The following is a 144,179-nucleotide window of genomic DNA, read 5'->3' as shown; positions in this document are numbered from 1 at the left end:
TCTGTCTTGGTCTGTTTCAGCTGCTATGACAAAAGTACCATAGACTGGGTGGCTTATAAACAACAGAAGTTTATTTCTCACAGTTCTAGAGGCTGGAAAATCTAAGATTAAGGTGGAGGTATGCTGAGGGCCAACTTCCTGGTTCACAGATGACCATCTTTCTCACTATGTCCTCACATGGCTAAAGGGGTGAGAGAGCTCTCTGGAGTCTGTTTCATAAGGGCATTAATCTCACTCAAGAGGGCTCCATTCTCATGACCTCATCATCTCCCAAAGGCCACACCTAATAATACCATCACATTGGGGATTAGGTTTCAACATGAATTTTTGGAGACACTAACATTCAATTTATGGCAGCTACTGAAAGATATCCACTTAGGGATTTCTATACATTTGCCTATATAATGCTAAGAGAGAGTTCTAGGCCAGAAACACAGATTTGCAAATTATCAAACTGTAAGTTGTTAAACCTTGTTAGTAGTTGAGATTGTCCAAAGAGTAAATATTTATAAGAGTAGAGACCTTAGGCTAGAGCTCCCTGGAATATCAATATTTAGGATGTAGGATTAGATCGAACTATGATAAAAGCAAAGGAGTGGGTTCTGGAAGCTAAAAGTATTTCACACACAAAAAAGGAGTTGCTCTAGTGCCAAATGCTATAAAGAAATCAAATAAAAAAGAATTGAATTTAGCAACTAGGAATTGGTGACTTTGGCAAAAGCAATTTCATTCAGTTTTGACAATATCATGATGTTAAAAGCTCTGATGTTCTGGCAAATATTTAACCAATTCTCCCAAAAAAAGTATGTGCTATACTTACATACATATATTTTTAGTAAATTTTAATGATTGTGCAGCATGAAATTTATAAATGCTAATAAAATACACTATTTTTATTATACTTCATTTTCAACTCTATATGGTCAGGTTATTATCACAGAATGCTTTTGTTCACTTTTGCCAAACTCCTATATTCTGGTCACAATTGATGAATTAATATAGTTCTGACATAAATGTTGGTTGATATTTTCATTTATGTTAAGAAGTAAAATGAAAGTGAAACATCAAAGGTGAATGAAGAAACTTCACTCATTCTGTCAAAGACATGAGTGAATTTTTGTTAAATTGGATGATAGTTTTTAAATACTAGAAGAATACATATTCCCTCATTTCTGCTATTCACAATATAACGGCTACAGGCATGGAACACTTTTAAGTTTAATCTGCATTATTAACACTTTTTCTATCACTTTATTAAATCTAGAAAAGCATTAGAACAATAATCCAAACTATGGTTTGTAGGATTTGCCAATTTCCATGGTGTAAATACTCCCACCCTGACTGATTTCAAGCTACCAACATGATGTCACTGAAGGGGGAGCTAGAAAGAGAGACACATTAGTGCAACATTGTATATTATTTCTCCCATACATAGAGAATAAAGGAATAACCTCAATAACCAGATAATAGTAAAATGTAGTAAAAATAACTAGCAAGTGAGTTTTGAGCATTGTCTTTTAAAAAAGATAATTTATTTGATTGTATGTTTATATAATTTTTTAATAATGGCTTGAAACATCCCTGAAAATTTAATAATTGTCCTTCCATCCCAGTTCAGGTTAGCTCCAGCAACCCACTGGTTGAAAGAAAAGGCAAATAGTCATAGGCATGAATCTGGTGTCTGTGGTCTACCACTGGATCCAGTAAGTACAGTTTTAATCAAGTGATTTTACTATTTGGAGGCTCCATTTCCTCATCTTAAAATTAAGGATCCTATCATTTATTTTGCACATTATTAAGATCATTAGAGATAGTGAATATAACTCACACATGTTAGACTCTCAGTATATAGCACTCACCATTATTTTCATCATTGATCTTGGTCATCAGAGTCCCATGGGAATTTTGTTATCATTGTTAAATTATTTTTAACTTTTCTATATAATCTCTCTTGGCCTAGAAGAGCCTAGTTGATTTTGAGGCTATCTTCTTTTTTTATAACTGAACTTCCCCCATCAGAATTTCTAATACTGTAAGAATCTTTTCAAAATTAACTATAAATTCCCATGCTGCCTGATTAGTTAGGCATTTCCTTCTTTGAATTCCTAGCAGAGGAGTAGATGGGGAAGTGTGATGCAATTTCAGAAGGATCCTAGAAGTGCCATCTTATTAGGTGATGATTGATGTGAAGTAAAATACCCACCAATTATTCACATAGGCCTGGGGCATGGGGAAAGGGAGGAGATTCAACTGTTCTAAGTCTCTAAACAAAAGCAAGTCTGTTCTCTAAAATAATCATCTTTCCCTTTCTCATTTCTTTACATTCTTTCCCATAGAGGCGATATCTTTGACATCATCCAGAAATGGTTATATACACTGAGCATTTGAATGTCAGATGAGTGGTCTTGAATACTGCTTTTGAGTTTCCTTCTTCACTTCATCTATTTATAGGTTCTGTTTTGCAATGGAAAAAATCTATTACCTTCTGAAGTCATATTAATAACTAGTTATCTGTGTGTTTGCATGACATTATGACTAATAGTTTAAGATTGCTTCATTTCCATTACTTTTTTTTTCTTTTTTTCTTTTTTTTTTTGCCTTTTTTTATGGCTACACCCGTGGCATGTGGAAGTTTCCAGGCTAGGGGTCAAATTGGAGCTACAGCTGCCAGACTACGCCACAGCCACAGCCACGCGGGATCTGAGCCACGTCTGCCACCTACAACACAGCTTGTGGCAATGCTGGATCATTAACCCACTGAGCAAGGCCAGGGACTGAACCCACATCCTCAAGGATACTAGTTGGGTTCATTACCACTGAGCCACAATAGGAACTCCTTAGTATTTGTAATATCAAAATAAAACTAGGAGTTCCCATCGTGGTACAACAGAAACAAATCCAACCAGGAACCACAAGGTTGTGGGTTTGATCCCTGGCCTCGCTCAGTGGGTTAAGGATCCGGCATTGCCCTAAGCTGTGGTGTAGCTCGCAGACGCAGCTCAGATCTGATGTTGCTGTGGCTGTGGTGTAGGCCGCCAGTTGTAGCTCTGATTCGACCCCTAGCCTGGGAACTTCCATATGCTGTGGCTGCGGCCCTAAAGAGACAATAAATAAATAAATAAATAAATAAATACTAGATAGCTAATGATAGAAAATAAAAGAAATATTTCTCAAACCCAAGTTTTTAATTTAACATAATGAAAAGGTTATATTTACCCTTTAAAATTATTTTTGTTGAAATAACTTAAGAAACAAAAAATATTTAAAGCATTCAGTTCTCTGCTACATATCATTTCTATTTTCAACATACACTTTAATGTGGTTAATGGAAATAGAAAATGAAAACAGATTCTTTGTATAGAAGTCATTTTATATGGTTAAAAAAACACACTTACAGCTATAGAAATGATCATGAATTTCCAAATATGATCATTCATTATAATGACATCTTAGCTATGTTTAAAGTTCTCATTGATGTAAGAAAATTAACATGTGAATGAAAATACTAGTGAAATGTGACTATGTTAAGAAAACTATTGCACAATTGAAGAACATACACAGTAAATTTTTAAGGCTATTATTCACATTTTGGTTTTTTTAATTTTCTCCTTCCAGTCCCATGGTAGGATTGTACTTCCTGGCCCCCTTATTGGGTGAAGTCATGTAGCTAGTTGTGAACACAAGCAACAGATCACCTCTGGACCAGGCCAGAGTGAGACCTCCAGATATCTCTCCCCTCTGTCTCCCTTCTCCCTATCCTCTCTCTGTCCCAGAGCACCCAGAAAAGTTCAAGGTGGTAGCTACTTCATCATCCTGGGTTCTGCTGAGTGATGAGTGTTGTATTATAAAGGATCTGGCTGGCCTTTATTCCTTGTTCCTGGGAGGTAGCCTCTAAAGCCTTAGGGTTTTTTTAGTGCTAAGAGTGGCTTTGTTATTCATGATAGGCCCCACATACCACACTTGATAGCTTATGCTAATGAGGTGACTCATGTTGAACCCCTAGATAGTTTTAACTAAGGAAATAACTCATGATTGGGGCTGGCCATGCTGGAAAGACCAACCATGTGATTGAAGACTTGATATCAGTCCAACCTCTAGGGAGGGGAGGTGGCATTCAATTTTATGGTCAAATGATTCAGTCAATCATACCCATAGTTAAATCCCAATGAAAAGCCCTGTGTCTTGACACCAAAGCTTGGGTAAGCTCCCCTGCCTAACAATACTCTGTGATGGGAGGGTGATCAGTCCTAACTTGACAAGGAGAAGGCTGTAGAAGCTCCACATTTGGGACACTCTCAAGACACACTCTCTTGAGTGTGTCTCTTCTTTTGGTTGGTTCTGATTTGGATCCATTTTGCTATAATAAATCTGTAATATTAAGTGTAGCACTTTCCTGAATTCTGCAAATTGTTCTAATGAATTATTGAACCTGAGGGGGTGCCTTCAGGAGCCCCTCAAATTTTAGCTAATCGCTCAGAAGTGCAGGTGGCCCTGAAACCCCCAAGCTTGTGGCTGGTTTATCTGAAGTGAGGTTAGTCTTGTGGAGGACTGTACCCTTAACTTGTGAAGTCTGGCCCAACTCTGGGTAGTCAGCATCAGAAGTCATTGTACTGAGTGACCAGGTAGAGCAGAGCTTTCCTGCTGATGCACAAGACAGCTCTAGTATAGGGAAGAAATAAAGCTTCGTTGCTTTACACAAGTGTCTTTGGAAGTTCCCTTACCACCTACCCTGACCTTTAGTTTTCTTATGTGCTAAATAGGATTAATAATTTTTACCTTACCAAGGTGTTTTGAGGATGCATGTAGAGTAACTAATACTGTGCCAGAAAGAAAACTGGTACATAATAAATGATCATGAAAAGCAGTAATATCAATCTAAAAATACAAAATCAGAAGCATGGAATGAAGCAGCAGCAGCAAATATGAAAACTGTAAGGGTTCACTTATTTGTTGGGTCTGAGTTTCAAAATTAGTCCCAATATTTTGGAAAACCAAATGAAAGGGAGACAAACCTCTGAACAACAACAACAAAAACTTGCATAGCCCTCATTATCTCAAAGCAGAAATTGCATCAATTTCTAAGGAAAGCCAGCATTGTTTTTTCATGAAATCATATTCTGAGATAATCTTGCATTTGAGGTTTTATTCAGAGGCTATCAAGAGACAGAGGGGCCATTCCCTTTATACCAAATGTCATAATAAGCAACACAAAGTAAGTACTTAGTAAATATTATTATGTGCTAGGCACTACCTTAAATCCTTCCTATAGGCATGACCACATGTGCGTTCACAGAAACCCCATAAGGAGGTACCATTAGTATCTGTATTTTGCTGAAGAGGAAGGTGATGTTTGGAGAGGAATGTAGTGGGTAAGTTTCAGAGAGCAGAGCAAGGTTCCACCCTTAGTCCATCTCATTCGGCTCCCCATCTGTTCACGTCTTTGCTCTACTGCCCATACCATGGTTATTAAATCTGGTTAGCTAAGCTTTCTATATATCTCTCAAAGCTATGGGAGCGAAGCCTCCTTTTCATTGACTTTTATTCTTTATTGCCAATTTCTAATTCTTACAGTGTATACAAAACTTGTTTTTGCCAGTCTTGTTCCAATATTGACTGTTTTCAACAGAATTAGAACCACTTTGGCCACTTTTTCTCTGCCTCCTTCTTTATTGCTTCATCCACATCCTACACCTCAAAGCTGTCCATTTTCCAAATGCCCATTCTAGGTTCTCTCTGTGTCTGTCTTTATGCCCTGTCCTGGGGCTTTAACCATTGCTTCTAAGCTTGACTGGGGCGGGGGTGGGGGGGGAGTAGCACTCATTTTCTATCAGTCTCCAGTTCTTCATTTTCAACTGCTTATTCTATGTTCCCTGTGGATGACTCCCAGGTCCAATAAACCAGTGTGTCCAGAGCAGCATGTACACACTTTAATTCAGCTTTCTCTCATTTCTGCACTCTCTGTTGCAGTGATTGGCTATTACTAACAATCTTTCATTATGTCTCACTGAGCTATTTTAAAAGCTTCTTAAACCATGCTAATTCTGTTCCTATTTCCTTCTTTAAAATCTTCAAAGGCTCCCAATTGCTACTATGATAAAATTAAAATTCCTTAGCCTGGTACTTAAGACTCTCAAAAATTTCATCCCAAATCACCCTTCCAATCCTATGTTCTACTTGCATCCTTCACACAGCCAATGTTTCAGCCCAAATGGTTTAGTTGTTATTTTTCATTAACCTCTCTACTTTTGCTAATATTGGGACAAATAACTGATGTTCATCTCACGTCCAACTCTCTATATCCAAAATTTTAACCACTCTTCCAAGGCCAACTCAGATCCTAAACACTATTCTGTATTCATGCTGACTAAATCCACAGATGTAGGTTAAGAGGTGTTCTTGCTGCTGCCCTGGCCCAAGGCGACCCCTAGTGGTTAGACCTGCCCAGATCACTCTGGTGATGAAACTTGAACTGAAACCTGAAGATAGTTTTCCCATTTGTGTAGTAAGAAAGAAATCATATAATGAAAATATAAAGTCAATTAATACAACATATGGAGACCAACATACTGATAAGCACTCCCTTTTATATTCTTTCTTAGCCCTGTGTATCTCTTGCACTAGAGTTACAGAAATATAATTAAATCAAATAAATTACTTACACATTTTTTTTCTAACTCCTCTAATCTATAAACTCCATGAGGGCGGGGGTTTATTTGACCTGTTCACTTAGTACAGTGCCTAGTACACAGTAAGTGGCTCACATATTTATTGAATGAATGATCCCCCCCCCCAAACAAGTAGGAACTCAAATGTTTCTGAATGAACAAACTTCCCTCACAAAGTTTCACTCAAATTTCTCAGAGTTAGAAAGAAAATTTCTGGGAATCTGGGGTGAAGAGATGCAAACTATTGCCTTTGGAATGGATAAGCAATGAGATCCTGCTGTATATAGCACAGGGAACGATATCTAATCACTTGCGATGGAGCCTGATGGAAGATAATGTGAGAAAAAGAATGTATGTATGTATATGTGACTGGGTCTCTTTGCTGTACTGTAGAAAATTGACAGGACACTGTAAACCAACTACAGTGGAAAATATAAGAATCATTTAAAAAATAAATAAAAATAAACAGAAAGCCGGAAAAAAGAAAGAAAAAGAAAATTTCTGTATTCTAATTTGGCACTATCTTGTATGCATGCAATTCTCCTCCTTTACCTGGGCCTCAGTTTCCTGAAGTAGGACATCTAAGAAGGCTTCCAGCAATTAAAACCCCTATTGTAGCAGTAAATATGTTTTACTTAAAATCTCACATCTTTTGGGTCCTCGCTTTTCTTCAAACAGTGCAGCTCAGATTTTCATGAGTGATATTGGCCATTTCTAAACAAATGCCATTACTTTGGTGTAAACTAACCATCCACAACATGCCTTTCTAATAACAAAAATGCTAACTATGATAGAGCGCAATGTTATTGAAATGCTAAATCATTCATTTGAAAGATGACTTTGTTTTGAGCCTGCAGAATTTAATTAAATCACTATCTAAATTTTCAGTGATGAAGAAGTAATTTCTCATGATTTTCCATTAGCTTGTTTTGTTTGGTTTTTGTACAGATAAAAAATCAGAAGAAAGATTTTCCCTGTTCCCACTGTGGCACACTGGGTTAATAATCCGACTGCAGCAGCTCAGGTTGCTGTGGAGGTGCAGGTTTGATCCCCAGCCCAATGCAGTGGGTTAAAGGATCCAGTGTTGCTGCAGCTGTGGCGTAGGTCACAGCTACAGCTCAGTTTCAGTCCATTCCATGTGCTGCAGGTGTGGCCATTTAAAAATTGGAGAAAGAAATCTTCAATGACTATCCATTATCTATAGAACAAAGTGTGGGCTTCTTATCCTGACGGGCAGGCTGATGGTCAAACAACTAGATGGCTATCAGTCTGGGTGGAGGGGGTGGTGGGTAAAAGTGGAGTCTTAGCAGGAAATGTGCAACTCAGAACAGGTAAAAAAATATGAATAGTTGAGAAAGCACATAGAAATGTGTAAAGAAGTCCTAGCAAATAATAAAGTGTCGGGGTATACAGCCAGGGCACCTAGTAAGTTCTGTAGAGTACCAGATAAGGAATTAAGAAATCTTGCTCTTGGTAGGATACTCTCAAAAATAATAGTTGACTGTTATTAGGGAAAGAAATATCTCCAATATCTCCAAGAGGACTAACCCCTTTTTGAAGACTTAACTCTCTTCCCTGAAGCATTGTAATCTCATCCAAACATTTGAAGATCCCTCTTTTTATAGTGTGCTGAAAATTCTTCTAAACATAGCGAAATAGACTTCAGTATTTGCAGAACATTATATAGTAAAGAGAAGAGAAAAACACAGACCTTTTCATCCTGTAGTTTTCTTTTGTCTTGGAAGTAATATAATAAAAGCATATTCATGGGCTAAATGGGATGCAGTGGATGAGGATATTTGATTCCCTGTGATTGTCTGAGTGCACCAGGAGAATACAGTTAACCTCAGTCTACTCCTTAATAATACCGTGTGTGCTTAAACTCCTATCACAAAGCTCTTAGCACTCTTATGTCTTATTGTGCTATTACTAGTTTCCACTCCATACCATAGTATGTTTCATTCAAATCCTAGTCTGTCAAATTCATCTTCACATTTATAATGCCACTTACTGTCTCATCTCTCCAGCTCAGAAGTTGCTTTTGTGTAGCATAATGTAGTGTGTATTCTCATAGGTGACACTGAGAATGTGGAATGCTCAATTAAAATTCATTAGCTCACTTTTATGCACACACATATACACATACACAATTCTATAAAAAAGAGCAGGCTTAATAACATTCATGGTAAATTCAATCATGACTCTTTTGTTGACCTCCCTGTCATCATAAGACAATGAGATTCCACTAAAGAGTTCTTCCTGTATTTTGGACCACACCACGAGGTTAAAGCAAAGAAACAAATGGATAAAGGTCATGGAGTATTTATTAATAATTTATATTTCTGATTGTAAAGGACATCCAAGCTCACTGTAGATAACCTGGAAAATATACATAGATATTTATATACACTAAATACACCCCCCCACATGCATGTATCTATATGAAGAAAAGAAAATAACCCATATAAGTATAATGATCTTTTAATATTTGGGGGCATTTCATTTCAGTTGCCTTTCCTACATAGTACATGCACACACATGCGTGTGGCACACCCACATGTGTATTCGTGAGTGATGGCCCCACTATTATTGGCTGTCTGATACCAATCAAATCATGTATCTTCAATGAGCCTCAGATTGCTCATTTTTTTAATTGGGGGAAAATAACTTTCTCTACCTCAAAGGGTAGTTGTGAGATTTAAATAAATAAATATAAAGCAGTCAGCACAGTCCCTGGCACATAGTAAGTGCTCAGTAAATGTCAGTTGTGGTTGCCATTGTTGTTACTACTGTAATTGCCCTTTATAAACAATATTATAATAGGCTTTCATAGTGTAAATATCTTTTTTTTAGAATGTGAAAACGCTCTATTCACTGATGCATCATGATTTGTTTTACCTATCCACTCTTTTGAGTCATTTAGATGGTTTCTAATTTTTTATACCTAATACGTGTGATGAATATCTTTTTACAAACATATTTTTGCTACAACTCTGTTTATTTAGAATAGGTGTCTGGAGGTAGAATTCTTGTGTCTTAGATGGTTAAAAATCTTGGCTACTGTATTGGGTCTACTTTATTTTCCTCTCATCTGACTTGTTGCTATCATTCTGGAAAGCTTTCTTTTATGAAGAAACCCTTCTTGGAAGTGATCAACTTGTTCTCTTAGGATGCATTTAATATACAGTGTGAAAAATCACAGCAGGATGGCAAGTAACTACCTCCCCCTCATATTACTCTCCATGGCATCCTATTAATTATTACTGAATATCTTCCCTACTCCTTTCTTAAGTACATGGTTTTCCCTCTGTATGTACCAAAGGCATTAATAACCTATTAAATGCATTTATGCCCATGGTTTAGTCTAAAGGTGCCTACTCCTGGGATAAATTAATTAGTATTTTAAGAGAAGGGAGTTCTAATAATTGGCTGTGATCTCTAACCAATATTACAGAAGGATGGTACTTTTTGAAAAGAAAAGGGATATATAACCAAACTTTTGGTCTAGATGACTCAGTGAGTTTATGCATTCACACATATATTCCAATCATATAGCAGTGACAGATTAAAACAAAACAAAATAGACATGTCTAGTCTTAAAAATATGATACATATTATGGAGGATCAGAAACAATAGAATCACAAAGCACTGAATAGGCTGGAGCCATAAGCTTCTGGTGCTCTAAGTCCAAAAGCAGGCACTGAGGCTTGATGGAAGTTTGGAAGGATAAGGATAAGTGAAAATGTTCCATTTCATAGAAAGTAATACCTATGAACAAAACATAAATCGAAACAAGTAAAACCCAAACATGCCTAGACAGTTTTAGTAATGACATCTACTTGAATAGGCAAAGAAGAAAGTCCAAATTTATATGATCTTTTTCAGAGAACAGAAAAGGAGAGGAGGAGAATGGAAGTGGGGATGGAAGCTGTATCAATGATGGCAATGAAGACAAGAGAGCAATGAAGTGAGGAGATACATCCTAAAAGATATCAGGACATATTATTAACTCCCAGGAAAAAAAGGCATATAAATATATGAAGATTAAATATAAAAGAGAGGTTATAGCAAGTCAGTGGAGGAAAGATAGACTACTCAATACATGGTGCCAAGCAATTGGTTATCCAGCTAAAAAATAAAATTTGATTTTGTCACCTATTACAAAATTAGCTATAAATGGATTAGAGATTTAAATAATAAAAAACATGTTTTTGAAAATTTTAAACAACATCATACAAGAGTATTAAATGACTTTGAGGTAGGGATTGATTTCTTAAGATACAAAGAAACGCATGACTAGGTAATAAGAATGCTAGATTCACCTACATGAAAGAAACATTTTTATATGCAAAAAGCATCATAAAAATAGAGGCAAGGAGTGATGGCGGCATCATAGTGGAATAAAACATTCCTAGTTCTTGTCCTTCCCAACAACAAAAATAATTTGATACCCATACACAGGCAAAGTGCCTTTGTGGGAACTATGGGATCCAGCAATATAAACCAAGGGACCCTGGAGGAGTCTCACCCACCTGTGCATGAAGTAATAGGCATAAAGACCTTGATCTTGGCTGTGGACATGGCTGTGTCCTGTGAACCAGCTCCAGTCCCTCTCAGCTAGAGTCCAAAAGCCCCTGGGAAAATACTGTCCTAGACAATCACCCACAAATGGGAGAACCTTTGTTGAAGCCCAGGTTTACAGAGGAAAAGTTCCAGCACCACTGGAGGGGATAGATAGATAGATAGATAGATAGATAGATAGATAGATAGAGATATACCGGAGTTTGGACACATTGGAGACAGTAAAAGGAACAGTTTGACTTAATCTGCATCACCCCTTCCGCAAAGCACCACAGCTTAGGGCTAAGAGATGCATTCTTGGCCTGTGATTTCACTCAAAGGGGAAAGTAAGAGCATGTGAGTGAGCACCAGACTTCTCCAGCTGTGCAGGAAGCTGACAAAGAGGCTGATTACTCTCTTACTGCAACCAGAGTACCAAATCATGAGATGCATGACTGGGGAGCAGGAATAGGCTGGGAGGGTGGAAGACAGGACTCTTGGAGGGCATTAAAGGATGCTGATCCTACTAACTACATCATGGACTCCACCAACAAGCCTACCCATAACTGGGAACACCTCACCCATAGATCTCCCAGTGAGCCCAGTGCTCAGAGAATCTGACCCACAAACAGCCCCACGCTATGGCGAGCTGCCTGTGTACATTCCCAATTAAGGCAGTGAGAAACGGCTTTGGCAGATGGCTAATGAACATGCACCAAAATCTGACTCATATCTATAAACCAAGAAGAGACGGCAAACTTCTGCCTTAGTGCCACCTTTGGGAAAACAAAAAGGAGGCTGTCAGCATCCAGGCTCATGCCCCGCAGGATTGAGAGAAGGCATAAGGCTTAAGAATTCTGCCACTAGAGGGAGCAAGAAGCAGGGAAGAGATCTGAGAAGGAGGTCTGAGAAAGCCTCAGAATCCCTAAATATGGCTGGCAGAATGTGTTTCTCTCCTGAAGGCAGTTAGTAAAAACTAGAGGAGATGACCGCTACTCCAGATGCTAAGATAGCAACACAAAACTTCAAGTAATTAAACAAGCAAAGAAATATTACACCAGCAAAAGGATCACAATAATCTCCTAATAACCAACCCCAAAGACAGAGGTCTAGGATTTACCTGATAAAAGATTCAAAATAACTGTTTTAAGGAAACTCAGTGAGCTACAAGAAAACTTAGAAAGACTGAAGAAATAAGGAAAACAATTCATGAACAAAATGAGAAATTTAACAAAGGAATAGAAATCATAAAAGAGACCAAAACACAAATTCTAGTGCTGAAGGACACAATGAATGAAGCGAAAAATGCAAGAGAGGGCAACAGCAGCAGAATGGCTCTAACAAGAGGACAGAATCTGTGATACAGAAGTGAGGAACTTTGAAATTAGCCAACAGAGGAAAACAACAAAAAGAATGGGACAGAGAGAAGAAAGCTTACTTGATCCATGGGATACCATCAAAATAACCAATTTGTGAATTATTGGAATTCCAGAAGGAGAAAAGGAGAAGGGGTCAAAAGGCTTTTTAAAAGAAATAATGTCTGAGAACTTCCCAAATCTGGGGATAAATTTGGATAGTCAAGTTCACAAATCTAATAGGTCACCAAACTAACTCAACATAAAGATATCCTTTCTGGGAACACACTTAAGCACTCCCAGTTTGGCAGTGCCTACCAAATCAACTTTTGTTCAAGTAAACTCTTTTTTTAAAAAAAATTTTATGGCTACACCCACAGCATATGGGTGTTCCCAGGCCAGAGATTGAATCGGAGCTGCAGCTGCTGACCTACACCACAGCTGTAGCAACACTGGATCCTTTTAACCCACTGTGCTGGGCTGGGGTCTGAAAACACAATATACCAAAACCTATGGGATGGAGCAAGACCAGTGAAAGACTCAATAAAGGAAACCAAGAAAGAACATCCAGTTATGTAAGAGAAAAATGAAGTGTGTGGCATCCTAGAACTCAAGTGGAGACAGTATATCAAAAAAGGAGGGAGTGATGAACTAAGTCAAACGATACTAAAGGGCCAAGTAAGGTGAAGACAGAGAAATGATTGGTTATTTTAGAAATGTTAAGGTCATTAGCATTGTTGATAAGAGCCATTTTGGTGAAGTGGTTCTAAGAGAGAATGGGGAAGGGCTAATGGAAACAATGAATATAGGCTTTGGTTAGATATGAAGCCATTGGAGGATTTTGACCATATAAATGACATAATCTGGCTCATATTTTATTTATATTACTGGGGTTTCTGTGTAAATAGACTAAACAGAGGCAATGTTGGAAGCAGGAGATCTAGTTAAGAGGCTTATTAAAATAATCCAAGTGAGAGAAGATGGTGGTTCCAACCGGGATTTAGCAGTGAGGATATGAGGAGTGGCTGGATTCTGGATGTATTTTGAAAGTAGAACCCCAAGAATTTGCTAACGGGTTGGATGAAGAATATGAGAGAAATAGAGGAGTAAAACTGGAATGGTGAAGTTACCATTAACAGAGATGGAGAAGATTTAGACAGAAGGTTGCAGGGAAGGGTCAATACAAGTGTATACATAATGAGCAGAGGTATGAATGTAAGAAAAGACTGTAGAGGGAGTTATAAGTACTAGTCGTAGCATAGGGTAATAACAAATAATGGCCTTCAGAGTGATGAGACAAAGCTGGATTCAAATCCAGCTTGGTTCTGCTTAATTATTTCACGTATGTTCCAGACAAAAGGAGCAAATACTTATGATGTTATGCAGAAGTGGGCCTATTATTGTGCCATAAGGTGCCTGGTGTCTTAGCAGAAAAGCTGAGAAGCCTGTGTTGCTGGAGCAAAGTGATTAAGAGGGAGATGAGTAGGGGATGCAGTCAAAAAGGAAATAAGAGGCCCTTCTAAGAAAACACAAGTTCCAAGTTGGCTAGTACAGCTGCAGTATAAGAAAGGTATAGGCAAGAGTATGGTGAGTTCAGAAGTGTATATATAATTAATAGCTATCAGAAATTTTCTTCAGAGGAACCACAAAATCAAGTTTTCTATTTTAGGATGATCAATTGGCATTGTTGGAAAGGATAAGATAGGGATAAGAATAAATTCCTAGGGTCTACATTTAGATTCAACAAAAATTTAGCATATGTGGCAATACTTTCCTGTGCTCGTGTAATCTTCACAATATGTCCTCAACCTATTACTCTCTTTCCCTTCCCGGTACTAGATGGTAAGACTATATTTTGGTAAAATCACTTATGCCCCATTTTGTCATTCAAGGTCTTTCTCACTTGCTTCTCAACCAAATTCATCAGTTGTTCCTTACCCTACCTGCCACAAATCCACATTCCAGCCATCCAATGAACATACTCTGCAATGCCATGCCTCTTTGTTTTTGCTTCTGCTATTGCTATTTTTCAATAGACCTGGAATTTGTTTTAATCAAGGATAGTAAGATACAGACATGGGAATGATTGTCATGAAAGAATAAGGTTTTATTTACAGTTCTCTAGAAATAAGAGGCCTGGTACACCATCTAGGGCCATATGGAGAAACATCAGGGCCAAGCAGGAAGCAGAGGGAGTGGTGAAAGCATGGGCAAGAATGTTTACTGTGGCTTCAGTTAGAAAGGCAAGATAAGGCAGGGTATGGAGGTTTAGGATTGGCTAGTTTGGGACTTTTTCTAGTTGTATGGTACCTGGCTCTGGAGTGATTAAGACAGATGGATAGTGACCCAGAATATAAGAATTAGATAAAAGAGGTAGCTTTGGGATTGGTTGGTTTGCATACGAAAGGCATGCTTGTGGGTGAGCTGTGTGTGAGCTGCAGGAATTAGCTAACCCTAGGAGGGATAGTCCGTCTCCAGTGGTCAGCAAGTCCCCAGATATCAGAGCATCAGAATAGAGAAAATAAAGAAATATAGCTAATACAAGTTCCTTGGTTACTTTTTTTTTTTTTTTTTACTATGAATAAATCAACTCCCAATTCAAGGTTCAATTCAAATGTATCTACTTTTTGTTAAGTCCTTCCCAATGCCTCCAGTCAAAATTAATCATGCTCCCCTCCTCACTGCCAAAGTCTTCTATTTAAAGGTCTCTTTAAGTAAATAGAACAGTTCTGATCTAATAATCAAGGTCAGTATCGGTTACTATCTCCCATATTTTTGAAAAAATAGGAAAAATATCTTTAGTAAACATTTCTAGTAAGAAATAATGTGACATTATCAAGTCCATGAAAAGTATTTTTAAGGTAAACTCAGAATGAGGAAGAATCACTGGCAGTTTCTTATCAACAAAATAGGATATTGATTTTATAGAGAAAGAATCCAAGTTTCTTTATAAGTGTGAACGGAAAAATCTAAGCAAATGATGATATAGTCAATGAAATGCTTAATTGAAAATACAATGCCTACTTAGAAGTAAAAAATTAAATAAGTTTTTTCAGCAACTATGATATCCAACTACTGACCTGACTATTCTGTTTGCTTGTTAATTACTGAGTGATTTGGGGTTTATACAGACACAACCTTACCTGTTGACCACACTATACTCGAGATGTGATTAACACTTAGAGGAATGAATTTGATTTAAAGAACCCTTATAGTATTTACTAACTGTGACTCTAGTTGGGGATTACAGTTATTTGTATACTATTGAATAAAGAATATTCCTTCATGATATGCAAAAGCTGTCCTCTTTGATAACATGGCTTTGGAAGGTATGCACATAGAACAGCGCTCACCAGTGTGACACATGTGGAAGACATCTATCTTCCCATAATTTGACCAGTGCTTTCTAATGAACCAGAATATGGCACTAAAACAATAATAGCAATAAGTCCCATATACATCAATCTGATTATTTGTAAGAATAGAAACTTTCTACAAATACTGAAGACTTACCGGATATGACGTCAAACCCTATGACTTGCACGGGTTTGTAAGACATTTGATCTGCAGGTGAATATTAGTAGTGTACACTTATAATGAGGTTTTTAACCTCTACAATCATTTTCACCACCTATTATTTTCCTTTTCAGTTGGCTACACATAACAGATTAGAATTTATGCCAATTAGCCATGGTCCATATGGATGGCTTGATGTGCCATGTTTGTGAGCATGTAGGGATCATGAATGATATGCCTCCTGTGTCACTCACTGCAAGATATTTAATGCTAAATATCATTTGCCTTTATGGTTTGTTCTTGGTTAGGAGATAGCTGATTTATGTATGCTTTCCTAATTCAATGTAGCAGAGAGGAGGCTATTGCCAAGAGACAGACTTAGCATGAAAACATGTGTAGAGGAAGCAAAGATCTATATGATTTGAGCTTTTTTCCCATTAGGATTGACAGCACAAGTGATTCTTGGCCTGAAGGTGAGTCACAGATGGACAGGGCTCAGATGGCACATGAAGACACTGAAGTGAGTAAGATTCCCTGGTGAGAATTGACAGTGCATTTTGGCAAGAGATGAATTTGTCCCCTATATAGTGGGGTCATTACACACAACCTTCGCCCATTCCTCCATCTGGTTTTTATGTCAAATAACATTAATTCAGTTTTTAGTGGTCTGATTCTCAACCAGTTCAAATACAACAAGTATCCCAGACATATACTGAAGTGTGCATGTATACGGTTCCATTTGTTTATAATTGTTTGAGAATGGGTAAGGGGTAATGCTCACATCTATGAAAAGAATGAACAGGTCATAGAAAAAGTCAAATTACTATAGTGACAGTTTTCCAAGTGTAAAAAATAAACTTCATTTTTTAGAAGCCCTTTCCAATATCCTTGTTATTATATCTTCAACATTGAGCTCTTGTCATTGAAAGAACTACCAGCTTCAGTGAAAAATGCCTAGATAAGAAGGGGAAATTAAGAAGTGATTCAATGTTTACAAAAATACTGACTGATGAATCACTGTTTAAAAGAAGAATAATTCACTTTCCTCAAAGAGAAAAAGCACCCAGAACTTAATGGTGACCATATTTTATGTTCTCTAGATTGTTTGACAGTTGATGTATAGCCATTCTAACCACGTAATAATATAAAGGTCATGTTACCATTATTACATCTAGATCATTAAAAATGGAAGGTGATTAACTCAAAGTAAGTTTTCAGTCTCTGCTTAACTTTGTGCTTCATTGTTGGATCAGTCGAAAATGAGGCACAAATCGACTGAGAGAATCTTTGGACATAGGTTTCTTCCAAAGAAATAAGCAGCTACTTTAAAGTTAGTTTTATATGCTGATCCACCTGAAGGTGAAAATCAGCCCAACAAATTTTGTATATTTTACTAATCATTTTGAAACTTCGGAGAGACTAATAATTGTAAACTATTATTAAGATTTCAGTTAATTGACTATAGAAAGTTGTCCTTTGATAGTACCTCAGCGACCCCCAAAAAACTGCAGCAGTTGCACTCAGAGACTGAGCGTATACTGGGAAAAATGGCTGATAGAAGGTATATTCATAATATACTGTGAACATACATGGGCTGTATGACAGGCAGCAGCATTTGTTGTGTTCTTACTGTATGTAAAGCCTTATGCTAGTTAGTGTGCGGAGATACATGACATAGAAAATGTACTTGCTCTTCTTGACACTTTGAGTCCCATTAAGTTTCATAAGAATATATGTGCATGGGAAAAGGAGACTTTGGAATTAGTATCAAGCAAAATACTAATATTGTAATAGAAATGGTCTAAAGTAAGAAGGAAAAAAGGAGAGATGTAAGGAATGATCAGGAGTGACTCAGCTTTTACTGAAAATCTTTGGTAACTGTATAGGAACTAAACCCTACATGGAATATAGTGCAGGCCCATTGATACTTTTGAGCTAATGGGAAGGAACAGCAGAAAGCTATGCTGGCAGTGCTTCAAATGAAAATGTGCTCACTGATGACATGGTCCACCTCATACCTAATGTGAACAGATTGCAGAAGGTCAGAGGAAAAATAAAAGAATGATGGCAAATAACAGAGGTAGAACTAGCTAGAGACCTTAATTAAAACAACTTGGCTTTCTATTTTTTAAAAAAAGTAAGAAGCTGCCTAAAAGAAAGGAAAAAAAAATGTTTCTCTAATGAAGGTTTCTTTAAAAATAACAACTTTACCAAGAATGTAATCTAACATTAGCCTAATAGCATAGAATTTTGTCATACAACAGTATATCCTTAACAGCAGTTTTATTGAGAAACATGCTGATTTTGTGCTAACCAAATACAAATAATCACAAGCATAATGTTCTTCTAGAGTTGGTACTGTGTTAAATAAATGCACTTGGTCAGTCATTTTTCCTTGAGAGCATCATGCTCCTGAATGTAGACAATTGAGAATGGATGTAATTACAAACTATTCAAATAGACTAACTCTCCAGAACTATTTTTAAGCATTCATATTTTAATCAATAGTGCAGAAGGGAACTATGATAGAAATATTTTGTATTCTGACTATTTGCATATTTGTGTCAGTTGCTTGATTCAAACCAATTAGACTACAGTTATCTATGAAAACCATATGGTGCACAAATAATGCATACGAGACCAGTTAAACATCAAAAGTGTATCATTTGCATAGTTAGAAAGGAACACTGACAGGGAATGTATTTATTATTCAAGAAGTATACTACCTAAATAGAAGGTACTATCTTTATGTTTTAAATCTATATGTACTGAAGCAACTGATCACTCTTCAAATATTTATCAATGCTGTATTTAACTTGGGGCAAGAGCATAGAAAATGGGTAATATGAGGAGCAGAATTTAGACAATTGTTCAAATAAGCTTGTGAAAACCATGCTTTTTGTAGGTAAATCAATGACAGGATGACCTTCTAACATTCTGTTGGAATTCCTAATTTAAATTTTCCTAGTAGGACTATTCTTATCAACACTTACGGACATAATAATTACTAATTTATTTATTTATGTTCATGACCTTTTAAAAAAGTTTGACCTAGCTAGGAGTTCTCATTGTGGCTCAGGGGGTTATGAATCCAACTAGGATCTACAAGGATGTGGGTTCGATCCCTGGCCTCACTCAGTAGGTTAAAGGATCCACTGTTGCTACGAGCTGTGGTGTAGGTCACAGACATGGCTCAGATCTGGCATTGCTGTGGCTGTGGTGCAGGCCGGCCCCTGCAGCTCTGATGCGACCCCTAGCCCAGTAACTTCTATATGCCATGGGTAAGGTCCTAAAAAAAAAAAAAAAAGGAAAAAAAAGTTTGACCTAGGAGTTCCTGTCATGGCACAGCGGAAACGAATCCGACTAGGAACCATGAGGTTGGGGGTTCGATCCCTGGCCTTGCTCAGTGGGTTAAGGGTCCGGCATTGCCATGAGCTGTGGTATAGATTACAGACGCGGCTGGGATCCTGCGTTGCTGTGGCTGTGGTGTAGGCTGGCGGCTACAGCTCTGATTAGACCCCTAGCCTGGGAAACTCCATATGCCTCAGGTGCGGCCCTAAAAAGGACAAAAAGACAAAAAAAAAAAAAGTTTGACCTAAAATAAACATATAAATATCTTAATACTTTCTTTACTTTGGAGGATTTAAACACACACACACACACACACACACACACACACACACACACTACATTTAGGTCATCTGGACCATACATGCCCGTTCAGGCAGATGGAGACTGTGGTAGATAGAATAATGGCCCCAAAAGATGTCTATGTCCTAATCCTCAAAACTTGTGAATATGTTAATTTAATGGTAAAAAGAACTTTACAGACATGATTAAGGTTAAGGATTTTGAGATGGAGAGAGTAGCCTGGATTATCCAGGTGGGCCAACATAACACAAGGATCCCTTTAAGAGGGAGAATGGAGGCGGCTCAGAATCCAGAGCAGGAGATGGGATGATGGAAGCAGAGGGGTGTGTGTGTATAAGAAGAGGAGAGGAGAAGGAGGGAGAAAATGGCAGGGAGAAGAGGAAAGTGAGAAAGAGAGAGATTAGAAGACGCCATGCAGGGGGCTTTGAATATAGAGGAAGAGGCCATGAGTCAAGGAATGTGGGCAGCCTCTGACAGCTGGAAAAGGCAAGGAAACTGATTCTCCCTTAGAACCTCCAGAAAACACAGCCCTTTTGGCCTATTTTAAATTTCTGACCTCCTTAACTGTAACATAATAAATTTGTGTTATTTTAAGCCCATAAATTTGCATCAGTATGAACTAATTGAGTCCCTACTCATGAAAGTTCTAAGCTACCACTTATAACTTTTCTTGCCTCTTTCAGTTGTGCCCTTTTAATAGACATATAATCAGAGTGACTTGGTCACTTAAAACTTTTACCTTGGAGTATCTAATACATTATATATCTTCTGGTCCTACTGGCATAGTCACTCAGATTTTTCAAATAATTCTTCATTTGAAATGTGTACAAAAATATACTAGACACGGAGTTCCCGTCGTGGCACAGTGGTTAACGAATCCAACTAGGAACCATAAGGTTGCGGGTTCGGTCCCTGCCCTTGCTCAGTGGGTTAACGATCCGGCGTTGCCGTGAGCTGTGGTGTAGGTTGCAGGCGCGGCTCGGATCCCGCGTTGCTGTGGCTCTGGCGTAGGCCGGTGGCTACAGCTCCGATTGGACCCCTAGCCTGGGAACCTCCATATGCGGCGGGAGCGGCCCAAGAAATAGCAACAACAACAACAACAAAGCAAAAAAAAAATATATACTAGACACAAAAATACCACACAAGTCAGCATCTTTTCCAAATATTTCAGAATTTTGTTTTGTTTATGCCATATTATATGACAAGTCATTTTACATGTACCTGATTCAAATTATCTTTTTTAAAATATGTATATAATCAGATTTGTAAATTTGAACATTATCTAGCTGCGAGCGGAATTATATTTGGAGTTAGATTAATTCTTTAAAATACGGTTCCTCAATAACCAATGATAAATGTTTGCCAGTATTCTCCATCTCCCACAGGCTGGAGTACACAACAGAACTCAATAAATATTATAAATAATCAATGAAGTGACCTTCAAAACACAGATTGAAGAATTTTAAAAAGCAAGGCATAACTTCTTCAGAATTGTCTGGTAATCAAAATGTCTAAAACGTAAATAAAACTTTAAAAGCCCAACATTATTTTATCTTTAATTATGACAGCATATTCATTTATACAAATGTCTTCCATTGTTCCAAAATTGATATAAACTTTAATCTTTCAATGTACTATTTGTATAAATGAAGCTCACTAATGTTCTTGCTGGATTTAAGGCTTGGGGATTGAGTTCTTTCTTTGTTGGATTGATTAGAGCATACATTATTATAATGTTATTAAGGGATGTCTGGTACCTCACAAAGAATTAAGTCAGTGAGCTCCCTTATCACTGAAAGGAGTGAAGCAAAGGCTGGATACCAATGTGCCAACCATTTTGAAAAAGGGACTTCTGATTAGAAAGGAGATTGAATTGGAAATGGCCTCTAAGGTCCTTTCTACCTTCCTGAGTCTATGATTCTACTATATAACTTAAGGACGGCCATCCACATGAATCATAGCACAGTCAGCTTAGATGGTTCAGCTCTTTTCACTAGTCACCATGGCTGAGCTATTTCTGTACCATCTTATCATCATATTCCTATATACCCAGCCTTGCAGGAGAAATATTCTTATTAATATATTCAGCTCAGAAAGGATTCCCTTCAATTTGCTCTTTAACTTTTGGAAGACAGTTTCAGAATTATGAAATTACCTCCAGTGCCAGCAATAGCACACATTTTCCTGGGAAGGATGAGGAAAAAGTGAGATCATTGTCTTACAGTGGGAACTCAATTTCAGTATCACAAAACACTACAGAGTATGTAAATTGGGCTGTCATTCCCCTCTGGCCTCTATCCTTGCCCACAAGAACATTCCTCAGAGAGCATCTCATTTCATAGGAAAGACATTGTTCTATAATCACTGAATCAGAGAAGACTAATGGGCATTATCTTGGGTCAAAACAATACAGAATTTCTCTCCTTCTCTTTTGCTATGGAAGTTCTCAGTATAAAAATTATTCACAAAAGGAATAGTTGAGATTGCACAAAGTAGCCTCATTTGTACCCAAGTCTAGAGGGCGGTTTAGGAATAAGCTATGACCAAAGGTCAGCCAGAATCTGAACCCAAAACAATTTCCATTTGTCTTGAAATTTTACAATCTTTTTTTTTTTTTTTGGTCTTTTTGCCTTTTCTAGGGCCGCTTCTACGGCATATGGAGGTTCCCAGGCTAGGGGTCGAATCGACGCTGCAGCTGCTGGCCTACGCCAGAGCCACAGCAACACGGGATCCAAGCCGCGTCTGCGACCTACCCCACAGCTCACAGCAACGCCAGATCCTTAACCCACTGAGCGAGGCCAGGGATTGAACCCACAACCTCTTGGTTCCTAGTCGGATTCATTAACCACTGAGCTATAATGGGAACTCCAAAATTTTACAATCTTTATATAATTTTTTTTCTTCAGTACAGAACTGTCAAAAATAGTTGAATAAATCAATGTACCAAAACCCTAAGTATTTCTCAGTTAATTACACTGATATAGCAAAAACCTGGCTGTTAAAACCCTGTAATTTTCTCCCAAAGTTTTCCAGGCTTCTGCCTCATGAAAGGTTAGACTTCTCACTGGAAAGTGAATAAAATAAACCTGAAAAAAATAAACATACATAAAACCTCTTTAGGATTATCTGAGCACTGAGAATAGAGTAACTAAAAACTCCAACCACCTGTTTGTGTGGGGAAGCTACCATTTATTTATTTTTGTCTTTTTGTCCTTTTAGGGCCATACCCATGGCATATGGAGGTTCCCAGGCTAGGGGTTGAATCGGATCTAGAGCCACTGGCCTACGCCAGAGCCACAGCAACTTGGGATCTGAGCCGCGTCTGCGACCTACACCACAGCTCACAGCAACACTGGATCCTTAACCCACGGAGCAAGACCAGAGATCGAACCCACAACCTCATAGTTCCTAGTCAGATTCGTTTCCGCTGTGCCACGACGGGAACTCTGGAAGCTACCATTTAAATGTTTGGTTTGTTCTAATAGATTATTTTTATTATACATTATATTATTATCATAATTATCATGTTGCCCCAGAGCCCTGTTGTTTTATATTTTTAGTGCAGCTTTATGTTGCCTTTCATTACTGACACAAACTTAAATATGTAAGCCACGTATTAATATTACATTTACTTAGTTTTGTAATGTGGACTTTTTCTTTGCAAATTTAACCTTAAAAAGTTGTTCCGAGATAAAAAGCAGACATGAATATATTGAGTTTTTTACATATTAGCCATATCTGTAATGGGCTGAGGTCCCATATTCTTCCTGTCAGTACTGTATACTTGGCAAAGATAGAAGTTAGTAGGCTTGGCCAGGTCTGATTGGAAAAGTCATAGTTAAGGAAAAACCTAGTGACTTCACAATCTTCTGTAAGTACTAATGGAGGCGCTACTAACAACTATTATTTATTGACAGCTCGATCTCTCTCTATAGATATGGATATATAATTGAGAATAGATATTTTGAATTTACTTCCATTCAATAATTTATTTTATACATATATATAGTCTTATCAGATACAGAAAAGATCATAAAATGGGTGAGGAGAAGAACTAGTATTTGAAACTAAGCCTTCCTAATTCAAAAACTCATGTTCTATTCTAAACAGCACACTGCCTCGGGCCAGTTCGAGTTTTGGGTAATTTCTTTTCTAATTTACATATGGTAAAATTTACTCTTCTTTTTGGTATGTAAGGGTTTTGTTTTTTTGTTTTTTGGTTTTTTTTTTTTAGGGCTACACTCACAACATATGGAAATTCCCAGGCTAGGGGTGGAATTGCAGGTACAGCTGCCAGCCACAGCCATAGCCACAGCAACGCCAGATCCAAGCCACGTCTGTGACCTACGCCACAACTCACGGCAACACCAGATCCTTAACCCACTGAGCGAGGCCAGAGACTGAACCCACATCCTCATGGATACTAGTCAGATTTGTTTCCGCTGTGCCACAACAGGAACTCCTGGTGTGTGAGTTTTGACAAATGCATAGAGCAATGTAACCACCACCACAAACAACAGAGGAAAAGTTCCGTTGCTCCCCTCCAATCCCTCATTGTGCCCTTTAGAGAGAAACCTTTCTCCCATCCTAATCATGGCAAAAAGAGAAATAAAGAAAAAAGGAAAAGGAGTTAGCTGGTGGCTCAGCTGGTTAATGATCCAGCATTGTCACTGCAGTGGCTCAGGTTGTTGACGTGACACAGGTTTGACCCCTGGCCTGGGAACTTATACATGCTGCAGATGAGGCCAAAAAAAAAAAAAGAAAGGAAGAAAGAGAGAGAGAAGGAGAAAGAGAAAGAAAGAGAAAGAGGAAGGCAGGGAGGAAGGAAAGAAGGCAGGGAGGGAGGGAGGAAAAGGAGTGAGGGTTCTACCTCACTCCCCAGTTCTCAAGTGAACCTTTTTCTTGGTCCTCTGGTCATAAAGATCTCTAGGAATTTTCTCTCTGTGTATTTCAAGTGACTTGAGTCAAAGCCTGGAAATAGAGGAGGAAAGCAGCAAACCAAAAACAAAACAAAACAAAAAACAGGAAACACACCATGGTGCTTTGCTTTCAAATTTTTACTCCCTCTCCACCAGCATGTTATTCCTACTTTTCAAGGTCTTCAGTTGCTTTCATTGCTTTTTATAGTCAGTCCTTATTTTTTTTTATTTTTATTTTTTTAGTAGTAGTAGTAATAGTAATCCTTGAGAGAGAGAGAGGGAGAGAGGCTGTGATGGCTTTACTTCAAGTTAACCAGGATGAGAAATTCAGTTTGAATTTAAGAAGGAGACGTGGATTCTTTGGTGGAATAGTTCAACTCCAAAGGGCAAAATAGGTTCTACTGTGCCCTGTGAGTGATACTTAAGATAACATTGGATATAAGCCTCGCAATTTAACCTTTATTCTGCAGCTGAATTTTGACAAAGATTGTAAAGTTATGATTAGTTTTGAGATCTCTGGCCAGTTATGAGTGAAAGATATCTTGGATTTATCGCTAGTTCTGAGGTAGAAATTTCAGTAAGTAAAAGACCAGATTTCTAGCATGTATATGAGAGGTAGGATATCCTCGGAGTGCCTAAGACCCTTGGCCTATAATGAACTCAAAAGTATGGGCATACTCAATTATTCCCACAGATTTATTTGATATCTGTATATCCATACTTAAAAAAAAAAATTACAAAAATATAGTAAAAAGAAAACTGTACTTCGGCGGATATGACTGCCCTCTAGTGGGGGCCACCCAAACTGCAGACCACAATTGCCAAAGTTTCCAGGAGGTCCTGAGGAAGAACCTGGCAAAATCAACTATATACTGTTAATATCAAGGACTCTCTTCGTGTTTATTCTAAGGACACTGAGTTTTGCTGGATGTTTGATTTTCTAAGGTCAATTATTTATGCTATAAATATACTAGTGATGTTCTTCTTAGTAACAAATTCTAAATAGCAAGCACAGGTATATTTGTGATAAGGTAATAAGGGTCTAAAGATTTGAGAAAGTGTTCTGAAAAGCTTCCCCAAATTTGGATCTCTGACCAGTGTCTTTACTTCAAGAAAACATCAAGGTATTTTACTTTACTTTGCATTTATGTTGAACTTAACATATTGTATTTTTATCTAAATTGATTCAACAAATATTTATTGAGAACCTATAATATTCCATAAAGATAAAAAGAATACTTCATCAGGAAAAAGTAACAATTTAAATGTGAATTTGCCTAATAACAGAGCTTGGAAATACATGGAGGAACAAAAAACAAAATTAAAAACAGAAATAGGCAAACTCACAAAGATAGGTGGAGAGTTTAAGATTCTGAACAATTAGAAAAAGAGCTAAGGACATTAACCAAAGCACCTGTTCACAGGCAATATTCTTTGAAGATGGGAAGCCATCCTTTAGGTAAACTATATGCGTTGAATCAGAAACCTATATCCCTGTGGTAGGCTTAATAATACCTCTCACAACATGCTAATGTCCTAATCTCCAGAGCCTGTAAATGTTACGTTATAGGGCAAAAGGAGCATTGCAGACATGGTTAAGGATCTTGAAATGGGGACATTAATCCACCTGGATTACCAGGTGAGCCTTAAATGTAAATATAAGTGTCTTTCTGAGAGGGAGGCCAAGGGATATTTGACTACAAAAGAGGAGAAGCTGATATAATGACAAAAGCAGAAATTGGAGTGATATAATTTGACAATGGAGGAAGAGGCAACAAGCCAGTGAACATGGGAGGTCACCAGAAGCCTAAAAAGGCAAGGAAAAGGAGACTCCACAAAGAACCAGCCTTGTTACCCTCTTGATTTTAGCCCAGTAACTCAATTTCAGACTTAGGACTCCCAGTACTATTTAAGAGAATATATTTGTTTTGTTTTAAGCTACTGAGTTTGTGGCAATTTGTTTCAGCAGCAATACGGCACTAATACAATCTACATGGGTTTGGAAAATTAGGGGTGGAATCAGTAGTAACTATAATGACCATGACTTCTAATAATTAACTAAAGGAGATTAAAGAGACATGTCAACTTAGTACAATACCTGATTCTTTCTTTAAAAATCATTATTTTATTTTATTTTTTTCCAGTTCCACTGAAATATAATTAACATATAAATTGTATAAGTTTAATATATATAATGTAATGATGTGATATATTTATATATTGCAAAATGATTACCACTGTAGGGGCAACACCTCTATAATCTCATATAATTACCATTTCTTTTGTTGGGAGTGACATTTAAGATCTACTTTCCTAGCAATTTTCAAGTATATAGTACAGTATTGTTAACTATAGTTATCATGCTATATATTACATCCCCAGAACTTACTCATCATGTAACTGGAAGTTTGTACCCTTTGACCAACATCTTCCCATTTCTCCCACCTCCATTCCCTGCAACTACCATTCTACTCTGTTCCTATAGGTTAGACATTTTTAAATTCTACGTATATGTGACATCATGCAGTAAGTGCCTTTTTCTGCATGACTTATTTCACTTAGCATAATGCCCTCAAGGTCCACCCATGTTGTTGCAAAAGCTAGAAATTCCTTCTTTCCTATGGCAGAATAATAATATCTTGTGTGTGTGTGTGTGTGTATCAGATCTTCTTTATCTATTCATCTGTACATGGACATTTAGGTTGTTTCCCTATCTTGGATGTTGTGAATAATGTTGCAGTGAACATGACAGTACAGCTATCTCTCTGATACCCCAATTTCATTTCCTTTGAATATATACCCAGATGTTGGCTGGATATGGTAGTTCTATTTTTAATTTTTTGAGGAACCTCCACACAGTTTCCCACAGTGGCTGTAAATTTACATTCCCACCAGCAGTGCACAAGTGTTCCCTTTTCTCCACATTCTCAAGCCCTTGTTATCCCTTGTCATTTTGACAATAGCCATCTTAACAGTTTTGAGGTTGTAACTCTTTGTGTTTTAATTGCATTTCCCTGATGACAAATGAAGTTGAGCATCTTTTCATGTGTCTGTTGACAATTTGTGTGTCTTCTTTGGAAAAGTGTCTATTCAGTTCCTTTGCCCATTTTTTAATCAGATTTTTTTTTTTGCTGTTGAGTTTCTTATATGCTTTGAATGTTAACCTCTTATCAGCTATGTGATGTGCACATATTTTCTATCATTCAGTAAGATGCCTTTTAATTTTTATAGCTGTTTCCTTTGATGTACAAAAATTTTTTGATGTAGGCATAGCTATTTATTTTTGCTTTTGTTGCTTGTGCTTTTTGTTGTCATGTCCAAAAAAATCATTGCTAAGAACAAAGTCAATCAGCTTTACACCATGCTTCTTTTTTTTCTGTAAGATTTATGGTTACAAGTCTTATGTTTAAATATCTATCCAGAATAAGTTAAATGTGAGTGGTGTACAAGAGGGGACCAAAATTTCATTTTTATGCAAATATCCAGAATTCCTAACATTTATTGAGGAGATTATCCTTTTCCTATTGAGTATTCTTGGCTCCCTTGTCAAATATTAGTTAACCATATATGTGTGGTTTTATTTCTGGGTTCTTAATTCTGTTCAATTGGTCTATATATCTATATTTAATCCAGTGCCACACTGTTTTAATTACTATATCTGTGTAATATAGTTCAATATCAGAAAGTATGATGCCTCTAGCTTTGTTGTTCTTTGTCAGGAATGCTTGGTCTATTTCGGGTTTTTTTATGGTTGCATATGAATTTTATGATTTTTTTCTATTTCTGTGAAAAATGCCACTGGAATTTTGATGGGGTTTGCAATGAATCTATAGATAACTTTGGGTTGTATAGACAGTTTTACAATATTAATTTTTTGATCCTTGACCATGGGAAATCTTTCCATTTATTTGTGTTTTCTTCAACCTCTTTAATCAAAGTCTTGTAGTTTTCAAAATATAGATCATTCACCTCCTTGGTTAAATTTATTCCTAAGTATTTTATCATTTTTCATGCTACTGTAAATGTGATTGCTTCATTTCTTTTCAGATATTTCATTGTTAGTGCAGAGAAGTACAACAGATTTCTGCAGATTTAAAATCCTATAACTACTAATTTGTTGATTAATACTAAGTTTTTTAAAATTTAATCTTCAGGATTTTCTATATGTAAGACATATCATCTGCAAAAGAGATAGTTTTACTTCTTTCTTTCCAGTTTAGACACCCTTTCTTTCTTTTTCTTGCCTGATTGCTCTGACTAGAACTTCCAGTCCTAAATTGAACAGGAGTAGTGACAGCTGGCACCTCTGTCTTGTTTCTAATCTTAAAACATTTTCAATCTTTCACCATTGAGTATGTTAGCTATTGTTTTCTCATATATGGCTTTTATTGTGTTGAGGTCCATTCCTTCTATACCCAATTTGATGAAGTTTTAATCATGAAAGGAGGTTATATTTTGTGAAACACTTTTTGTGCTTCTATTAAGAGGAACATATGATTTTTATCTTTCATTCTATTAATGTGGCTTTTCACATTTATTGATTTGCATATGTTGAAAAAATCCTTGCTTGCCAGGAATAAATCTCATATAATCCTGGTATATGATCCTTTTAATGTGCTGCTGAATTTTGTTTGCTAGTATTTTGTTGAAAATTGTTGCACTTATATTCATCAGTGATATTAACCTATAGTTTTCTTTTTTGTAGTATCCTTAGGTGGTTTCAGTATCAGGGTAGTTCTGACCTTGTAAATTGAGTTTGGAAGTGTTCTCTTTCATTTTTTGGAAGAGTTTGAGAAGGATTGTTGTTAACTCTCATTAAATGTTTGATAGACGAAACCTATTTCTCCTTGATTCATTTTGTCAAGTGATATGTTCCTAGGAATTTATCTATTTCTTCTAGGTTATCCAATTTATTTGTGTGTAATTTTTCATAGTAGTCTCATGATCCTTTGTATTTCTGTGGTATCAACTGTAATGCCTCCTCTTTTGTTTCTTATTTATTTGAGTCTTTTCTCTTTTTTCCTTCACTAATCTAGCTAAAGGTTTGCACATTTTGTTTTTATTTTCAAAAAAACCTGCTCTTGGCTCTGTTTATCTTTTCTATTGATTTTTTAGTCTCTATTTCATTCGTCTTGGCTTATTTCTCCCTTCAGGTCTGTTTGTATTTGCTTAATATATTTAGGTGTTCTGATTTTGGGTGCATATGTATTTACAATTGTTATAGCCTCTTGATGAATTAATCCCTTTATCATTATACAATGATCTTTGTCTCCTGTTAGAGCTTTTGCCTTAAAATCTAGTTGTCTGATATAGCTACTCCTGCTCTTTTCTGGTTTCCAGTTGCATGAGATATATTTTTCTATTCCTTTACTTTGAGTTATGTATTTCCTTAAAGCTGAAGTAATTCTCTTCAGAATACAGTTTGGTCTTATTTTTTAATCCATCCAGCCACTCTATCCCTTTTGATTGGAGAGTTTAATCCCTTTACATTTAGAGCAGTTATTGGTGGGTATAGACTTACTAATGCCATCTTATTGTTTCCTGGCTGATTCTTAGTTCCCTTATTCCTGTCTTCCTCTTTTGATGCCTTCCTTTGTGCATTGATAATTTTTCATAGTGATTATGTTTTGATTCCCTTCTCTTTATCTTTTCTGTCCCTTCTGCTTATCTTTTTTATCTTTTTTCATAGTGATATGTTTTGATTCCCTCTTTATCTTTTCTGTCCCTTCTGCTTATCTTTTTTATCTACTACAGCTTTTTGTTTTGCTGTTCCCATGAAACTTGCATGAAACATAGCTATAACAGTCTATTTATCAGTCTATTTTAAGCTGATAACTTAACTTTGATCTCATATAAAATTTTTACTATTTTACTCCTCCCTACTTTTGTGTTTTTGGTGTCATAATTTATATATTTTATGTTGTGTACTTACTAACAAATTGTAGCTATAGTTATTTTTAATACTTTTGTTCTTTAACTTTTATACTAGAATTAAGTGATAAATACATCACCATATTACAGTATTAGAGTATCTGGAATTTGACTATATACTTTATCAGTGTGTTTTATATTCTCATATATTTACATGTTACTAATTAGCACCCTTTAATTTCAAGCTTGAGGCCTTTTCAGCATTTCTTGTAAGGCAAGTGTAGTGCTGATGAAATCCCTCAGCTTTTTGTTTGGGAAATCTCTATCTCTCCTTCATTTTTGAAGGACAACATTGTCAGGTAGAGTATGCTTGGGTGGAAGGTTTTTTTTACATCATGTTGTATCTATCACCCCTTCCTCCAAGACTGTACAATTTCTGCTGAGTAATCTGCTGTTAGCTTTGTTGGTGTTCCCTTTTAAGTTACAAGATTCTCTTCTTTTGCAACTTTTTAGATTCTTCCTTTGTCTTTGATATTTGAGTTTACTTATAATGTATCTTAAGAGAAAGCACTTTTATTTGAGCTTGGTGACCTATGATATTCATGAACTTGGGTATCCAAATCTTTTCCCAGATGGAATGGTCTCGGGCATTATTTCTTTAAAGAGACTTTCTACCCCCTTCTTCCTCATTTCTGTGACTTCAATAATTTGCACATTGCACCTTCTGATGGTATCCCATTGATCACACAGGCTTTCTTCACTCTTTTTCATTATTTCTTCTTATCCTCTGTTGGATAATCTCAAAGGTCCTATCTTCTTATTTACATGTTCTTTTTTCTGCTGATTTATTATGATGTTGAGGCTATCACATTTTTCCATTTAATTCATTGAATTTTTCAGCTATTTGGGTCTTTCTCAATGATTCCTATCTCTGTTATTTCTCTTTCTTTCCATTTTGTCTTATATTATTTTCCTTATTTCATTGAGTTACATGTATTTTCTTTTAGTTCACTGATCTTCCTTAAAATAGGTATTTTTTGTTTTTGTTTTTGTCTTTTTGTCTTTTGTTGTTGTAGTTGTTGTTGTTGCTGTTGCTATTTCTTGGGCCGCTCCCACGGCATATGGAGGTTCCCAGGCTAGGGGTCGAATCGGAGCTGGAGCCGCCGGCCTACGCCAGAGCCACAGCAACGCGGGATCCGAGCCGCGTCTGCAACCTACACCCCAGCTCACGGCAACGCCGGATCGTTAACCCACTGAGCAAGGGCAGGGACCGAACCCGCAACCTCATGGTTCCTAGTCGGATTCGTTAACCACTGCGCCACGACGGGAACTCCAAAATAGGTATTTTGAATTGTTTTTCAGATAAATCATAGCTCTCCAGGCCTTTGGAGTTAGTCACTAGAAGATATTTTGATCCTTTGGTGATGTCTTGTTTCCTTGATCTTTCATATTCTTTGAAATCTTTCAGATTTGAGGTAACAGCCCCCTTCTCTAGTCTTTACTAACTGCTTTCAGGAGAGAAATACCTTCTGTCAGCCCTGTTAGTGATTCTGAGGCTTTCTTAGACCTCCTAGGTATATGTTTGATACACACTTTTTACCCCTTCTTGTGGCAGAATTCTTAAGCTTGTATGCCTTCTTTTGACACTGCATTGTGCTAGGACAAATGCTGACAGTCTCCCTTTGCATTTTCAAGGACGGAACTAGGCTCAGGTTTGCAGTCTCTCCTTGGCATGTATATTTGGTCCAGCTTTCTGTGTATACTCACTGGCCATCTGCCAAAGTTCACTTTTGCCTTTATTGGGAGAATGCACAAGGAGCCAACCATAGGGTGTGTGTGAGGGGGATGCATGTATGAGGCATGCCAAACACTGGGTATGACCATGGGCCAATTAGTGGGTTATGCAGGTGAGGTGTCTCCAGTAGCTTGCAGGTAGGCTTCTTGATGGAGTTCATGATGCAGTTAGTAGGATCCTCATCTCTTTAATGCCTTCCAAGAGTCCTATCTTCCATTCACACAGTTTCTTCTCACTCCGCAGTTGTACAGCTCAGCACAGCTCTCTAATGAATCCCAACTTAGTTTCACCCCCTCTCTAATGATGTGCTGGAACTCCTCTGCTGAAAACCTAGACTTCAACAGACTCTCTTGTTTGTGGGTTATTGTCTAAGATAGTGTTTTCCAGGGCCTTCAAGACTGCAGCCAAGAGGGGCTGGAGTTGGTTCACAAGCCACTGCAGGTCCATAGCTGGGACTGAGGTCTATACACCTATTACCCAATGAACAAGCAGGTGAGACTCCTACAGCATCCCTTGGCATATGTTCCTGGATCCCACAGTTCCCATGATGGCACTTTCATATACGGATTGATGCCAAATTGTTGTTGTTGGGAAAGGAAAGAATAAGAGACATCTTTTTTTTTTTTTTTGTCTTTTTACCATTTCTTGGGCCGCTCCCGCGGCATATGGAGGTTCCCAGGCTAGGGGTCGAATCGGAGCCATAGCCATTGGCCTACACCACAGCCACAGCAATGCAGGATCCGAGCTGCATCTGCAACCTACACCACAGCTCACGGCAACGACAGATCCTTAACCCACTGAGCAAGGCCAGGGATCGAACTCGCAAGCTCAGGGTTCCTAGTCGGATTCGTTAACCACTGCGCCACAATGGGAACTCCAAGGGACATCTCATTTAGCCATGTACAATGCCTGCCTGACTCTTGGCTGTCTCATACACCAGGAGATTAAAAGCTATAAATGACATTATTGAGGCATTTGACAACATTTGAATTTTTATTTGAATTAGATAATATTGTATACATGTTAAATTTCTTATTTTGATAATTTACTGTGGTTATGTAAGAGATATCTTAAAGAAAAAACCTAAATACTTAGACGTAAGTGAGCATGTGTGCAACTTATTCTCACATGATAGGAAGGAGGAAGGAAGAGTGAGAAAGACAGATTGAGAATAAATGGTGGAATAAATAGTCGACAATTAGAGAATCTGGGTAAAGTATATTCAGGATTTCTTGTACTTTTCTTGTAACTTTTCTGCAAACTTAAAATTATATAATAATAGGATGGGCAGTATGCCTGGCCATCTGTCTCTTGCTTCAATATTGTTTGGACAGAACAGACATGGGGACTCCCCTTCATCTAGTTTCCAACCACTCTCCAACCTCAGGGACCATCCTATGGCCTGTTCTGTGCTTCTGGGACTAGCCAACAGTGGTTTTTTTGGTTGTTGTTATTGTTGTCTGTGGTTAGCTCCTTATTATCAACCATAAGCTCCCAGATTCATCGGAATTTTTCCACCAAGGTGGAGGCAGCCATCAACTGCCTGGTCAGCCTGCATCTGCAGGTCTCCAATGTCTACCACTCCCTGGGGTTCTTTTAGAAGGCAACCACATGGCTATGGAGAACACAGCTACTTCTTCTGTGAGAAGGCCCAGGAGAAGTGCAAGGGCACTGAGCGTCTCTTAAAGATACAAACTAGCATGGCAGCCAGGATGAGCAGGTGTATTTCTCATCCATCACCATCCATACTATTCATGTATATTCTTTTTTTATTTTTTATTTTGGCCATGCCCATGCCACACAGAAGTTCCTGAGCCAGTGATCAAACCCACATCACAGCAGTGACCCAAGCCACAGCAGTGACAACCCTGGATCCTTGGTCTGCTGTGGTACCAGGGAACTCCTATTCATGTATATTCTTAACTGTAAACAACATGAGTAGAGAAATCACAAGTGTATGAATAAAAGACTAGAATAGACTTGTTTTGAAATACTTAAAATAATTTAAAATATATTTATCTTGTCCACCTCTGCATAATTTGTTCAGAAGCATGGAATAGTTTCAGTTCTCAAAGCTGAAACACACTTGTTTTGTCAACACTTTAATCTATACAGTAATTTCTTTGTGTTAAAAAAGAAAATTCAAGGTCATAAATTTGTAAAATATTTACTATTTTTAATTTTTATCCATAATTGTTGTTACAAACACTAATTGCTAAGTTTTATAAAAACACAGATTTGTCAAATAGACTTTGCCCAAATCTGCATGACTGTGTATCTGTGCATATGAGCATGCAAATACAGTTTTATATCCTTCAACACAGAACGGAGGAGCTTCAGTAACTAGTCAAATGACATCCAGACCAAAGAGTCTGTTGATATTTAAGGAATGTATTCAGAAGCCCCAACATCTCTACATTTAAGGAGAACACTATTATAACACTGTAGTACATAGCTTTCCTCAAAAATTCCTAGTAAAAAATAATAATTACAGCTACCATGTATTGAATCATAGCCAGGTGCTTTACACGACGTGAGGTACTTTATGGAGCTTTACTCTCACAAGCAGCCTTTTTGGTAGCGATTATGATCACCACAAAATTTTAAAAAAGAAACTTTCCATTGTCAGTAAAGGACAAAATTAGGTCTTGAATCCAAGTATCTAGTAATAAAACTTAACCAGTATATTATTAATATCATCTGCTATGGACTGAATTGTGTCCCCTCAAAAATGTGCGTGTTGAAGCTCGACCCACCAATGTGGTGGTATTCAGCCATCAGGCCTTTGGGAGATAATTAGGGTGAGATGAGGTCATAAGGACTGGTGGCCTTGTAGCAAGAGGAAAAGCTGTTTCCCTTTCTCCCTCTCTCCCTACCCCACACGCTCGCACTGAGGATGGGCCCTATGAGCACACTACAGGGAGGCAGCCGTCTGCAAGCTGGAAGAGAGGTCTCACCACAACCCAGCACGCTGGCACCATGATCTAGGATGCCAGCCTCTGGAGGTGTGCAAAAATAAATTTCCATCACTTAAGCCGCTCAGTCTATAGTGTCTGGTTATGGCAGCCCAAGCTGACTAAGACACCATCAAAAAGCAAAGATTGGGTTACAGCCGTGCTGTCACGGAGCCTCATTCCACCTTCTCTCCCCACATCCGCTTGCTCCAGCTCTAGGCAGCCCTCTGGCTTGGAAAGTAGACAGTTATTTAAAGATTGCATTACAGGGCAAGTGACATCAGTGTCACAGCAGCATAAAAATATCTCTCCTTTTGGTCTCCCCTTCTAACAGCTAAATTCAGCATCTATCCACAAACAGAAGTACCTCTGTGGGGGTTGTGGGATCCTGGATCCAGAGATCCAGGCCAAGGGACCCGGGATGACTGTCACCCAGTCACCCACCTCAGCATCAGGTATTAGGCAGACAGATGACAGTATGAACTGAGGCACCAGCAGGAGCTGAAGAACCACCCAGAGCGCCTCTCTGCGTCACAGTCAGAGGAAAACCAAGAGATTGCTGACCTGGGCAGACATCCATGGATGACAGGCCCTTTGTACAAGTCCAGCCTTCTCAAGGAGCGATTCCAGCATCCTGTAGGAGAAAGAGATGCAAGTTTGGAAGCAGGGGAGAGGGTAAGAGGAACTTGGCCAGCACCACCCCTTCCCCTAGGAAGCCCAGTGCTGGGCTGAACCAGATGGCGGTGACCTCTCCCGCAGGGGACAAGGCGAGTGAGTGCTCGGCTACCCCAGCTGTGTGGGGTGCAGCTGGAGACCGACAACACCCACCGGAGTACTAAGGCAGCACCTTCATGCCTGGGGAACGGGAGGAGGTCAGGAAAGCGGCAGAAGACATCACAGGGTATTAGAGGACTGCAGTTCCTGCTGACTGCTTCCAGGGCTCCAGCAGGAAGCCAGCCCATTAGCCACTGGGAGAACCTCATCTGAGGTCCCCCAGGCCCACGGACAACCCCAATGCCCTGAATTCTACATCCACACCTCCCTGAACCCCATGCTTGGCTCCCAGTGTGTACTCTCAAGGCAACTGAGCGTGAGCTCTGGTAAACAAGGGCCCCTGGAGATCAGGCCAGGGCCTGTGGGCATGGGAGAAACCACTGCTTGAGTTGCAGTGCCACCTTGGGAAAAACTAGAGCAGTTTCCAGCAGCCAGTCTGGTGAGCTGTAAGAACCAGAGACCTACAAGCTTAAGAATTCTGCCACAAGAGGGAGCAAGAAGTGCGCAGCGCGTGTCTCCTACAAGGCTGGAGAAAGCCCCGGATACAAGCCAACCAACGACAGACATCTCCCACCTGAAGACAAGAAGAAAAGATTTAAGGAGTATCGGATACAGCAAAGCTCCAACAAACAGATCCTTCAGCCATGAAGGCAAAATAAAGACTTTCCCAGATAAAGAAAAGCCAAAGGAGTTCATCACCACCATGCAGAGAGGAGTGCTTCAAACTGAGGTGAAAAGAGACTAGTTAGTAACATGAAAACAGGGAGAAATACACAATACTCTGGCAAAGGCCCGTATAGAGTCAAATTTAGAAAACTACTTCTGTAATCTAAGGCCATATTAACCATTTACCTGTAGCATAAAGGTTAAAGGAAATAATATTAAAAAATAAAGCTACTGTAATTTGTTAAAGAATACACAATGTACAGAGGTCACTGTGTTATCAAAAACATAAAAGGGGAAGTGAAAGTGTAGAGCTTTGTATGTGATTAAAGTTAAGTTGCTATCAGCTTAAAATGGACTGTTTTATCTATGAGATGTTTTATGTAAGCCTCATGGTTACCTCAAAGGAAATACCTATAGTACCTTTTACAGAACATAAAAGAGAGTGGAATCACGGCACGCCACCATGGAAAAGGACTGATCCATAAAGACAGGCAGAAAGAGAAGAAAAAGCAACACATTATGCCTACAGTGTGGAGAATGGAAGGTCAGGGGCAGGAAGAGCAGCTACGAGGCTGTAGTAACCTAAGTGAGAGACGAGAACCTGAACTAAAACACTTGAGGGTAGGACTAGAGAAAGGGACAGATTAAAAATATATTCAGGGGAGTTGCCTGGTAGCCTAGCTGCTTAAGGACCTGGCATTGTCACTGCTCTGGTGTGGGTTTGCTCCCTGGCCTGGGAACTTCCTCATGCCGCAGGCATGGCCAAAATAATAATAATATTCAGGAGGAAAATGGTGACTGATAGAAGACATGAAGTAAAGTAACTTTCATGTTGCTAATCCTTCAGGGAATTACCTTTACACTGTCTCACTTTCTGCCCATTTCTACTGCACATCAAACACCCACCAGTATGGTCCCACCCTGCCTATCATACTTACAAATCTTTTTTTTTTTTTTTAGGGCCACACCCATGGCATGTGAAAGTTCCCAGGCTAGGGGTTGAATTGGAGCTGCAGCCTACACCACAGCCACAGCCATGCCAGATCTGAGCCACATCTGCGATCTACACCACAGCTCACAGCAACGCCAGATCTTTAACCCACTGAACGAGGCCAGGGATTGAACCTGCATCTTCAAGGATACTAGAGAGATTTGCTTCTGCTGAGTCATGATGGGAACTCCCTACAAATCATGTTTCTTCTTTTTTTTTTAATTATTTTTCATTTTCTTCAATATAGTTGGTTTACAGTATTCTGTCAACTTTCTATTGTACAGCAGAGTGACCCAGTCGCACATATATATATATATGTATATACATTTCTTTTTTTCACATTATCCTCCATCATGCTCCATCACAAGTGACTAGATAACATTTTTCTGATTTATACATAATCAGCTCAATACCTCCCTTTCCAAATACCATCTCACTTCTCCTCAATATGACCATAGCAGTCAAATCTGCTATTTAAATCACCCTCCCAAGAGGAATTTAACATATAGTAGGCAATGTGGAGGGTAAAGGATGTATTAGGTGTCATCTCTCAGCTCCTACAGGCTACCAGTTGGGGCACTGATCACGTCACACCACAGACTTGTCTCAGGCCATCATTTTCCTCTGACCTTGGCGAATTCTCCCCATACCTTGATTTGCTATTTCCCTAATCTTCCCACGAAGAAACTATGCGAATATCATATTCTTTTCCTGCTGTTGCACCAATGAGATACCCTCTACTGAGCATTCATGTTGTGCCTGGCATAAGTGTTTCATATATGTTATCTTCTTGTACTGAAGTATAGTTGATTTATAATGTGTTAATTTCTGCTGTATAGCAAAGTGATTCAGTTATACATATATATTTTTTAATATTATTTCTCATTATGGTTTATCTCAGGATATCGAACACAGTTCCCTGTGCTACACAGTAAGATTATATATGTTATCTTAATGAATGGTTTAAAATCCTACAAGATGGATATTATTTTCTACATTTAAATAATGAGTTACCCAGAGCACAGAGAGTTACCCAGTGTCATATAACTAGTAAGGACTCTTTTTGTGGTTCTGAACCCAAATGTTAATTATTCCCGTCTACTTATGCCAAGTGGTTAAATGATCCTTTTATTTATGGTTTAGGGAGTGACTAAAGAGAAGGGGGCAGATTTGAGGAAGAGAATTGCAGTATTAAATGTGATCATTCCCCAGTCTATGCTGCACTGCTTTAGACTACCAAGTAATTAGAATATATAGTTCTAATAAATATTTTCTTAATTATGTTTCTTGGAAATAGTTTTATAATTTTTACACCAAAATAAATGCACTTTATTTTACTTTTCTGTTTTTTCCTTTAGTTATGGGACATTCTGTTTTTTCAAGGAGACCTAAATATTTACAAGTTTCCAATTGTTCTAATTCTTTACCAGTTTTTTTGTAAAAAATGAGTATGTCTATTCTCCCAAATTTTATGCTGATTTGCATTATAAAAACACAAGCTCTATTTTACCATAATTGCTAAAATATCTGACCAGTGTAGGTAGTTTATGAACCTAGTTTCAGAGTTGGCATTTTTTTATTGATTATTGTTATTATCTTTAATAACAGGCTAATTGTTTTGGGGGCACATATGATATTTTGATATATGCACATTTCACAGTATTACATCTCAGAGAAAGTTTGAAGAAATCTTACAGGTCAACTAACCAAACTTAAAATTTAAATTACTAAAATAATCCCTATTCAAAACATATAGGGCCCAGACCACCACCAGCAAAACATAAAGTGAAAGACATTCAAATAGTAGCCATGGGAGGAAAAATTACCCTTTTTTTTTAAGTTTAGCTGAAAACAAACCAACTGCTTCAATGATGCTTAGGAACAGGAGCGCTCACTATATGCCAAGAATCGTTCTAAGTGCTTACATGTGTGAATTCATGTCATTCAGGATGAAGATATTATTATTATTTCAATTTTGTAGGTGATAAAACTCAAGTGTGGGGACGTGAAATAAATCTGCTCAAGATCACACAGCTAGTTAATGACAGAGCTAGGTTTCAGATTCAGGTAGTCTGACTCTAGAGCCTGTGAATTTAAGGGCTACACCATCCTTTCTTCTTTAATCTGTTAAGAAATCATCAGAAAATTTCTTCAGTGATGGAGTTTGGCCTTTTTACTTTGATTTTCATCTAGTTTTGAAGGACTTTTTAGATTGCAGTACAAAGTCTACAGGGCTTTGTAGCCAGGTTATTCTAATTGACAACAGCAACAAATATAGGATGCCTGCCATTTACTCACAGAATAGTTGTGTTCTGCACTCTGTTGGAACTTTTGTTTTTTGAAGAATGTATTTATTCTTACCATTGGAAATATACAGGTTCAGCTGCAAGTGAATCAACCTCAGTCATTCTGCTACACTCAGTGTTTGAAAGGAATATGTATCATTTCTTTAGTCAGCTGGATTTCTTTCCATAATGATATGCTGCATTGATCAGCTCTGAGAATATTTATAACCCTCCTCATTTTAATAGGACTATTAATACTCCTGATGTTTCAACAAACAGCATTAATCGTTTTAGTGCTGACATATTGACAAATGATTTGATATGTGGTAAAGAAAAATATAATCAAAGACAACCAAATTACATCTTTCAGGGGCTCACGGGAGAAAATAATGTTAACATAATTTAAAGTTTCAGAGGATTAACAACTATGCTGGTAAGAATGTTCCCAACAAAAACAATCTAGTCATAAGTTAGAAGTAGATACTGGCAATAAAACAAGACACTCTGGTTAAGAATATTATACCATCCCACAAGGAAGCATCAATCCTAAATTTGTGGAATTAAAGGCATAATTCTGAAGCTTTACTTATCACATTAGTTTGCCTTGTCAAGGTCATAGTTTAGTTTGACAGGGAGACCCTTTGCAAGGATTTTACAGGCTGGAGTCTTCAGCGAAAGATTTCACTGTGTACTACAACTGTGATAAAAAAATCTCCAGAATGTGGTTTACATGGATACCATGAATAGAACAGACGACAGACATTGGTTTAACTTTATGAAACAAGAGCACATGCTAGAATATAATCATGAAATATAAAATAACTTAACCTTTATAATGTATACATGTAAGAATTTACACAGGCTTTACAAATTAAAGACACTAATTTTAATATATAGTAAAGGCTTATACATCCCATGAAGGTGTTGCTTCAAAATAACACTTAATTGCTAGTATTGAGAACAGGTTTGAAGTGCATCATTTGAAAGCCACTTGAGAAACTTATCTAAATATTTTAGACCAAAACATTTGTCAATTTCACATTATTATTTTCACATTAATTTTTAATTTTTAGTTTTTAAAAAATCTTATCCAGATGCAAATGATGAGAGTAATACAAAAAGGGTGACGGATGCATGGAAGATGCTAAATTACTGTTTCATGAGCAAATGAATAAGTGAGACATGGGCTCTGATATCTCTACACGAATGAAGCTTCATGAGTTATCTGAGCAGTAGCTTCATCACTGAAATAAGGTTATGTCCTCCCATGTGGACTCCTTAGAAGAGGATGACACTTATTTGGATGGATGAGTCAAATCTTCACATTATAAAATCAATCACCTCCACTTGGTATATCCAGAGGTTAACTTCTATTCCAAGATTTTTCAGAATTTGAATTTATTCAAATGTATATTTTGTAAGGCAAATCAGAATTTATCCACTGCTCTATAAATAATGCATAGGGAATAGGAATAAATGTAATAAAATGAAGTTGGTCTATTATGTGTGAAGAAATATTTAACACTAGTTCTGTTCCAATACAATTGAAGCACATGAGAAATCCTTTACATTCTTTGCCCTCTTTGTGATAGTTACCCCATTAGCAGGCTACCATTGTAGCAATGCTACTATGAGGTCCCTTGGGAGATCTTTCTATGCAGATAATCAATGGAAAATTAGCAAAACCCACTAACTAATGGATTGACTTCAGTAAAACAGCCAGGAATTTTTGGAGGTCTATCTAATGTTAGATAACAACTTTGAATTTTTCCAATTTTCAACCAATTATTTGGATGCAGTATACATTCAGTCAGGGCAAAACAAAACAGAGCAAATAGAACAGACTCCTGGAATTCTGCCAATCCCAGGAGCATAGTATAATGAAAAGATGACTATTCTAGGAGTTTCAACTACTAGGACATCCTGAGGCTTAAACTTTATGTATTTCAAGTCAGTTATTGTTGCCATGGTTCCATCTCCGAGGTACTCAGGAGTCCCATGGGGTGGGAATGTGAAGTAAACGGAGTCATTCCTTCTCTTGCTGCCAATTCAGGGATTATAGAATAAGCAACTTCTGCTTTGTGTTTACAGTGAAAGCTTACCTTTGCCATCAAAGCTACAGAATAGAAAGGGCACTTTTCCCTCACAGAATCCATGGGATCTGTTGTCCTACGGGTATTTTTGAAAATGGATATTAACCAGCTAATGAAACTCTTTATTTTTTTTTGGGGGGGGGGGATCTTCTTGCCATTTCTAGGGCCGCTCCCGCGGCATATGGAGGTTCCCAGGCTAGGGGTTGAATCGGAGCTGCAGCCGCCGACCTACACCACAGCCACAGCAACTCGGGATCTGAGCCGTGTCTGTGACCTACACCACAGCTCACAGCAATGCCGGATCCTTAACCCACTGAGCAAGGCCAGGGACCAAACCCGCAACCTCATGGTTCCTAGTCGGATTCGTTAACCACTGAGCCACCAGCTAATGAAACTCTTGATAGCATAGTAAGTTGCTTGTTATTTCTCTTGATCTGATTATCCTTTAATATTTAGATTTGCACTTGCAATCTAAAAAATGCATTTCTTTTTACTAAGGTCATATAGAAATCATGATTTCTGCTGACATGACTACCATAAAATAGTCACTCTTTATGTAGTAGCTTTACTCCAAGGAGTTTGCTAATGTGGCTGTGAATTATTTGTGTTTTATCCTGCGAAGGAAACAGCCATAGAATTTCCTACAATTTCGTTAAGTATATCATGCCACTCCCTTCTGGCCTTCAGAGTTTCTGTTGAAAAATCAGAATTTCCTACAGTTTCGGAATTCCCATTGTGGAGCAGCGGAAATAAATCCAACTAGGAACCATGAGGTTGTGGGTTCAATCCCTGGCCTCGCTCAGTGGCTCAGTGGGTTAAGGATCCGGCGTTGCCGTGAGCTGTGGTGTAGGCCAGCAGCTATAGCTCTGGTTAGACCACCTAGCCTGGGAACCTCCACATGCCGCAGGTGAAGCCCTAAAAAGACAAAAAGACCAAAAAAAAAAAAAAAAAAAGAATTTCCTACAATTTCGAATGAAGACATAGAGAAACATGAGAAAGTGATTTGTCCAAATTTCACTAACAAACACATGGAATTGAAACTAGAATGTATTTTGTCCTAACAGAGAATTTCTCTGAAGACTGAGAAGCGCTGAATTAAAAATCAAAGGACTTGGGAACCTTTATGCTGTGTTTTTTTTTTTTTTTTTTTGCTATTTCTTGGGCCGCTCCCACGGCATATGGAGGTTCCCAGGCTAGGGGTCGAATCGGAGCTGGAGCCACCGGCCTACGCCAGAGCCACAGCAACGCAGGATCCGAGCCGCGTCTGCAACCTACACCACAGCTCACAGCAACGCCAGATCGTTAACCCACTGAGCAAGGCCAGGGATCGAACCCGCAACCTCATGGTTCCTAGTCGGATTCGTTAACCACTGCACCACGACGGGAACTCCTATGCTGTGTTTTGTTTGATAAGGTGGAAGCATATTGCAGAGGACAGAGGTAAAATTCTCAAAGATGATACATTGTCAAAGATCTCATAAAATATTACCTAAACTATTGCCTTGAATTGGATAGAAGATTTTTTTTTATTTTTTATTTTCCCACTGTACAGCAAGGGGATCAAGTTATCCTTACATGTATACATTACAATTACATTTTTTTCCCCACCCTTTGTTCTGTTGCAACATGAGTATCTGTTAAGAAGGCCCGTTTACTCATTCTCTTAAGTTCATTGTTATATTCTATACTCACTGTCATCAGATTCACCTAAGCTTTCATCGTCCTTATTTGGGCATTTGAGGATTAAGCGAATTAACAGCTGTACAGTTCTTAGAACAGTAGGCATTATAGGAAACAAAGAGATAAATTAAAAAATGGTTTAAGCCCTTTAAGTAGCCAGAATCTAGTGGGCAAGAAACATAAGTGCCTGCATTGTATGGCAGACTACAGCCAGGGTTATCTTACTCAAATAAGAATGAGAGGGGTAGGAAAAGTTATCTTTATTATTACACACACATTCATTCGTATAAATTCACCACACTTCTCTCACAACCTTTTAAGGTAAGCTGGATGGATGTTCCAGAGTCTCATGTATTGTAATCCACACAATAGCTTTCTAATGGAGACAGCAGTATTGCTTTTATTGTACAGAAAGGAAACTGAGGTTCAGAAAGAATATTTTATACAGCTCGTCCAATGTCAGAAGTGTTGTGATGGCAAAGCTAAGATGAGGAAACTGAGCTCCAGGGACATAGAGCCGGGCCCAAGGTCACACAGCCAGTTAATAGGAGAAGATCAATTTGAGATTATATTTTGTAAAGGCATATTGTGGATGATAAGTTCATAGCTCAGCTGGGATGGGATGATCAGTGTATCTATTTCTCCCATCCTCTGGTCCCTGGGATGTATGTGAATATCCATTTAAGAAACTTTTCACATAGGACTGTTTTTTTGGCCACACCATCATATGGAAGTTCCTGGGCCAGGGTTTGAACTCTCACCATAGCAGTGACAAGGCCAGATCCCTAACCCGCCATGCCACAGGACTTTTTAAAAGATGCACTAGCATTCGCCTTGAAGTGCTTTCAGTGCCTGTCTTCATAGCATATGGGTGTTGTTTGGCATCTAATATAGCCTTTACAAATAAGAAAAATTATGACAGCAATTGACATTTTTAAAAGTGTTTTCAAGGGAGGATTGGTGAATAAATCACTAATTTCATTCCAGAGGGTTACCCTTCCTTTTGCAGTATTTATAGGAAGAGGGCATTTTTTCCCGCAGTGCTTTGTTTCACATTAAACATTCAGGGAATATTTCAAATTAGTCTCTTATGTGGACTCATTATTAGAATGCCAGAAATATATTCAAGTATGGCATTGTTAATCAGAATAAATTTCGGTGCCACTTGTCTTGCTCTAAGTCCTATAATACATGGGTGGGCTGATGGAATAATTAGGTATATTAGTGATTTTTTTTTTCTAAATAGTCAAAGGAATTACAATGGAAGGACAAGAATGCAGGAAGAAGTTAGGTATTAACTTGAACTAGTCTCCCATTTAGGATATTTCAAATTTCATTTCAGTCTTGGGGATTCCCATTGCGGCTCAGTGGTAAAGAACCTGACTAGTGTCCATGAGGATGTGGGTTTGATCCCTGGCCTCGCTCAGTGAGCTAAGGATCCAGTTGTTGTCGTGAGCTGTGGTCACAGACGCGGCTCTCCTGCATTGCTGTGGCTGTGGTGTAGGCTGGCAGCTGCAGCCCAATTCAACCCCCAGCCTGGGAACTTCCATATGCCACAAGAGAGGCCCTAAAAAGCAAAAAAAAAAGTTCTTTTAAATCAGGTTTGTAAGTTAAACTTGGAAGGAAAAAATATTACTGCCAAAATTATAGAACCAGATCTCTAAACCTGATTTGAATATATAATATTTAGAAAAGACAGTTGGTAATATATGAGTATTTTGGTTAGAGATTATAGATCCCTTTGTAGAGCGGTTATATATTTACAAATGAAAAGTCAAAACGGTTATAGCACTGGTCATGTCTAATTGTCCATCAAAATTCGGGCCAAATATGCATATGAAAGCTATGTATAGTATGAAAGCTATACACAAACATTTAAAAAATGATTATAAGAGTGGTATAATAGACACTCTTTGTTCAAAATTATTCCCTTCATGCCCTTGTCATGCCTTCCCTGCAGAATACATTCTTCTGTCCCATTGATTTGGGGCTTGACCATGAGCCTTGTAAACTATGGAATAAGAGTACTAGTTACATAATAGTTCCAAGTGGAGGCTTTAAGAGTCAGTATTTGTTTTTGATCACCCTCTTGTGCTCATTTTCAAAATACTCTCATTTTTAAAAGAATGTGGCTCAGAGTGGTGAGAGCCTTGTTTGTAATCACATAGCATGAGTCTTCAAATCCATAAAAGTTGGAAGTAGCATTCTTCTCTTATATAACTTTAATGACTTCTATTCATTTTAGTTATTATTTTCTTTTTTTTACCCAAGTCATAATGAGTGTTTTTCTGCAATAATGTGTTCCTCATGAAGAGAATCAACAAGACTAAAGAGAATCTTCTGACGATAAATTGGTAAGTCATAATATGTGATCTTTTTATGTATATTTGTACATAAACAATACCATTGGACTTAAAGTATCATCTAAGAAAACTACAAGATAAATAATATTAGAAACTGGGCTTAACTTTGGCCCCTCAACACCATAGTGTATTATATTCCTTAACATCTGCTAAGGACAAACCCCTACTCTGTACCAATATCTTGATTTATTATTCCCTGCTCTGTTGTGATTCTAGGATCCTTACCCACAGCTTTTGACATATGGCTCCTGGCTTCTTCTTTTTTTTTTTTTTTCAGACTAACCTGAAAATGAGTGAAATCTACCCCAGAAGATCCAGTGTCAGACACACATCATAAATTGCATAAATTTCCTGTAGGCTGAAAATGGGAGAAGTCAATTTGATAGTTTCCGTGTATAAAACCAACCAGTCTTCATATATAGGCTTTTCCTCATGCTGACCTACATCTTTGCAATTACCTAAATTTCATTTGCAGGGAATTACCATTTTTCAGCTGTTTCTCCAGGTAGTCTTCATTACAGAGAATGTAGATAAGGTTTTTGCTTGAAACCCCTGCAGGTGGAAACAACATCAGCACTACAATTCAAATTATTACGAGCTCTCTATAGCACTGGGCTAAAGCAGGTGCATAGAAACTATTTCATAAACCATTTTGTCTTCACAAGTGTGACAAGAATTAGATATGATTTCATCATTTCAGTACAATCTCTTCCTTATGCAAATAAGAAATGGTCACGGGAGTTCCCGTCGTGGCGCAGTGGTTAACGAATCCAACTAGGAACCATGAGGTTGCGGGTTCGATCCCTGCCCTTGCTCATTGGGTTAACGATCCGGCGTTGCCGTGAGCTGTGGTGTAGGTCGCAGACACGGCTTGGATCCCGTGTTGCTGTGGCTCTGGCGTAGGCCAGTGGCTACAGCTCCGATTGGACCCCTAGCCTGGGAACCTCCATATGCCGCGAGAGCGGCCCAAAGAAATGGCAAAAAGACAAAAAAAGAAAGAAAGAAATGGTCACGGTGATCAAGTGACAAGGAACAGTGAAGGGGCTTCCCAACTTTGCACTCGAGAACTCTAGTAAATCCAGGCGGAGGTCACATGGGCTGCTGAGGGCAGCAATCAAGTATAAGTTTGATACTTTGCTTCAACAGAGAAGTTCTAATTTTGTCTTTATAAACTGTGCTTGGATAATACTTTGTTTTAAAAAGGGTCCATGGGGAAAAGAAATATTTTTTTAAACCCCTGGATAGTACAATGAGCACAGGTTTTGAAATCAGTCAGATCGGGTTTCAATCCTGGCTACAACTGTGACCTTAAGAGGTAACTTAACTCTCTAAGCCTCAGCTTCCTTTTCTGTGAAATATGGAAAATACTTAACTCACAGACATCTCTTGAGACTGAAGTCATAAATCCATGTACATAGAATATGGCAAGTACTTAATAAAGGGCATTATTTTTATTATTATTCCGTAGAATAATATGATATATAATAAATAACCTTCATCTTCAAAATTTATCAAGTGATCATTATGTGAAAAGTATGAGACTTGATCATTGCCCTTGAAAACTTTACAGCCTAATTGGCAAGATGCTACATAGTATTAAAAAAAAAATCAACAACCAAACAGGGTATTGTAGGCCAAACATAAAATGACTTGGATTCCCTGGCTAAGGACGGAAGAGGTTTGAACAAAAAATGAATATGTTCAAACACATGACCTCACTCTCTTGGCATGAGTCTGTATGTGACCACATTATGAAGACTGTCCCCAAAATGAGAGATTGAAACAATTGCTAATTTACTTACTGCACCGCAGCATCTCCCCGTACCAGGGAAAATGAGTGCCAAAGGCAAACAGCCATAAATGGTGTTGCCTCAAGGACAAATAGTAAGATATGCCCTCACCATAGATTCTCTGTGTCTCCACTTTCATACCATTTTTCAACATGCTCAGACAAAATCAAAACGTCTCTTTCAATTAATTGAATTATACTACTGGGTAGGCAGTATGGAATGGCGTGGGATGTGTTAACAGACGCTGTCCATGATGTGTTTGTTTTTTGGACAGGCCCCAGAAATGTCACCAACTTGCTTTCCATTTCCTGACTTTCCAGATAAGGTGAAAATGGTAAAATGGCTACAAAGCAGAGAGAATGCAGGGAAGAATCACAGTCAGGATATTATAAAGATAAATCAGTCCATAAATCATGATGAGACGACTGATGAACAAAGCCCAGAGCGCCATTTTGCAGTGTCACCCACGGATGATGCTGTATCTCTCTCCTCATATCACTAATTCATGCAACAGGAAAGTATTAGTGCTGTTCTCGGGGCAGTGCGGTGAATAGTACCAAGTTGCTGTTGTTCATTAAGTTACAGTTTAGCCAAGGATACAATCAAGCAAGTAACTGGAGGTGGTACAACACATACTTCAGTAGAAGCAGTTGGAGGCTGCTATTGAAGCCTGTATAATGGGACAATTCTGGGAGTCAGGGTCAGCCTGAAGAGGACATAATATCAAAGGAGAGATGCAAACGAGGAAGAAAAATTAACCAGGTGACAGAGTGGGGAGAGAAAGGAACAGTGTTCCAAGGACAAAGATGATGAGTACCTGCAAAGATCCAAATGCAGGAGGGGCAATACTGTCCTGAATGTGACTACAAAAGAAAACCTAAAGGTGAAAGGAGTGGGACCGGAGAAGTGAGTAGGGGCTAGATTATGAAGGGCCTTGAAAACCATGCAGACCACAATGGGGGAACTATTGAATGATTTTAAGGAGGTGCGTAGCATGATCGGGTTTGCTTTTGAACAGTGGACCACAGACCTAGACACCACTTAAGAGATGGCTGCAGCAGTTGTGATGAAGTTTTCCCAAAGATAGCGTCAGTGGTGATTAAGATAAAGGAAAGATACAAAAAGCATTTCAGAAATAAATCAATAAGACTTGGTGATTTATTAGAGGTAGAAGATGAAAAGGAGACCTCTCAGTTTTTGGAACAGTCACAGGAGAGAATCGGAGGATGCATGGCTCAAGGTAAGTGTGAAGCAAATCAGGAGACTACAGTATCATAGAACCCAAAGGAAAAGGGTGTTTCAAGGTATATGATAGTGTTATCAAGTGCTATAAAGCAAAACTAAGAAGGGATTTAAAAGTTGTTAGTGGATTCAACATCAGGTAAACCACTGGTGACCTGGCCATACTATTAGAACAGTTTTAGTGGACACCTAGAAGTAGGAAAAGCAGGCAAGCTGAAAAACCACCATTCATACAGAAATGCAGTGCCAGAGAAAACATCCTCCAAATACACAGCTGAGACCTCAAGGCATTACACACAGGTGAAATAAGAGTTGTAAATACAGTACAGAATGTTTTCATATGCCCTTCATCCAGCAACCCCTAATGTTAACTTTTCACATTAACTATAATACAATTATGAAAACTAAGAGATCAAAATTTGTACAATATTAAACCAGAGACTTTATTCAGAGTCTACCAGTTTTTCCACCAAAGTCCTTTTTCTGTTCCAGGATGCAGTCCATGAGAACACACTGCACTGAGTTGTCACCTCTCCTTAGTTTCCTCCAATCCATGACACTTCCTCAGTTTTTCCTTATCTCTCAGGACATGGAGAGTTTTGAAGAGTACTAATCAGATATGTTATAGAATGTCCCTCAATTTATTGAAGTCAGGCCTTTTTTGCAAAAACTACTCTGGTTTGGTATTGATTATGTTATATCCTTCTCTGTGCATCACAGGCAGGCAGAATCCTTAGATCTCAGGGGTCCCGCCTTCTCAGTCTTCCTATTCTTCCTCCAGTTATAGTTCTGGCTCCAGCACTCATTCCCGTCTTTCCCCTAGAATAGATCTTTTAAAAATCTCTTCCTTTTCCCCAACTGCCCTGGGTTTTCACCAGTGCCCTAAGTGCAAGTGTGTTTTTTTTTCTCTCCCCTCTACCCCTCAGTGAATGATAAGGGATAATAAGTGAGAAGTTCCAGAATATGCCGAATAGTACATATTTGTCCTAAGCAGTGCCTTAAGTGCTTATGTAAATGCAAAATATGTGTTTTTGGAATTTACATATACACAGTTTTCTGATACTATTAATATAGCAATCGAAGTACATTGTGGCAGAGACAAAAGTTAAATGATTGCTTCTAGATTTGACTTTATTCCTCAATGTTTAGATTGTTCTGTTTAATAAAGATAGACTTTTAAAAGCATATTATCCAGTTTTCAGCTCTCTTTAAAAGTTAATACCCAGAGTGCCCACTGTGGCGCAGTGGAAACAAAGCCGGCTTGTATCCATGAGGATGAGGGTTTGATCCCTGGCCTCCTTCAGTGGGTCAGGGATCCGGCATTGCCATGAGCTGTGGTTAGGTCACAGATGTGGCTCAGATCCCACGTTGCTGTGGCTGTGGCATAAGCTGGCAGCTACAGCTGCAATTCATCCCCTAGCCTGGGAACTTCCATATGCTGCGGGTGCAGCCGTAAAAACCAAAATAAATTTGGAAAGTTAATACCCAACACTGCTAGCTTACATCTTTTCAAGTATTCCTATATGCAGACTGCAGTCTATTAATATGCGATAGATAACTGTACTGAGTATTAATTATAGCTACTGTTTATTCCTAGAATAACTATTGTACTATTTCTTAAAGGTATCTAATACAATTACTTGGTCACCAAATTTATAATTATTTCTGAAACAGCTTGTATCCCTAATTCCCTTTTATTGATTTTACACACACACACACAGTCTTCTTATCTAACTCTAGTTCCTAATCTCCAAAATATACAAACATCACATGGACCTTTATAATAAAAAAAAATCAAAAAATGGGCAGAAGAGCTAGATAGACATTTCTCCAAAGAAGACAGACAGATGGCAAAAAAACACATGATCACTAATTATTAGAGAAATGCAAGTCAAAACTACAATGAGGTATCACTTCACACTGCTGAGGATGGCCATCATCAAAAAGAACACAAATAACAAATGCTGGAGAGAGTGTGAGGAAAAGGGAACCCTCTTACACTGTTGGTGGGAATGTAAGCTGGTGCAATCACTATGGAAAACAGTGTGGAGGTTCCTCATAAAACTAAAAATAGAGCTATGTATTATCCAGCTATCCACTTCTGGGCATCTATCCGGAGAAAAACCATAATTCAAAAAGATACACACGCCCCATTGTTCATAGCAGCATTCTTTACAATAGCCAAGACAAGGAAGCAACCTAAACGTCCATCAGTGGAGAAGTGGATAAAGAAATGGTGCATGTGTACATAGTATATTACTCAGCCATTAAAAAAAGAATGAAATAATGCCATGTACAGTAACATGGATGGACCTAGGAACTATCATACTGAAGTTGGACAGTGAAAGACAAACATCATCTGATATCACTTACATATGGAATCTAATAAAAAAGGAACATAAATGAACTTATTTGCAAGAATATAAATGAACTTACTTGCAGAAGAGAAACAGACTCACAGACTTTGAAAAACTAATGATTACCAAAAGGTGGTAGGGGACAGATGGACTAGGGTTTGGGATTGGCATATTCACACTGGGGTATATGGAATGACTGGCCAAAAGGGACATGCTATATATCACAGAGAACTCTACCCAATTTTCTATGATAATCTATGTGTAGATTTTTCTTTTCAGAAAAGAATCTGAAAGAGAATGGATGTGTATATATGTATAACTGAATCACTTTGTTGTACAGCAGAAATTATCACAACCTTGAAAATCAGATATACTTCAATAAAACTTTAAAAGATGAAAAGGAAAGAAAAAAACTTAGAAAAGACCTCTTAAGAGAAGCAAAATAAAAACTACTGTCTCTTTCATGCTAAATATTATCTGAAAAACAAAGATTAACAAATCGGACATGGGTTCCTAACTCAATAAAATTGATGCTTTCAATTGTGAATATCTTTTATCACACAGCTTACCATTTTCATGGGTCTTCATTAAATTAAGTGTCTGAGACTTAAGAGGATTAAGTAGTTTTTATAACTTTCTAGTTGTTCAAGGGCAGAATCAGACGATTCAGTTCTGGTACCCTAGTAGGACACAGATCATTTCATAAAAGCTTTTATAGAGCCACTAAGGCATAATGAGTGATAATATTTATTGGTCAATGACATTGAGTATAAAGAATTAGCAAAACATTTATGCATTGAAAAATTAATTCTAGATGCAACTAATATTGTATCTTTTTCCTGTATTGTAAGATGCTTACAAAATGTACTTTAATCCTCTCCATTCATTGTGCTATTATTTTCATATCTTTTACTAAACTATTTATGTATAAAAAACCTTTAAAACATTATTATTAATTTTTGTTTTAAGAAGTTAATTTTATTTTGAATTTTTTCTGATATAATTTATATAGACTAAAAATCACGCTTATTAGAATATAATGCTGTGGGCTTTAACTAATGCATATAATTATGTAAATACTACCACAGTCAAGATAAAGAACAGCTCTATTACTTGCCAACTTTCCCTTGTCCCTTTGTGGTTGGCTGCAACCAACCAGTCTGTTTTCTGTCCCTATAATTTTGCCTTTTCTAGAATGTCATATAAATGGACTCATAATGTAAGTAGCCTTTCTAATTTGTTTTTTTTACTTAATTCAAAAAACATCCATGTTGTTGTATTTATAAATAATCTGTTCCTTTTTACTGCTGAGTAGTACTCCATTGTATGAATGTACCATTTGTATATTGGTTTACCATTTGAATGATATTCGTGTTGTTTACAGTTTGAGGCTATTATTAATAGAGCCATTATAAACACTGGCATGTATGGTTTGTATGAACAGAAATTTACATTTTATTTGGGAATTATTTAGGGATGGGATTACAGAGTTTTATAGTATGTGTATATTTATGAGTAATGAAAAAAAATTCATGAAGTGACTTCACCTTTTTGCATTCTCATGAGCAGTTTATGAGCGTTCAAGTTTCTTTTCTCGACAGTTGTTGTCAGTTATTTTGTTTCTTTTAGCCATTCTAAAAAATGTGAAGATACAATTGTGTACTTAATCTGCATATCCCTAGTAACTAATGACTTTAATCCATTTTTATGTGTTTATTAGTCATCTATATATCTTATGTCAATTAATTTCTACTCAAATACTTGGCCATATTTTTATTGGTTAGTTTTCTTATTAATGACTCTTGAGAGTTCTTAATATATAGTTTGGATATAATATTTTATCATATGTATGACATATAATGCAAATATGTGCATAACCACCACCACATCAAGATATAGAACTATTCTGTAACCATGAAAGAACTCCCTGGGTGTTCCCGTTGTGGCTCAGTGGTTAACGAATCTGACTAGGAACCATGAGGTTGCAGGTTCGATTCCCTGGCCTTGCTCAGTGGGTTGAGGATCTGGCGTTGCCCTGAGCTGTGGTGTAGGTTGCAGATGCGGCTCAGATCCTGCATTGCTGTGGCTCTGGTGTAGGCCAGCGGCTACAGCTCCAATTCAACCCCTAGCCTGGGAACCTCCATATGCCGCGGGAGCGGCCCAAGAAATGGCAGAAAGACAAAAAAAAAAACAAAAACAAAAACAAACAAACAAAAACTCCCAAACACCACAACCTTGTAATTGCATTCCTTTCCCTGAATCCCTTGCAACTGCTGATTTGTTTTCCATGTCTATAATTTTGTTATTTTGAGAATGATATATACATGGAATCATAAAATATGTATACTTTTGAGATTGGCCTTTTTCCTTTACTTTGGCATGCATTTGAGATTCATCCAGGCTGTTAGGTGTATTAATATTTCCTTCCATTTTATTGATGAGTAGTGTTACTGGTATGGATATACCACAATTTAACCATTCACACATTAAAGGACATCTAGCTTGTTTACATTTTTGGTTATGACAAATTTTCAGTGAAATTTCATGTAAAAGTTTTTACATGAACATAAATTTTAATTCTCTAGAAGAAATGCCCAGGAGTACAACTTCTAGGTCAAATGGTAGTTGCATATTTTATAAGAAAGTGCCAAACTGTTTTCCAGGATAGCTGTACCATTTTATAGCCTCACCAGCAATGTAAGAATGATACAGTTTCGCCGCATCCTTGCCAGCTTATTCTGTTGTCACTTTTTTAAAAATTTTAGCCATTCCAATAGATGGGGAGAGATAGACCTCCTTATGGTTTTACTTTACATTTCCCTGATGGCTAATGATGCCAAACATCTTTTCATGGGCTTATTTGCCATTCCTGTAACTTCTTTGGCCAAGTTTTTGTTCAAGTCTTTCAATGCTCTTGACCAGTTTATACCTGAAGTATCTGTTTCTACTTGCTGATTTTATAAAGTTCTTCACAAGTGTTTATCCTTCCCCCTTAGTTTCCATATAATTATATTTATATGGGTTATGTACATGTAAAATTATTTTGTGTTTAGGCATTCGGATAAGATGAACTTAGTCTAAATCTGAAAAATACTAGTTTTGTTATGGCTCTGTTCTAGAAATATGTGATATTTTTACATTTTTCCCTTTATGTTTGGTTTTCCACAAATATGCTAATATGTAAATTTATAAGTACTTCTCTTGTGTATAAGTCATAATACTAGATGTACCCATGGAAAATCTTCTATTTGTTTTGCTCTTTCAGAAGGACCCTATCTCAGAAAAAAAAATTAACAAAGGAAATGCAGGAGAGTCAACTATTAACTTATAGAATAGAGAGGGTTTCTTGGTAAGACAACCAACCAAAAAACTGTCAAGTATTGGTACTATTATGCAGCTGAATCTATGCATTTTATATACCAAAGGCTAAATTTTCATTAATGTTTAATTATGGAGCATCTATAAGTAGGAAAGATTATTATTATGTATTAAATTACTACATTTAAAGCTTTGGGAAAAGGGTCAATCAGAAAATCATCAAATGTACTGATGTTATTGCTGTAATTGCAGGTTGGAGCAGACATTCATCAATACTATATGGAACTGCTGTGTTCAAAAGTTTGGGGATGAGATTATGGAAAGAATCAATATCATTCTTGGTATTGATCTACATAGAAAAATAAATTATGCATCTTTAGGTGTATTGGTATAATTTAAAATAGACCCAAGTCTGCAGGAAAAAAATTATTGATGTCTACATTATTTATCACAAACTGGAAATCTATCTTCCATTTTAGTCATGCTAGGTCTTCAGAACTGAATAGCCTTTCAATGACAAATGGAATTGGGGACTGGTAAGAAGGAAAAATATTTCATCAATTTCACTTGCTCCATCTTGACTGACTGAGGACAAATCCTGAAAGTTCTATACAATAGTGCAAGGAATATGAATTTAAAATTCATATATCTCTGGATTAAGACTGAAATCCTGGCCTCAGGTTATAACTCCAAACAATTTAAAGTTTTTAAATTTTAGTTTTCACATCTGTACACTGGGTAACATTTCTAAGAATATTGCAAGGGTTACATAATATAATGTTTGTAAATACTTCTATCCATGTTGTTGCAATATAGCTCTTGTTAGTTCATTTAAACCGTTGTATAGTATTCTGCGTTTTGAATAAATTCAATGCCTTTCTCTATTCTTGTACTCTCTTGTGTCTAGCTTCATTTGCTCTATATTACACCTTTTTTGCTATTCATGTTGTTGCATGTAGCAGTTCTTTTCTCTTAGTTATGTACCACTATATGACTATCTCACAATCTGTGTATTCGTTCTACTATTGTTGCATATATATGAGTTGTTTCCAGTTTTTGACTATTATAAATAACTCTTATACATTCTTGAAAATGTCTTTCAGTGCATATGTACACATTACTTTAGGATATATACATAAGATTGAAATTGCTGAGGCATAAGGAATGCATATGTTCAGTATTATTAGATATTTCAAAGTAATTTTACATATTTATTGTAATGATACATGGTCGTATAACTCATGAAATGTCTTGTTGCTGTATATCTTCATCAACATTCAATACTGTTATTTTGTTTAACCTATCTGGTATCTCTATCGTGGTACTATATCAAGGGCTTAATTTGCATTTCTTTTGTGATAAATGTGGTTGAGCACTTTTTCATATATTCATTGTCCATTTGTATATTCTTTTGACTCAAGTGCCTGCTCAAGTTTTTTATTCATGGTGTTGTATCTGTCTTAATGCTGTGTACAAACGTTTTACATATTCTGGATATATAATCAAGTGTATGTATTGCAGACATCATCTCTCACTCTGTCACTTGCATCTTGTTCTTGATGTCTTTTGATAAACAATTCATAATTTTACCACAGTTCAATTTAACTTTTATTGCATAGTTAATTCTTTTTGTGACTCTTTAAAAATAGTTGCCTACTCAAAGGTCAAAAGTATGCTTTCCTGGAGTTCTCATGTGGCACAGAGGTTAAGGATCTGGCATTGTCAGTGCAGTGGCTCACGTTGCTGCCATGGTGCAGGTTCAGATCCCTGTCCAGGGAACTTCCACATGCTGTGGGTGTGGCCAAAAAAAGTATACTTTCCTATATTTTCCTTAAAGAAGGATTATTGTTTTGCCTTTTACATTTAGGCTTATGAATCACATAGATTTGATTTTGTGCATGCTATGAGGTAGGGCTCAAGATTTTTCATAAGTATGTTCAGTTGATCTGGTACCACTTACTGAAAAGGTCATCTATTCTTCACTGTATTGTAATGGCACCTTTGTCATTAATCAAGTGATTGTTGTATATGGATCTCTTTTTTGGTATGTCTATTATGTTCCATTTGTCTGTGAGTCTATCTTTACACCAAAATCAAAATTTTTTTACTTCAGTTGTAAAAGTCTTCTTTTTTTGGCCACATCCATGGCATTTAGACGTTCCTGGGCCAGGGACTGAACCCTCACCACAGCAGTGAAAAAGCCAGATCCTTAACCACAAGGGGATTCCTGTCTTGATATCTGATAGTAGAAGTTCTCTAACTTTGACCTTCATGATTGATTGTCTTACCTATTCTTGGCCTTTATATTGTCATATGTGTTTTGGAATTATTTTGTCAATATGCACAAAAAAACGTGTAGACCTTAAATGGTCTCACCACAAAAAAGAAAGAGTCATTATGTTTGTGACATGTTGGCAGTATTAGCTATAATGCTATTGTAGTCATACTGTAATTTACAAGTGTATCAAATCAACACGTTGTATACCTTAAGCTTTGTCAACATTATATGTCAAGTATATCTCAGTAAAACTGGGAAAAGAGACGTTTGTAAAAAAAAAAAATTATCATTTCCATCTTGAGCATTCACACTCTTCCTCTCTCTTAGATCCCTCATTTCGAAGGAATCTAACCTCCCCATCATGAGGCAGCCCTGTGAAGAGCTTCCTGTAGAAAGAAACTGAGGCCTCCGAACAATCCTATAAAATACCTTTGGGAACAGATACTTCCTGTCCCCATAAAAAATGAAAAAAGAAGTCTCATGAGAGACCTCAAGCCACGTGCACTCAAGTAAGCTTTGCCCAGATTCCTGACCCACAGAATACAGAGGTTAATGTTTGTTGCTTTAATTTGCTATAATTTGTGGTGATTTGTTACACAAGCAATAGACAAATAATACAGGCACACAAGAAGTCAAAGTTGGGAGCTTTTCTGTTCCTAACCCTAATTCAAAAAGGAGGAAAAGGTGGTGTGAGTGGAGTCTAGTGAGAGCTAGAGCCAGGGAACGTGGATGCTGGCTTGAGCTAGAGGTTTAGAGAGAGCCAGTCATTGCCAGAACCTCAGCATGGAGGCAGGGAGGAAGTGGCCTTTATTTCCTCCAGCCAGAGGGGCTAGACAATTGAAATGTCTGGCAAATACAGATCTGAGGAACAGAGCAGGGAAAAGAAAGGCAGAGGATGGATGTGGCTGTAGAAGAGCCAGCCCCTAGCATCATATTCACAATACACTGAAACCTAGCTGTTTGTTCAAATTGAGGAAATAGAGCTATCTCACTGTAGAAGAACATGATATAACAGAAAGAAATAGCAAAACCTCTTATTAAAACCTTTTTCCTCATACTTTATGCCTGTCACTACTTAATTGGTTTTGTTATTAAAAAATAATTAGAAAAGCCAAGAAAGAATAGACTTTCCTTGAATAAGCTCTATCTCTAAACCTATATTACATGATAGAAAATGTTCGGAAATTAAAATCTGTTCTGAAAAAAAAAAATGAAGAGACTTTTTAAAGAAGAGTATTCTCCAGCATGACAAGTGGGAAAGTCTTGAATTGCCTCTGTGAAAAAGTTTCCTTTGAATTTCAGAGACTTGTAGCATTTCTCATTTAGCAACAGGAAGCATGTGATTTTTGCCAAAATTTCAAAAAAGTCATGGCTGCCTTTGCAAACAACTTGTCTTACTAACCTGAAATGATGTGAGTACTCAAAAATTGTTTTGCAAACAATGCTTTGTATTCTTTGCAGCTTTACTTATAATAGGAGAAAATGGAAAGAAACTTAACAATCAAACAATAGTAGTATTTAAATGTAAAATTTGCCTAAAGAGAGCCTATTACAATCAGGAGTGTATAACCTAACACAGGGTAAATTCAGTCAAATGGTGTGGGCCTAGGCCTGAATGCAGTGGGCTGTAAAGGAAATGGGGATTCAAGAAGGGTATCTAAGAAATGAAGGTGGCTCCCCCCCCTTTTTTTGGCTATACCCGCAGCATTATAGAAGTTCCCAGGTGAGGGATCGAACAGGTACCACAGCAGCAACCCAGGCCACAGCACTGACAATGCCAGATCTTTAACTGCTAAGCCATCAGGAACTCCTGAAGGTGGCTCTTACATACCTGGCTTTTGCACAGGAAGAAGGATCATGCAGGACTTAAATAGGAAAGTAAGTGTCTTTAATATAATATTAAAGAGATAGTAAGAGAGAAAGAAGGGGAAACTGAGTTGGCAAGAGTCCCACATGGATATGAAAGGACAGGGATAAGTGAGAAAAAACAGATGATGGCTGGGAAAGGAGGAAAGGAGACAGAAGCGCACTTCGGCCACTGTGGATTTCTTTTTTGTAGCAGTTCTGGATGAGCCACTTTGGCCTAAGAGCAGAGAAGGAAAGCATGTGGATAGATTAAAAGAAAATATTTTGCTGAGTCCACGAAACAGAAGGAAAAAGGGCAAAATAATAAGACAGTTGTGAAATGATGGAGTGTATATATGTAAATAAGTATAAAGAACTGGAAGGTTAAGCAGTTATGATATATGATGTAATAAAGAGGAATTTTAGATCTTGGAGGATAATCTGTACCAAGAGATTATAAGGACTGGATATATATATGTATGTATGTGTGTGTGTGTATATATATATGTGTGTGTGTGTATATATATATATGTATGTGTGTATATATATATATTTTTTTTTTGTCTTTTTGCCTTTTCTAGGGCCGCTCCCGTGGCATATGGAGAGTCCCAGGCTAGGGGTCTAATCGGAGCTGTAGCCACCAGCCTACGCCAGAGCCACAGCAATGCGGGATCCGAGCCGCGTCTGCAAACTACACCACAGCTCATGGCAACGACAGATCCTTAACCCACTAAGCAAGGCCAGGGATCGAACCCGCAACCTCATGGTTCCTAGTCGGATTCGTTAACCACTGCACCACGACGGGAACTCCAATAACCAGGCTATATTTTAGGAAGAGCTTAACATTGCCCAAATATAGAAGCAAAATGATTTGAAGGCAGCAGTGTAAAATGCCAGCCTCATCTCCCACTTACACACAGGCCATCAGATAAAGAAAAAGAACAGAACAAGAAGGAAGAAACTACATTTTTCTAAAGGAAAACCAGGAATTGTTCTGTGGACAGATAGGTTAAGGAGGTGAAAGGTTCAACAGGGGTTCCAGAGGATGCAAGGAAGTAACATCAGAAAGCTGTGAGAATAAAATAACATGATATATGTGTGTCAACTACCTTTAGTCACAATAATGTTGCATAACAAACAATCATAAAACCCTATGGCATATGATGACACTGAACTCATTATTTTGCAGGGTTCCGCTGAACTAGGCTGGGCTTAGCTGATTTTGGCTCACTCGCGAATGGGGTCAGATGGCTGTGGTTGGGCTAGAATTTTTTTCAGGGGAAATGGCTGGGATGACACAACCATTTTCTAGGTAGCAGCCTGGTCATGTTCTCATGGCAGAAAATCCAGAGCAAGCAAACCCAATAGCACTTTTCAAACCTCTGCTTGTGTCATATTTGCAAACATCAAATTGGCCCAATCAAGTCACAGGTCTAGTCCAGAGTCAAAATGGGAGGACAGGGAGTTCCCTGGTGGCCTTCCAGATAAGGATCTGATGTTGTCACTGCTGCAGCTCGGGTTTGATCCCTGGCTCAGAAACTTCTGCATACCTCGAGTGTGACTCCCTGAAAAAAAAAAAAAAAAAAGAATGTGGAAGGGCAGTAAAAGAAATAGCTTATCAGTTGTCTTCCTTGATTAAAGACTGCTAGACTGCTGGTAATGAAATTCACTGGGCATTTAAGAAAGCTTGACTCTCATCTGCCATGGATTCATAGTATGACCTTGGAAAATGGCTTTCATGTTTTGCACCTCATTTCACTCCAGAAATAAAGTTATACATACATGTATATTATAGAGAAAAAAGTTTTCTATGTGTGTAGGTAATATGGCTATAATTTTATGAACTCAGAAAAGGAGAATGAACATAAAGATTGTTTATGCAAGGAATATATTATGCTAAGAAATCAACTGAGGGATCTGCTCCTTTAACTGATCAGCAATTGGTGACCAAAGGAACATCCTTAGTATTTTTGGACTAGAACTACTGCAGTTTGTGTCACTTAGAAGTAAAAGTCAATTGAGTAAATAGGAAGACAAGGCAGGTTCCACTTCTGGTATGAAGGACTGATCTTCTAACAAACAGATCCTCCCATAAACAACATATATAAACCCTGGATAAATTGTTTTTTAAAAAAATAAGTACAGACTGCTTTGGAGATTGAACAGGCACATGCAGATTTTGGAGGGGAGTCAAAACCTGGAGCAAGCAATGGGCGTGGAATAAATTCCCCAGTGTGTGTGCGTGTGTGTAGGTGGGGGTAGTGACGAAAGTCCAAAATAAAATTTTCTGTCTGGAAGAAGCAGGGGAAGGAGCCTAAGATGACCAGATTGCTGGATACCTGAGAGCAGAACTCTAGGAAGTGTGCACTATGGAGGGTGAGACTCTATGCTTTTTTGCTTTTTTTTTTTAATTTAATTTTATTGGAGTATAGTTGACTTACAGTATTGTATTAGTTTCACTTAGAAGGTGTACAGCTAAGTGAATCAGTCATGTATATAAAATATATCCATTCTTTTCTCCCATATAGGTTATTATAAATTATTGAGGAGATTTCCCTGTGCTATACAGTAGATTCTCATTAATCATCTATTTTATACAGTAGTGTGTATGTGTTATGCCCACCCTCCCAATTCTTCCCTCCCCGCCCTTAACTATGTTTTTAAACTCAAGTCTCTGGATGAATCCTGAATCACATGTACATCATATAAACCAAAAGCAATGTGCAGTTATGGTTTAAAGAACTAAACTGAGATCTGAGTTCACTAAAAGCATGACAGTCTGCAGTGCAGTCCAACCAATTAAAATGGCTGAAATTAAAGTTTTATTAATTTTATATTTAAAAAAAACAAAGAAATGGCAAGAATGCAGAATAACTGGATCTCTCAAATACTGCTGTAGAAAGTGACAAATGGTATGGCTACTTTGGAAAATATTTTTTTCAGTTTTTAAAACCTCAATCATATATATCTGTGTGTGTATGTGTATATAGCCATATCCACAGCATGTGGAAGTTCCTGGGGCAGGGATCAAACCCACACCACAGCAGTGACCCGAGCCATAGTCGTGACAATGCCAGATCCTTAAGCTGCTGAGCCACCACGGAACTCCAAACATATGTATATTGAAACATGACCCAGCCATTTTACTCCTAGAATGGAAAATTTACATATATACAAAGACCAGTATGTGGCTGTTGAAAGCAGCTTTATTAGGCATTCCCATTGTGGCTCAGCGGGTTATGAACCCGACTAGTATCAATGAGGATGTGGGTTCAATCCCTGGCCTTGCTCAGTGGGTTAAGGCTATGGTGTTGCCACAAGCTGTGGTGTAGGTCACCGACACAGCTCTGACCCCACATTGCTGTGGCTGTGGTGTAGGCCAGCAGCTGCAGCTCCGATTCGACCCCTAGCCTGGGAACTTCCACATGTGGCAGGAGTGGCAAAAGAGAGAGAGAGAGAGAGAGAGAGAGAGAAAAGGCCGTTTTATTATAATAGCCAAAAAGTCAAAGCAACACAAATGTCCATCAATCGATAAATGGATAAATAAAATGCAATATATCCCTACAATGGTCTTCTGATACAATGATACAGAGGTTGCTCCCTTGAACAAGCAACACAGCCCCTAACCCGCTTCCCTCATGCACAGGCACTACCTGAGAGCACTCCATCAGTAAATCATTTGCCCAAGAATAGCCTTCTCATGCTCTCTTAAGAAACACATGCCAAGACAATTGGTATCACAGATGCTCCTAGGAAGCAGATTCTAAGAATTGGGGTATAGAGTTTGGCCACTCACAACTGGCTGGCAAATCACTCGTGGAAGGTTGCTTATTAATTAATATTCCCTAGGATGTGGTGGTAGTACAGGTAAGCTATGTCCCTGTGGTGAACTGAGATGAGGTACAGGTGAAAGGGAATGTATTGACTTCCATAAGAAAAAAAGGGAGACATCGTAACAATAATTGTGAAATTGGGTAGCCATTGCTAAGTGCCAGGGATACTTGGAAAAGAAAAAATAACAGGCTCAGTTTGATCAATCACCAATTCAAAGCGAGTTAGATGGCTCCTTAGTCGTGTTTAAAGAGATTCATGTCCTGCCGCCACAGGTTTGCCTGAGCTAAAGACCAGATCTAGGACTTAATTGTTAGAGTAGCATAATTCCAGAAAAATGTGGAATGGATTCTTATGCTTGGCAGGTGTCCTGTGCCAAGGTCAGGGCCCTAAAAGGGAAGGAGTTGGAAGCTGTGAAACGGAATAAAGATACTTGCATAAATGAATTTGAAAACCTTCAACCCCCAGATTTTCTTAAATCTTCAGCCTATGGAAATGGTTCATGGCTGCACTTCACTTGCCTTTTCACTGTGCAGGGGACCCTTGTAGTATGCAGAGGACTATAGCATTTTCTAGCATTAAACTTCCTCACATTCATAGGATAAACTCAACTCAGTCAGTAGCAGTTAAATATGTTTTTAATGTCTGTCATAATTAATAATAAAAAACTAAAAACAAATACCCCTGGACCACAAAACATCCTTCAAATATTCTTTTGTACCCTTTAAAGCCTACTCAAAAACAAGTTTTCACATACTTTAGTGTGTGTGTGTATGCACACACACGCACACGTATAAATTCCAATAGCGTATGTAATAGAGTAGTATACTCAACTTGTAAAATATTCAAGCAGTGCACATGAAGCTATATAATACTATCTGTATGACACAGCTCAAGTGATACTCAGTGAGACATGTATAGCTTTAAATAGACGTATTAGAAAATAAGAAATATTTAGAACAGCCAAGTACTTCAAGAAGGTACAGAGTGAATTGCATATGTGACCTAAAGAAGCAGAAGCCAGGAAATAATGAAGATAAATGCAGAAATAATGAAATAGAAATGGCAGAGCCAATTAACACAAGATATTCCTCTAGAAATCCTAATATGATGATCATATTTGTAAATATAATTACTAAAGAAAAATCAGAAACAAACAAGTTAAACTTGTAGAGAACTTAGATTTAGAGATTTTAACATAAGGGAACACAAGTTCCCTCATGATAACCAAACCACCCACAGGGAAATGTTTCCACATATAGCGGTATTTCAGCTAATAAGAAGGAATAAGAGAAAGAAGATTCTGTAGCCCCTGTGGATTGATAAAGGTGATGATCATGGGCTGCTAACCTCAACACAAAGAAACAGCCAGGCATTGTATTCCTCCTAACGGAAGTACCACATCACCTATGGAGTGGTCTTCCAGAAGGGAGAAAACAAACACTTTGCTAAGGCATACCCCAAAAAAGGGAGAGGGGCAATTGTGCAACCCTTTTTCCCTGGCCAGCTCTCCTTGATCCAAAAACCAAATGAGGACATCACCCCCACTCCCATGAAAAGAACACCTGAGCCAAGCTTATTCACATAGTGGTAAGTGTATTAAAATAGCATAGTCAACAGAGCAGTGAATTAAATGAGCAAATGGACTGTGCCCAAGAAACGGAAATATGATTTAACATTAGAAAATACTTTCAACTGTAATTCCCTACATTAGCAAATTAGAAGAGGAAAAAAAAAAAAAGCATTTGATTGTGCCAACAAGTATAGAGAAAGCCCTTGAAAGAAATTCAACATGAGTTTAAGATACAAACTTCCAGCAAACTAAGAATAGAAGGGAACTTGCGGAGTTCCCGTCGTGGCGCAGTGGTTAACGAATCCGACTAGGAACCATGAGGTTGCGGGTTCGGTCCCTGCCCTTGCTCAGTGGATTAAGGATCCGGTGTTGCCGTGAGCTGTGGTGTAGGGTGCAGACGCGGCTCGGATCCCGCGTTGCTGTGGCTCTGGTGTAGGCCGGTGGCTACAGCTCCGATTCGACCCCTAGCCTGGGAACCTCCATATGCCGCAAAAAGCAGCCCAAGAAATGGCAAAAAGACCAAAAAAACAAAAAAAAAAAGGAACTTGCTTTTCCTAAACTCTACAGCAAATATAGATGTGAAATGTTAGAAGCATTCTTGCTCAAGTCAGGAACAAGACAGATACTCTCACCTCTACTGTTCAAAACTTCACCAGAACACAAAGCCAGGGATGTGGATGTAAAAATAAATAAGATACACGAATATTGAAAAGATACTATTTGGTAACAATATCATCATCTGCCTAGAAAATGACAAGGGATAAGTGTGTGGAGTATTCAAATAAACACAGGACTCCAGAAGGATAGTGTATGGGACGTCAAAATCAAGAGCCTTGCCCCACAAAAGCAGTGATTAATTAGAACATGTAGAGCATTCACGACAACAACAAACCCCAAGTCACCCAAGATCACAAATCACAAAAATGCATGATATCTTTATGGAGGCAAACATAAAAGTTTACTCATGGATTCAGATTTTTTTTAAGTCCCAAATAAACAGGAGTATACCATGTTCACTAATGTGAAACAAAACACTGGAAAGATGTCAGTTGTCCTTGAGTTATTTTACAGATTTAGTGCCTTACCTGTAATTGCCAAAAGGATGATCAAGTTTAGGCTGCTGTCTCCCAGTCCCCAAATCAAACCTGGAAAACTGCAGAAGGGAGAAAGCAAGCAAATAAACAATGATGTATTAGTTTCCTAGGGCTGCTGTGTTGACTACTGTAACCGGGTGACTTCATCAACAGAAATTTATTCTCTTAACAGTTCTGGAAGCCAGATGCCCCAGATCAGTTTCCCTTGAAATCAAAGGCTGCACTCAGTCTGGAGACTCTAGGGAAAAGGCCACTCCTTACCTCTTCCAGCTTCCGGTAACTGCAGGCATCCCTCGCCTTGCAGGGAGGGACATGGCCGCAGTCTCCAAGGTCAACATCTACAAATGTCTCTCTGTTCCACCTTCAGACTGCTTTCTCAGTTTGTTCATTCTTCTGCCTCCCTCTTGTAAAGATACACATGATTGCATTTAGGGACCTGGATAATCCAGGCTAACCGCCCCCCCTCCATCAAAATAGTCTTAATCACATCTGCGAAGACCCTTTTCCCAAAGAAGGCAGCATTCTACAGGTTCTGGGGATTAAGATATGATATTTTTGGAAGGGCCATTTTTCAGCCTAGCAAAAGTATCAACAACAAAACCTAAACAACAAAACATGAGAAACCCCTGGGGGAGAATGAAGAACTGCTACTTGGGGAGAGTGGGAGGCAGCAGACAAGTGTGGGAGGGTCCATAGCCTGAAAGAGATGGCAGGAAGGTGTGGGTGGAAGGAACCTTATGAAGCAATCAAGCCCTGCTTCCCTGAAGAAATCTGAGGCGTCGCCTCAGACCACAGATGCCAGTCGGCCCACCTCAGTATCAGATCTCAGCAAAGATTAGGTTGCTTGATGGGAGTATGACTCCAGAGCCTGTGGTAATCACCACCAGGAACCACTTAGTGAGTGCCTCCTGGCCTTAATATATACATAGAATAAAAAGAATGTACTAAAATGAAATATCAAGTATAAGGGTGAACCACACATACACACAGGCTTGGTAGAGACATAAAAGGTATCTCTTAACAGCATCGAGGATTAAGAAAAAAATGGAAATTCCTGGGCAGTGCAATGCTAAAGAAACTCAAAAGAGCAGGAACTCCTCAGGTCACGCTGCTCAGCCACCTCAGTGTAGAAAATAAACCTTAGAACAAAACATTGCCAAAGGATATGTCTGGCGTGTGAAGAGACCCATAGGAAGGTGAGCTGCTTTTCTGAATCTCTGCCCCCTGCCACGGGGGCCGCAGCTCTTCCATCTAGCATGTAGCCTGGGAACCAAAACCTTTCTTGGAAAGATTTGCCGCTGGGCAGATGCTCACAGCTGGCAGAAAAGAAGGCATCTCCCAGAGAGCTTGTAGTCCAGAAGGCAGCAGCCAAGAAGAGAACACTTATAAGAGTGACCACGAAGGGGTCCACACACCCCAGAACCCTGTGGACAGGACAGAATGCCACTCCACCCTGGATATCAGCCCTGGGAGACTCCTGGCAGGTCTTGTCGGGATAAGTCCCGCCCCCGTTCTTTCCAACTCTGGGAACTGGGAGGTGCCGGCCTTGACTGAGGGAGGAAGCTCTCAGAAGAAAGCTCTGGCCATTCTGGGAGTCAAAGTGCTGATAGCGTGGGACTTCGGAACGGACCTTCCATACAGAGCAGAATGCTCTCAGCCCTGGGAGGCCCTACGTAGGGTCCGTGGACGGAGTGTTTCCTCACTTCAACCACTGGAATCTGAAGATGAGACTTCAACTGAAATAACTGGACTCAGGTCAGCAAAGGGAGGAGTCAGGGTGAGCATCCTGAAGAAATCTCCCACTGCAAACAGAGGGTGTTGCACCTGCCTTATGAGGCCCCAGGTACGGCTGATGCACAACCCCCTCCCCCCCCACACACAACTGTCGGGGCCTCCAGGAGGTGGTGCCCTTGACCTGTAGGATGCATCCTCAGGCCAGCGGACTGCAGTGGCCCCGGCCCTGTCAGGAGTAAATACCTCGAGGAGGACTGAGATGCCCCCTGCCTTAGAACCAACAAGTCCACACAGAAACTCACCCTGACCCATGCTGTCAGCTCCGGAACCCAAGGAGGTGCTAGAAGGAGGCGAGAAGCTTGGTGTGAAGGGGCTGGCGTAGGGCCTGCAGGCAGAGAAGCCCCAGCAGCGGCCAGGCATGAAAGCCAGGCCTCTAGGAAAGGGCTTGAAGGAAGCTCCCACCACAGATAGGTAGGCCCCGCCCTGCCGCCCTGCCGCCCTAGCCGTCAGCCCTGGGAAGCCCCATGAAGGGTTCCCGGATGTGAGGTTTCCTACTTCCGCTTCAGGAATCTGAAGGTGAGGCTTCCTCGCAGGGGTGAGGCCTGGGGTCAGCAGAGGGAGGCTAGGTACTGTCAGGCCTGAGAGGGGGGACTCTCAGGGACGACTCAGGAAAGCAGGGAGGGCCCCAGCGAAATCCTGGCTCCAGTGGTCAGCCCTGGGCAAGGCTGTCAGGCAGAGGCACCTCCCAACCCTTCACACTTGGGTGTACTGCTTGGACGGTGGTTTCAGGAATGGCGGGGCCGTGGCCTAGGCCCTGTCAGGAGTCGTTGTGACTGCCGTGAGGAGGAGGACAAAGGGTACCTCTCCCCAGACAGGGTGTCCTGCTCCTGCTCCCAGCCCTGGGCGTGGCGTCCTTTCACTTCCTTCTCAGGAAGTCTGTGGAGACGTCAGGTGAGGGCGGGGGGGGGGGGAAGGGTGGGGCTGAGACCTGAATTCCCGGAAGGAGATCTGAGAGTACACCCCCCTCAACGGATGGGCCCAGTCCCGCTGTGGTACCTGAGAGGCACTAAGCAGGGGCGGCCACCTGTGGTGGGCTAGTTCGCCCACAGATGTGGGAGAGAGGTTCCTCTCGGAGAGGCAAGGCGTCAATCTAAGGATGCAAAGTCTGGTCAGCTGAGGGGGCGAGGTGGGTGTGGAGCAGGCCCTGTCAGGAGTAAAGATTAAGCCCATGATGGGCCCTCCTCCCCTAGATAAAGGAGCCCCCCCCCCTCCCCCCGCGCCCAAGCCGCACAGCCCCTGCCTGTAGCCCCGGGAGGCCCTGGGCAAGTGTGATCAGATGCGGTGCCCCCTCCCTTCCTCAGGGGACGTCAGCAGAGTGATGGGGCGCAGACCCTGGCAGGGCAAAGATCAGGACGCCGAATGAGCACTGAGGGAACCATCCAGCCCCAAACCGTGGGGACATCACAGAGTCTGGCCCCACCCGCCCTGTCAACACTAGGGGGCCCAGGACTATGCCTGTAGTCTGTCTCCTGAGGAGCCCTCTTGACGCAGAGGTGAGGGCCATGGGCTGAGGCATGTGTCCTCAGGTCAGTGACTGAGAGAAGGCCCCCGCAGAACCAGAAGTCAAAGTGAGGTGCACAGCCTGTCGTCTACCAAGGGCCCCACCTACCCCAGAACAGAGAGAAGCCACAGTGCCTGACCCAACCTGGCTGCTCTCAGCCCTGGAATGCTTAGGTGGGCTGCACCCTGAGAAACTCTCCCACTTCCTCTTTCAGTTCTTAGGTCAACCAAGCGAACGGGAGCCCTGTGATGCCTGGGGGCACCCCTAGAGAGGACACCTGTAAGTCACCTTTGTCAGAGCCATCCTGGGGGCGTTTTTCAAATGTGGCCACTGACACTCTCCCTGTCTCCTCTAGGTTTCTGCCCTCCTGCTGGCCACCGCCAACACAAGTCATCATGTCTCTGGGTCACATGAGTGAGCACTGCAAGCCTGAGGAAGACCCCCACGCCCCCAAAGAGGCACAGGGGCTGGAAGGTGTGCAGGATCCCATGGTGGAGAAGGGAGAGGCCACAGCCACCACTACCACCTCCCTGACCTCCCCATCTTCCCCCTCCCCCTCCCCCATCACCCCTTTGATCCTTGGCACCCCAGAGGACGTGCCTGCCACTGGGGCACTGGGTCCACTCCCGAGTTCCAAGATAGTCTGCTTCTCACCCACTGCTGCCCCAGCTATGCCACGGAGTCGATCTGCTGAGAATTCCAGACGGGAAGAAGAGGAGGGGGCCTGTATCTCCCAGGATCCAGCCGATCCTGAGTCCTTGCTCCGTGAGGAGCTAAACAAGAAGATGGCCGAATTGGTGCAGTTCCTGACTGTCAAATACATAACAAAGGAGCCCATCACAAAGGCAGAAATGCTGACGAATGTCATCAAGGAGCACAAGGATCACTTCCCTCTGATCTTCAGCAAAGTCTCCGAGTGCATGGAGATTGTCTTTGGCATTGAGGTGAAGGAAGTGGACCCCAGCAGCCACTCCTACGTGCTTGTCAGAACACTAGATCTCACCTACGACGGGATGCTGCGTGATGATGGCCAGAGCATGCCCAAGACCGGCCTCCTGATCTTTATCCTGGGTGTCATCTTCATGGAGGGCAACCGTGCCTCTGAGGAGAAAATCTGGGAAGTGCTGAATATGATGGGGGTCTATGCCGGCCGGGAGGATTTCATCTACGGGGAGCCCAGGAAGCTCATCACCGAAGATTTGGTGAAGGAGCAATATCTCGTGTACCAGCAGGTGCCCGATAGTGATCCTCCACGCTACGAATTCCTGTGGGGTCCCAGGGCCCACGCTGAAACCAGCAAGATGAAAGTCCTGAAGTTTTTTGCCAAGATCAGTGGGACTGACCCCACTTCCTTACCATTCTGGTATGAGGAAGCTTTGCAAGAGGAGAAAGAGAGAGGCCAGGCCAGAGCTGCGGCAGGAGATAATGCTACTTCCATGGCCAGTGGAAGTTCCAGCGTCACGTCCGCAGCCTCCCTTGCCCTGAGTGAAGCCTGAAGCAGATTTTTCAGGCTGCATTTGAAGACAACAGCCAGTGTTCTAGGGAGGGCCAGGGTGGATCCAGGAGGAACAGTGTATAGCAAGCATCTCTGTTGTACAAGGGTGATTTCGAGATTTATCTCTTCTTTTTTTCTTTTTGCTTCCCCCCCCTCAAATATCGTTTAATAAACTTTAATTAGCTGCAGAATTTAAGTGTATGAATGGCAATGGTCACACATTTATAGCTGTTTAATCACATTTAAGAATAAGAGTTTCACAATTTTGCAAAACACGTTAAGAACCTCCCCTCATCTTTTTTCTTGTGATCTGGAACAAGATAACACGGCATTAGAATTAGGAATTTTCCAGGAGTTCCCATCATGGCTCAGTGGGTTACAAACCTGACTAGTACCCATGAGGTTGTGGGTTCGATTCCTGGCCTCGCTCAGCGGGTTAAGGATCTGGTGTTGCCGTGAGCTATGATGTAGGTCGCAGACACAGCTTGGATCTGGTGTTGCTATGGCTGTGGCATAGGCTGGCAGCTGCAGCTCCAGCCCCAATTTGATCCCTAGCCTGGGAACTTTCATATGCCACAGGTTCGGCCCTAAAAAACAAACAAAAAAAGATCCCCGGTAGAGTTTCCTTGGATATGTGAAAGAGCCCAGCAGAATTGAGGGGAATTCTAGGGATAGATGAAAAAATGTAGAGGGTGGCTAATTCTTGGATTCACTTATCCTTTTAGTCTATTGTTATGTGAATTAAATGATACGCACCTGGATATGTTAGCTTATTCAAGAATGTGAGAGAAATTAAATCTTAAATCTTTCTCCCTGGCTCCTATCCTCATCAAGAGTGAATTAATGTAGAAGGCCAGAGCCTTCTACATTAAAATGACATTATAATTACGTTATCTTGAGTGCACTTTGGCCAAATCTAAACAAGGACTGTGTGTTTGTTTGGTTTTTTTTTTTCTGTCTTTTTAAAACTGCACCTGTGGCATATGGAGGTTCCCAGGCTAGGGGTCTAATCGGAGCTACAGCTGTCAGCCTATGCCACAGCCACACCAGATCTGAGCTGCGTCTGTGACCTACACCACAGCTCATGGCAACACTGGATCCTTAACCCACTGAGCTAGGCCAGGGATTGAACCCTCAACCTCATGGTTCCTGGTCGGGTTTGTTTCTGCTGCGCCATGACGGGAACTCGTTTTTGTTTTTTTTTTTTTAATGTTTATTTTTTATTTACTTATTTTTTTGGAGGGGGTTAATCTTTGACTCAAATTCTAGGAGCTTTGAGTTGCATTCATCTGGGGACCACTAACCCACAGCTAAATTAAATAACATTTTCTCTAAGGGAAATTTTACAGACTTTTATTTATGAAGCAGCACATTTGACTGATCTGATGTCCAGTGTCTTAGAGTACCACATATTCTCTCAAAGGTCCTGGATAACAACAAATTCCAGGAGGAGAGGGTGCAAGGTTCTGGGGTCAAAATATTAGAAACAACTGGCATTTGTCAGGAGCCCGGCTGAGCTGGAGTGAGAGCCAAGGTGTCAGAGTAGCTGATTTAAAGCAACAAGCAACACACACTAGAGTTATGCCTTTGATCACTTACTATGATAATATGAGCGTGTGTATAAGAAGTCCCATTTCCTCCAGTTTTGGGGTAGGAGGGAGATGGGCCCCTGGGCTGAGAACAGCTGGGACTTCTTAGGCTGAGTAGATTGGGCCTTGCTTCTCTTTGACACCTCAAGGAGAAAGTTAATGGCAGGAGCTGAGCTCTGCAGGAGTATAAGGATAAGATGACACTCCTGGGATCAAGGAGACCTCCTGAACCACACATGCGCAGAAGAACTCCTAGGGATCAAAAAGGGAGAGGGTGCCAGGCCACAATAACTCCTGATACTGTCCCAGATCCCTTTGCTCTGGAATCCGCCTTTGCCAAAAGATGTGCACACATACAAGGGAGGGCCCTGGGTCCGGTCAGGTACGAAAAATAAAACAGTTGGGCAAAGAAAAACAAAGACCCGGAAGAACCGTCCTATAGAAGTGATTTAAATCACCACTCAATGCACCCCTCATTGAGAAGGACACCCGCATCTGCACCCACACCCACACCTGCACCCCCTTTTGGGTGTGTATTACTGCTTTGCTTCTGCCTTAAATTGACTACTTCTCTGTGCTCTCCCATTTGTTGTACTGTGTTTCTAATAATAAACTTTACACCTATGTTTTACAGTCTTTGCCTCCTTGAAACATTCTTGCTTTCAACAGGGGGCAAGATTCAGGGCAATTCTGCTTGTAATCTCTAGTGGGTCCATTGGCTAGGATTCCTGGTTTTCACCCAGGCTGCCCAGCTTCAACTCCTGAGCAGAGAATTAAGATTTGGCTTCAATCCAACACTCACTGCTGTCTCCCCGAGATCAGTTTTATTGGCCTCTGTAGGACGGAGCAGCAGTCAAGGGTCAGATGGGTCAGCACACATGTGGAGGTCACCTCCCTGTTGAGGGAGCCAGCACAAAAAAAAGGCTCTGGCAGTTTTACGGGTCCTGGAGTAAGAGGAAGGCAAGGGGGAGGGCTACGAGAGAGAAAAATAGGTGAGAAACATGTTCAAGGTTCTGCCTCCTCCCCCCACAGGGAGGACTCAGCAGAGCCCCAGGAACAGACCTCTGCCCAAGGCCTCAGATAAAGACACTTGAGAATGAAAGCCCTGGGCTAGGAAGGCAAACCTGAGAAGAGAATGGCCTGAGGCTTTGACTGCAACCCCCTTCAGGGACTGCCCTCGAGGAGCTGTGCCCCCGTCTGGGTCTGGTGTGGGCAGGACGGCCTTTCTCTGGGAGGCCTGCCAAGTAAAGCCTTGGTGGTGGCCTATGGTCAGGTCGGAAAAACCACATATTAGGGTTTTTCACCAGAGCCCGACTCCTCACCATTAGAGATCCAGTATATGCCAGGGACTGTGTGAGGTGCTTGACATTCCAACAGTACTACTGAAACGGAGCTGGACCCTAAGGTCCTTCTCCCCCCACAGCCCACCCCCCTTTCCCCACCATTGAAGGTCTGCCTGCTTTTTGTAGAAAAAATTTCGTCAGAGAAGTGAGAAATGCAGAAACAAAGCAAGACAGTCAGATGAGACCAAATAATAATAGTTTAGTCATTAGGCAACGTCAAGGACCTTCAGGTCCTCCTCAAGAGCTATAGAGCATATTCTGAGCCATGACCTATGAGCTGTGTTATAGACACGGAAACCCCCATCAGGTGGAAGAAGTTAACTCCATGATGACCAGACTGTAGCCATGACATAAGCTGCCACAATTCTGAGAACTGGCCTCAAAGAAATGGGAACAAACTGATCCTGGAACCAAGGACTAACTGTACTTAAAACAATATGACGCTGGTCAGACCACCCACGCCCAAGTTCAAGATGACTGTCAGAGGCGACTGCGCTGTTCTGCATGCCGCCCCCTCTCTCCACCTATCAAAGCTCTTGTCCACTGATTGTCAGTGGGGGAAATGAGCCTTCAGACACAAGTCTGCCCACACCCCAGCCCTCAGGTTGCCAGCCTCCGAAATAAAGCAAACTTCCCTTTCCACCAACCTTGCCAGAACCTGAGGGTCACAGCACTAGATAATCTCCCCAGGCTCACATTGCTAGTAAGCAACGGGCTGAGACTAGACCCCTGGTCTAAATGCATCTTGGTTCCTCCTTGTTTCCACACCTTCCAGCCCGAGGCTGACCTTGCATCTCAATTCCTTTCTCAGTTTTCCATAGTGTCTCTCAGGCCTCAAAAAGCAGGTCTCTGTACCAAGATACCAAAAGCAAGCCTAGAGAAGGAAAATGGCAATGCGCCCCCTGTGGGCTTCACTAACCTAGGGCGTTCCTCTCCCAACCGCAGGCTTCTCTGAGAGCTGACTGGACTTCTGGCCAGTTCTGAGGCAGGAGATTGAGGTGCTCCAGGACAGACATTTACAACTAGCCACCTGCTTACTCCTCAAGATAGAAAGAACAATAGGCTTCTGTGGACACTTTAAACAATGGTAATGGCAGCGGCAGAGGGGAGCTAAGCCCTTCTTGGGCAAAAGATCAAGAGGTCAATACTTCCCATCCTTGGGGTCAGGGAGACCCCGACTCCACACGTGCAGAACGATCCCTCTGGGACAGAAAGGGAGGGGATGCCAGACCATAGTAAGTCTAGATAACCTTCCCACCATGCTTTGTTCTGGAATCCATCTTCGCCAAAAGATACACATATCAGGAAGGGCCCTGCATCCGGTCAGGTGTGAGGAATAAAACAAGGTAATTGGCCAAAGGAAAACAAAACCTGGAAGAAGTGTCCCATATAAGAGGTTTAAATCACCTCTCTGATGCGCTCCTCCTTCGGGGGGACTCCCATCCAAGCACTCCTCCTTTGGGTATGTATTACTGCTTCACTTCTGCCTGAGATAACTGTGTGCTCTCCCACTTTTTGTACGGTGTTTCCAACAGTAAACTTCGTACCTATTTTCAGTGTCTTCGCCTTCTTGAAACATCCTTGCTTTCAATGGGGGCAAGAAATCAGGGCAAGACTGCTTCTAGCCTCTAGCAAGTCTAGTGGCTAGGATTCCTGGCTTTCAAGCAGGCTGCCCAGGTTCAATTCCTGAGCAGAGAATGAAGATCTAACTTCAAGCTATCACTCACTGCGCTCTCTCTCTGAAATAAGTCCCAGCCCTTTTCCGATTTACAGCACCCACCCACCCCACCTCTAGTCTTCCTCAGCAGGCCCTCTGTCCAACTCTGGGACCTGACCAGCTTACCAGTTCTTTACTCTCTCCTCCTCCGAACGCTGTGCCCTACCCCCGATGGAACAGCCTAGAATCATCTGCCCTTTCCATGACATAAAGCGTTCCTTCTCCTTGCAGAGGTTCCCTTGCTGTCCCATCCCTAACCCTGGAACGTCTCTGATAGCACAGCCCCTTTGATTTCAAAGTTCATTTTGAACAGTGATGCCTAGTCATTCCCTACTGGCCTCTCTCTCAAAGTGTTTTTCAAATGGGCTGATGAGTAGGGTCTAACTGGGCACATCTTTGATTGGTTTAGGGGTTATAACTTTGAAATCAGAGAGGTTTGTTTGTTTTTGTTTTGTTTTTTTTTTTTTTTAACTGCTTATATTTGCAGTAGGATTTTAAAGGCGGTATCTTTTTTGAAACTGGCCAGTGAACACATCCACAGGTAAATGAGCCTAGCCAGGCATTTAAAAACCAAAGGCTCTCTCATACATCGTGGATGAGAGAAGACTGGGAAAATCATGGTGTGGAATAAAACATCTGCTGAAACTGAATTCCTGAAGCCCTGGAAGGCTCCTAGGAGGTAAAAATTGGCCCATTTTAGACATGCTAACTCTGACGAAAAAAGAAGAACATATATCTTTCCAATGCCACTCATCTATATACCTTTCACGCAGGAAAAATCTTGCTTTTTGGTGTGCCTAATGGCATGTGTGCGGGTGCTCAGGCAAGTTCACTCACGTGGAGGGTGGCAGAGACTCGGGCTGAGACTGTTCTTCCATCAGAAGGAAGGAGAACACTGTCAGCCTGCTGAGATCGGAGAGGTTATTGCAAAGGGCAGCAGAGAAAAGCACCAGGGCGTGAGAAAAGCAAATGCTCCCCACGAACCTGATGGGACCCTGTGTTTGAAAGCACCTGTCACATAGTAGGCACTGGGAAAAGTTGGAGGATTTAAGGCAAATTTGGCCTTTCAGAAACCCCTTCAAGAAATGAAGAGAGTTGTTCTTATAAGAAATTCTACGAGTTGCTTTGTGTTGGGTACCTACTGTGTGTCAGCTTGTGGGACGTACTAGAAGTACTCGGCCACATCTTCTCTTCCCCTCTTTCCTGGGCACGAGGAAAACTATACTGCCAGTCCTTGTGTCCTTACACAGGAACCAGTGGGCCATCCCCAGGCTTTCTCTTCCACTCGACAGCGAGCGTGGCTACCCCGTGTTTCCATGGAGAAGCAGAAAGGTGGACGCAGCCTGGATCCCTAGAGTGAAGGGACCCTGCCAACTTCCATCAGAATTTATGTGAACAAAAGGAACTTTTTCGTCTTAAGCCAATCAATCTTGGGATGTGTCTGCTGCATCGGCTAGCAGTTACATGAACTAGGAGCATAGTATGTAGCTAGTATTTCTGTTGTAAGGAGTATTTAACCCTTTCATAATATTTAAACCATGTCTTTTTGTTTCTTTTTCTCAGCTTTATGGAAGTAAAATTGACATATAAAAGTGTATAAAATATTTAAAGTGTACACTGTGGTGATTTGATACACCTATGCTTTGTGAAGGGATTCCCTCCATCTATTGAATTAACACATGCATCATCTCACGTATTTACTTTGTGTGTGTGCTCTATGTGACCATTTCAGGTTTACTCTCAGCAAATTTCAGTGACACAATAGTGTTGTCACCTATGGTTTATATTAGATCCTTACACCTTATTCATCTTATAGCTGAAAGTTTGGGCTTTTACCAACTTTTCCCTATTTCCCCCATCCCCCAACCCCTGGCAACCACTTTTCTACTCTGTTTCTATGAGTTAAACTTTTTTTTTAAGATTCGACATGTAAGTGATATCATGCAGAATTTGTCTTTCTCTGCCAGGTTTATTTCACTTAGCATAATGCCCACAAGTTCCCTCCCACGTTGTCGCAAATGGCAGGATTTTTTTTTTTTCTCATGGCTGAGATATATACATATATATATATATATACATATATATATATATATATATACACACATATATATATACACACACACACATATATACCACATCTTCTTCACTCATCCACTAATGGACACTTAGACTGTTTCCCTCTCTTGGCTACTGTGAACAATACCACAATGAATATGGGAATGCATATATGGCTTCAATGTTTTGTCTTCATTTCCTTTGAATATATACCCAGAAGTGGGATTGCTGAATTATACTGTAGTTCTACTTTTAATTTTTTGAGAAAACTCCCTAGTGTTTTCCATCATGGCTGCACCAATTTACATTTCCACCAACAGCATATAAGGGTTCCCTTTTCTCCATATCCTCACCAACTCTTGTTATCTCTTGTCTCTTTGATAATAGCCATTCATACAGGTGTGAGGTAATATCTTACTGTGGTTTTGATGTGCATTTTCCTAATGATTAACTATGTTGAGCATCTTCTCATATACCTGTTGGCTATTTGTATGTTTTCTTTGGGAAAAAAAAAATGTCTATTCAGTTCCTTTGCCCATTTTTTAAAGCGGATTATTTTTTGTTATTGAGTTGTAAGAACTCTGTATATTTTGAATATTTTGGATATTATTTTTGCTTTCCTGTTTTTACCTCTGGTGTCAAATCCAAAAAATTCACCTAACCACAAATGTGAAGCTCACTGCTGAGACTACAACTTTTCTATGAGCTATTAGTTTGATACTGGCAGATTTTTAACAAGAGTCTGATGTAGCCCTATGCCTGTCATAACGCCTGTGAAAATATCTAGAAAATGAGAAACTGTGATTACTTACAAATGTCTAAAACCAAGTTCACTTCCAAACTCCAAACCTCTAGCCCTTCTAGCTTCTGTTCATGGGGAGAGTGGAGAGAGCATGGGCTTCCTTGTCAGACACAGCTACATTTATATCCTGACTTTGCAAATTATTGACCTTGGTTAGGGAAAATTATTTATCCTCCCTAATGCAGCAGAGTGGAATAGTTAAAAGGAAACTTTCTGGTGCCATACTGCATGAGTTTCAATCCTGATGCTGCTATTCAATAGCTATATAACCTTGGATAAAATATTTAAATTCTCTGCATCTCAGATTCTTTAAAAACAAAACAGGGATAGAAATAGTGCTTATCTCCTTTAATTGATGACAGGATTATATTAACACATACATGTAAAGGCTTAGAATAGAACTTTGCAAATCCTAAGTGCTCTATGAAAAATTGCTATCATTATCATAAAATAGAGATAATAATAATAATGATTACATCATTAGATCATGGGAGACAAATGGAATAATGAAAATAGGATTTTTTTTGGCTGCACTCATGGTGTACAAAAACTCCTGGGCCAGGGATCAAACCCGAGCCACAGCAGTGACACTGCTGGATCCTTAACCACTAGACCACCAGGGAACTTCCACAAAGCTATCAAATGATGTATATGAAGCAAGCATATCAGGTAATCAAGGACAACCTTGTATAGTAGATACTTGGTTTTTCTCACTTTTCTTAGCTTACTCATTGCCTCAACACCTGCCCTCACAACACAAGCATGAGTCTCGACAAACAATAGTGATTATTCCCAGATAACCAACAACTTCCCAATAGACATTGACCTCATTAATGTATGTCTCTTTTAAGCTGATCATTTTACTTCTTCCATTTCTTCATTCTAGGCTCCTTGAAAGAAGAGCAGCCATAAGAATTATAAATTCAGGAGTTCCCATCGTGGCTCAGTGGTTAACGAATCCGACTCAGAACCGTGAAGTTGCAGGTTCGAGCCCTGGCCTTGCTCAGTGGGTTAAGGATCCGGCATTGCCCTGAGCTGTGGTGTTGGTCGCAGATGTGGCTCAGATCCAGTGTTGCTGTGGCGTAGGCCGGGGGCTACAGTTCCGATCAGACCCCTAGCCTGGGAACCTCCATATGCCGAGAGTGCGGCCCTAGAACATTAAAAAAAAAAAAAAAAAAAAAAAAAGACAAAAAATAAAATAAAAAATAAATAAATTCAAAGTAAATTCCTTAATAGAATTTATCTATTTCATATGGAATGAGTTGTGATAGTTGATGTTTTTTGAGGAATTGGTTTATTTCATCTAAGTGGTAAAATTTATGTGTAGACCTGTTCATTGTCAAAAGAATATAATTTAGAGTTAATATAGAAGAATATTTATTAGAAATGCCAAGAATTTTTCTTAAATAGCAAGAGAATAAGCCTTTATAGGAATTAAAATGTACTACAAAGCAGTTTTAATCAAGAGAGTGGCCTTGGCACAGAAATTAACAGATGAACTTGAAACTGAGTTGCAAGCCTAGCAAGAGTTCTGAATATCCATGGGAAACATATTAGAAAAATGTTTTGGTTTAAACCTCAGCTTTCCTATTTTTTAAAGGTGTAACCATGAGCAAAGTTTTGTGATCAGGTCCTCATTTGCAAAAGGTAAATAAAAATAGCACCTGTGTGTGAGGCTTTTTGGATTTTCCTCTAAGTAAAAGAAAACCTCAAAAAAAAAAAAAAAAACTTAATAAGTAGGGTTAGTTTTGTTTCGTTTCACTCACACCACCAAAAGTATGGAGGTAGGCAAGGGTTGGTATAAATGCTCAAAGAGGTTATCAAAAATCAAGCTTATATCTTCTTGTTCATAACAATCTTATTTAGTAGTTTTGTTACTTGCGGCCACAAGAAGCCCAGTGTATTTCCAGGCATTATGTTCTCATTTCAGGGGAAGAATAAAAGAGGAAAGATCAGAAGAGGATGTGCCTGTATCAGAGAAACAAAATTCCCCCTCATATCCTCATTTTGTATCTGAACTTTCTCTGGATTGAAGACATATGGCTATCTGCAGCTTCAAGGGAACAAGGCAAAGTTGTCTTCTCTCACTGCTGCCTTAAATTCTAAACTTTTTAACGTCAAGAAAAATGATTTCCAATAAAGAATGCAAATTGTCTCTAGTAACAGATAACATTATTGCCTACACAAGATACAAGGTCAAAGTAAAGTGTATTCTTATAAAAGCAATGGATAATCGGAGTTTGAAACAAATAACACAAAACCATTGTCACTAACACAAAGATAAAAATAATAAGGTATGAATTTAACAAAATATACACCAGATCATTGTGCTAAATGCTACAAAACACAGAGGGATGGAATCATAGAAAACCTAAGTAAATGGAGAGATATACAACTGTCATAGATTGGAAGACTCAATATTTTTAATATGTCAGTTCTCTCTGTTTTGATCCATAGGTGCAACACAATCATTGAAATTATAGCAAGCTTTTAGTAGATATTGACAACCTGATTCTAAAATTTATATGTAATGGCACAGAAACTAGAAATCCAAAACAATTCTGGAAAAGAACAAATATTCAAAACTATTTGATCTCAAGACTTATTCTAAAGCTATAGTACACACTATAGTGTTGGCACTAGGACTTACTCTTTTATCGAAGTAACTAATGACAGACCCAGAAAGGGACTCATACAAATAATCAATTGATTTTTAAAGGTGCAAAGTCAATTCAATGGATAATCTCTTCAACAATGGTGGTGGGGCGATAGAACATTCGTAAGTACAAATATGAACATTACCACATACTGCACAACTTATACCAATATTTTGTGTGATCTCAGGTTTGCCAAAGAGCCTTTTTATCCCCTCTGTTTATGGCCTCACCTGTAGCATATGAAGTTCCCAGGCTAGGGGTCAAATCAGAGCTGCAGCTGCAGGCCTACACCACAGCCACAGCAACAATGGATCTGAGCCACATCTGTGACCTACAGTGCAGCTTGCAACAAAGCCGAATCCTTAACCCACTGAGCAAGCCCAGGGATCAAACCTTCATCCTCACGGACACTATGTCAGGTTCTTAACCCACTGAGCCACAATAGGAACTCCTTCCCAAAAAGCTTTTAGGTAAAACACCCAAATTGTGACCATCAGGAATTCCCTACTGTGGTGCAGTAGGTTAGGAATCTCATTGCAGTGGCTCAGGTCACTGCAGAGGTGTGGATTTGATCCCTACCCCAGTGCAGTGGGTTAAAAGAATCCTATGTTGCCACAGGTGCAATTTCAGCTGTGGCTCGGATTCAATCCCTGGCTTGGGAACTTCCATATGCAGTGAATATGGCCATTAAAAACAAAAAGCATTACCATCAAATAGTAAATTGATAAACTGGACTTTATGAAAATTAAAAACTTTTGCCCTGCAAAAGACACAGCTAATGGAATAAAAAGAAGCTGCAGATTAAGAAAATGTTTTGCAAATAACATTTGATTATAAGTAATAGTTGAGTTAAAACTCAACAATGATATTGGTGATCATTTCATAATGTATTTAAATGTTGAATCACTAGGTTGTATACTGGAAACTAGCATAAAAGTGTATGTCAACTATACTTCAATAAAAAATTGGATGGTGGAGTAATCTTAAGAAAAATAAACCTCAATAACAACAAAAACAATAAATGGGTCAAAGATAAGAACAGGCATTTCACCAAAGAAGATATGTGGAATGTTATTCAGTGTCATTATTCACTAGGGAAATGAAAGTTAAAACCATAATAAAATATCACTATGTGTTTATTAAAACAAAAATAAAGTACTGGTGAGGATGTGGAGTATCTGTAATTCTTACACACAGTTGGTGGGAATGCAAAATTGAGCTCTTTCTTACAAAGTAAAAAAAACACTTGCCATACGACCCAGCAATCCCACTCCTAGGCATTTACCCAAGTGAATCGACAACTTATGTTCACACAAAAACCTGTACGTGAATGTTTATAGCAGTTTTATTCATAATTGCCAAAATCGGAAAACAAACCAGATGTCTCTGAACAAGTTAACATATAACCGAACTAGAGTATATTCATAACATACAAAACTATTCAGAAATGAAAAGGAACTACTGATCTATGCAACAACATAAATGGTTTTCAAATATATTTGTCTAATTGAAAGAGGCCAGACAGACAAGTTGCATACAGTATTATTCCATTCCTATGGCATTCGGAAAAAGGCAAATGTATAGGGATGGTAAACAGGGGCTTTCTGGGATTGAGGAAGGGACGCAGACTAGAACGGGTCAGCACAAACTCATTTTTGTGGTGTCGGAGCCGCTCTGTATGGTACTGTGATACCGGATACAGGACTCCATGCATTGGTCAAAACTCTTAGAACTGTATACTACAAAGATTGAATGTTAGTGGAAAAAATTTAAAAATCAAACAGCATGTCAAAGGAACTCAAGATGCAATGCAGACTATGACAAAGGAATCTAATCGTATTAACCATACTGAAGGAGGCAGGGAAGAAAGGAGATGATTTAAGTAACTTTGGAAAATGATGTTTTGACTCGATATCGTAAAGTTAGAGAGACAAACACTTGTACACAAGCCTTGCACTCTCATTGTTAAATTTGTTTTTCACAGGAGTAAGGGTTAGCAAATCTGAAATCACTGCACCTGTGTCCTAAGTTTTTAAAATAAATAGAGTACATTGTGGCAATGAGAGCCAAGTTTCTCCTTGTCAAAGAAAGAAGTGACAATTAAGCCAAAGGAAATGGTATAATGGTCCTCCTGGTGGTGGATTAGAGTTGGAAATATTAAGAACTCAAGTTTATTTTAGTATGTATACAGTTACATAAATAAATACATAGATAAATATATATTCTGTATTCTTGAATCAGTTTGCATACATTCAATCCATAGCTTTGTCTGCTTGGAGGACCTAGAAACAATGACACCCCAGCAGCTACCTTGTTCCTAGGTTTTGCTCTTTAAACACCATGCTCTAATAAGAAAAGCCAAGTTCCTTGAGTGATGGTTAATTCCAGGACTTGGCAATGCACCTAGAACACCTCATGATGCCAGAAAGCACAGAAGCGCAAAAAAGGAAAGGGTGCACAAAAGGAGGGGTGATGTCAAAAGGACAAAGGTGCCAATCCAAAAGAGCTCCAAAGGGCCAAAGGTGGAACAATGTGAAAAATAAAAGAAACAATGGTAGCTTGGGATTAAAACTGAAAGAATACAATTAGTACCCATGAGCCCATGCTGATATAAATGATCTCAATCACAAATGAAAGGACAACTCTTGCTTACGAAATAATTCCAGCAGATGCAGAGGGAATGCAGGAAATAATCACCATTACAACAGCACAGTGACGATTGTGTCAGGCACGACCCACTAAGAAAAGTAACGTTAGCTGGCAAAAGTTTAAGAAAAACAGGATATTTGCACAGAGTCAAAACGTCTCCCCTTTCCAAATTAATTACTTTGCTGGTTTTAACATCTGGATATATTTTTTGACACACTCAGGAAGGTGCAGCTTAATTTTCACATGCGTGAGCATGGGCTGGGCTTAATGACACGGTTCTTAGGTGTAGAATATGGAAAGGGAAAAATAATTTTAGAGTGGGGACACGGGACACACACCAAAGTCACCAGATGATCAAGGTTGACATCGGCAGTGAGACATCGATACCGCAGATGTCCTGATACGATGCAATGTAAAGGGCACATCACTTCTGTGCTATCTATCCTCAAAATCTATAGCCTCAGTCTAATCAAGAAAAAATATAGAGAAAAAAAACAAATTGAGAGATATTCAGCAAACACTGATCGATCAGAGTGTCAAGGTTATGAAAGAAAAGGAAAGGCTAGGGAACTGCTGCAGATTGAAAGAGACTAAAGAGGACATAACCACTAAATGAAGTGTGTATCCTGCATTGGATCCTGGAATGAAAGAGGAACATTAGGAGGAAAAACGGTGAAATTTGAATAAAGTTTAGTAAATAGTATTGCACCAATGTTAATTTCTTAGTTTTGATCATACTTGTAATCATGCTTACGTAAGACGTTAACACTATTGGAAGACTGGGAAAGACTACCCTCTATACTATCTTTCCAACTCTTTTAAGTCTAAAATTACTTTAAATAAAATCTTTAAAAAAAGTGCAACAGATTGGGAGATAATATTTTGAGGAAATATGACAGTTATTCCTAATATGTAAGGTGAGTCTGTAGGTTGAAAAGAAAACCTCAAGCCAATAGAAAAGCAGGCAAGAACGATGTGCAGAACATTCACAGAAAAAGAAAGACAAATGATCAGTAAATATGTGAAAAGCTATTCAGAGAGAAGACTTTATGGAAGCAGAATTTGAATTATTATTGTAAAACACTAGTAGTTCAATGATAGTGATGAACCCACTGAAAGACATTTCTTAGATCACTGTGTGTGTGGGAGAGAGAGAGAAAGAGAGAGGGAGAGAGGGAAACTGAGAGAAGACAGAATTCATATACACATTTGTAAGCATTCTTGGTATGTGTTATGTATGTTGTAGATATTTATGAGTACAGATATGTATTCTAAATGTATGATTTGTGTGCACATGTGATCACAGTATTTTGCAAAAATCAAATCCATTTATAATACAAACAAGACTTTTTAATGGTTGTAATATTCCAGAAATAATGAGGGAGCTGAAATTCTGTTGGGAGAACAAGGAATGACGAGAATGGATTAGACATGAGAGGTAGAGGAGCATATCCTTGGTAGAATTTGCTAGAATGACTTCTTCCAGAGCAGTAACTCTTTCATTTTCACTGTTACTTACAGGCCAAACTCATAAATAGGTTCTCTGGAAATTTTAAATCAAACTGATTATGGAAGTGAGAAAAAGGAAATGAAGCATATCACAAAAATAAGTAGAGAAAAAATCTATGACACAATTTAAGAAAAGGAAATTTATAAAGTTATAAACAGACACTTCTTAGCTGTACAAGTAATAGGTACTATGAGCATGCTTTAAAATACAGGAAAAGTTTCAATCCCATTTATATATAGCATTTTACAGATGGCAGATTTAGATAAATTTCAGTTGCTCGTTCAAACTAAGGCCATTCTTTCACTTTATTTTATCCTGTTTAAAAATTTTTTCTCTGGTCCCTTAACATAACTATTGTTATAAGTGATAAAATGAAAATGCATATTTATAACCTTCATGCTGTAAATATCTTTACCATATTTTGTTACATCGGATTTATGTCTTAAAGTGAACCTTTGTTCCTCTTGATTGGAGATGTGACAAATCTCATATTTATATTCAATATATGCATGAATTCAGCCATTTGGAAGGTAGTAGAAGTCATTGGGCACTGTCTTTGGAACATATACGAATATTAAACACTCTTAAAAAGTTTACTGAGGATATTGAATTAAAGTAGTTATGCCATAACTCGAAGTATGTCAGTCTTATCACTGAGAGTACCAAAGCCAACAATAAAATCATAATTAAGAATGTAGACATACAAGTGTTGAGAAAATAAATTCTAAAATAATACTTATTAATAATAGTGAATTCAGAGTAGTTTCCAGTTTGCTGCTTACATGGCTACTTGTGCTTTAATTTGGTCTTTGTTAATATTTCAAGATGCAAAAATTTAATTTTTTCACTGATATTTGAAGATACAAAAATTTTATTTTATTTTATTGTCTTTTTAGGGCCACACCCATGGCATATGGAGGTTCCCAGGCTAGGGGTCTAATCAGAGCTACAGCTGCCGGCCTACACCACAGCCACAGCAATGCCAGATCTGAGCCACGTCTGCGACCTACACCGCTGCTCACTGGCAGCACCGGATCCTTAACCCACTGAGCGAGGCCAGGGATTGAACCCTCAACCTCACGGTTCCTAGTCAGAATCCCTAGTGGTCGAGTTCACCATGATGGGAACTCCGTGAAGATACAAAAACTTTATATGCAATCAGTCTTACAGTCAGCCTGTCTGTAAACACAGATTTATTACCAAGGAAATGTAACAGGAGGAAGTGATTTCATGATGCCTTGCCCTTGGGAAGAGGATATAGTATTAATGTTAGATGTTGATAAAAAATGAGTTAAAGATACATGTTATTAGGAACCCCATGCCGCAGCAGTGAATCCTAACGAGATCACCAAGGAACTCCTCTCCCACAGCTCCTGATTTTACTTCTCTAAATTACATGCTTGAAATGTTCTTATTTATTTAAACAAAAATGTTTTTCCTTGCAACTTCCAACCACGAGTTCTAATTCACAACCCTGACACCACAAAATATAAACTGACCATCCCAGTCTTTATTAAAAGCTTGTTTGGTTTCCCATGTACTGTTATCGTGAAGAAAATTATTGCATCGAATCAAAGTTTTTTAAAACTTTTATTTTGAGATAATTGTAGATTCACATGCAGTTTTAAGAGATAATTCAGAGAGATCCCATATAGTTTTAACCTGGTTTCACCCAAGAGTAACATCTTGCAAAACGATACTACAAGGAAATCTGAATGAGGTGGAGGATAAGATCCATCAATGTCATTCAGATTTCGCCAGTGTTATGCGCACTCGTTTGCTCGATTGTGTATATGTGTTTCTATGTGTGTGTGTTTTTCTCCACGCAGTTTTAACATATGCTGGATTTGTGCGATCATCACCTTAGTTCCATAACAAGAAACCCTCGTGCTACCCTTGTGTAGCCTCAGCCACCTCCCTCTTCATCCCTATCTCTGGGAATCAGTAATATGTAATTAACCTATACAAATGTTTTTCATTTTAAGAATGTTATAAAAATGGAGTTATACAGTATGTGACCTTTGGCATTTTTTTCCCACTTGGTATATGCTCTTAAAATCCACCCAAGTTGTTGTGTGTATGTATCAATAGTTCATTTTTGTTGCTGAGTAGTAGTAGTCCATGGTACAGATATATCACCATTTGTTTAACTATTGATATTTTAAGGGATATTTTGATTGTTTTGAGTGTTTGGAGCTTTAAATTAGAGTTACTATGAAGATTCATGTATAAATTTTTGTGATAAGGTTTCATTTCTCTGACATAAATGTCAAAGAGTCACAAGTGCTGAGCTGTATGTTTTTTAAAACTTTGTAGCAATTCCCATATCTTTTTCCAATGGCTGTACCATTTTACTTTCCAAACAGCCGTCTATGCATGAGCCAGTTTCTATGCATCTTGGCCATCATTTGCTGTTATCACTATTTCTCCCAACTTTATTAAGACATATTTGACATATAACACTGTTTAAGTTTCAGGTATATAACATGTTGACTTAATACACTTATATACTGCAAAATGATTTCCACCATAGACTTCCATCATGTCACATAATTACCACTTCTTTTCTGTGGTGAGAACATTTCAGATCTACTCCCTTAGAAACTTTAACGTATATAGCACAGTATTATAAACTATAATCACCATGCTGTAAATTAGAAACCCAGAACTCATTCATTTTATAACCGAAAGTGTGTATCCCTTGACCAGTATCTTCCCTTGCCTGCAATCCCCCATCCTCTGGTAACCGCCATTCTAGTCTGTTTCCATGAGTTTGCCTATTTTAGATTCTACATGTAAGTGGTATCATACAGTATTTGTCTTTCTGACTTCTTTCACTTAGCAAGAGGCCCACGAGCTCCCTCTCTGTTGTCACGTCAGGATCTCCTTCTTTCTCATTGTGGATATCTTCTTTATCCATTCCACCATTAATGCACATTTAGCTTGTTTCCATATCTTGACTATTGTACATAATGCTGCAATGAATGCTGGATCATATGGTAGTTTGAATTTTAATTTTTGAGGAACCTCCACATTGTTTTCCACAACGGCTGTACCATTTTATATGCCCACCACCAACAATGCACAAGGGTTGCCTTTCTTGCCACATCCTGTCCAATATCTGTTATCTCTTATCCTTTTTTGGGGAGGGGGGCTGTACTTGCAGCATGTGGAATTTTCCAGACCAGGTATTGAACCCGTGCCACAGCAGCAACCGAAGCCACAGCAGACAACACCAGATCCTTAACCCGCTGAGCTATCAGGGAACTCCAAGAATCTTAAAACTATTTTTATAAGTATATTTCCAGGATATAGGTTTGTTGTGAGAATTAAGTGAGCATAATCCATCTAAAACACTAAATATGGACTTTCCTTTGGATTAATTGCAAACCAGGTAATTTGTACCAACCTTCTCAATGAGCACAACTAATGCTGCCAAACAAAACCCAAACTAGGAGTTCCCTGGTGACCTAGTGGCACCTTTATATATTCCAAATGCAAGTCCCTTACCAAACATGCAATTTACAAATATTTTCTCCCAATCTGTATCTTCTCATTTTCTTAACAATGCCTTTCACAGAAAAACATTTAAAATTTTGATCAAGTATATATAAAAATTTACTTTTCTTTGGAGTTATTGTAAATGACATTCTATTTTTAATTTTGGTTTCTAAATGTTCATTGCTACTATATAGAAATACGATTGATTTTTGTGTGTTCCCCTTGTACATCATAGCACTAAACATTCTCATTAATTCTAAGAGACTTGCAGATTAAGATTTCCTATGTAGACAATTATGTCCTCTGCAAATTATTTCTTTCCTTCCAATCTTCAGGTTTTTTTTTTTTTTTTTTTTTTTGGCCATGCCCATGGCATATGGAAGTTCCTGGGCCAGGGATCCAACCCTCACCATAGTAACCAAGCTGCTGCAGTGACAACACTGGACACCGGATCCTTAACCCACTGTGCTACAAAAGAACTTCTGTGTATGCCTTTTCTTTTTATTTACCTTTTTTTTTTTTTTGGCTTCTTGCATACACTAGAACTTTCAGTACTATCTCATGTATCACATTTTGAAACTCCAAATAATATTTTATCTATCATTCCACAGGTCAAATTTTTCCATGTTCTAGCTTGATATTTAGTTGCTTCTTTATTCAAATAAGGTAAAATACAGGTATAAATTTAACATAATAACATAATGAGTCATATTTCCTCCACAAACAACATAATTTATGATACAGCTATCAAATAAATGATTTTATTTTATTCTAATAACAGATGATTTTTTTCTTATATCTATTTTTCTTCTTCTTCTTTTTTTTTTTTTCCTTTTAGGGCCGCACATGCAGCATATGGAAGTTCCCAGGCTTGGGGTTGAATCAGAGCTGTAGCTGCCAGCCTATGCCACAGCCATAGCAACACGGGATCTGAGCCACATCTGTGACCTACATACACCATGGCTCATGGCAATGCCAGATCCTTAACCCACTGAGTGAGGCCAGGGATCGAACCCACATCGTCATGGATACAAGTCGGGTTTGTCACCACTGATTCACAATGGGAACTCCCTATATATTTTTATTGCAGTATAGCTGATTTACAATGTTATGTTAATTTCTGCTGAACAGCAAAGTGATTCAGTTATAAATATACATATTCTTTTTAAAATATTCTTTTCCATTATGTTTTATCTCAGGATATTGAATATTGTTCTCTGTGCTATACAGTAGAATCTTGTTGTTTATCCATCCTATATATAATAGTTTGTCTCTGCTAACCCCATCCTCCCACTCCATCCCTCCCCCAATCCCCTCCCCCTTTGAAACCACAATTAATGACAGGATCTTATCAATCACTAGTAATAAGGATACAAGATGGAATTAATAAGATGGAGTTTCTTATGCGATTTACATGACTAGTTTCAGTTATGAGGGCAGTTATAACTTGAAAGTCATTTTCCCATAGTTACAGGTATTTAACTTTCCCTAGCAATTGTCTTTTGTTCTCTGGAATTCAGCAGTTATTTCTATGGCAAAGATTCACATCAGAAAAGCTCTTTGAAATGTGCTCATGTTATTTTTCCCTGTTAAGAATAAAGAATCTAGACAGAGGCAAGGTTGATGAGTACTCTCCCACTGGCAACAGTGGAGAAAGTAAAGAATCAGGCAATTTTATTCACTTGACAGCTGTCTTTTTTTCATGACTAGTTAACTAAAATAATAGCCACATTTAATGAGAAAAAAATATTTTCTTGGGCTTCATGAACTACTGTGATCTGATGAGAGTATTCCTTCTATATTCCCACAGAACATTCCTGTACTTCTTAGGATGTTCTTTGATTCCTAATTGTTTATCTACTTGTCTCATCTATTTTACTGCAAACCCACAAAAAGAGAGAAACCCTTTCTTTCTGATTCGTCCTTAATGCACACCAAGAATCTCCAACTCAGTAGCTAGTATATTATACTCAGAAAAAATGACTAAACTAATGTTAGCTAGGTGCATGCTGTTCACCATCCATCTACAGCTTCTGGTTTGCAAACAACCAATACGTACAAGTTCATATTAAATAGGCCACATTTTCTTCCCCAAGTAGATTGTACAGTGTGGGAAATGGCTCAGTGTAAAGCCCAGAGTCATGTTGGAGTTATTTTAGACTTAGGGCCCACTGGTACAATGAAGTTATATTTTTTCCAAAGTGGCTTAGCATGAGCTATTTATAATGTTCACATTTATTCGCTAATTAGCAAATCTCATCCACATTCTTTTTTTTTATTTTTAAACTTTTTTTTTCTTTTGGTCTTTTTTTTTTTTTTTGCTATTTCTTGGGCCGCTCCCGCGGCATATGGAGGTTCCCAGGCTAGGGGTCCAATCGGAGCTGTAGCCACCGGCCTACGCCAGAGCCACAGCAACGTGGGATCCGAGCCGCGTCTGCAACCTACACCACAGCTCACGGCAACGCCAGATCGTTAACCCACTGAGCAAGCGCAGGGACCGAACCCGCAACCTCATAGTTCCTAGTCGGATTCGTTAACCACTGTGCCACGACGGGAACTCCCCATCCACATTCTGATCTTAGGGTAGTGTTCGAATCTCTCAGGTTGTTCAGTTAAAATGGTAAATGACTATCTGCCAATTGCTCCCAGGGTCAAAGCAAAACAAAATTAAACACAACCATCAGACAGACAGAAAATAGAACCAAACAAAAAGGTGTTCTTTACTGCACATCAAAATAAGGCCTCAGACTGACAGCAGAATGTATTCTACGCTGTGTTCCCAAGAGAGTGTGTGTGTGTTGGTTGTTTCCACCATTCCTCCCTTTATGCCCCAACAGCCATACAGTTGGGGACCCTCTTTCATGAAGAAATTTTTTTTAGATGTATGGGTCTAACCTGTGGCCATGAAAGACCCTCTTGCCACTTATCAAGTGGCATGACCCATATGATTTTGGTCTCATAAGCTCAATAATGTAATACTCTGAGGTAATATATCAACAATGAAATCTACCGTAATTTCTGAATATCAAATACTTTATTTTTTCATTCATGTCAGTTTTGATTGTAGTTGGCTGAATTCGATTTGAAGAGGAAATATTCCATATTTATTATATGTAAGACATTATATCAGAGATTAAGGATTCAAACAGGAGAAAGAACATGGTCACTGCCTTTACCAGAGTGTGTGTATATCACAGTGGTTAATGGTACTTTAGGATCAAATACTATTTTTAACACTTAACAGAGGTTCAAATGATGTAAAATAAAATGCACCTAGTTAAAGCACACCATTTTATATAAGTTTTGAAATATGTATGTACCTTTGAAACCACCACGACCATAAACACAACAGGTATAAGCATTATACTCAAAAGTTTCCTCCTCCGTGCCCAACCTAGCGTAACCCCACATACGCAAATGCTGATTTGCTTTATGATCGTATAGATTAATTTGCATGACTAGAACTTTATATTAATGGAATCATATAGTATGTGCTCCGTGTCTTACTTGCTTTAACTCTGTGCAATTATTTTGAAATTCATCAGCAATATATCAATGGTTCATTCATTTTTGTAGCTGTTTATTCACCTGTTGATGGGAATTAGGATTGTTTTCCATTTGGGGCTATTACAAGTAAAGATGCTACGAATACTCACATGTATATTTATGTGTATGTATGTGTATGAGTTACTACCTGGGAGTGGAATGGCTATGTGAGATCATAAATGCATGTTTACCTTTTTAACAAACTGATTGTTTTCCAAAATGACCATACTGTTTCGCATTCCCCTCAGCAATGTGTAAAGGTTCCAGCTGCTCTACATCCTACAAACACTTGGTATGTTTGTCTTTTTAATTTTAGCCAATTTAATAAGTGAATAGAAGTATCTCATGGTTTTCATTTGCATTTCCATAACGACTAATGATGTTGAGCATCTTTTCATGTTCTTGCATTTGGAGATATTTTATCTCAAACATTTTTTTTCCCTCCACTGTTTGGCCTCTCTTCATTCTCTAGCAGTGTCCTTCAAGGAACAGAAATTAATCTTCATGAAGCCTAAGTGTTTTAAGTTCTTAGGTTTTTTTTTTTTTTGTCTTTTTGTCTTACTGCTATTTCTTTGGGCCGCTCCTGCGGCATATGGAGGTTCCCAGGCTAGGGGTCCAATCGGAGCTGTAGCCACCGGCCTACGCCAGAGCCACAGCAACGCGGGATCCGAGCCGCGTCTGCAACCTACACCACAGCTCACGGCAACGCCGGATCGTTCACCCACTGAGCAAGGGCAGGGACCGAACCCGCAACCTCATGGTTCCTAGTCGGATTTGTTAACCACTGCGCCACGACAGGAACTCCAGGTTTTTTTACATATAAAAATTTATGTCTTCACCCATTTTGAGTTAATTTTTATATGGGGCTGTGTTCACTTTTTTGCATGGGGATAGACAATTATTATGGCACAATTTGCTGAAAATGGTAATTTTATTCACTATATGGCCTTGGTACCTTTGTAGAAAACGAGTTAACCATACTTGTATGGTTTCTTTCTGAGTTTTCTATTCTGTTCCACTGATCTATGAGTCTATCTTTAGCACTACCACATTGTTATCTTTATGAATGTTGAAATCAGGTGGTTACATATTCTAACTTTGTTTTACTTTATCAAAGTTGTTTTGCTTAATCTAGGTAGGTCTTTTCAATTTCCATCAGAACTTTAGAATACACTTGTTAATTTCTGGCCCCCAAATCACACATCAGACCTCCCCAAACGAGAATGTCATTTCTGCATTGGTTTTATTTTTTTTTTCTCAGCATGAATTGTAATTTTTGATTAGATGCCAAATGATGTGATTTTTACCATGAGTATTACTACATATCCATACACTGCAATTTCCTACTAAATTCCTAAATAATGTTTTTGCATTTGTTCAAGTAAGTTGTTTTACCAAATTACTACTTTATGAGAAAAATTCAATACATGTGTGATAAAGTATTCTTAAATTTTGGTTTTTTTCCAAAATTGTCCTTGAACAATTTAGATGAGTCTCACAAACCATCATGGGCAATAAGCAAGTGATTTATCTAAAATTATACAGGTAGAAAATGGTAGAGCCCATTGTAAATACAGTCTGACACCAGTAGCTCTACTCAGAATATTGATACTTTATGGGCTTTCTAAGGGAAAGAGAATCAAAGCTGTGCCTTAAAAAAGATAGTATGACTTGACAGGAATCTGTGAGAAACAAGGGGAGTAAAGCTTGAGCAAAGTCACAGAAGCCAGAGTGTTACGGTTGCTTTGGGAGGAAAAACTAATATCCCAGGGTAAACAGAGGTATACTGCAGGCAAGATGTAACTGATGGGAAAGCAGAGAAGGCAGGCTTGGGCAAAATAGTAAAGAACCTTGATTGAAAGATTGAGAGATTTTTCTGGAAGGTTTTCGAACCTGTTTTTAATGAAAGTGTCCGGGGTGTTGTAAGAAAGACAGATTATTGAGGAGGGAGGAGGTAACTAAAGACAGCGAGATCCTTTAGGAGATTTTATCAGTAGTCCACAATATTCTGAAATAGGGCAGTGACAGTGAAAATGGCAAAGAGGCAATAGATGCAGGCAATTGTACAGAAAAAGAACAGATAGGATATGGAGTAAGATAGAGGAAGATAATGATGTGGAAGGAAATACATTTAAAGGTTAATTTTAGGGAAATAATTTGCATATTCAAATGAACACAATGATATTTGAGTGAAAATGGTCTTGTACTTTTTTGCTGTTAATCTATTACTTTATTGCCTGCTATAAATTCCATTTAGATTCCATAGGAGGCTAAAGGTTTTTCACGGCCCTGAATTAGTTTCCTAAGGAAAAGATTAACACAATACTGAAAGAGAATAACTTTAGAGCTCTCAGAATATCACCCCCCAGCCACTTCCCACAAATAGTGGAAAGTAAGAAAATGAATGTAAAGTACAGACTGGAAATGCAGTTGTTTTTAACTTTTTTAAAGGGACAACAAAAATATGCACAAATGTGGTGACAATATACACAATGTAGTACTCGCACTTGGTACTCGAATATGTCAAAAATTTTCCAGATATGTGTTTTTCACTTAAAGTCATTTCTATTATATGCAATAGCTTTGAAACCACTTAAACATTACTTTAACAAATTCAAAAATTTTAGTTCTGTTAATTGAAAGCCATAAAAGCATTCCAAATATAATTAACCATTATGGTTCAAGGAATTTCAAAACCAAATGATAATTATATTATAAATGCAACTACAATAAAATACTTGGAATATGTAATTCATATCAAACTATAATATTTTTGGTTAAGATATCTTTGAAGTTTAACGTGATTAAAATTAATGTAGAAATGTTCATTTCTTTGTTCACTACAAAGAGTTATTGGACAAAGAGAATATGAATATTTTAAGGTGTGGCAAGTAAGATACTAGTTTGCAGAAAGTGATGGTCTATTCTTATGTGATATTCCAAAGAGCAGATAAAGAACTGCTACTAGATACTACAGCTTAAAACAAAAATACAAACAAGTTCAGCACCCAGAAGTATCTAAGACTGATTAGGCTGCTCAGGAAGCAGTGGGTTTATCAGTTGATCACTGCAGGTGAATGGGGCACAGTTTAAGGACAAGCTTATATGGTAGATGCCTTCTACTTCATCAAGAAATTTGAGCATATTAAACATACATTTCCTTAACTTCTTATCCAACTACCTAGGAATTTCCCCAGCTTCAGAGTGTGAGGTTCTCATTCCCCTGTTTTGAGAAAATATGTCATTGTTCAGTATTGCTCCATCTTGTCCAGGATGCTGTGTGACTTTCTTCATGTATTTTCAAATTCTCCCTTTATTTAGCTTTTCCATATAAAATCTAAACATGCTCAAGAACCTCCTATTGTAAAAAAAAAAAAATGAAACAAAGAATAAGTCTTCTTGGACTACATAGACCCTTTAAATTTTAAATTACTGCTCTCCTCTCTTGTCTTTGTTTCACAGTTAAAGTACTCAAAAGAATATTCTAGAATATTCTAGAAAGTCAGCAATAGTATGGTTTTTAAAGATATTATATTTTATATGTATAAAAAAACAAAAAATAGCAAATACCCATATGCCCACCAACTAAATTAACAAACTATCAAGTTGGTTAAAGTATGCTGTGTGTACCAGCCTGATCACATGGCTTCCACCTCCCATCCTATAGACCTAATCTCTATTCTAACTCAAGTGCATATTACTGCCAAAGAAAACTCTTCACCTTGTATAAAATAAGCAAAATATATAGCACAAATTCTGAAATAGTTCATATAAGATTGATGATAGGAGTCCCCGTCGTGGCGCAGTGGTTAACGAATCCGACTAGGAACCATGAGGTTGTGGGTTCGATCCCTGCCCTTGCTCAGTGGGTCAAGGTTCCGGCGTTGCCATGAGCTGTGGTGTAGGTCGCAGACATGGCTCGGATCCTGTGCTGCTGTGGCTCTGGCGTAGGCTGGCAGCTACAGCTCCGATTCAACCCCTAGCCTGGGAACCTCCATATGCCGCAGGAGCAGCCCAAGAAATGGCAAAAAAGACAAAAAACAAACAAACAAAAAAAAGATTGATGTTAGCTATTTCTTGAATATTTGATTGAAATCACCTATAAAGCCACCAGTCCATTTGTGTGTATTTGTACAGTAGAAGGGTATAGCAAGATGGTTAAGAGTAGACTTTAATCCCTGATTCAATTTCCTTAATTGTTTTAAATCTTTTCAGGTTTTCTGAATTTTGGATTTCTCCCTAGAATACCACTTACCCTCTTCACTTACCTACTACTACTATTAGGCCTGGAGATGCTATAGGGGTCCTTCTTATATGGGATCCTATTACCTGCTTTCAGATTATTCTTCCTCACACTTCCCTAAAACACTCGGTTTTAGGGTTTTGTTTTTTTTGTTTGTTTTTTTTTCGTCTTTTTGCCATTTCTTGGGCTGCTCTTGCGGCATATGGAGGTTCCCAGACTAGGGGTTGAGTCGGAGCTGTAGTCGCCGGCCTACACCAGAGCCACAGCAACGGGGGATCCGAGCCGCGTCTGCGACCTACACCACAGCTCACAGCAACGCCAGATCCCCAACCCACTGAGCAAGGGCAGGGACCGAACCTGCAACCTCATGGTTCCTAGTCGGATTCGTTAACCACTGCGCCACGACGGGAACTCCCTTGGTGAATATTCATTTTTCTTACAAGTTGGATACAACCCATACTCTGGTTAAACTCAACAACCTCTATCTACCCTCACACTTCCCTATGAAGCTTATCCTAGCTAACAGAATTATGCTGAGTGGTCTCACTTTCAGTTGAGGGTCACTCTCTCAAGAGAGAATGTAATGCAGCTTAGCAGTGATACCATTCAGTTCTTGCTCATAGAAAACTGTTATAGCTTCTTTCTATTAAAATCCCCAATACGTCGCCTGCCCTCATTATCTGCTTAAAAAAAAAAAAAAGTATGGCCACATCTGCAGCATATGTAAATTCCCAGGCCAGGGACTGAATTCAAGCTGCAGCCGTGACCTGAGCCGCTGCAATTGGATTCTTAACCCACTGCACCATAGTGGGAACTCCCTCATTATCTGCTTATATATTTCCTTCCTCTGCTTCCTATTGACTGAGAAAACTCAAGAAATTATAAGAAGATTTCCACAAGCTACCCCCATCACAACTTGCTACCTACATCTGAACCATACACTATCCATTCTCTCTTCTGTTACCATACATGAAACAATGGCCTGCCTAGCTAAAGCCAGTTACACCAACTGGGCATTAGATTATCACGAAGGAGTGATTTTAAGCAACTCTCGCTTCTCTATCCCGTAACATCATCTCCTCCCTTTACCTCTTTTCCAAATGACTATAAAAATTGTGGACACACAGCGCTCTTTGTAGGTGTTAATCCTTATCTCTTTTTATAGAAAAATACCTAAAAATTGTGGTCTATATTCACTGTCTTCATTCTTCTCTTCTCATTCTCCTTGACTCCACTCTCATCTCCACTCCCTTGACCAAAACTGCTTCTACTCTGGGGGAGGGGGCACACCCATGGCATGTATAAGCTCCTGGGCCAGGGATCAAATACGCACTGCAGTTGTGACCTGCGCTACAGCTGTGGCATCTCTGGATCCTTAACACACTGCGCCAAAAGGGAACTTCCTCAAAACTGCTTTTGTAAAGCTCACCAATGACCTGTAAATTGCTAAGCCCAATGTCATGCCTATCTTACTTTAAATATTAGGAGCATTTAACACAATTGATCACTCTCTTATCCTTGAACTGCTTTCTTTAGCAGGCTTCCAAAAACCTCTCTTCAGGTTTACCATAAAATCCTTCTCATTATTTTGTACTACGACTGCCTCATCTTCCTCATCTCTAGACTCTGGCGTGCTCCAGGGCTCAGTCCTTGGATCTCTTCTCTTTTCTAGTTATATTCATCCCATTAGTAATCATAGCAGGTATAGTTTTTAATACCACCTATCCTGACCATAGATCCTTCTATTGAACTCTTGACTCATAACTGATGGTCCACTCAACATCCCCACTTAGATGTCTACTGATATGCAAATCTGATCTCTTCTTCCTCAAACTTGCTCCTTTCACAGTCATTCTCATCTTAATGGCAACTCTCTACATACAGTACTCAAGGACATATATTTTGTTACCATCTTTCACTCCCTTTTTCTCTCATTTCCTGCCTACTTAGAATGCCTTGGTGGCTCTTTTATTTCTGATTATTTCTAAGCACCCACACTACTATCATGTCCATTTAATACCTCATCATCTCTTGCCTGGATTTCTTCTACAGCCCATATTGCTATAATAACCTCTTTAAAAAGTCTCTCTGGAGAGTTCCTGCTATGGCACAGTGGTTTAAGAATCCAACTGCAGCGTCTCAGGTTACTGCAGAGGTGCAGGTTCCATCCCCGGCCTAGTGCAGTGGGTTAAGGGATTGGGTGTTTCCACACCTGTTGTGTAGTCACAGCTGTGGCTCAGATTCAATCCCTGGTCTGGGAACGACCATGTGCTGTGGGTGTGGCCATAAAATTAAAAAAAAAAAGTCTCTCTGCTTCTTCCTTGCCAAATAATGATGCAAACATAAACAGCTTACAAGAGAACAGATAAAACAGGTTAATTATGAATGACAGAACTGGGGACCCCTCAAGTAGGATATGGCATTCCAGCTCCAACACTTTTTTTTTTTTTTGGCCACCCTTACCAAAGTTCTAGGGCCAGGGATCAAACTCGTGTCACAAAAGTGACAACTGCCAGATCCTTAACCTGCTGAGACACCAAGAGAACTCTGCTCCAACACTTCTTAATTGTGACTTTGAGCAAGTTGCCTAAACTTTCAATGCTTCAGTTATCTCATCTCTAAAATATGGATAATAGAAGGACTTACTTTGTGGTGTCATTCTCAGTATTATATAATATACATAAAGTGATTAGAAGAATGCCTGACATAGCAGTTGCTATACACCTATTAGATATTATTATGAGAAAGCAATGAAATACCAGTAGGGTTTCCATAAACAGATTATGTATAGGGATAGTTTTCTTCATGGAATAAGGACCGTTTGAAAAATGTAAATGGATCTATAACAAAACCATGTTACATTTCATCTCTATGATGTATAATTAGCAAGAATTTTCTTGGAGGCTACATTTACATTTATCTTTCGTGATCTAAAAAGTGTTTCTTACAATATTAAATTACATATTCTAAGGATTACAGAGAAGTTACTCTGTTCAATTAGTTAAGTTCTCTGAATGGCTATAATCATATTTCCACTACCCCAATGAGGATCATATACAATAAATGTTGATACAGAAGTTTTATATAAGAAAGACAAATTTTCTCTAATGCTAATTTTATTGAGGTTTGAGAAAAGCAGAAAACCAAGTAGAAAACACCTGCTAGGGCATTATTTTACTATGTGTATTAAGAACAGTTGGAGTAAAAATAGGTTTGTGACATCTTGCTTCTTTTCTTCTTTCTATTTATTACCATCTAAAATAATTTTCAATACATTTACTTAGTGAATACTCTGTTTTTGCTCCCTTCTCTCCAAAAAATGTAATCTCCCTGAGGCCAGTGTATACAATCTTCTTATCCTTCATTTTATACTCAGCACTTATAACAGTGCCTAGAACTTATAAAAACCTAATATCTGTTGGAAGACTGTATGAATGGAAGCATAGATACATGGAGGAACTAATTATCTTGAAATTAAGATGAGAAAGATTTGAGGGCCCTGGTAACAACAAACTTAATGTAGTTCATCAAAAGCAATGGGCCCAATGATTCTAAATTCAATATTAATATGAAGTCAGCACTCTTTTTTCCTGGGATATGGGACTCATCCACCTCATGTCACATCTGGAACATGCATTATGGATCAAGGGAGTAGGTTTCAACATTATAACTGTTCTTTCCAAAACACCTTATGTTTCTGAAACATTCTTTTCATTTGTCCAGGGTAAGATTATTTCCACCAAATAGCAAATCACTGGACCATGTCAATACTTAAAATAACATTTCAGAATATTTCATATATCACATTTTTAATAACTGAGGTTATAATTTTTCTTAGCCTAGATATAATTTCTGAAGATCATTAATAATATTTTCAAAAGTTTTGATCTTTTTTAAAAGAAGTCTTGATATTCAACTCTTTTACTCGGTGTTGCATACACATATACAATTCCAGACAATGGTAATAAAAAAGGGTTTGTTTGTAGATGAGCAATTATCCACTTGTTACTTGAGATTGACTAGGTAATAGAAAAACACATTGAAAAATGGCTCGGAAGTAAAACTGCAACAAAGCAAAAAATGAAAGACACAATGCTTCATTCAGGGCCTAGAATACATTAAAGAAGATTTAAGAGACTAAATCCTGAGAAAGAAATTATATTACTTAGAGGGTTTTTTTAAAAAGTATATCCGGAGTTCCCGTCGTGGCGCAGTGGTTAACGAATCCGACTAGGAACCATGAGGTTGCGGGTTCGGTCCCTGCGCTTGCTCAGTGGGTGAACGATCCGGCGTTGCCGTGAGCTGTGGTGTAGGTTGCAGACGCGGCTCGGATCCCACGTTGCTGTGGCTCTGGTGTAGGCCGGTGGCTACAGCTCCGATTCAACCCCTGGCCTGGGAACCTCCATATGCCGCGGGAGCGGCCCAAGAAATAGCAACAACTACAACAAAAAAAAGACAAAAGACAAAAAAAAAAAAAAGTATACCCTACACTATACATCAGAAGAATTATGCTATTTAATGCCATTACCATTTTCTTAAATATTGGCCCACTTACTGCTGCCATGAATTTATTTCTACTTTTACTTTTGGTGAAAAGTTTTGATAAGAGGAAACTGTAATGTAAATTTGTTTTCAGTGAAGGAGGTCAGACAAATAAGAAACAAAGTGTGAAACAATAAACATTAATTTACAAAGGCCTTTAATTGACCAAATTCATCAAAAGATAACAAATAGGCCTTTTTAGAAAGTTTAATTAGTATATTCTATTCCTATTTGTTATTACATATAAATAATGCATATTTCTAGTAATAATTATCAAAATGTTATTATATTTAAATGCCTAACATCTTTATGAATATTGAATATCTTATTATATATCATTGTTATTCATTGTTGATCAAAATGCCATAAATTTACATACATCATGTTCTCACTTTACAAAATTAAGTAGAGAACCAAAAAAACTCACCCTCTAAAATCTACTCCAGAATTAATTAACTCTTTATGCTCTCTGTTAATACATTTTAAGATACCAGCACAAGAGGTTTAAGAGAATCATGTGGCCAAATCATTTTGGTTTAATGTATAAGAGTATCAACAAAAAATAAAATTCACTTTTTATTCTTCTATAAATTGAAAGTATTTGAGTGAGCTGATTGGCAATGGTGATACATAGATATGGATAGACCTAAATTTTAGAGAGTAATAGGAAATTCAAAACGCTATGGATTAAAACTTATTTCAACAAGGTATACTAGGTAGTAGAAACTAGTGAATACCTACATATTACACTAGCAAAAAGTCATAGGGATTATACAATATTTTGATTTTCCACCTTTGCTAATAAGATTGAACCAAAAATAGAGTCTAACAATACAGAAGGAGAGTATCCTGCTAGATTCAGTATCAATGTTACAAATCAATATCAATTTATAGTTAAAGATAAGTGACCTTGGGAGTTCCCGTCGTGGCTCAGTGGTTAACGAATCCAACTAGGAACCATGAGGTTGCGGGTTGGATCCCTGGTCTTGCTCAGTGGGTTAAGGATCCGGCGTTGCTGTGAGCTCTGGTGGTAGGTCGCAGACATGGCTCGGATCCCACGTTGCTGTGGCTCTAGTGTAGGCTGGCGGCTACAGCTCTGATTAGACCCCTAGGTTCCCTAGCCTGGGAACCTCTGTATGCCGCAGAAGCAGCCTTAGAAATGGCAAAAAGACAGAAAGACCAAAAAAAAAAAAAAAAAAGATAAGTGATCTTTTCTCAAAAAGATTTAATCTCTAATATGTATGGCTCCAAAAATACTTGGCCATTTCCTTAAAATAAACATATACCTATTAGATGATTCAGTAATTCCACTTCTATGTATATACCCAAGAGAATTTATTTCCATTCACACAGAAACTTAATAACAAATGTTCATAGCAGCATTATTTATAATCACCCCAAAATGTAACAACAGATAAATGGATAAATAAAATATCATATATTTATACGATGTAATATTATTCTGCAGTAAAAATGGAATGAAGTACTGATGCATGCTACAACATGGATCAATTATGTAAATATTTACTAAGTGAAATAAATTAGTCAAAAGGGACCACATTTTCTGTGATTCCATTTATACAGTAGCAGTTGGCTAAGGCTGGGTGAATGGGGAGACTGGTAATAATTGCTAAGGGGTTTTATTTTGGGGGGTAATAAAAATGGTCTAGAATTAAATTGTGGTAGTGGTTTCACAACTCTAAAATATTTTAAAAATCACTGAATTATAGGCTTTAAGATTTGTGAAATACATCTCAATAAAGCTGTTATTTAAAAATAATAACAAGGGGTTCCCAGGTGGTGCAGTGGGTTAAAGATTTGGCATTGTCATTGCATTGGCTCAGATAACTGCTGTGGCGTGGGTTTGATTCCTGGCCCGGGAATTTCTGCAAGCCACGGACATGGCCCAAAAGATAAAAACCAAACTTAAAAAATTTTTAAATTAAAAAAAATAAAAATAGTAACAAGAGTGACATCAGCAAGATGGCAGAATAGAAGGTCCTCACACATATCCTCCCTCAGCAATAGTGACTCGGCAGCCATCCATGGACAAAAGTGCCTTTGTGGGAACTTGAATCCAGGTCGAGGGTTGTGAATCCCTGATGGGGTCTGAGGTAAGCTGTCTTTAGAAGGCAGGCATACCCAAGGGGCTGACTTGCCCACCATGGTGCCACTGACAGACCCAGAAACAGGTTCATAACCCCTGTGGACTCAGCCTCAGCCCATTTGTCCTTGGTTCTGCCACTAGCATCCTCCAACAAGGGATCTGTGAGGAGTCACACCTACTTGTGTCTCAGGTAAAAGGCCCACAGATCTTGGTCCTGGCTACGGACAATAAAGTGGCCTATGACCTGCCTCCAGCCCACCCAGGCATAGCCTGAGAGCCCCTAGCGGTAAGCCTGCCAAACTCAGTCTGACCATAGATTGTAAAACAGCCCTGTAGCTGGGCTCTGACCCCTCCCAGCTGCAGTTCTGCCAGCCCAGGGTCCTAGCAGGAGACACTCCTGTCTATGCCCCTGAAGATCCTAAAAAGGATCCGGTAAGTAGGAGTCAGCCCCTTCTAGCCTTAGTCTTCAAGGAGTCCTGCTTGCCTAGGAACCCACCTAGTGACCCAGCAAAAGCACCCCCCTCCACACACACACACACACAATTTGTAACAGACCCACTGTCTGAGGACCGAACTGTGAACACTAAAGTTGACTCTTGTCCCAGTGCCAACCCTACTGGATTGGACCCTGGAGGCAGTCCAATCCACCCAAAGATCTGATAGGATCCATGCCTAAGCCCCTGGTAAGAGGCCTGCCAACCACAGACTCCACTGTGGACCCAGCCACAGCCTTATGATCTGGCTTCACCAGCAAAATTGCAATTCCAGAGCTAATCCCATATGCTTGGGGACGCAACAGAAGGTATACATACCTGCTACAGTCACCAAGACAGTGTGGTACTGGTAAAGGAACAGACAACTAGATCTAAGGAACAGAATGGAGAGCCCATGAATAGACCCACACAAATACCGTCAACTGATCTTTGATGAAAGAGCCAAGGCAATAAATGGAGCAAAGATAGTTTTTTCAACAAATGGTGCTAAAACAACTGGATATCCACACTCAAAAATAATAATAATAATAATAATAATCTAGACACAGACTTTAAACTCTTCACAAAACTTAACTCGAAATGGATTGTAGACTCAAATGTAAAACACAAAACCATAAAACTTCTAGAAGATAACACAGGAGAAAACGTACATGACCTTGGAGATGGCAATGCTTTTTATACACAACACAAAGGTATGGCCCATGAAAGAAAGATTTGATAAGCTAGTCATCATTAAAATTGTAAAGTTCTGCTATGTGAAATACACTGTCAACAGAATAAAAAGATAAGCCACAAACTGGCAGAAAATATTTTCAAAACACATCTGATAAAGATTGTTACCCAAAATATCCCAAACTTCTAAAACTCAATAATAAGAAAGCAGACAACCAGATTTAAAAAGGACCAAAGAACTCAACAGGCACTTCACTGAAAAAGATATACAGATGTCAAAGAAGAACATGAAAAGCTGCTTCACATCATGTATCATCAAGACAACGAGCTACCACTACACACCTATTAGAATGGCTAAAATCGGGAATGTTGACAACAGCGAATACTGGTGAGGACGTGGAACAATAAGATTTCTCTTTCACTGCTGGTCACAATGCAAAATGGTATGGGCACTTTGAAAGACAGTTTGGCCATTTTTTAGGATATTAAACATATTATACACATGACCCAGCAATCATGCTCCTTTGTATTTAGATAAGGAGGTGGGAGCTTAGTTTTGGACATCCAAAGTTTGATATGCCAATTAGACATCGACATGGAGATGCAGACAGTTGTCTGTAAATGTCAGGAGAGAACCTGGATGACAGAGACCTACATTTTGGAGACCAAAGTTTAGAGATGTAATTTCAATCAGAGAGCTGAATGAGTCACCTAGGATTAAGCATAGAGGAGAGCCCAGGCCTAAGGACTGGCCTCATGTCCTTAGCCTTAGGAGGTGTGGATGAGGACACAGAGTTAACAGATGAAGCTAAGAAACAATGCTCAATGTGGAAGGAGGAAATCCAAGAGGTTGCTGTCCCAGGAAGCGAAAACTGTTTCAAGAAAGTGGGAATGGGCAAATTGCAGAAAAGTAGCTAACCAGAACTAGAGGTTAATTCTCTCAGTACACACAAATTCACCCTGCTGGAAAATTATAATCTTTCATTGATAGTCCCAAAGCTATCATGTCATAAATAATGACTATGGTGCGTTAAGCCTACAGTCAAGATTCAGACCAAAAAAAAGAGTGAGCAAAAAATGAACTCAATCCGATTGGAACTCTGACATTTCAGTGTCCTGTGCCCACCTCTCCTCCACCTTCATACAAACTTACTCCTACCCTCAAGTTTCCTGAATGTCCTGGAAATGCCGCACTTCCAGGTCAACTTACTACGACAAAATGCTAGGTGTTTACTAACAGTTACAATTTTGAAAGACTTCAGTGGAAAATCCCACATCTAAATCACTAAAAATTCTCCCAGGAAAATCTGGCTCCTTAAATTGATGATTTGCCCCTTTGGACATGAATGCATTATTACTGCTTAACGTATCAATTTTCAGACTGGGACGTATTTCTTTTTGATTCATTTTCTAGTCATAATTATGTTTGACTCTTTTGTTTCTTGTAACATTTCAATTTCTTTTTCTTGTTGACACTGTGCAAAGTAACTCTGGCATTTAGAACAAAAAGCTACATGTTCATTTTATTATCCTAGATTGATTTTGCAAACATATATTTATAGCTAGGTCATGTTTCAATCTCCTTGAAGCCATGTTCGTGTTTTAGGCTCTTTCTAGCTCATAGAAACTTTCTTAAAGGTTTCTATTGATGGCTTCTCTCTCCGTTCCTCCATAGGAAGTAATGAACTCAGGGGAGCTAACAATTCTAATCCACTCATTAAGTCCCATTCCCTTGGCAGACAGTGTAACTGATGAATGGAGATCACATTTTTAATACTTCTTAACAACTTGGCAGCTTTAAAATTTAAAAACCAAGAGAGAAAAGTTGGCTAAAAAGCTAATTAATATCAAAAGGGGTATAAAGAAAACAATAACTCGCATGAATTCATGTTAGGCAACACCCTCAAAAGACTATTACTGAAGGCGATCCATTTTTAATAAAGCTACTATTTATGAATCATTCACTGTGTGGTAGGGAGTTTACTAATATATTTTCATTTAACCCTAAGATAACTGCCAGGTAGCTCCTTTACCCTCCAATCACAAAGGAGCAAACTGAGGCGCAGAGAAGGTAACAACCGGCTCAAGAGAACATAGTTGAGGGAGTTCCCACTGTGGTGCAGTGAGTTAAGAATCCAACTGCAGTGGATCAGATCCCTGCAGAGGCACTGGCCCAACGCGGTGGGTTAAAGGATCTGGTGTTGCCACAGCTGCGGCATAGGTTGCATCTGCAGCTTGGATTCAGCCCTTGGCTGTGGGTGTAGCCATAAAAAAGAAAGAAACAAAACAAAAAAAACCAACAGCTGAATAAGAGGTGGCCCATTTTCCTCACCTTTTTCATGATGGTGCCTCAATAACACCTTCTTGGTGAGGCCTTCGCTCCCACTGGATTGAAATTTGCACCCACCACACCTCAGCACACCCCTTCCTTTCCCCTGATTTATTTTTATCCATAGAGCTAGTTAGCATCTAAATTACTATAATTCACTCATTTATTCCACTTATTGTCTATCTCCCTTCTCTACAAGGTCATTTCTATGGGGCTGGAATGTGTGTCAATTTTGTTAACCATTTAGTCCCAGCATGGAGTGCCTGACGGCTTAGAGGAGTTGTAATAAATACTCCTTAAAGGTGTGGCACAGGGATCCAGGCGGGATGCACAGCAGTTGTAGAAGTTCGTGTGTAAATTGAATTATTGTTTTATTTGCCATATTGGATTTTAACCAAGGGGGAAGTGGTAGTTAGGACCCTGAAGCTTAGCATATAAACAGAAGGAACTGTTCTCCTTATTCCATCCTCTAAGCACTTTATCTGCCCATCAAATCAGTTGGTGGAACGTGGTAAAAACGGTACTTCCCTCCTTACTCTGAATCAGACAGCCTCCTTTCACATGCGTTGGAGGAGAATGTAGAAGGAAAAAGAGTGTATTTTTCTTGGTAACTACTAAGTGGCCCAAGTGTATGGGAAGGCTCTTTCTTTCCTGGGATACAACTACAGACATTATTTGATTTTGAGGCAAAGAGAATAGAGGATCACAAACAGAAATGACAGTACTCCAGCCTACCAGCAGGGCACAAGGACACACTTCCACAAAGCCTAGAATATTTGATTAACACATCATATAATACAGAGTTTCTCAATGACATACTTAGAAAACAAATGAGATCCAGCAACTGAAATCAAGAGCCTGGCAAACACAGTGCTCCTTTCTTGACACCTCTGCCACCGCAAGCCTTTGTGGAAGGCACCACTAAAGGGTTGTCCTGCACTTGGATCCAGTAGTGTGTTGAACTGAACCCAACTTGACAATGATCACCCAAGAAAGAAGCTTTGCCAGGAAATTTACCAGAAATAAGATTTTTTCCCAGGAATAAATCAACAAAGAAAAATAAAATAATAGAATTTTACAGTCTACAGAACAGAAGATCTAGACTTGGTCAGAGGTCTTCTATCTCTTTGGTGAGACAGCCAAAAAAGAGAAAGAAAAATCAAGCTCAAACATAGGGGCCATTCTTGGAACAGAAAATAAACTTATTTTTCTGAGGTAGAAAAGAAAGACTGGGGACTTTCTGAGGTGGGAAAGAAGGAATTTGGCAGTCTGTGTCAGTCCTTTAAACATAGTTGAGGTTTTCATTGGCTGAAAAGATTAAGGGCAGGTTGGGTCTGGCGAGTCGTGGTGCCTCTGTTTCCTCACATATGTGCATGCAGTTGATAACCTCACTATGCCTTATTTTCAGCATTTTTATGAGACTCAAAGAACACACTAGCTGAAGAAATTTTCTTCTCTTTTTTGGCCACATGCACAGCATACGGAAGTTCCCAGGCCTCAGCTGGGATCTACACCACAGTTGTGGCAACACCAGATCCTTAATTTGTTGCACCACAGCAGGAACTCCAGGAGGTATTTTTTTTAAAAAAACAGGTTAATGTGTAATTCACATGAGGCCAATGACCTGACTATTCTTTGGAAGCAGCAAAAGAAATACAGAATTTCCCCCAAGGATAAATCATTACTCAGTGACTGCGGAGTCCTAATTCAGAGGCAGGCAGGTCCCAGTAACCCTGAGTCTTTTAGGAGTGTTGAAAAGAGAATCTAGGGGAGGGGGAGGGAGGGGGATGGACTGGAAGTTTGGGGTTCGTAGACGCAAACTACTGCATTTGGAGTGAATAAGCAATGAGGTCCTGCTGTATAGCACAGGGAGCTATATCTAGTCACTTGCGCTGGAGCCTGATGGAGGATAAGGTGAGAACAAGAAGTTATATATGCATATATATGTATGTGTGTCTGTGTGTGATTGAGTCACTATGCTGTACAGCAAAAATTGACAGAACATTGTGCATCAACTACAGTAAAAAACTTTTAAAAAGAGGGAGAGAAAAGAGAATCTAGGGCCTGCCTGGGCACCTTTATCATCTTCTTTGTTCAACATCTAGGACTTCTGCGGGAGCCGAGAAAGCCAATGAGGGGCTTGCGGCTAGCGCCTGCTGAGGGGCTGCCGTGTCCCTTGCGGGGCTGAGTGATGCTGCTAAAGATGGGGTAGGCTGTATCACTCTGCAAGAGTGGCAGGGTTGACAGCATGAAGTCCTTGTCCTTTACCACCTGATACTTTTCTCTCCTTGGTTTACCAAAAAGGCAGAAGGGAGCTTGCCGAACACGAAGAAAGGCTGGTAGGTGTGAACTGCAAATAAAATAGCTATTATCTATTTTTAGACTGAAGTTATCTTTAAGAAAACACTGATTCTTCTTTTGTTTTTGCAAACAACCTGCTCTATCCTGCCAAGTTGGAAACCTGTGCTTAAGCCATGGGAGAAAAAATAAAAATAAAAAGGAAATGGGTACTTTGTGCGCCATTTCAATTTCCTGAGGGAGGAAGGAGCAGTCTAGTAAGAAACTATTTTAGAGCGAGCAATCATAGGTTAAAATAGGCTCCAAGGTCTACTTTTACTTTCTTCCTTCTGATGTTTTTAGAGAAAGTGACTGAGGGCATTTGAAGGATTAACTACACATACTGCAGCATAATTTTGGAGGTTCGATGTGCTAGTCCATCTCCTAAACTGTCCAAACTCAGATTAAAAAGTACATCTTAGCATTTATCACTGTATACCTCTTACTCTTGGGATTCTTGTTCTTGTTTTTTCCTTTCGACTTAAAGTTTCTTGAGGGTAAGGATTATAGAGATTATGTACTTTATGATTTATAGAGGATGCATTAAGTTGAACAGAAGTAAAGGAAGACCAGAAAGTAGTGTCAAGAGTCATCAGTCAATGAAAAAGGGAATCAGGAGTACACTTGACCTGTGTCAGGGGATCCTATGTGAAAAAACAGGAAGAAAGGTCACACATACCAGACACAATTCCTGCTTTTGCTGGGCATCCAATACAGAGGATAAGAGAGACATTGAGAACCCCCTACAATAATATTACTGTGATAAAGACAAAGAAGAAACTCATTAGCTATATGACATTTAAGAAGAAGGACCAGAGCGATCACAAGAGTAAAGGAAGACTTCACAGAAAACATTTTTTTTTCCCAGCAGAGAATTGATGGAGTTCAGTGTTAGTTGGTGAGGTGATAAGACTCCTATAACAGAGGACCAAGGAACATTTCCACAAAAGTTAAAATCGTGATGTGAGAATGCATGTGAAGACTACAAAGAAAACTCCAAAAGCACGCACCTAAGAAGTTGCCTGGTTGTGTGTAAAGAAGACTTGAGTGATAGCTGAAAGTACAATGCTATGTATTTCTTAATCCCATACCCCTAGTTTGTCCCTCACCCATTCCCCTCTCCCCTCTGGTGACCACTGCTTTGTTTTTTTTACATCTGTGAGTCTGTTTCTGTTTGGCATTTACATCCATTTGTATTATTTTTTAGATTCTACATATAAGTGACACCATACACTATTTGTCTAGACTTTATTCCTCTTATCACTCAGTCGAGGAGTGAGCCCTGTCTGCACAAGTGGATGTACGGAACCCTGTTTTATTCAGGGACAGGGAGCAAGAACTGAGAATCCCTTTGTCAAGGCTCCTTTCCATGCTCAGAAATATGGAACATGGTGATAAAATGGCAGGCTTATTATGTCTTCCTTTGTTCAAGTATAGCTGGCCCTCCAAATCCACAGTCTGCATCTGCGGTCAACCACCCATGGACCAAAAGTATTCCCCCCCAAAATCCAGAAAGCTCCAAAAATCAATACTTGAATTTGCTGCGTGCTAGTAACTATTTACATATCGCTTACATTGTATTAGGTATTATAAGCAATCTAGAGATGATTTTAAATATACGAGGATGTGTAATTTATGCAAAACTTGCCATTTTATGTAAGGGACCTAAGCATCAGTGGGTTTTGGTATCCCCTAAGGGTCCTGGAATCAAGCCCCTTAGAAATGAGGGATGACCGTATTCCACGGCAAAAGCAAAACTGCAAAAGGTTAATAACCTAATCACACCTTTATTTCATCCCATAAAGCAATCTGTAACTACCATCACAAAGATAGTTTTGTAGTCTCTTCTATTACAACACTTTTGATCAGATACCATAGCAACATACTGATATCCACACACTTGCAAAGTACCTTACCAAACTGCTCTCCTGTGGCATATTCAATGATATGAATCTGAGTTTTTATCTCATGGAAAGCTACTTATTAAGTAGTTGCTGAATCAGCAATGCTATATTGCTGTCACTCCTACTAGACAGACTTTATCTTGATGGAATTTTAGATTTACTTTTGCATAATCAACATAAACTCCTTGTACATAGTAGGCACTAAATAAATATATGTAAAATGGAGCAAATGCTTGAGCTTAATATCAGTAGTTCACCAGGAAAAAGGGGTGTTAGGGGAGACATTATGTCCAAGAGAGAAGGATCATGAAACATGCCATATTCAGTACTTGCATAGGACCTTGAGAATATCCACTGAAGTGTGTCACAGGTGTTACAGAGCCTGGTATGTATGTTATGTTAAACCAAATATTGAGGGCCTCTGTTCTAAATTATATGAAAGGAAAAGGAATGTTACTCAATGCATATTATGTGGCAAAAATCAGATGATTTTGTATACTCAATATTTATTCAATGTTCTTGGGGTAAATGGTAGCCATTTTATTTCATTTGAGGAATGCTCACTAAAAATTCTTTTTCATTTAGTGAATTGTAACATTTAAAAAAGAACCAACACCACTATCTCTCGATTTTTTCCAAAAAACTGAAGAGGTGGAAAAAATTTCTAAGTCATTCTATGAGGCCAGCAGTACCCTGATACTAAAGCCAGACAAAGACATTATAAGAAAAGAAAACCACAAACCAATATTTCTTTTGAACATTAATGGAAAAATTCTCAATATACCAGCACAGCGCATTTAATAGTGCATTAAAAGGATTATGCACCATGACCAAGTGGGATTTATTCCTTGAATGCAAAGATGGTTCAACATATGAAAACCAATCCATATAACATACCACACGATTACCTCAATTGATAATGATAAGCATTTGACAAAATTCAACCCTCTTTTATGATGAAAACACTCAATAAGCAAGGAATAGAAGGAAACTACCTCAATGTATATTAAAAACCCAGAGTAAACATCATACTCAATACTGAAAGACTGAATGCTTTAACTGTAAAATCAGGAATAAGGCAAAAATACTACTCATTTCAACCATAATACTGGAGGTCCTAGGAAGAGCATTAGGCAAGAAAAAGAAAAGGAAAGGAAGAAGTAAAATTATTTCTGTTCACAAATGATAGAAAGGCAACCTATGGAATAGAAGAAAATATTTATAAATCATATATTTTATAAGTGATAATTATCCCCAACATATATATTAATTCTTAAAACTCAACAACAAAAAATCTGATTCAAAAATGGGCAAAGCACTTGGATACACATTTCTCTAAAGAAAATACACAGGAGTTCCCGTCGTGGCGCAGTGGTTAACGAATCCGACTAGGAACCATGAGGTTGCGGGTTCGGTCCCTGCCCTTGCTCAGTGGGTTAACGATCCGGTGTTGCTGTGAGCTGTGGTGTAGGTTGCAGACGCGGCTCGGATCCCTCGTTGCTGTGGCTCTGGCGTAGGCCGGTGGCTACAGCTCCGACTCGACCCCTAGCCTGGGAACCTCCATATGCCGCGGGAGCGGCCCAAGAAATAGCAACAACAACAAAAAGACAAAAGACAAAAAAATAAATAAATAAAAAAAAAAGAAAATATACAGATGGTCAATAAGCACATAAAAAGATACTCAACATCACTCATTATTAAGGGTATTCAAATTAAAGACACAATCAGATACCACCTTATACCCATTAGAATGGCTACTACTAAAAAACAAAACAAAACAAAACCCAGAAAACAAGTGCTGTTAGGGATATGAAGGAATTAGAACGCTGTGCTCTACTGTTAGAAATGAAAAATGGTTCAGCTGCTATGGAAAACAATATGGTGGTCTCTCAAAAAATTAAATTTAATTTTACCATATAATTCACAACTTCACTTCTGGGTATATTCCCAAAATAAATGAAAGCAGAGTCTGAATCAGATAATTTATATACCCATGTTCACAGCAACATTATTCACAACAACTAAAACATTGAAGCAACCCAAATGTCCATCAGCAGATGAATGGATAAGCAAAATGAGGTCTAAACACAATAGAATATGACTTAGCCATAAAAAAAGAAATCCTATCATATGATAGATACAACATGGATGAAGCTTCAAGACATCATGCTAAATGCAATAAAGTAGTCACAAAAAGACAAATACTTTATAATTTTACTTATGTGAGGTACCTAGGCTAGTTTAAATCATAGAGAAAGAAAGACAAATGGTGGTTTCCAGAGACTAAGAGGAGAGGGAATAGGGAGTTAGTATTTAATAGATAAAGAGTTTCAGTTTCCAAGATGAAAAGCATTCTGGAGATGGATGGCAGTGATGGTTGCACAGCAATGTGCATGTACTTATTAATACTGTTGAACTGTAACTAAAATGGTTAAGATGATAAATTTTGTGTTATGTATATTTTGCCCACAGTAAAAAAATTAGTTTATGAGTATACAAACCTCAGTATGGGATATTCAGCTACTGAGTGATTTAGTTTTCTAATAATTTCAGCTCAGCCTAATTTTTAGAAGTCCACTGCCCTTTGAAGCCAAGTCTCATTTTTAAAAATAACCTGTATTCCCTAGGCCAACAAAATCTCAAAACGAGGACCAGCAAACTGGAAATGTCCCAGGTGTCAAGCACTGTGGTAAGATGCGCATTCCCAATAACAGATAAAGTGACAGCAAGTGAAAGAAAAAATAGGATGGGTAGTTTGGGGGTTCTCCAGAGACAAGGGAAAATGTTTTGAGGATATGAAATATCTGCACATATTCAGAGGTCAGGTGAAAAGACAGACCTAGTGAGAATGGATTCAAGGAGATATTGGGGACAAGTTTCAAGAGACTTGTTAGTAATTTCCCTTTTTCTCAAACTGAGTCCCTAGAAGTTTGCAAAACACATCAATTGGTATTTTATACTTTCAAGGAAAACTGAAAGTATAAGAAATAGATGGCTGACAGCTTTGAAGGCATAGTGAAGGGAGAAGTCAGACAATGGACTTGGTGACCTGAACTCCAGATTTTGTCCAGGCAAATAATGTTTGAATATTTTTGAATGTGGACTACCCATAAGGAAGATCCAGAAAGGGAAAGTTGAAGGTAATGTAGGTTGTCTAAGGGGATAAGAATGGAATAAGGGAGCACACAGATATTTTACCTTGTCAAGTGGACTACATGTATGAGAGGCCTAATAGAGGGAAAGGGAAAACTCATGAGAACACCTGAGGTACCCCTGAACTTTAAATTAATGCCAGTCACAGAAAGCACAAGCATCTGATCGCCAGGACAGTACTAGTCAAATTCAAATTTTTATGCTTCCTTTACTTCTCATTCCCTGTTCTGCAGTACTGGAAGGATCAGAAATATGGTTGGCAACCAAATGTAAATCAATGAAGTTAGAACATACCCTGTCACCAAGCACAAAAATAAACTCAGAATGGATTAAAGACTTAAACATAAGACATGACACCATAAAACTCTTAGAAGAGATCATAGGCAAAACATTCTCTGATATAAATCGTACCAATGTTTTCTTAGGTCAGTCTCCCAAGGCAATAAGAAACAGAAACAAAAATAAACAAATGGGACTTAGTCAAACTTACAAGCTTTTGCACAGCAAAGGAAACCAAAAAAAAATGAAAACACAGCCTATGGAATGGGAGGAAACGATGCAGCTGAAAGGCTTAATCTCCAAAATATAAAAAAAAAACTCATACAACTCAACACCAACAACAAAACAAATAACCCAATCGAAAAACAGGCAGATAAATCAACTATAATTTAAAAATTTTTAAAAAAAGAAAAAATGGGCAAAAGACATAAATACACATTTCTCCAAAGAATAAATATGAATGACCAACAGGCATATAAAAAAATGCTCAACATCATTAATTATTAGAAAAATGCAAACCAAAATTACAATGAGGTACTACCTCACAACAATCAGAATGGCCATCATAAAAGTTTACAAACAACAAATGCTGAAGAGAGTGTGAAGAAAAGGGAACCCTCCTACACAGTTAGTGGGAAGGTAAATTGGGGCAGCCACTTTGGAAAATAGTATGGAGGTTCCTCAGAAAACTATACATAGAACTACTGTATGATCCAGCAATTCCACTCCTGGGCATACATCTGGAGAAAGCTACAATTCAAAAAGATAAATGCACCCTTATGTTCATTGCAGCACTATTCACAATAGTCAAGACATGGAAGCAACCTAAGTTTCCATCAATGGAGGAATGGATAAAGAAGATGTGGTACATACATACAACAGAATATTACTCAGCCATAAAAAAGAATGAAATAATGCCATTTGCAGCTATGTGGATGGACCTAGAGATTCTCATACTAAGTGAAGTCAGAAAGAGAAAGAGAAACATTATATGATATTACTTATATATGGAAACCTAAATATGACACAAATGAACCTATCTATGAAATAGAAACAGACTCACAGACACAGAGAACAAACTTGTGGTTGCCAAGGTGGAGGGATGGGGGAGGTTGGGGTTAGAAGATGTAAGCTATTATACATGGAGGGGACAATTAATAAGATCCTACTATATAGCACAGAGAACTATGTTCAAATTCCTATGATAAACCATAATGGAAAAGAATATTAAAAAGAATCACTTTGCTGTACAGCAGAAATTAATACAACATTATAAATCAATAATGCTTCAATTAAAAAAAATATGGTTGGCAAGATAGAAGGAAAAGAATAGAAACCACAAAGGTTCCATTGGAGTTCCCTGGTGGCCTAGAAATTAAGGGTCCAGCATTTTCACTGCTATGGCTTGGGTCACTGCTGTGGTACAGGTTTGATCCCTGGCCCGGGAACTTCTCCATGCCATGGGCAAAGCCAAAAAAAAAATAAAATAAAAAAACAAAGATGAGAAAAGCCACAAGTAAGCCACCACTCCTGCCTTCTACAACTTCACGCTTCTTCTTGGAGTGTGGAAGAACTTGGGAAAAAGAAGTTCACTTTAAAAGAAGAGATCCGGGAGTTCCTGTCGTGACGCAGTGGTTAACGAATCTGACCAGGAACCATGAGGTTGCAGGTTTGGTCCCTGCCCTTGCTCAGTGGGTTAATGATCTGGCGATGCCGTGAGCTGTGGTGTAGGTTGCAGATGCGGCTCAGATCTGGGGTTGCTGTGGCTCTGGCGTAGGCTGGTGGCTACGGCTCCAATTAGACCCCTAGCCTGGGAACCTCCATATGCTGTGAGAGCGGCCCAAGAAATAGCAAAAAGACAAAAAAAAAAAATAAAATAAAAATAAAAATAAAAAATAAAAGAAGAGATCCGGCATTGCCGTGAGCTGTGGTGTAGGTTGCAGATGTGGCTCAGATCCTGTGTTGCTGTGGCTGTGGCGTAGGCCGGCAGCTACAACTCTGATCAGACTCCTAGCTTGGGAACCTCCGTATGTCACTAGTGCAGCCCTAAAAAAAGACAAAAGACCAAAAAAAAATTAAAAGAAGAGTCAAGTTGGGACCTTGGGGTTAATAGATGCAAACTATTGCATTTGGAGTGGATAAGCAATGAAATCCTATATCTAGTCACTTGTGAAAGAACATGATGGAGGATAATGTGAGAAAAAGAATATATATATATATATATATATATATGACTGGATCACTTTGCTGTACAGTAGAAAATTGACAGAACACTGCAAACTATAATGGAAAAATAAAAATCATTAAAATTAAAAAAAAGTAAAAGAAGAGTCAAGTAATGGCAATTACACTGAGCAAGACATTGTTATTCCTAAACTAAGAAGGTTCTGTGGTTTGTGTTACATAAGAATGACCAGAAAAATTCTGCCTGAGTTGGAATCTGGGGCAGGGAAAGCACAAAAGCCAAAAAAAAATTTAAAACAATAGGGGGAAGAAAAAATACAGTTTCTTTAAAAGTACTTTTTGCTTTCTTATTGTAATAGCTACACAAACACCTTACACTCTACTTTTTTTTGAGGGGGAGTGGGGGAGAAGTTATTAAAATACTAACAGGTACATGTAACTGCAAATGCTAACCAGATGATCTACAGGCAGAAAATTCAACCTAATTTTTGGAACTGAGTACAAATATGTGAAGGTCTGGTAATACACACATACATATTATACATATATCTACACACACACACACACACACACACATATGGTGTACCCACGGCATATGAAAGTTTCTGGGCCAGGAATTGAATATGAGCCACAGCTGTGGCAACACTGGATCCTTAATCCACTGTGCCAGGCCAAGGATCAAACCCGTGCCTCAGCAGTGACTGAAGCCACTGTGGAGACAATGCCAGATACTTAACCCGCTGCAACACAGCGGAAACTACTTTTTAAAAAATTATTACTATTTTAAAAAAAATTTTAAACCTTCATTGAAATTGCCACTGCTGCAACGAACAACTTAGGTGAGACATTTCTAGAACGCTAATATGTCAGGATTCTCTGGAATTTTCTGAATATTTTTCTTCATATCCATTAAGCTGTTTTTCATAATCTACATTTTCCTCAGACTCCTTGTCCCTAACCATAATTAGATAAGAGGAAAAATAAAATGACAGTATATTCATGTGTGTGCCCTAACACCAGCTTCCTATAACAGAACTAAATGTTTGAGCACTCGCAGACTAAGCCTTCTTAAGTCCTTCTAGAAAACTGGAATTGGTGCAAATGTAAACAAATGTTTCACGGATATAATAGGGGTGAAAGTGACATCGTTTAGGGACAGCACATGGTGAGCACAAACGGTGGAATAACTTTTGCCTTTGGAGTGTTGAGGAGAAATACAGGACTAGCTCAAGCAAAGCAAAGAAAAAGGAGTAGAAGATACACTGAGAAGTCCCCTCAAGTTTTTAATCCACCAGTTACTATCATTCATTGCAGTATATAATACCCCTTGTAGAGAGTCCCATGACAAATTTCTCTAAGAAATGAGAACTAAAAGTAAGTCCATTCAGAGGAAAAAACTGACATTGTTTCTCCTACTAACAATGATGAGAGGCTCTGGACCCATCCCACTCCCTCCCATTTGTAGCAACATGGATGGAACTAGAGATTATCATACTAAGTCAAGTAAGTCAAAAAGAGAAAGACAAATACCATATGGTATCACCTATATGTAGAATCTAAAATATGGCACAAATGGGAGTTCCCGTCGTGGCTCAGCGGAAACGAATCTGACTGGCATTCATGAGGACGCAGGTTCGATCCCTGGCCTCGCTAGGTGGGTTAAGGATCTGGTGTTGCCATGAGCTGTGGTGTAGGTTGCAAACACGGCTTGGATCTGACATTGCTGTGGCTGTGGTGTAGGCCAGCGGCTACAGTTCTGATTCGACCCCTAGCCTGGGAACCTCCATATGCCATGGATGCGGCCCTAAAAAGACAAAAACAAATAAATAAAATATGGCACAAATGAGCCTATCTACATACAGAAACACACTTACAGATATAAGAGAAGAGGCTTGTGGTTGCCAAGGGGGCAGGGAGGGAGTGGGATGGACTGGGAGTTTGAGACTAGTAGATGCAAACTATTACACTTATAATGGATAGGCAATGAGGTCCTAGTGTACAGCACGGGGAACTATATCCAATCTCTTAGGATTGAATATGGTGGAAGATAGTATGAGGAAAAGAATATATATATATATAAATGGGTCATTTGCTGTACAGCAGAAATGGATAGAACACTGTAAATCAATTATAATTTAAAAATATTAAAGAAAGAAGCCAAAAAAAGAGTTAGAGAAGAGGACAAAAATAAGTGCTAAAATTCCCAAATATGGAAATCATACCAATTGTTCACAGCTTGGCTCTGTGCTCTCTAGAGGCCAGAGCTGAGATGGAAATGTGGTGGGTTAGAAGCAGGCTCATAGATAAGAGAACAAACAGGTGATTTCCAGAGGAGAGAGGGGATGGAGGGGAGGAAAGAAATAAATGAGGGAGATTAAGAGGTGAAAATTTCCAGTTGCAAGATAAATGTGTCGCGGGTATGAAATGTGCCATGTGGGGAATAAATTCAGCAACTATGCAATATATTTGTATGGTGACATCATAACTAGACTTATACCGGTGATCATTTTGAAATGTATATAAATATCGAACGACTATGTTGAGTAACAGGAACTAACATAGTGCTGTTGGTCAAATATACTTCAAAACAAAGAAACAAACTCATGGAAAAAGAGATCAGATCTGTGGTTAGCAGAGACTGGGGATGGGGGGCGGGGGAATTGGATGAAGGCAGACAAAAGGTACAAACTTCCAGTTAAAAGATAAATAAGTATTAGGGGTGTAATGTACAACATGATAAATATAATTAACACTGCTGCATATTACATATTAAATTTTTTAATGGACTAAATCTTTGAGTTCTCATTACAACAAAAACTTTTTTTTTCTTTTATTTTGTATCTATATGAGATGATGGATGTTCACTAAACATTATTAGTAGCAATTATTACTGGTAATTATTAATGTAGCAATCACTTCAGGATGTATATAAGTCAAATCATTATGCTATATACCTTAAACTTATACAGTGCTCTATTTCAATTATACCTCAATAAAACTTGAAGAAAAAATGATGTATATATATACTTTTTTATATTTCTAAATAAAATTAAAAATAAAACTAGGAATAGGTTTCTTGATTAAAAAATATCATTCAAATTGGCAACCAACCCGTGATTTACAAAGGATGAGAGCTGTATTTCATTTCTCATTATTTTATGTATGTATGTATATATGTATGTATGTATAGGCTTATGCAGAGATGCATTACCAAAACCTTAAAAAAATTTTTTTTCTCTAATTATTGAAAAATGTTGATCACTCTGGAAACAATGTAGCCCCTTCAGCTAAACAAACCATAATTTTTTAGTTGGGTGGTACTCCAACTGTTGGAACATAATCAACAATCCTGGCCAAAGGATTAAAGGCAAGGCTTTAAATGCACTGAGTAACCTAAGTGTGAATGTTTAACAGCAAAGCAAGTTAGAAATATCCATCTAGTCTGTGAGGATTTTTTTCTGTGGTTCCCTTAAGCCCACTGTGCAGCTAGTTGGACTGAGACTGTTAACAAACATGACCATTACCAATGAACACATGCTTAACATTGCAAAGCTTTTCCATGTGTTACTTACAGGAAACGGAAACACCAAAGTTCAAGTTTTGAAACTGCTTTTGAATTTGTCTGGAAATTCAGCCATCACCTAAGAACTACTTGGTACCCATTCCTTTCCCTTTTTTACGGCCACAGAACAAAGCAGATTGTTTTTTGAGTACTTATATTATACCAGAATATAAATAACTGCCTCAAAACCCAAGCTAGGCTCTATATCTACTTTCACTAAAGATTCACTGTTCTTTCTATTCTTACAGAAGAGTGTGTGCCCAGAAAACGAGAGCTTTAGTTTATCATAACGATGTGCATATAAAGGGAAAAATTGTAACAATAATAACAAAATTTTGATTGGTCATACGTTTTCAAAGAGTAATGCAGTCTGGAAGTAATGCACATTATAAATTTCTCATTTCCCATCTTCTTTCAAAGGAATTCTTTCAACATAGCTATAACTTGGTCTTCAAGTATATTTTGGACCATTTTATTGATACCAAATGAATGTTGGAACTTATACTGAAAACATTTTATTTTGCTATCTACATTGAAATAGTATAGTTACTTCCCCTATATGAGCTAACAGTGACCTTTTTACAGACAAGTTATATTCTTACCATTTGAAGTGATCCAAGTCCACATTAGCATTTGATTAACTCATTGTTTTGTAACTGTCATAGCTTTGACACTATTCTTTTAGTGATAATGAGATCCTAGTGCTTAGGTTCAACTGTGAGCCCAGACTTAGTGTGTTCAAAAATCCAATCACTTGGAGTTCCCGTCATGGCTCAGCAGAAACAAATTTGACTAGCATTCATGAGGACACAGGTTCGAGCCCTGGCCTCGCTCAGTGGATTAAGGATTTGGCATTGCCATGAGCTGTGGTGTAGGTCGCAGATGCGGCTCAGATCTGGCGTGGCTGTGGTGCAGGCCAGCAGCTACAGCTCTGATTTGACCCCTAGCCTGAGAACCTCCAATATGCTGTGGGTGCGGCCCTAAAAAGACAACAACAACAAAAAATCCAATCACATCACCTGTATTTCTAGTCAACACAAAATGTAAACTTTAGGAGAAAATGTTCCCAAGTACCCACCTACTGCCATACCATGTGTCAATATGTAAATATATTATGCGTAAAATACTGAGATTGATTAAAGTGTCCTCCCATCAGCAATTGAGTGGTAAATCAACTATCCAGTCTTTAAAAAGATGAAGCAGGTCTGGATGCAGGAACATGGAAAGACATCTATGAAATTATTATTTTAAACACATGCTATTGAAGAATAGGTATAATGTTCCTATTTTATTTTTTAAATGAAAAATATTTATACTTACACATACCTTAACACTTCTAGAATGACATACTGTCTCCAGGGGGACGTATGCATACCCCCACTATTTGGATTTCTTACTGAGAGCACAAGTTTTATAATAAGAAAAAAAATTTTAAAAGCAAGCATACCCACAAAAACTCTCAAATAAACAACCTAACTTTACACCTAAAGGAAATTGAGAAAGAAGAACCAACAAAACCCAAAGTTAGTAGAAGGAAAGAAATCATTAACGTTCAGAGCAAAAATAAATGAAGTAGAGACTAGGGAAACAATAGAAAAGACCAATGAAACTGTAAGCTGGTACTTTGAAAAAATAAAATTGATAAACCTTTAGTCACACTTATTAAGAACAAAAAGGAGGAGTGTTCAAATCAATAAAATCAGAAATTAAAAAGTTACAAAGGACATCACAAAAATATAAAGGATCATAAGAGACTACAATGACAACCCAGAAGAGATGGACAAATTCTTACAAAGGTACAAACATCCAAGACTGAAACAGGAAGAATGGAAACTATGAACAAAACAATTATTAGTATTGAATTTAATCACTTATTTTAAAACTCCCAACAAACAAAAGTCCAGGATCAGACGGCTTTACAGGTAAATTCTGTCAAACATTTAGAGAAGAGTTAACACTGTCCTTCTCAAACTATTCCAGAAAATTTCAGAGGAAGGAACACTCCCAAACTCATTCTATGAGGCCACCATCACCCTGATATCAAAACCAGACAAAGATGTCACAAAAAAAGAAAACCATAGGCCAATATGACTGATGAAATAGATGCAAAAATCCTCAGCAAAATACTAGCAAATCAAATCCAACAGTGCATTAAAAGGATCATACACCATGAACAAGGGGGTTTTATCACAGGGATGTAAGGATTTTTCAATAACCACAAAACAATCACATTAACAAACTGAATAAAAACCATATGATCCTCTCAACAGATGAACTTTTGATAAAGTTCAACTTCCATTTATGATTAAAAAAAACTCTACAGAAAGTGGGCATTGAGGGAACCTACCTCAACATAATAAAGGCCATATCTGACAAATCCACAGCTAACATCATACTCGAAGAGTGGGAAGCTGAAAGTATTTCCTTTAAGATTAGGATCAAGACATGGATGGCCACTCTCACCGCTTTTATTCAACACAGTTTTAGAAGTCCTAGCCACAAAAATCAGAGAAGAAAAACAAATAGAAGGAATCCAAATAGGAAAGGAAGAAGTAAAACTATTACTATTTGCAGATGACATGATGCTATACATACAAAATCCAAAAGATGCCACCAGAAAACCACTAGGGCTCAACAACGAATTCAGAAAAGTTGCAGGATACAAAATTAATACACAAAAATCTCTTATATTTCTATACACTAGCAATGGAAGTACCAGGAAGAGAGAATAAGGAAACAATCACATTTACCATTGCATCAAAAAGAATAAAAAACCTAGGAATAAACCTACCTAGGGAGATGAAAGACCTATACTCCAAAAACTATAAGACACTGATGAAAGAAATTGAAAATCACACAAACTGGTGGAAATACATACCATGTTCTTTGACTGAAATAATTAATACTGTTAAAAATGAACACACTACCAAGACAATCTACAGATTCAACGAAATCCCTATCAAAATACCTATAGCATTTTTCACATAACTATGACAAATAATTTTAAAATTTGTACGGAAACACAAAGGACCCCAAACTAGCAAAATAATCTTGAGAAAGAACAGAACTGGAGCAGTGGCATTTGCTGACTATACTACAAAACATCAGTAATCAAAACTGTATGGTACTGGCATAAAAACAGACACATAGCTCAATGGAACAGAATCACCAGAAATAAACCCACATGCTTATAGTCAATTAACCTATGACAGAAGAGTCAGGAATATACAATGGCAAAAAGACAGTCTCTTCAATAAGTGGTACAGGGAAAACTAGACAGCTACATGTAAAAGAATGAAGCTAGAACACACTCTAACACCATATACAAAATAAACTCAAAATGGATTAAAGACCTAAATGTGAGAATGGAAACCATAAAACTCCTAGAGAAAATTTAAGTAGAACACTCTTTGACATAAATAATAGAAATTTTTTTTGATCAGTCTCCTAAAGCAAAGGAAATAAATGCAAAAATAAACAAATGAGACCTAATTAAATGTAAAAGCCTTTGCACAGCAAGACACCACAAACAAAATGAAAAAAAACACAACTTATTGAATGGGAGAAAATATTTGCAAATGATATGACTGACAAGGGGTTAATATCCAAAATACACAAACTGCACATACAATTTAACATCAAAAACAAAAAACCCAATTAAAAAATGGTCAGAAGACTTGAATAAACATTTCTCTAAAGAGGAAATGCAAATGGCCAACAGGCATATGAAAAGATGCTAAAAATCACTAGTCATCAGGGAAATGCAAATCTAAACCACAATGAGATATCACCTCACACCTGTCAGAATGGCTACCATCAAAAATAACACAAACAGGAGTTTTCCCGTGGTGCAGCAGGTTAAGGATCTGGTTTGTTAAAGGAGTGGCTTGGGTCACTGCTGTGGCATGGGCTCAATCCCTGGCCCCGGAACTTCCATATGCTGTGAGAGTAGCCAAAAGAAAAAAAAAATAACAGAAATAACAAATGTTGGCTAGGATATGGAGAAAAGGGAAATTTTATACACTACTGGTGGGCATGTAAATTGGTGCAGCCACTGTGGGAAACAGTATGGAGGTTACTTAAAAAACTAAAAATAGAACTACCATACAACCCAGAAATTCCACATCTGGGTATATATCTGGAAAAAAAAACACATTAATTCAAAAAGATACATGTGCCACAATATTCACAGAAACATTACTTACAATAGCCAAATACGGAAGCAACCTAAGTGTCATCAACAGGTGAACGGATAAAGGAGATGTGGTAAATATATACAATGGAATATGACCCGGCCATAAAAAGGAATGAAATTTTGCCATTTACAGCAACACGGGTGGACTTGGAGGGTAGAGGGTATTATGCTAAGGGAAATACATCAAACAGGGAAATACAATACTACATGATATCCCTTATATGTGGAATCTAAAAAATACAACAAATTAGTAAATATAACAAAAAAGAAGCAGACTTACAGATACAGAAAACAGACTAGTGGTTACCAGTGGGATGAGGGGCAATATATGGGTGGAGGAGTGGCAAGTACAAACTATTGGGTATAAGACAGGCACAAGGATGTACTGTACAACACAGTGAATATAGCCAATATTTTATAATAACTGTAAATGGGAAGTAACTGTTAAAATTTGTATAAAAAACAAAAAAAATTAACCAACCAACCAAATTGAGCCATGATGTTCCTTTAAGCCAAAGCCAACCCAGAGCAAGGCCCTAACTTTTCAATTCTATAAAGGCTGAGAAAAGTAAGGACGTTGCAGATGCAGAGTTTGAAGCTATCAGAGGTTGGTTCATGAGGTTTAAGGCAAAAAAAGTGCAAGGTGAAACAGCAAGTGCTAATGTAGGAACTGCAGCAAGTTATCCACAATATAACTAAGGTAATTAATGGTGATATGCCAAACAACAGATTTTCAGTGTAGACTAAACATCCTTTTATTAGAAGAAGATGGCATCTAGGACTTGCACAGCTAGAGATAAGAAGTCAATGACTGAATTCAAAGCTTCAAAAGACAGGCTGACTCACTAGGGGCTAATGCAACTGGTGACTAAGTTGAAGCCAGTGCTCATTTACCATTCTAAAAATCCTAGGGCCCTTAAGAATTATGCTAAATCTATTCAGCCTGTGCTCTATAAATGGAACAATAAAGCCTGGATGACAGCACACCTGTTTACAACATGGTTTACTTAATATTTAAAGCCCACCGTAGAGATCTACTGCTCCCCCGAAGAAAAGATTCCTTTCAAAGTATTACTACTCATTGACAATGTAGCTTGTCACCTAGATGTACAGTGAAATTAATGCTGTTTTCATGGCTGCTAACACAACATCCATTCTGCAGTCCATGGATCAAGGAGGCATTTTGACTTTCAAGACATTATTTAAGAGAGATATTTCATAAGGCTTTAGCTACCACAGATAGGATTCCTCTGATAGATCTGGGCAAAGTACAGTTGACCCTCAAACAACACAGGTTTGAAAAGTGACTGTAGAGGTGGCTTTTACTTGAATTTTTTCCAATACTAAATACTACAGAACTACACTAAGCATAGTTGGCTGAATTGATCAACGTGGAATCACAGATACAGAGGAACCAGGGATATGGAAGAACCATATATAGAGGGCTGACTCTAAATTACACTAGGATTTTCAACTGCATGGATGCTTGTTGCCCCTAATCCCTATGTTGTTCATAGGTCAACTGTAAACTGAAAACCTTCTGGAAAGGATTCACCATTCTAGATGCCATTATGAGCATTTGTCATTCAGGGGAAGAGGTCAAAATAACATTCACAGGACTTTGGAAGAAGGTGATTCCAAACCTCATGGATGACTTTGAGGGGCTCAAGCCTGCAGTGGAAAAAGGAAGAGACATGTAGTGGAAATAGCAAGAGAACTAGAATCCGAAGCAGAGCCTAAAAATGTGGCTGGATTGCTGGAATCTCATGATAAAACTTCAATGGATGAGGAGTTTCTTCTTATGGATAAGCAAAGAAAGTGGTTTCTTGAGATTGAAACTACTCCTGGTGAAGATGCTGTGAATACTGTTGAAATGACGACAAAGGATTTAGGATATTACATCAACTCGGTTGAAAAAGCAGCAGGGTTTGAGAGGATTAACTCCAATTTTGAAAGAATTTCTACTGTGGGTTAAATGCTATCAAACAGAATTGTATGCTACAGAGAAATTGTTCATGAAAGGAAGCATCAATCAACACAACAAACTACAATATTCCTATTTTAAGAAAGTGTCACAGTCACCCCAGCCTTCAGCAACTACTACCCTGATCAGTTAGCAGTCATCGAGGGTGAGGCAAGCCCTCCACCAGCAAAAAGATTACAACTTGCAAAGGGCTCAGATGATGGTTAGCAATTTTTACCAATAAAGTGTTTTTTAAGTTGTGTACATTTTTTAGACAGAATGCTGTTGTTACACACTTAATAGACTACAGTATAGTGTGAACATAATTTTATATACACTGGGGAAACCAAAAAAGTTTTGTGACTCACTTTATGGCAATATTTGCTTTATTGTGATAGTCTGGAACTGAACCCACAATATCCCCAAGGCATGCCTGTATTCAAAAGCCAAAAAATATAATCCTTGAAAGGATTCTGTTCCAACAAGAAATCCTCTGAATACTTGTCTTCAACCAAACAATACTCACCCTTTAGAGAAGGATAACTATGGAGCATAAGGGTTGTTGAGAGGTAATTCAAGTTCTGACATAAAAGAATGATGAATGCAAGCAAAGGTGCTAAGTTTGAGATCATCTCCACTAACTTGCTGCCCCTGCATATAAACCGAAAAGGCGTTTGGCTCAAAAGAATGGATGTTACCAGGTTTCCCTTCCAAGCTTTATCTTAAACAACAGTTAACTCTGATGTTTGTAAGGGGGAAGAACAAAGCATATTAAATTGTTGAAATTGCTTTCAGGCTTTGTTTTGTTTTGACCTTTATTTGCTTTTTGTTCCTCTTGCAAGCTAGAGATAATGCCTAAATGCTAAATGTCAGCCAGTAGCATTCAAAAGAAGAGGGTCCAATTTCGTTTCTCTGGAGTTTAACTGAATGGGAATGGGGAAGTTGTGGGAATTTTGCCCCCATTTGGGAGAACGATTAGTTTGCTTTCATGAAATAAATTGCTCATGTTTACAAAACAAAAACTTCAGTATACAGTAGTCCACAGTAGTAATTTAAAAAGAAGAGGGGGTAGTTCCCTGGTGGCTTAGCAGGTTAAGGATCCAGCATCATCACTGCTGTAGCTTGGGTTGCTGCTGTGGCAAGGGTTCGATCCCTAGCCCAAGAACTTCCACATGCCACAGGCATGCCGAAAAAAAAAAAGAAAAGAAAAGAAAAGAAAAATGTCATAATATACTCATTAGTTATGTTTCTTTCTATTAATAAAAAATGAACATTTTGATATTTTTAACAGAAAATTATTTTTGCTTTATTATGGAATTGATACTGTATCATCTTCATGTCAGATAATGTGATTCAAATTTTGTTTCTGCAAAGTACTAGCTGTATGACAAAGTGAAGCATGGGAGTTCCCTGGTGGCCTAGTGGTTAAGACTCAGTGCTTTCACTGCTGGGGCCCAGGTTCAATCCCTGGTCTGGGAACTGAGATCCCACACCAAGCCGTGGAAGAAAGGAAGAAAGGAAGGAAGGGAGGGAGGAAGGAAGGAATTGAAACAGTATTTAAAAATCTTTACATAAGTTCCCATTTCTGCTTGGATATATACGTGTGTGTGTGTGTGTGTGTGTGTGTGTGTGTGTGTGTAGCACAGAGCTCCCATCCCTTACAAGAAAGAAAGCTAGACAAATTGATAATTCATAACTTCTCAACTTTTCTTGAATGCAACATGGATCTGAGGTTGCAGGAAACCCAAATAATCCAAAATCTGGAGAGAGGCGCCTGCAGAGATAGAGGGCTGGCTTGCCTGGGACAGAAGCTACTGAGCACCGGTAAGAGAAATTCAGCTATACTAGTTGACAGAGAGGTAGATTCAGGCAGGCAGGAGCACGAGAAGCTCCTAGGGGCTGCAGGGAAGAGCCAGGCACCTCATACTCTGGAAGCATTATTGTCGCTAAACCCTAACAGGTGCACGTAATGAAGACTGATGAGCATCCTGAAGGAGCTTCCCTCATGGAGGGAGCCTGGGAGGACACTGTAGCTGCTACAGGAGGGGCACAGAATCCTCCAGGCCTCTTCTCCCCTGCTCCTATGCAACAAAAGCCCCAATCCATTTGTGGAAGAACAAAATCTGCTGACGTTGGGACACTGTCAAAACCTAATGCAGTTTGCAGATGGGAACAAACCAAAAGACTGTCATCATAGGGGAGGACAGGCATGATTGCTGGACCGAGACTCAGCTGGAGGGAGGGCACCTGTGATCATTTGAAAGCCACCCCCCAGAGACCCAGGGACCCAAGCGGGCCCAAGACTGAACCTTAACCTTCCTCCACCACCAGGCTAACACACTGCAATTAGAACTATGTGTAACACTGGCATTCTGCTGGGGAACTGGGAGAAACGAATGTTCTCTGATGGCAAGCAGACATTAAAACCAGGTCCTCCTGGTACACTAGCTCCTGCCCTGAACACGAGGTATTATTACCTGAGGAAATTGAAACCTTCAGTGCACTGATGGTGACATAGCAACAAACCACAAGCCCAGCTCAATTCCTAATTAGATTAAGGCAAATTACCCTTAAAAAGGAAAGCAATGCCCGTTTCCAAACAGAAAAACCATATTCTCCACCATCGTACACATAATTTCCAGCCTTCAAAAAATGTTTTATACTGATACTACTTTGTAAGTCAACTATACTCCAATAAAATTTATTTTAAAAATGTTTTATAAGGCATAAGAAAAGAGGAGGAAAAAAACCTCCTAGGAGACAAAACAATCATCAGAGCCAAACTCATACATGGCACGACACAGACATTGGAACCATCTGACACCAATATGTAAAAGCTATAGGTCATAACTAACGGTGTAACGTAGGCATTATTGGGATTCTAAAATGAAATGTAAGAGAAAGACAGACACACAACACAGAGAGAGAAAAAGAGAAAGACATAGGAGGCAGAAGTCTGGCTGAAACTTTTTAAAAATTAATGACAAGACAACAAACCACAGATCCAAGAAGCTCAGAGAATAATAATCAGGATAAATATCCAAAGGAAAAAAATTATCAGATACATGCATGATTTGCAATTTTTCTTTAGCTTGCCTTATATTCTCAGTGTGTGTCGTGCAAAACAAAATTTTTATTTTTATTTATTTTTTTATTTGTCTTTTTTTGCTATTTCTTTGGGCCGCTCCCACAGCATATGGAGGTTCCCAGGCTAGGGGTCCAATCGGAGCTGTAGCCGCCGGCCTACGCCAGAGCCACAGCAACGTGGGATCCGAGCCGCGTCTGCGACCTACACCACAGCTCACGGCAACACCGGATCGTTAACCCACTGAGCAAGGGCAGGGACCGAACCTGCAACCTCATGGTTCCTAGTCGGGTTCGTTAACCACTGCACCACGACGGGAACTCCCTTTTTTTTTTTTTTTTTTGTCTTTCAAAATTTTTAGTTTTGCTGAAGTTCAGTCTATTTTTTTTTTTTAAGCAAAGGTCAAATGTTTCTTCTATGTTTGCTTGTAAAAGTTCTATGGTTTTCCTTTTACATTGAGACTTATGCTCAATTTTAAGCTCATATTTGTACGAGATATGGATCAAGGTTCTCACTTCTGCATATGGATTCTAGATGTTCCAAAGCCATGTTTAAAAGACTAGCATTTCTCCAGTATTTTAAATATGGCTCATTCGTTGCCCTTGAATTTGCTCACATTCAACTGGTCGTATATCTATGAGTCAATTTTGTGACTCACCATGCTATTTGATTGGTCTTTGTTTTTATACCTTTACCACAACCACACTAACTTGAATACTGCAGATCTATACTGACTTAAAATTGTGCAGTATGATTTCTCCAACTTTATTCATTTTTTTAAAAGAAAGTCTTACCTATTGTGGTCCCTTTGCCTTTCCAGAAAAATGTTAGGATTAGCTCGTCAATATGTACAAACAATCTTCATGAATTTAAAACTATCTTAAATCTATAGATTGATTAAGAGAGAACTGACATCTTTTATGTTGAATCTTCTAGTCCATGAGCCTGGTATGTCTCTCCATTTATTTGTTACCTTTGATTTCTTTCTACAGTGTTTTGTAATTTTCAGCATACAGATCCTATGTATGTTCTCTTGGATTTATAAATGGTATTCTTCTGATTTCTAATTAATCCTGGCTGGAATATAGAAATAACTTTTAATTTTTTAATGTGTTGACTTTGTATCTTATGATACTACTAAACGCACTTATTAGCTTGGGGAGGGGGTGTTGTTTTTGCAGATTCCTTGAGATGTTCTATGTAGAATTCATCCCATCTACAAATAGACAGTTTTATTTCTTCCTGATAAATGTATCTGCCTACTATATTGGGAAGAACTGGGACGCTGAATGTGGACAATGTTACCTTGTTATTAAGGGGAAAAGCATATATATATAAAATGCTAGCAGCAGGTTTTTGTAGATGTTCTTTCTTGAGACAGTTTGATTTATGGTTTACTGATAACTATTAAGATTATTTCTGTCATATTAGGAAAGTTCTAGTAGTTTGTGATTTTTTTTTAAGGAATTGGCCCATTTTATCTAATGTGTCAAATTTATATGTGTGAAGCTGTTTATAACAGCACCTTACTGGACTTCCCACTGTGGTACAGTGGGTTAAGAATCTGACTGCAGCAGCTCAGGTCATTACAGAGGCACAGTTTAGATCCCTTGCCTGGTGCAGTGGGTTAAGGACCTGGCACTGTTGCAGCTGTGGCATAGGTCACAGCTTGTATTCAATCCCTGGCCTGGGAACTTTCCTATGCCATGGGTGTGGCCATAAAATAATAATAATAATAGCAGTAGCTTATTATCATTTTAATTTATTTAGGATCCATGATGTCATCACTTCTTTTATTTCTGATATTATTTTTCTTCTCCCATTTTTTTTCTTTTCAGGTCTTGCTAGATGCTCATTGATTTCTTTGATATTTTATAGAGAAATCTTCAGCTTTCACTGTTTTCTCTCTTTTTTGTTTCAAATTTAACTGATCTGTTATTTTTATTGTTTCCTTCCTTGTATTTTTTGGATTTCTTTTGTTATTCTTTTGCTAGTTTCTTAAGACAGAAGCTTAAAGTACTGTTTTGAAACCTTTATGCTTTGCAAATATTAGCATTTAATTCTGTAAATTAAATGCTAAATAAAATAAAGCACTACTTTACCTGCAATTCAAACTTGCTATGTTGTCTTTTATTGTCATTGAAGCATAATATTTTCTAATTTTACTCAAGACTTCCTCTTTGATATATATATATATATATTGTTTCCATGTGTTTGGGATAATATTTTCCCATTATCTTTTGGTTAAGGTTTAAGATAGACCAGGATATGGTCTATCCTGACAAATGCCAAATGTGAATGTGAAACAAAGTATACTCTGGTATTGTTGGGTGAAATGGTCTATAAACATTAGACCTAATCAGATCCAGTCAGTTGCTAGTATTTTTTAGTTCTTGGCTATATTTCTAGGTTTTTTTTCCTTTACTATTTCTATCAATTACTGAGGGAAGAGTGTTGGAGTCTCCAACTATAACTGGATTTGTCTGATTGACCTCTTTCAGATTTTACCTCATAAATGTCGGTCATTTTTTGCATACACATTTAGGGTTGCTCTCTTTGTTAATTGAAACTTTTATTATCGTGTAGCATTCCTAGCAATTTTCTTTGCTCGGAAGGCTACAAAGTGAAATTAATATAGGCACTCTAGCTGTCTTTTGATTATATGTCTTTTAATTTACCTATGTCATTATATTTAAAGTGGTCTCCATGTACACAGCATATAGCTGGGTCATTTCTTTTTTTTTTGTCTTTTTGCTATTTCTTAGGCCGCTCCCGTGGCATATGGAGGTTCCCAGGCTAGGGGTCTAACCGGAGCTGTAGCCTCCGGCCTACGCCAGAGCCACAGCAACACGGGATCCGAGCCGCGTCTGCAACCTACACCACAGCTCACGGCAACGCCGGATCGTCAACCCACTGAGCGAGGGCAGGGACCGAACCCGCAACCTCATGGTTCCTAGTCGGATTCGTTAACCACTGCGCCACGACGGGAACTCCAGCTGGGTCATTTTAAAATTCATTCTGACAATCCCTGTCTTTTCATTAGTATATTTGCCTAATTTACACTGATGTCATTAATGATATATTTGAATTTAGTTCTACCACTCTATTGCTTCCAGTTTGCTTTTTTCATTGTGGTAAAATATATATAGCATAAATTTGGAATTTTAATTGTATTAAATGTAGAATTCAGCAACATTCACTAGTTTACACTGTTGTACAACTGTCATCTCTATTTGTTTCTAAAACATTTTATCACCCAAAATAGAAACTCTGTAACAATTAAGTAGTTAACTCCTTCTCCTCATGCCCACTCCTGATAAACTCTGGCCTACTTTCTGTCTCTCTGATATTGATGATTTTAGATATTTTGTATAAGTGGAATCATACATTTACCCTTTTTTGACTGGCTTATTTCACTTAGCATAAAGTTTTCAAGGTTCGTCCATGTTGTGTCAGGGGTCAGAACTTCACTCACAACTACAGATGTGATTAATTCATTTGAGTAACAAAAAATTAAAAAAAAAAAGAAGAGACAGAGAAAAAAAAAAAAAGAACCTCACTCCTTGAAATAATGCCATTTGCAGCAACATAGATGGACCTAGAGATGATACTAAGCAAAGTAAATCAGACAAAGACAAATATCATATGATATCAGTTATATGTGAAATCTAAAATTTATCACAAATGAACCTACCTACAAAACAGAAACAGACCTGTGGTTGCCAAAGGTGAAGGGCCGTGGGGAAGGCAGAGATTGGGAGTTTGGGGTTAGCAGATGCAAACTAATATATATAGAATGGATAAACAACACAGTCCCGCTATATAGAACTGGAAACTATAGTAAGAGCCTGTGATAAACCAAAATGGAAAAGAATATGCAAAAGAATATATATATGTATATGTGTGTGTGTATATATGTAAACTGAGTCACTTTGCTGTACAGCAGAAATTAACACATTGTAAATCAATTATACTCCAATAAATTTTTTTCAAAAAGAACTTCATTCCTTTTTATGCCTAAGTGATAGTCCATTGTTTGTATATGCCACATTTTGTTTTCTACGTTCTTCTGCTGACAGACATTGTGTTGTTTCTACCTTTTGGACCTTGTGAAAAATGCTGCAGTCAACACTGGTATACAAGTGTCTCTTCATGTCCCTGTTTTCAATTATTTTTGAGATACACACACACACATATGTGGGAAATTGCTGGGTGACAGAGGAATTTATTAAGTTTTTAAGGAACTGACAAACTCTTTCTGCAGTGCCTGTACTCTTTTACATTCACTCCAGCAATGTACAAAGGTTCCAGTTTCTCCACATTCTTGCTAACACTTGCTATTTTTTTATTTTTTTGTTGTAAGCCATCCTAATGAGTATGAAGTGGTATCTATTATGATTTTGCATATCCATAATTACTAAATATCTGAGCATCTTCTAATATGTTTGTTTTCCAAGTGTATATCTTCTTTGCAGAAATGTCTATTCGAGTCCTTTGCCCATTTTTAAATTGTAGTGTTTTCTGCTGTCAAGTTTTTTGGTTTTTGTTTTGTTTTAATTAGGGCCGCACCCATGGCATATGGAGTTTCCAAGGCTAGGGATCAAATTGGAGCTACAGCTGCCGGCCTACACCACAGCCACAACAACGCCAGATCTGAGCCGCATCTGCAACCTACACCACAGCTCATGGCAATGCTGGATCCTTAACCCACTGAGCTAGGCCAGGGCTTGAACCTGCATCCTTATGGTTACTAGTGAGATTTGTTTCCACCTAGCCACGACTAGAACTCCAAGTTTTTGTTCTTTATATAATCTGGTTATTAAACCCTTATCAGATATATGATTTGCAAATATTTTCTCCCATTCTTGTAGACTGTCTTTTCACTTTCTTGATAGTGTTATTGAATGTACAAAATTTTTTGATACCGATGAATGCAAATCTATTTTTTCTTTTGTTACTCTTTGTAGTATATCTAAGAATCTATTGCCAAATCCAAACTCATGGATATTACTCTTATGTTTTCTAAGAATTTCATGGTTTTAGCGTTCATATTTATATTTCAATCCATTTTGAGTTAACTTTGGTATATGGTATCAAACTTCATTCTTATCTTCTTCTTTTGCGTGTGGAAATCCAGTTGTTGTAGTACCATTTATTGGCAAGATTGTCTTTTCTCATCAAATGGATTTGGCAGTCTTGTAAAAAATCAATAGGTCAGATTGTTCTCTTTGTTTTTATTATCCATACCATTTTGTGCCTCCTTTTTGGTTACTTGAATATATTTTAATATTCCATTTTAAATGATCTATTGTTTTTGGCTATATCTGTGTGTGTGTATATATGCATATATAATATATATACACACACACTCAGGATTACCACACACGTAATTACCATACATGGAGTTCCTGTTGTGGCTCAGCGGGTTAAGAACCCAACATAGTGTCCATGAGGATATAGATTTGATCCCTGGCCTCGCTCAATGGGTTAAAGATCAGGTGCTGCCCCAGGCTGTAGTGTAGGTCACAGATGTGGCTTGGATCTGGTGTGTCTGTGGCTGTTGTCGGCAGCTGCAACTCGACCCCAGGCCAGGGAACTTCCATATGTCACAGGTGCAGCTCTAAAAAGAAAAATAAGAAAAAAATTACCATACACATAATTTTCAGTCTACTTCAAATCAACACTTTATCATTTCATTTAAAATATATGAAATATATATTTCATTTAAAATATATGTTTCTTTGCAGCCCAAAGAAACAGCAAAAAGACAAAAAAATAAATAAATAAAAATAAAAAAATAAAAAAAATAAAATATACGATCTCTGCCGCCATACAGGTACCTTTGCTATCCCCCCATTATAATTTTCTTTTTTTTTTTGTCTTTTTGCTATTTCTTGGGCCACTCCCGCGGCATATGGAGGTTCCCAGGCTAGGGGTCGAATCGGAGCTGTAGCCACCGGCCTACGCCAGAGCCACAGCAACGCGGGATCCGAGCCGCGTCTGCGACCTACACCACAGCTCAAGGCAACGCCGGATCGTTAACCCACTGAGCAAGGGCAGGGACCGAACCCGCAACCTCATGGTTCTTAGTCGGATTCGTTAACCACTGTGCCACGACAGGAACTCCTATAATTTTCTTATGTATTATGCCTACATACACTGAAAAAGCCCATTAGACAAGGTTAACATTTGTACTGTCAAATTCCAAGTAGTTTTTTTTTGGCCATGCCCAGGGCATGTGGAAGTTCCTGGGCCGGGGATCAAAACCACACCATGGCAGCAGTGACCCAAGTCTCTTCAGTGACAACTCTGGATCCTTGACCTGCTGTACTACAAGAGAACTCTGCCAAATAGTTTTTTTTAAAAACTCACAATGTAGCTTTTCTTGCAAAATAAAGTTGGTTATCTCAAAATGAATCTGTATTTTTGTGTATCCACGAAATGGAAAATGAATGTATTATTATAATGCAATTAACTGGGTACTTTATTATTACATTTGTAATGATATTCAAACCCAATAAAGGAAAATTCATAAACTATATTGTTGCATTATATGCAAAGAAAATAAACTCCATAAAATTGAAATGCAGCATTCTCATGAATGTTCATACATTTAAAACAGAATCTTTTTTGTGATTTGCTTTTTATAACTGATTATTACAGAAACTAGAAGTTCTTCTTTTGACTACAAGGTAGAGCTTTGATATTAATATAGTGAATATGACCCACTAAATCTACCGAAAACTTGATAGTTGTCTTATATTTATGCATTGCTTTGCCTCTAGATGTTTTGTTTCCAGACCTCTTTAACTAGGTTCTGAAAAGACATTTAATTTTCTCCTCTGCCACATAAAGCATGAGTTAGGAAGTGCCTTACCTCAAAGCACGCCATTTAGTGTTTTGTCCATAGTTCATTGAAGGAATGAGGTAAGAATCAATTGGTTCTCTTTTAAGAAGCTCTAAAGTCAAAGAAGTAACTTTGGACCAACATAAGGAATAATTAATAATTCCTAATTATTTGTGTCATTAATGGTGAGACTTATTAGACTGGTTGAAATAAAACTGTTTTCATTAAATCATAATCTTTGAAAAAATTCAATTGAAATATTACTAGTGTCGACTTTAAGCATCTTTAGCAGCCTCCTGAGAGAGTAGCAAATGGTCTTCACCAAAGGCATCAACTATTTTATGTGTTTATTGACACCCTGTGTAGGAACGAGGGGAAAAGACCTAAATATTCCCTCTCAGAACTGACAGGTGCTCTTGGCTAAGGACCGCTAGATCTGAAATTAGTTCAGAACTAGGGCTGGAGAATCCAAGTAAACACGCATACTTGGTGTAATCATTCTCCCTGGCTGAAGGGGAATTTTTATGGTTTCTACTGCTTAAAATATAAAGACCAAAAATATGAAAAAATTATTTTCTATATTTAAAAATTTTTAAGGTAAGGTACACGTTAGTCCTTCAAAATTGTAATCCAAAATTGGCAAGAAGCTTGACTGAATAAGTTAGAGTACCTGAAAATAGAGGCAAGGTGTCAAATTTTATGTTGATACATTTCAACATGAATAAAAATGTATATATCAAATTAATTGGTTTGTCTTTGAGTGGTGGGGCTATGAATTTGTTTATTTCCACTCTCTATTTTTCCAACATTTAAAATATGAGTTTTTCGTTTTAAATTGGGACTAATATACTTTTAACAACAAAATGGAGCAAGAAAAAATTTACATATGTAAAAATTAGCCTTATTATTAGATCATTAATCTTCCTTACATTAAGGACAAATAGTACTATTATATATTCAAAAACAAAAATGAGATGCATTTTTTGCCCTGGAGGCACTGCAATTTCAAATAGGAAGAAAAGAGTCGGTGTATATTTGCTGGTGGGCTCCCTCATGGATTTTTATCTACAGACTAATGGATAAGTTCTTGTCCACCATTAGTACTTATGTACCTGGACATGCACTGAATACCGGCATGGAGCACAGAATAAATATTCGTCTAATCCTATGGATTAGAAGGTACCCAACAAAGCATGCACACACACGTGCACACACTTACACACACAGAAGCTAAATGGCATACTGATTCAAATGACTAAGGCCAGCATTATTTCTGAAGTACGGTAGTAGTATAAGCATGAGCATAATTACACAACTCCCTACTCCTAAAATTATCACTGACCAACTACATAAATATACAAATGGGAAAAACAAAATTCATCAGCATAAAGACATAGATGGTATTCCATACCAGGAAGTTCTATTAGAGAGCCATGGGATACACTGAAAGAACCCAGAGAAGAAAACTATTTGGACAGAAAGTGATGTCTCCAAGAAGTAAGTCCTAGGAGACCCTTTCAGAGCTGACACTGATATTCTGTAACTTATTAGTCATGGCTGTATGACATGTGACTGAATGTCATGAATAAGGCAGAGTAAGTAGCTGTTAGGAGATGCAACAGCTGCATTTCTTCTTACCTCTGCAGATGGCTATCTTTGAGATTTCCATAGTGATGTAAGGCAACACCTAGGTCCTCCTTTAACTCAAAGGAATAGGGCAGATGGAGAACAAGACTTAGTTGTGGAGGAATTGGGGAGGGTCTTGCCCTACATATCCTCACTCTGTTGGTGGCTCAGAGCAAAAGTTTTGAGATGGCAAATGTTTCTGATATGAGTTATTGATTCTCCGAACAGATGCCATTGATTCTGTTTACTTTGGTTTTTGTTTCTTTGGCCACACCCAGGGCATGTGGATGCTCCCAGGCCAGGGACTGAACCCACATCACAGCACTGACCTGACACAGCAGTGACAATGCCGGATCCTCAACCACTAGGCCACCAGGGAACTCCTTGTTTAGTTTTCCTTGATGAAGTCATAGGAACAGGCTGGGAGAGACAAGGTAATATACTCAGAGGAGGGACCATGGGCTTTTGGGTCACTTTTTTTTATGTAACTTACTTGTACCTTCACGATCTACTCAGACACAATCACAAAAGTTCTACTTCATTCGATAACGGAGTGCTTCTATGTCTGCCCAGATTTATAGCTTAGTGGGTCAGAGAACATATTGGTTATGATGGTACAGCTCAGGCTGCATAGTAAATTGGTGTCCCATCATCAAGGATTCAGTCTCTGCTTGGAGTTCCCGTCGTGGCTCAGTGGAAACGAATCTGACTAGGATCCATCAGGATGTAGGTTTGATCCCTGGCCTTGCTCAATGGGTTAAGGATTCGGTATTAACATGAGCTGTGGTGTAGGTCGCAGAGGCAGCTCAGATCCTGCTTTGCTGTGGCTGTGGCATAGGCTGGCAGGGGTAGCTCTGATTCGACCCCTAGCCTGGGTACCTCCATATCCTGCGGGTATGGCCCTAAAAAAAAAAAAAAAAGAATTCAGTCTCTGCTTAAGCCCAGTGGAATAATAAGAGCTGTTTTGCAAAAGGAAAGTAGTTACCTGTGGGTGATGCTAGGGCCTTGCTCCAAAATTCTAAAGGCCTACACTTATGACTCACCTACAGGGGCTTGTCAAAAGCTCCAAAGAGCATCCTTACCTGCCCTGACACTTCAAGCACCACTGCATCTTCGGGATCCTATGGCCCAAGTGGCAGAGCAGCCTGGTTCTGGTGTAGAGCCTTCTCTTGTTCTGGGCCCCATTCAAAATGAGCAGGTCTTCTGGTCACACTGTAATGGCTGGAATGACACACCCCCATAAGGAAGACGTTGACTCCAATCCAAGGAGGCCCACAAGGCATTGTGCCGTTTTTGGTTGCAGGAGAGGCCAGATGCAACAACTTATCCTTCACCTTATAAGGGATTTCTCTACTTGTCCCACACCCCTGGACCCCTACAAATTTCACTGAAGTAGAAGGTCCCTAAATTTCAGTCAGATTTATTTCCTACTGTCTGACATGCAACTAATGTTAACAATAAGTCTACTGTAGTTGCAACCTCTTGCTCATTAGGTCCAATCAGCACAATGTTGTCAATAGAATGGTCCAGTATGATATTGTCTTGAGAATAAAGGTGATCAGGATCTGTTGCAACTAGAGATTATCATACTAACTGTCGTAAGTCAGAAAGAGAAAGAAAAATGCCATATGACATCACTTATATGTGGAATCTAAAATATGGCACAAATGAACTTATCTACAAACAGAAACAGACTTAGGGACAAGAACAGACTTGTGGCTGCCAAGGGGGAAGGGGTTGGGGGATGGACCGTGTGGCAGGTTGGGGTTAATAGATGTAAGCTATTGTGCATGGACAGGATAAACAGCAAGGTCTTACTGTAAAGCACTGAGAACTATACTCAATGTCCTATGATAAACGATAATGGAAGAGAATATTTTTAAAAGTGTGTGTATATATGTATAACTGAATCACTTTGCTATACAGCAGAAATTAACACAACATTGTAAATCAACTATACTTCAATTTACTTTTTTTTAATTGAAACATAAAAGCTCCAAGGGTTTGAGGGTAAATTGTGAGTACTTAATTTCACTTTGGTATTTTAGATCCAGTACAGAAATAACGCGTTAGTAAGATAGCGAACAGTACCATTCACTATAGGGGCTTAAAAAAAGAGCTGTAGGAGTGAGTCACCAAGATGGCCGAGTAGGAGACCCCAGCCTCCGTCCACCCACAAAGATCAACATTAGATAGCTATCTGTGAGAGAAAGCACATGTGGGAGAGATTGGAGGGTGGGGGACTTACTTAAGGAGCTTCGGCAACGAAGTGCAACAAAAACCCTTAAGAACTGCACAATAAGGAGTAAGAAGAACAACTTCATTTTGCCTGCATCTCCCTAGTCCCTAAGTCAGCACTGTTCAGCACCAAGAACGAACTCAACTCACTAGAGTTCCCCTGCTGGGAAAAGGACAATGGGTGAGTGACCCGCTTCCCCAGCCTTCAAAGGACTCACTTCAGCGTCATCTCACCCAGAGACCAGCGGAGCTGAGACACTTAGGAACCATTAAGAGGGGCAGGGGTAACCCTTATCAGCCACACAGCGGAAGCGTGGTTCCCAGCCCTGCTCTGCAGACGACCCCAGCAGCCTGGGCTGTGACGGACCTCAACAGCCCTGTGGACTCTGCAAAGCCTCTCAGCTTTCCTCACCGAGGAACCTTCCATAGACCCAACACCCACTGCAGCCTTCGCCACCGCAGAAGCAGATGGCCAGCACAGCCGCCGCGGAACCCCTGCAAATATCGCCGCTGAGGTTTCTTCCTTCCTTTTCTTTTTAAAATCATTATGTTTTTTCGCCGCTGAGGTTTCTACCCCAGTGGCTCGGCATGTGCAGACACCCGCTGCCTGAATCCCTTCCGCTCCCTTCCTGCCCCTTCCTCTGGAGCCCGGGATCCACACTGGCGGCCAGCTCCAGCCTCTGCAGCTGTGGGCCTGCAAAATACCAGTCTAGCTCCCCGTGCTGCGGGCCAAGGCCACAAAGCTGCTCGAGGACGTGGAACCTGCCCTGCTTCCCACCCTGGCCTGCACCACTCGGCTCACCTGCCGCAAGCAGCTGCTGCTGCGCTCCAGTGCAGGGTCAGCAAATCTCCAGCCCCCGCCTACATCCCGGGAGCCGGCCCTCGGCGCGCAGTGCGTCGGCCACGCTGCTGCCGGGCCCCCGCCACTGCGCATGTGCCTGCAGCCACCCCGCCCGCAGTGCTTGAGAGTGCTCACCGCCAGCTCTGGCCACCACTGCGGCCTGCCTTGGGCCCTGGAGGCACTGTGGAAGACCCAACATCCCTTGCAGCCCCTGAGGAAACCGCCCGCTCGGGTCTCCCGCCAAGGATCACGCAGCAGGTGATGTCTTGGGCCCCAGTGACCTGAGCTGATGCCACATTAGAGCTCTGAGGACATGGCGCCACCACGGGCCTCTGTATTTGGTGCCCTCCACTACTGGACCTGGAGTCACAGGTGAAGGGCTTTCCTTACCCAGGTCAAATATTATTTGAATATAACTTGAAGAAAAGATCTTCTGTTAATCTTAGAATTTTTTGAAGGGAAGATTAATCATGGGGACACATTTTAAACCCCAGGGCAACAACTTAATGGCCCATGGGTTGGCAGACTTTCTTTACAGGGCCAGATACTAAATATTTTAGACTTGTAGGCCATATAATTCTGTTCAACTACGTACTTTGCTTGTGTAGTGTTATAAACCTAAAAGAACTGGTCTACCAGTGTTCTAATAAAACTTTATGTGGAAACAGGCAGCTGGCTCATGGGCCGTAGCTTGTTGACCTCTGCTTAGCAGTAGAGATTAAATGGAATAAAAATACTCGATCCAGGAATTCCCGTTATGGCCAGCGGAAACGAATCTAACTAGGAACCATAAGGTTGCAGGTTTGATCCCTGGCCTTACTCAGTGGGTTAAGGATCTGGCATTGCGTGGGCTGTGGTGTAGGTTGTAGATGCAACTTGGATTAGATGTTGCTGTGGCTGTGGTGTACGCTGGCAGCTGTAGCTCCGATTGTAACCCCTAGCCTGGGAATCTCCATATGCCTTGGGTGTGGCCCTAAAAAGCTAAACAAAACAAAACAAAACCTCAATCCAAAAGGAAGCATAAAAAGAGTAAAAATGATGCATAGAGCAGATGTAATAAGTAGACAACTGCTAGCAAGATGGTAGATTTTCACCCAACCATAATAATTTCATTAAGTATCAAGTTCCTAAAACACAAAGTAAAATACAAGTTGGATTTAAAAAGGCAAGACACAGATATAGGTTCTGTATAAGAAATCCTTTTCAAATAAAAAGAGATTGACACATTAAAAGTAATAGGTTGGAAAATATACAGCATAAAAATCTAGAGAATGATGGAATAGCTATATTAATATCAAAGTAGACTTCAGAATGAGAAATGTAACACAACATTTTAAGTCAACCATACTTCAATAAAATAAAAATAGAAGAATGAGGAATATTACCAGAGAGAAAAAGGAACATTACCTATTTATAAAAGGGTCAGTTCTCCAAGATAATGTAATCCTAAGTGTGTGGGCACCAAATAGTACTTCAAATAATAGATCTGACAGAAGAAATAGACAAAGCCACAATTTTATTTAGAGACTTCAGCATTCGTCTCCGAGTCATAGATGCAATAATTAGAAAGAAAATCAATCAATAAGGATATAGAAGACCCGAATGACACTCAACCACTTTTTTCTAACAACTACATAATACTCCACCTAGCAACATCAGAATATACATTTACTCAAGTGTACATAGAATATTTGCCAATATAGACAATATTCTGGGCCGTAAGAAAAGCTCAATTAATTTAAAAGAATTCAAATCATGCAAAGTAGGGGTTCCCGCTATGGTGCAATGGATTAAGAATCTGACTGCAGCGGCTCAGGTCACTGTGGAGGTACAGGTTCGATCCCTGGCCTAGCACAGTGGGTTAAGGATCCAGTGTTGCAGCTGCAGCACAGGTCGAAGCTGAGGCTGGGATTCAGTCACTGGCCGGGGAACTTCCATATGCAGCCTTGAAAAAAAATCATGCAAAATATTATTACTGATAACAAAGGAATGAAATTAAATTTCAAAAATGGCCTAAAATCAAGAAAATACTTATATACTTAGAAACTAAATGACACACCTCAAAATAACCTGAGTCAAGAAATCAAAAGGAAAATTAGAAAACATTTTTGAAATGAATGAAAATGCAAATACAACATATCGACATTTATCAGCAGTTTAGCCAAGACAGTGATTGACAAAACATTTAAAGCTTTATGGTTGCACTTACAGAATTCAATATCTTAGAATTCTGTAAATATTGAGTATCTACATAAAAAAATATCTGAAAACTTGATCAAAAGTTCCACCTTGAGTTTCCATTGTGGCTCAGGGGGTTAGGACATTGTCTCTCTGAGGATGCGGGTTCTATCCCTGGCCTTGCTCAGCGGGTTGAGGATCCAGCTTGCTGCAAGCTGTGGCATAGGTTGCAGATGCAGCTTGGATCTGATATTGCTGAGGCTGTGGTGTAGGCTGGCTGCTACAGCTCGGATTCAACCCCTAGCCTGGGAAAGTCCATATGCCGCAGATGTGGCTGTTTAAAAAAAAAAAAAGTTCCACCTTAAGAAACTACAAAAATAAGAACAAATTAAACCCAGATAAGCAGAAGGGGGTAGATAATAAAGATAAGAGCATGAGTCAACAGAATTGTAAAAGCTGCCACTCAATATGAACTCCATATAGCAAAATCATTTGTATGGCAAATATTAAATTGTACTTATTTGTATGCCACATGCCTGCAAAACCTCCTGGTTCTCTAAATCAGGCTCTGTCTTCTGGGAAGAAATGACTATAACAGTCTGAAGTCAACCTCCCTAAAAGATGCTCACAAAAGATATGCAAATTCACTTAATCACCATGCTTCACTAGCAGCTGACCTCTGCGGAACTCAGCTTCTCCATTCATAATATAGTTATTTGCTAGAGAGCAATTATTGGCTTGTCAAGTTAATACCATACATTGTTAAAAAGTAAATTAATTATTTAAATAAAATAAATGTTCAGGGGCAATGTTATAACACTGTTTGGCTTTTCAGATTTAGAAGAAAGGCTGAAGTATAATTAACAGAAGACTATTTCTTAGGAATGTTTCTCTCCGGGATTACTTTGTCATGGATATGCATGAAAGGACATTAATGGTTACATATGGTTTAAAAAATGTACTAAAAATATATTAAACCCAGCCAAATATTATGGAAATTGCCAAATTTTCTAAAGTATTGAATTTTATAAGTGCAACCATGAAAGCAGAACAAATTGTGTTAGGATTTCAGGTGTATGTTTTGTTTTGGGAGAGAGAACTAATGCCCTTAAAACTCTAATAAATTCAAAACTGCTGTTACCTCTCTTTTAATTAATGTTTTAATTTGCACAACTGTCAATGAAGGAGAAAATAGAAATCATGCTAATGAAAGCAAATGAGTAATTTCAATAATAAAAGAGAAAACATTAATATTTGTGACTTAAATCCACTGCAAACTATAATTAGTTGATTCTCCTCTAAACTATGCTGAATATTGCATACAAACTAAACCATTTACAGATTATGCCTACAGCAAGTAGGCATGCTTCTGTTAACATAATGTTTGATAAATTATCTCAAATGTAATAGTTTGCAAGATTGTTCCGAGTGATTTTTAAAAGTTCGCAAGCCACAATATAACATTTGCTAGCATAAAGTTTTTATTACTTGCCAAAAAAAATATTAAGTGAAACAAAACTTGTAAAACTGTACCTTGAAAATACCAAGAGAACGTTATTATTATTATTGAAATATACTCATTTGCTCTGGCTCCTGACTGCTTATAGCAAAGATTGAGAAGAGAGAAATGACTTAAAGATAGAATTGTAGAAGCAGAACTTTAACTCACACCAGTCAGAATGGCCATTATCAAAAAGCCTACAAATAATAAATACTGGAGATGGTGTGGAGAAAAGGGAACCCTCATATACTGTGGATGAAACCCACATCCTGG

General features: G+C 38.8%; 1 protein-coding gene, 1 non-coding gene and 1 pseudogene across 2 annotated transcripts; all 3 read left to right on the top strand.

The window, feature by feature from the left end:
* Positions 1-68,523: 68,523 nt before the first annotated feature.
* On the top strand, positions 68,524-70,415 carry LOC125118523 (melanoma-associated antigen 10-like). The gene has a single exon (XM_047765104.1). The coding sequence runs from the start codon at positions 69,011-69,013 to the stop codon at positions 70,256-70,258; it is 1,248 nt and encodes a 415-aa protein (XP_047621060.1). The 5' UTR covers positions 68,524-69,010; the 3' UTR covers positions 70,259-70,415.
* A 4,188-nt stretch (positions 70,416-74,603) lies between these two features.
* On the top strand, positions 74,604-119,771 carry LOC125118137 (armadillo repeat-containing protein 10-like; annotated as a pseudogene).
* A 7,226-nt stretch (positions 119,772-126,997) lies between these two features.
* Positions 126,998-127,069, top strand: TRNAE-UUC (transfer RNA glutamic acid (anticodon UUC)). Its single transcript has one exon. It is a non-coding gene; the product is annotated as a tRNA-Glu (tRNA).
* The last annotated feature ends 17,110 nt before the right edge of the window (positions 127,070-144,179 follow it).

The sequence above is a fragment of the Phacochoerus africanus genome, chromosome X, assembly GCF_016906955.1.
Source record: "Phacochoerus africanus isolate WHEZ1 chromosome X, ROS_Pafr_v1, whole genome shotgun sequence".
Taxonomy (NCBI): domain Eukaryota; kingdom Metazoa; phylum Chordata; class Mammalia; order Artiodactyla; family Suidae; genus Phacochoerus; species Phacochoerus africanus.
The sequence above is the reverse complement of the archived record's forward strand: the minus strand, read 5'-3'. Positions and strand labels throughout refer to the sequence as shown.

Bases quoted from the DNA above. Each gene is read 5' to 3' on its own strand.
- LOC125118523 (XM_047765104.1), top strand. From the start codon at position 69,011: ATGCCTGGGGGCACCCCTAGAGAGGACACCTGTAAGTCACCTTTGTCA.